Source organism: Peromyscus eremicus, chromosome 1, assembly GCF_949786415.1.
Source record: "Peromyscus eremicus chromosome 1, PerEre_H2_v1, whole genome shotgun sequence".
Lineage (NCBI taxonomy): Eukaryota > Metazoa > Chordata > Mammalia > Rodentia > Cricetidae > Peromyscus > Peromyscus eremicus.
In genome coordinates this window covers 51,873,804-51,995,039 of record NC_081416.1, presented here as the reverse complement: position 1 = coordinate 51,995,039, position 121,236 = coordinate 51,873,804, and the positions used below count along the sequence as shown (strand labels likewise).

At 48.3% G+C, this 121,236-nt stretch overlaps 11 protein-coding genes, 2 long non-coding RNA genes and 1 other non-coding gene across 19 annotated transcripts; 9 read left to right on the top strand and 5 right to left on the bottom strand.

Moving 5' to 3' along the window:
• The first annotated feature begins 986 nt into the window (after positions 1-986).
• Ubxn1 (UBX domain protein 1) lies at positions 987-4,807 on the top strand. Its single transcript, XM_059248510.1, has 10 exons — positions 987-1,070; positions 1,156-1,241; positions 1,343-1,396; positions 1,485-1,591; positions 1,694-1,766; positions 2,530-2,721; positions 2,816-2,867; positions 3,201-3,317; positions 4,274-4,466; positions 4,665-4,807. Exons 2-10 carry the CDS (start codon positions 1,183-1,185, stop codon positions 4,712-4,714), a joined length of 897 nt encoding a protein of 298 aa, XP_059104493.1. The 5' UTR covers positions 987-1,070; positions 1,156-1,182; the 3' UTR covers positions 4,715-4,807.
• Positions 4,808-8,531: 3,724 nt separating this feature from the next.
• On the bottom strand, positions 8,532-9,168 carry LOC131897564 (ubiquinol-cytochrome-c reductase complex assembly factor 3). Its single transcript, XM_059248498.1, has 2 exons — positions 8,959-9,168; positions 8,532-8,869 (listed from the first exon to the last, which is right to left on the bottom strand). The coding sequence occupies exons 1-2, from the start codon at positions 9,076-9,078 to the stop codon at positions 8,720-8,722; spliced, it is 270 nt and encodes an 89-aa protein (XP_059104481.1). The 5' UTR covers positions 9,079-9,168; the 3' UTR covers positions 8,532-8,719.
• Positions 9,169-10,462: 1,294 nt separating this feature from the next.
• Lbhd1 (LBH domain containing 1) lies at positions 10,463-18,124 on the top strand. 2 transcript variants are annotated; one of them, XM_059261288.1, is made up of 6 exons: positions 10,463-11,433; positions 11,504-11,666; positions 14,814-15,035; positions 16,863-16,996; positions 17,600-17,697; positions 17,787-18,124. In XM_059261288.1, the coding sequence occupies exons 1-6, from the start codon at positions 11,284-11,286 to the stop codon at positions 17,818-17,820; spliced, it is 801 nt and encodes a 266-aa protein (XP_059117271.1). In that variant the 5' UTR covers positions 10,463-11,283; the 3' UTR covers positions 17,821-18,124. The 2 variants fall into 2 exon arrangements, with proteins under 2 accessions (XP_059117271.1, XP_059117278.1); XM_059261295.1 differs by having other exon boundaries at positions 10,470-11,433; positions 16,863-16,987.
• LOC131909588 (uncharacterized) lies at positions 16,124-22,737 on the bottom strand. Its single transcript, XR_009378885.1, has 2 exons — positions 22,498-22,737; positions 16,124-17,236 (listed from the first exon to the last, which is right to left on the bottom strand). It is a non-coding gene; the product is annotated as an uncharacterized LOC131909588 (long non-coding RNA).
• On the bottom strand, positions 16,286-16,434 carry LOC131903198 (small nucleolar RNA SNORA57). Its single transcript, XR_009377445.1, has one exon. It is a non-coding gene; the product is annotated as a small nucleolar RNA SNORA57 (small nucleolar RNA).
• Positions 22,581-27,521, top strand: Ints5 (integrator complex subunit 5). Its single transcript, XM_059261278.1, has 2 exons — positions 22,581-22,743; positions 24,380-27,521. Exons 1-2 carry the CDS (start codon positions 22,664-22,666, stop codon positions 27,357-27,359), a joined length of 3,060 nt encoding a protein of 1,019 aa, XP_059117261.1. The 5' UTR covers positions 22,581-22,663; the 3' UTR covers positions 27,360-27,521.
• A 179-nt stretch (positions 27,522-27,700) lies between these two features.
• Positions 27,701-49,037, top strand: Ganab (glucosidase II alpha subunit). 4 transcript variants are annotated; one of them, XM_059261241.1, is made up of 25 exons: positions 27,701-27,789; positions 32,209-32,313; positions 32,469-32,577; positions 34,920-35,047; positions 38,884-39,063; positions 39,542-39,607; positions 40,546-40,615; positions 40,799-40,886; positions 40,974-41,070; positions 41,316-41,496; positions 42,002-42,155; positions 42,734-42,969; positions 43,060-43,186; positions 43,307-43,386; positions 43,615-43,758; positions 43,919-44,015; positions 44,513-44,614; positions 44,755-44,998; positions 46,459-46,523; positions 46,905-46,981; positions 47,066-47,140; positions 47,273-47,386; positions 47,503-47,615; positions 47,751-47,851; positions 47,973-49,037. In XM_059261241.1, the coding sequence occupies exons 1-25, from the start codon at positions 27,752-27,754 to the stop codon at positions 48,080-48,082; spliced, it is 2,901 nt and encodes a 966-aa protein (XP_059117224.1). In that variant the 5' UTR covers positions 27,701-27,751; the 3' UTR covers positions 48,083-49,037. The 4 variants fall into 4 exon arrangements, with proteins under 4 accessions (XP_059117224.1, XP_059117232.1, XP_059117240.1 ...); XM_059261249.1 differs by having other exon boundaries at positions 40,546-40,619; positions 40,803-40,886; XM_059261257.1 differs by lacking the exon at positions 39,542-39,607.
• A 3,061-nt stretch (positions 49,038-52,098) lies between these two features.
• Positions 52,099-59,086, top strand: B3gat3 (beta-1,3-glucuronyltransferase 3). The gene is made up of 5 exons (XM_059261227.1): positions 52,099-52,254; positions 53,696-53,870; positions 57,411-57,771; positions 57,954-58,244; positions 58,587-59,086. The coding sequence occupies exons 1-5, from the start codon at positions 52,173-52,175 to the stop codon at positions 58,683-58,685; spliced, it is 1,008 nt and encodes a 335-aa protein (XP_059117210.1). The 5' UTR covers positions 52,099-52,172; the 3' UTR covers positions 58,686-59,086.
• A 128-nt stretch (positions 59,087-59,214) lies between these two features.
• Rom1 (retinal outer segment membrane protein 1) lies at positions 59,215-61,443 on the bottom strand. Its single transcript, XM_059261218.1, has 3 exons — positions 60,425-61,443; positions 59,788-60,034; positions 59,215-59,697 (listed from the first exon to the last, which is right to left on the bottom strand). Exons 1-3 carry the CDS (start codon positions 61,012-61,014, stop codon positions 59,479-59,481), a joined length of 1,056 nt encoding a protein of 351 aa, XP_059117201.1. The 5' UTR covers positions 61,015-61,443; the 3' UTR covers positions 59,215-59,478.
• Positions 61,444-61,927: 484 nt separating this feature from the next.
• Eml3 (EMAP like 3) lies at positions 61,928-73,332 on the top strand. The gene is made up of 21 exons (XM_059261204.1): positions 61,928-62,803; positions 62,883-63,140; positions 63,238-63,351; positions 64,536-64,603; positions 64,745-64,868; positions 65,097-65,267; positions 65,433-65,502; positions 65,588-65,698; positions 66,079-66,174; positions 67,233-67,388; positions 67,529-67,670; positions 68,033-68,184; positions 68,266-68,391; positions 68,473-68,604; positions 69,808-69,875; positions 70,406-70,494; positions 70,566-70,663; positions 70,793-70,880; positions 72,465-72,563; positions 72,821-72,951; positions 73,036-73,332. The coding sequence occupies exons 1-21, from the start codon at positions 62,697-62,699 to the stop codon at positions 73,237-73,239; spliced, it is 2,604 nt and encodes an 867-aa protein (XP_059117187.1). The 5' UTR covers positions 61,928-62,696; the 3' UTR covers positions 73,240-73,332.
• Positions 73,333-73,806: 474 nt separating this feature from the next.
• On the top strand, positions 73,807-82,932 carry Mta2 (metastasis associated 1 family member 2). Of its 2 annotated transcripts, none has more exons than XM_059261181.1 (18): positions 73,807-74,308; positions 75,240-75,307; positions 75,768-75,861; positions 77,327-77,444; positions 77,575-77,638; positions 77,807-77,924; positions 78,310-78,412; positions 78,589-78,688; positions 78,807-78,995; positions 79,089-79,163; positions 79,282-79,340; positions 79,594-79,691; positions 79,815-79,954; positions 80,344-80,572; positions 81,034-81,123; positions 81,571-81,689; positions 81,797-81,945; positions 82,145-82,932. In XM_059261181.1, the coding sequence occupies exons 1-18, from the start codon at positions 74,281-74,283 to the stop codon at positions 82,308-82,310; spliced, it is 2,007 nt and encodes a 668-aa protein (XP_059117164.1). In that variant the 5' UTR covers positions 73,807-74,280; the 3' UTR covers positions 82,311-82,932. The 2 variants fall into 2 exon arrangements, with proteins under 2 accessions (XP_059117164.1, XP_059117173.1); XM_059261190.1 differs by lacking the exon at positions 73,807-74,308 and adding an exon at positions 74,583-74,635.
• A 1,684-nt stretch (positions 82,933-84,616) lies between these two features.
• Positions 84,617-97,631, top strand: Tut1 (terminal uridylyl transferase 1, U6 snRNA-specific). The gene is made up of 9 exons (XM_059261152.1): positions 84,617-84,792; positions 85,851-86,041; positions 89,018-89,333; positions 89,703-89,803; positions 93,598-94,073; positions 95,527-95,636; positions 95,767-95,877; positions 96,040-96,132; positions 96,469-97,631. The coding sequence occupies exons 1-9, from the start codon at positions 84,711-84,713 to the stop codon at positions 97,587-97,589; spliced, it is 2,601 nt and encodes an 866-aa protein (XP_059117135.1). The 5' UTR covers positions 84,617-84,710; the 3' UTR covers positions 97,590-97,631.
• Positions 88,795-98,972, bottom strand: LOC131909511 (uncharacterized). Its single transcript, XR_009378869.1, has 2 exons — positions 97,974-98,972; positions 88,795-89,779 (listed from the first exon to the last, which is right to left on the bottom strand). It is a non-coding gene; the product is annotated as an uncharacterized LOC131909511 (long non-coding RNA).
• Positions 98,440-110,375, top strand: Eef1g (eukaryotic translation elongation factor 1 gamma). Its single transcript, XM_059261163.1, has 10 exons — positions 98,440-98,573; positions 99,579-99,737; positions 100,578-100,641; positions 100,793-100,935; positions 101,276-101,419; positions 103,901-104,030; positions 104,311-104,518; positions 109,502-109,674; positions 109,764-109,888; positions 110,138-110,375. Exons 1-10 carry the CDS (start codon positions 98,562-98,564, stop codon positions 110,294-110,296), a joined length of 1,317 nt encoding a protein of 438 aa, XP_059117146.1. The 5' UTR covers positions 98,440-98,561; the 3' UTR covers positions 110,297-110,375.
• The last annotated feature ends 10,861 nt before the right edge of the window (positions 110,376-121,236 follow it).

Below are 121,236 nucleotides of genomic sequence, written 5' to 3'. Positions count from 1 at the left end.
TTTATTTATTATGTTTGTTGTTGTTGTTTTTCGAGACAGGGTTTCTCTGCTTAGCTTTGGAGCCTATTCTGGAACTCTGTAGACCAGGCTGGCCTCTAACCCACAGAGATCCGCCTGCCTCTGCCTCCCGAGTGCTGGGATTAAAGGCAAGCACCACCACTGCCTGGCTTCTGGGTTTTTATTATTATCATTTTATTTATTTATTTTGGTTCTTTGAGACAGGGTTTCTCTGTAGCTTTGGTGCCTGTCCTGGATCTCGCTCTGTAGACTGAAGGGACTCTAGCCAGTCCAAGCATGGCAAACAGGGCTCTGGCAGGCCTTGCCCTTCTCCCCCTGTGACTCTACCTTACTAAATCCATTAGATTACATTCCTAAAGCTAGCCACCAAGGTCTATTCCTTTATTTGGCTAGTTCCTCCTCCTGAGGCTAACTACCAATGTCCAGCTATCAAAGTATTGAAGTCCAGCAATCAAAAGCCCCTCCCCCCCCTTGGCTCCCCTTGCAGCACGAATACTAATTGATCTTAATAATAAAAACCCAGAGCCGGCAGTGGTGGCACACCTTTAATCCCAGCACTTGGGAAGCAGAGGCAGGTGGATCTCTGTGAGTTTGAGGCCAGTTCAGGGGTAGCCAGGGCTATGCAGAGAAACCCTGTCTCGAAAAGCAAAAACAAAGCCAAACAAAAAGAAAAGAAAGTAAAAATTTTATTACATACATTGACTAGAGGACAACTAACAGAAGTCCTCCTCCTTCCTCCACCGCGTGGGGCCGGGAAGTCAAACTAATACAGTTACGCTTGGCGGCAGATGCTTTCACCCGCTGAGCCATCTCTCAGCCTCCTTTTAGTTTCTAAGCTTTGCACGCGGGCTCGACGCCTCTAGCGCTCCACGGTGCGTGGGTCTCGGAGTCAGCTTCGGTTGGCAGATGGCCCCGCCCACCAGACTTGTCTGACTCTCCCGGCACCCGTCCACCACCCCACCCCACGTGACCCAAACAGACAGGGCACTTCCGCTTCCCCTCCGCTCTCCTCCGTCAGTGTCCCCCACCCCCGCCCCCGGGTCCCCAACCCGGTGAGTTAGCGAGCGCCCGGAGGGCGGCGTCGCGGGCGGAGTCGCCCCGGCTTGACCCTTGCCGCCTTCCTTCTGGTCCCCGCAGGTCCCCGCGGAAGCGGCGGCGGGCGCCATGGCGGAGCTGACGGCTCTGGAGAGCCTCATCGAGATGGGCTTTCCCAGGGGACGCGCGTAAGGGAGCCTCCCCCAGCCCGTGGTAGGGGCCGCGGGCCTGGCCCGGCCTGACTGTCACCATGGCTGGTGGGCGCTACTCTCCGTGTTTCTGCCCCCAGGGAGAAGGCTCTGGCCCTCACAGGGAACCAGGGCATCGAGGCTGCGATGGACTGGTGAGCGACCGGCCGGGGAGGCGGAGGTTTGGGGGCCGCTGGGGAGGGCGGCCTCAAGGCTAACCCCCTGCCTCCTTTCCCTCCTCAGGCTTATGGAGCACGAAGAGGACCCCGATGTGGACGAGCCTCTGGAGACTCCCCTCGGCCATGTCCTGGGACGGGAACCCACGGCCTCAGAGCAAGTTGGCCCTGAAGGTCCTGACTGGGAGACATCTTGTGATTCTAGATGTCTTGTGAGGGCCTGAGAAAACCAGAATGATTTTATTATAAATAATAATACTGGTTGCTTGTTTGTAGGATCTGGGTCTGCTGCTGCTGGAGAAAGCAAACCCATTTTGACTGAAGAGGAAAGACAAGAACAGACTAAGAGGTAACTGGCAATTTCACTTCGTGTGTATGTTTTGTTTGGAGTCAGCCTCTCTCTTGCCCAGGCTGAACTGTTTATTCCTCCTGCCTCTGCCTCCATAGTGCTGGAATTAGAGGCCTTCACCACTATACTATGCCTACATTGTTTTTTCAGACAGGGTCTAGCTGTTTACCTCAGGCTGGCCTGGAACCCAGTACATATCCCAGGCTACGTTCAAAGCCACATTCTTCTGAGTGTTGGGGTTACAGGCATGGACCACCATATCGAGCCCATAGACTCACTTTCCAAAGGGTCATGGGGCCATCTTCCTTCCTCTCAATGCAAACACAAATCTGATCATAGAACCTGACCTTTCCAGTTTCTGGAAAACAAAACAAAATTTAAAAAAAAACAAAAAAAAAAAACAAGCATATGAAAAAAACCAACCACCAGGAAACAGTCTCACGTAGCTCAGGCTGGTCTCAAACTCCTTGTGTGACTACAGATTACCTCGAAATCCTGATTCTGTTGCCTCTACTTGCAAGTGCTGAGATTTTAGTTGTACACACCACTATAACTAGCTCTCATTTGCCCTTCTTTCTAACTGCAAGGCCCTGTGCATGCTAAGTATGTGCTCTACCATTGAGCCCCCTCTTTATTACTGTTTTGGTTTTGTTTTCTTTCATCTGCCTTGGAACACCTGTTCCCTTATTTTGATCAGATTTCTCTGTTTAAACTCAGCTTCCCACTCCATGTCCAACTTAGCTCTTTCTTCTCTGCAAAACAGAATGTTGGAGCTTGTGGCCCAGAAGCAACGGGAACGTGAAGAAAGAGAGGAGCGAGAAGCTTTGGAACGAGAAAAACAGCGGAGGAGACAAGGGCAGGAGCTGTCAGCTGCACGACAGAAACTTCAGGAAGATGAGATGCGCCGGGCTGCTGAGGAACGCAGGAGGGAAAAGGCTGAAGAATTAGCTGCCAGGTCTGGATGCTGATCATGTTGGTTGGTAGCTGAGAAGGAAATCAGGATTTTCCTTGTCCGTGTCTGACCTATTTTCTTCCTGTCTGCATTCCAGACAAAGGGTCCGAGAAAAAATTGAAAGGGACAAAGCAGAGAGAGCCAAGAAGGTGGGTGATTAGAAAGTCTGTGGGTATAATGGAGTAGGTGGGTTAATTTCCTTTCTCATTCTCAAGAGAAAGCATGTGCTTATATGACTTGTTTGTTTGAGACATAGTTTACTCTTTAGCCCAGACTGGTCTCAGACTTCTGGTTGTTCTCCTGCCTCAGCCTTCCAAGTGCTAGAACTAAAAGTTGTGTGTCACCAAACCTGGGTTGGATTTTTTGTTCTTGTTTTTGATTTATAGGTAATCTGTAGTCATACAGGGAGTTTGAAGGTTGCATCTTTATACATGCTAGACTAGTGTGCTACCACTGAGCTAGTGTTTTATTTTGTCTTCCAGTATGGTAGTAGTGTGGGTTCTCAGTCATCCCCACCAGCAACGGATCCAGGTCCTGTTCCTTCTTCTCCCAGCCAGGAGCCCCCTACTAAGCGGGAGTATGACCAGTGTCGCATACAGGTATGTTTTCTGGTGGCTGTCTTGCTCCTGGAACCCGGTGTTAGCCTATAAAGTGTCCAGCCCAGAGCTATTTGCACTCAAGTCCCATTTGCCAAATCTCTCCCTTCTTTGTACATGACTTTTGAAATCCTACCTCCTCTACTCTTAGGAGAGATCAAATTTCACTTTCCCATCTTATTTAAATCCATACTTCATTCTTACTCAGCAGTTTAATTTATTCATAATGTTTTCATTAGATTCATTATGCAGCTGTTTTCATAATATGGCACTTACCCTGATTTTTAAAAATAATTCCATCTTGTTTTCTCTTGATTGTGAGGTAGCTGGGAGTCTTTTTTCATCACCTCTTGAAGAGAGCAGAAGTGGTTGTTCCTCAGATCGTTTGAATCGTATTTGTACTGGTTCAGACTCTCCGAGGAGAGCAGGCCCGGCTTTAGTCCTTTCTTTCCTTTCTGGGTTACTTCAGTTTCTTGTTTGTTTTGAGACAGGCTCCTTGATATGTAGACTAGGCTGGTCTTGAACTTTGAGATAGCCCTGCCTCTGCCTGAGTGCTGGGATTACAGGCGTATGCCACCATTCTGCACTTGGTTTTATTTTGGGACTGGGTCTTGCTGTACAGCCGTGCTAACCTGGAGTTCACTGTGAAGATCAAGATGGCCTCAAACTTCTGGTGGTCCTCCTTCCTATGTCTTCTGTGTACTGTGTTATAGGTATTACCATTACCTGGCCTCACCCTATTCATTTATTCATTGTTTTGTTTTTTGAGACAGTGTCTCATGTACCTGATGCCGTCCTTGAACTTATTCTTTCTGCTTCCAGCCCTGGAACTTTATGTAAACCAGGCTGGTCTTGAAGTTTCAGAGATCTGTCTGCCCCGAGTGCTGGGGATAGACATGAGCCACCCCATACCTAGTCCTCACTCAGTTTCAGTGCTCATAGTACTTTTTGCCTTCTAGGTTAGGCTGCCTGATGGGACTTCCCTGACCCAAACGTTCCGGGCCCGGGAACAGCTGGCAGCTGTGAGGCTCTATGTGGAGCTTCACCGCGGGGAGGAACCTGGACAGGACCAGGACCCTGTGCAGTTACTCAGTGGCTTCCCCAGAAGGGCTTTCTCAGAGGCTGACATGGAGCGGCCTCTGCAGGAACTGGGTATGTTATGTGAGACCAGGAGTCAGGAATTGAAGGAATGAGGGGCAGTAGACATAGGTAAAGACATGGTTAGGTGTCTGGAATTTGAAGGAATGAGGGGCAGTAGGCATAGGTAAAGACATGGTTAGGTGTCTGGAATTTGAAGGCCTAACCCTAAGTAAGTATCCTTATAATTCAAACTCTTTCTTTTGTCTTTAGGACTCGTGCCTTCTGCTGTCCTCATTGTGGCCAAGAAGTGTCCCAGTTGAGGGTCCTCCATCCCACCATCCCTCTCTGACCTCTTCATCTTTGATAAAGCACTGACATTTCCTTCCTAATAAATAGACCCTTTGAGTTCTGTATATATATGCCTGACTCCTTCTTCAGTGACTGAAAGGGCAATACAAGAAGATAAAGGGAAGGCATTTGAAGTAGGACCTCTTTCTCGTGTTCAGTTTGCAGTAGATTTTTCTAGGACTGATTAGCTGCTTGGCACCTTTTGCTCATAAGCATAAAGTGGTATATGAGGATTTTTTGTTTGTTTTGAGACAGAGACTATGTAGCCCTGGCTATCCTGGAACTATATAGACCAGGCTGGCCTTAAACTCAGAGATGTCTTGCCTGTTTTTTTTCCAAGTGCTGGGATTAAATGTGTGTGCCACCATGCTGGACTTACTGGGCCAGGCAGTGGTGGTATATGCCTTTAGTCCCAGCACTTGGGAAGCAGAGGCAGGTGGATCTTTGTGAGTTCAAGGTCATTGTGGTCTACAAAGCAAGTTCCAGGATAGCCAAGGCTACACAGAGAAACCCTGTTGGGGGGGGGGGGGGGGAGGTCCTTACTGTTAGGTGTGTTATGTGCCTTGACTTCTTGAAGCCATTCTGTTAGTATGACAGGCTAATAATACCTATCTCCTGTATTATGTGACACCTACATGCTTCAGCACAGTGCCTGACATAATATATGCCCTGTAAGCACTGGCTGTAAAGTGCAGTGGGTTTTTTGGGGACGCTGTCGAATGACCTCACACTCCACCATAGAGGACATCTCCAGTGTAGGGCAACTTTTTTTTTTTTTTAAACCGTGTCCACAGACATCAAAAGGAATTGACCTTCACAGAAAATGGAATGGTATGTGTTCTGCTCTTAAGATCAAATCATGGCCGGCAGTGGTGGCGCACGCCTTTAATCCCAGCACTCGGGCGGCAGAGCCAGGCGGATCTCTGTGAGTTCGAGGCCAGCCTGGTCTACAGAACGAGATCCAGGAAAGGCGCAAAGCTACACAGAGAAACCCTGTCTCAAAAAACCAAAAAAAAAAAAAAAAAGATCAAATCATGGGCTGGAGAGATGGCTTGGTGGTTAAGAGCACTAGCTTCTCTTTGAGAGGACCTTCAAGAGCCACATGGCAGCTCACACCTGTCTACAACTCCTGTTCTAGGGCTTCTGACATCCTTACACAGACATATATGTAGGCAAAACACCAATAAGCATAAAAATTAAAAAAACCAAATCACTGGGTGTGGTAATCCCAACACTTAGGGAACAGGAGGACTGAGGTGAGTTCAAGCAAGCCTGGGATAACATAGCAAGACCCTGCCTTGAAAAAAATAAAGAGTGAGTGATAATCCTGCCATGGTGCTTTCCTGTAAAGTGTGTTGAATACGTGGGGTTAGATAGATGGCCGAATGGTTAAGAACATTTGCTGCTCTTACAGAGGACCAGAGTTTGGTTCCCAGTGCTCACATCAGGCAGCTCACAGTTCCAGGGCATCTGATACCCTCTTCTGGCCTCTGGGTACCAGGTATGCACATGCTGCATATATATATACAAGCACTCACACATACACATAAAAATAAATCTTAGAAAGTGTTTTGAAGGACTAAAGAGATACATTCAGAGGACCTGAATTCAATTCCCTCTACCCACATGATACCTCATAACCATCTGTAACTCCAGTTTCAGGGGAGCCAACACCTGACTTCCATGGGCACATGATACCCATACATTCATGCAAGCAAAATATTCTTTTTTTTTTTTAAAAAAGCTGTATTAGAAGCTGGGTAGTGATGGTGCACACCTTTAATCCCAGCACTCTGGAGGCAGAGGCAGGTGGATCTCTAAGTTAAGGCCAGCCTGATCTACAGAGTGAGTTCCAGGACGGCCAGAGCTACATAGAGAAATCCTGTCTCAAATGAAGTGTTTTGAGCACCATATACAATGTTTTTTTCCATAGTATTGGGGATTGAACCCAGGGATTTATGCATGCTGGGAAAGCACTTAGATCAAGCCAGCAAATTGCAAGACCATTATCCAAACTGATATTGGTAGCAAATATAAAAGAACCTGTACACCCATTCGGGAAGCCTAGTTCAAGGTAGTTTTGTTTTGTTGAGAAAGGGCCTCTCTCTTCTCTCTTCTAGCCCTAGCTGTCCTAGAACTCAAGAGATCTACCTACCTTCTCCTCTAGAGAGCTGGGACTAAAGGTGTATGTCTCCATACTCTCTCTGCTTGGCTCAAGAGTTCTGGAGCTTCTTAACTCTTTGCCCTAGTGTCTTGTCAAATCCCTGACTTCCTCTTGTTCCTGGGTGCAGAGAAGCCACAATTCTCAGCCATCAGAACACCCACGATGTGGTGTGTTGGTGCACAACCTTAGTAATCCTAGCACACAGGAAGCAGAGGCAGGCAGATCTTTGCATTCCAGGCCAGCCAAAGTTACATAGAGACCATGCCTTAAACACATACAGAGTTAAGTATGAGCTGACCATATTCAGCAGCTAGAACAAACACCAGTACTCACCTCTGGGTTTGTACCACATAAACTAATAATAACTAATATAAAGTTTTTTGAGACAAACTCATGTATCGCAAACTGACTTTGGACCTGCTATGCAGTGAAATACTACCTTGAACTTCTTATCTCTCTCTCTCTCTGTCTTTCTTTCTTACTGGATTTTCAAGACAGGGTCTCAGCCCTCAGCCCTGGCTGTGCTGGAACTTGCTATGTAGACCAGGCCTCTGCCTCCCAAGTTCTAGGATTAAATGCCACCATGCTGGGCCCTACCTGTGGTCGTCTGCTATACTTCCCCAGTGCTGGCATTACCAGTACACCATTTGTATGTTCTGGGGCATCAGACCTGCAGTTTTCTGTATGTTAGCTGAACATTCAATCAAGTGAGTTCTATCTCCAGCCCCCTAACATTTTTTCAGCTGCAATTGTCTGAAAATTACAAGTTATAGAACAACTGAGGCTAGGAGTTGTGGCACAAGCCTGTAATCCTAGTGTTTGAGAAGCTGAGACGGGATGACTGCCTGAAGTTTAAAGCCAGCCTGGGCTACAAAGACACACTCAGAGAGGTTTTAAATGTCATGTAGCTGTTAGATCAAATTTCTTCTTCTGAGGTGGTCTCACTGTGTATTAGCCCAGGCTTGTCTTGAAATTGCTATCTTCTTACTCTCGTGGGTGCTGGGATCATAGGTGTATGTCACCATGCTACGCTTGAGAGTAATCTGGACGACACAGCTGTTCTAGTACCAAGTCAGCTTCTCTTAAACAACTTTAACCAGGCCTGGCGGTGCTGGCACATACCTTTAATCCAAGCACTGAGGAGGCACAGGACTGCTCTGATTTGAAGAATATGGCTTGAAGCTGGGCATGGGGTCTCACTACTGTAACAACAGCACTTGAGAGTAGAATACATATCGGATTTCAGACTAGCCTGGGATATATGAGACCTTGTCTCAAAAAAAGTTAGGGTATGTAAGATGGCTCGGTGGTGAAAGCACTTGGCCAACAAGCCGGACAGTGTGAAGTACAGAGCTGGTTTTCCGAAGGCTGTTCTGTGACTTCCACATACGCGGCGCGCCCAACTTTCACTTTTCATTCACACATCACAGACACACAAAAACAGACTTTAGAAAAGTCTTACCGCCAGTTGCAGAAACAAATTTTGATCATGTGACCTGTTTTGAATAGTCAGAAAACCTATAGAACTCTCCAGGGGAAGTGGCAATCAGCTACCCTGGTCTTCCGTGCCCACCGTGCGGACCCTCAGAGCTCTCTAGGTATTAGATATCCCGCTGCGGAGTCAATTTAACGGATGAACTGGATTATTTATTAGATCCTCTGGTTCTACACATCCGACCGGTCTCGGCCCTGTCACGTGATGTGCACGTTAACGCGCTCACGGACTACAGCTCCCTGTGCCTGGTAGAGTGTGTTATCCTGAATCGTGCCTCCACGTCTCCAAGGTCCCGGCGCCCACAGGCAAGCTCTTGTGTCACGCTGACCTGCTGTCTCCGCTAACTGTCCAGTTCTTCCTCCAGGCCACGTTCTCCTCCGTGGCCGCCGCTTTCTTCAGGGTAGCCATCACTAGTTCCTTGGTCCTGAGAGCTTCGTTCCTGCGCTGCGGGTCCCGTTCCGGCATCTCCTATGGGCAAGAAGGATGTTTGCAGCCCAGGCCCGAAGACAGGGCCTCTCCCCACGCACACCCACCTCGGGGAGCCCGGGTGTTTCTACCTGCAGCATTGCCTGCTTCTGTAGTTCTCCTGGGACCACAAGAGCAAACAGAGTGGAGCCCACGCCAGCACCCGTGCCTAGCACGGCAACCGCCACCAGTGTTTTACGAACCTTATCCATGGCCCACCATATTACCAACGAGACGCCCTCTGCATCCTCCCGCAGCCTAGAACGGAGCCAGGACGTCTCACCGCTCCTTGTGCGGGCTAGAGCGACCCGGGGGGGGGGGGGGCAGGACGGGGCGGGGCGGAACTGAAAACCATAGAGCAGCTGCTGGGCTAGAGAGGGGCTGGTCCCTAGAAACGTTTAGACTCTTGACTCTTGAAAAGCATAGATTTTAAAAAACAACGAAAGCCGGGCAGTGGTGGCGCAGGCTTATAATGCCAGCACTCCGGAGGCAGAGACATTCGTCGGATCTTTGAGTTTGAGACCAGCCTGGTCTACAGAGCGAGTTCCAGGACAGCCAGGGCTACACAGAGAAACCTTGTCCCGAAAAACAAAACAAAAGCAAAAAACGGGTCTCACTATGCACCACTAGCCGACTTGGAACTCCTTGTGTAGAAACTCGTTATGTACACCGCGGGCTTCGAACTCACAAGGAAGCCGCCTGCCGCTACCACCTCACCCAACATGAGGCTTAGTAACTGAGCAAAGGACATTGAGCATGTTAAATGCTGGAGCCGGCTGGGGAGATGGCTCAGTCGACCTGGCTTCAATACCCAGCACTCTCATAGCGGCTCACAACTCCAGTTCCACAGGATATTGACACCCTCTACTGGCCTCTGTGAGCACCAGACACGCACTGTGGTGCACAGACACATGCAAGCAAAACATTCATACACATAAAATAATGAAAAAATAAAGTTAGATCCAAGGTCCATTGCCATCAAAGAGTGCAAGATTGCTGTGGATTTTTCTATTGCCAGTTTTCGCTGGGTGGTGGTAGCGCATGCCTTTAATACCAGGATGGCCCTCTGAGTTCAAAGCCAGCCTGTTCTACAGTGTGAGGTCCAGGACAGCCAGGGCTACACAAAGAAACCCTGTCTCCAAAAACCGAAATAAATAAATAAATAAATAAATAAATAAATAAATAAATAAATAATTTTAATTAACAAAAACCACTGCCAGTTTTCAACCCCTGGAAGTTTCAGATCCATACAGGGCTGTTCTCGGTATTTTAAGTACACAATGTAATGGCTAACACCTGAAATCTCAGAACTTAAGGAAGGTGAATCTGGAAGAGTCTGAGTTGGGGCCAGTCAAGGCTTCGTTGGTTTGTTTCAAAACAAACAAATAAAGCAGATAGAGGTTAGCACAAACAGAAATTCAAAGCCAAGTGGACAGAATAGGAAATAGATTTTTTTTCCCTCTCAGGTTTTGAGGATTGAAACCAGAGTGTCAGACAAGCTAAGTATCACCATATGTATGTGCTTACTTAGTTTATTCCTTCCTTCCTCTTTTTTTTTTTTTTTTTTTTTTTTAAGAAAGGACTTCTAGGGCTAGAGAGATGACTCAGTGGTTAAGAACACTGGCTGCTCTTCCAGAGGACTCAGATTCAATTCCTAGCACCCATATGGCAGCTCACAACTGTCTAATTACAGTTCCTGGGGATCCAACACCCTCACGCAGACCTGAATGTGGACAAAATACCAATGCATATAAAACTTAAGAAAAAAAGAAAGAGCTTCTAGGATTTCACTTTGTAGTCCTGATTGGCCTGGAACTTGCTGGGTAGACCAGGCTAGCCTTGAGGTCCCAGAGTTTTGCCTGACTGTGCTTTTTTTGTTTTTGTTTCTCGGAGACAGGGTTTCTCTGTGGGAGCATGTCCTGGAACTCCTGTCCTAAGAGATCCAATGCCCTCTTCTGGCAGTAGACATACCTGCAGGCAAAACACCCATACCTATAAAATAAATACATTTAAGGTAAATAAATAAAAAGGGTTTCTGTCAAATAGCAAAAGCCCCATAAACATTCATTAAATAACATACAAATAAATAAGCCCACTTGAGAAAACCAGTAAACAAGGAGTTAGGAAATTTACCATCACAGCTCTTTATTTATAGGGCTTTAATCCAGATGCCCTTGTTTCCTACCTTGACTGCTATCCCCAGTGTCTCAGGGAGTAAACAGAATAAAGCTCCTGCCTCTCCTCTTTGGCTCCCCCCCCCCTTGGAAGGCCCATAATCTCCCAGCATGTCAGCGTTCTTTCCTCAGCAGTGATTAAGGAGCCCTCTCCAAAGAAGATTAAAGCATAGTCTGTGTGGGGCACTGCGCAGGGGTGCTTGACCTGGAATCCAACCACTCTGCACTCTTAGAGTCACTATCATGGCCCTTGTGCCAGGGAGTAGCACGGATGGACCTCGGTCTGGAGATAGCCAAGACTCTTCATGGCATCCAGAAAGTCCCCGGTTGATGAATCCTCTCTCAAAGAACAGAGAAGAGACTGGCAGATGTGAAGGTCACCAGGATGCTCAGGTGAGTACTACTGGTCCTGGGACTGGCTCATCCTCGAATTGGGCCCAACACCCCTGCTGTACTTATGCAGGTGTCTCAGAAGTCCCGCCTGCCCTCTATTGTGATAGAGGCCTCAGAGGGGAATGAGGAAGACCAGGAGGACAACCAGTGGCCACATGAGGAGTTGCTGCTGCTCACTGATGGTGAAGAAGAGGAAGCAGAAGCTTTCTTCCATGACCAAAGTGAAGAGCCAGGTGAGGATGGTGGCTTATTCATTCAGGTCATTGTCAGGTAGACATTCCAGACCCACAGTAGGTGTCCAGGAATGTTAGAAATAGGAGGCGTGTTGTGGTGCAGCTTAGGGCTAAAATGTATAATAGCATGCACAGGACCCTGGGTTTCATCCCCAGTAACACACACACACACACACACACACACACACACACACACACACACACTAAATATGGTAAGTAGGTGAGAGTCTAGACAGTTGATACCATTGATGAACATTAGAGGACAGCTTTGGTGTTTTGTGTTTTTGTTTTTCAAAGAAGTCTCACTCTATAGTTCAAACTGACCTCGAACTGAAGATCTTCCGGCTTTAGCCTCCCAAATTGGGGGATTACAAGCCTGTAGCACCATGCCTGGCTTGTTCGTTTGCTTGTTCCTTTATTTAGACACTGAAGAATGAACCTAGAGAGGTACTCTGCTGCTGAGTTGTATCGCCAGTCCTTTTTATTTTTAATTAATTTATTTGAGACAGTCTCACTTTGCAACTCAGACTGACCTGGAGTTCACTGTGTAACCCAGGCTGGCCTTGAACACATGGTAATCCTTTCGCTTCAGCCTCTGAGTACCTGAGATTATTAAGAGCCTGAGCCCCAGGCTTTGTACTCTGCCTGGTTTAGAGGGCTGTTCTGATCTTGTAATGAGTGATGTCCTTAATAAAATTTAGGCAGCCGGGCGGTGGTGGCGTACGCCTTTAATCCCAGCACTCGGGAGGCAGAGCTAGGAGGATCTCTGTGAGTTCAAGGCCAGCCTGGTCTACAGAGCCAGATCCAGGACAGCCAGGGCTACACAGAGAAACCCTGTCTCGAAAAACAAAAAACAAACAAACAAACAAATTTAGGCATAGCTAGGTGTGGTGGCGCAGGCCTTTAATTCAGGCACTTGGAGGCAGAGGCGGAGGCAGTCAGATTTCTGTGAGTTACAGGCCAGCCAGGTCTACATGAGAAAGTATCTCCAAAATAATGAAACAACAACAACAACGTTTATTTACTTGTATTTGTGGGTGTGGTGCACCTGCACTGCAGTGTGGGTGTAGGTCAGAGGACAACCACGGGAGCCTTCTCTCATTTCACCTTGTGGGTTCGAGAGACTGAACTCCAGTTGCCAGTGCGACAGTCAGTTTTCTCTTTTTCTGGTTTTTGAGACAGGGTTTCTCTGTGTAGCTTTGGAGCCTGTCCTGGATCTGGCTCTGTAGACCAGGCTGGCCTCGAACTCACAGAGATCCACCTGGCTTTGCCTCCGAGTGCTGGGGTTAAAGGCGTGCACCACCACCGCCCGGCCAACAGCCAGTTTTCTTACAGGCAGAGCACCACTCTTTCTACTATTTGTTTGCTTGATTTTGATTTCCTTTGTTTGTACTGTTGGAATAGAACCCAGGGCTTTTTTTTTTTTTTTTTTTTTTTTTAATGTGTGTCTATTGCTGGGCAGTGGTGGCATACATCTTTAATTCTAGCATTGAAGAGGCAGGGGCAGGCAGATCTCTGCTAGGCCAGCCCCATCCACACAGAGTTCCAGAATAGCCAGAACAACACATTGAGACCCTGTGCACACCTTTAATCCCAGCACTCAGGAGGCAAAAGTACCTCTGTGATTTAGAGACCAGCCTGATCTACAGAGACAGTTCCAGGACAGCCAGGGCTACACAGAGAAACTGTCTCAAAAATCCAAAACAAAATTTAAAAAAAAAAAAAAGTCTACAGAGACAGTTTCAGGACAGCCAAGTTTACACAGAGAAACGGGTTCAAAAATCAAAAAAAAAAAAAAAAGTGTGTGTGTGAAGGTGTATTTCAGGGGTAGTGTATGCACGTGTCTCCTGCATACCTGTGGAGGACAGAAGACAACTATGTGTGTCTTAGCGATTAAACACTGTCAAACTTGCCCTGGTTGGTCTTTTGCTGGCTAAGCTATCTCACCAGCTCTCAAAACCAAGGCCTTTTGCATGTTAGGTAGTTGATCTGTCACAGAGCTGCACCCAAGCCTTAATCTGCACTTTTTGTTTTGTTCTTTTGCTTTCTGACTACAGGAGTCATTATTTATCTTGTTTGGCCTGGGCCTTGCTTAATTGTCTAGTGGTAATCTGGACTTTTAATATTTTAAAATACATGGTTCATTACTGGGGAGGGTAGATGATGATATTACCCCATATCTAACTATCTAGAGGTAATTAACATTTTAGATGGATGGCTGTATGTTGTTATAACATTTTGGGGTTGCTTTTTTTTTTTTTTTGAGCATTAGGCACAAATCACTGTGCTAAGTATTTTTACCTTATGATGTTTCAGAACTCAATAGGGAGATAATTTCCTCTATAAATGAGGAATCTGGGCTGGAGTGGCTCCATGGGTAGTGCTTGCTCTGCATGAGGACTTGAGTTCAGATCCCAATACCCATACAAATACCAGCTGGGCACAGCAGCCCACCTGCAGTCACAGTGCACTCGAGGCGGAGATCCCTGGAGCAAGCTACCTAGCTAGACTAGCTGAAAAACCTCTCAGTTCAGAGACACCCTGACTATAAAGTGAAAAGCCATTGAGGAAGATAGATGCCTGATATTGATCTCTGGCCTCCACACCTGTACTCACAATTGAATACAAATACAGACACACAAATTACCACCCTGACCCCTGTCCTCACAAGCAAGTGGGGCCTGGATCTCACAGATATCTGACTACTTCCACCACCTCAGTACTAGGGTTAAAAGTAGAGAAAAACTCTGTCTCATATACAGAAAAATAATGAGGCTGGAGAATTGGCTCAGTAGTACTACTTTTTTTTTTTTAAGATGTATTTATTTATTGTGTATACAGCATGTATGACTGCAGGCCAGAAGAGGGCACCAGATCTCATTACAGATGGTTGTGAGCCATCATGTGGTTGCTGGGAATTGAACTCAGGACCCCTGGAAGAGCAGTCAGTGCACTTAACCACTGAGGCATCTCTCCAGCCCCAGTAGTTCTACTTTTGCAGACGACCTAGGTTTGGTTCCCAGAACTCATGTGATAGTTCACAACCATATGTAACTCTAGTTCTAAGGCTTGAATTTCCTCTTCTGACCTCATGCACACGCTAAATCTTTAAAATATCAAGACGTCATAGGCTAACTCTTTTCCCAGGTTGGGCTTGGATACCACAGGACCCCACATCTCCTTTAAGAACATTTAACCCTGGACTTGGCTGGGGGCAGGAACAAGAGGAGGATGCCTCCTGGATTCCTGAGGATACAGAGGGTCAAGAAACTCCCAACCCCTGTCCTCTTTGGGACCCAACAGGGTCCTGCATCTACAGAACCAGATTTGTGGAATATTCCCATTTCCCACCTCCCAGTACCTTTGAGGGTGAGTATTGTTCTTTCTCCCTCCATTTCATTTGTTTAGTTTTCAAAGCCGTTTTGCCACAGGACACACAATTTAGTGCAGCAGTTGGATAATGTATCTGCCCCAACACATGTACAAACCAGTATCACCCTCACGCTCCAGATTTATTAACTAGGGCACAAATTGCGTAACCCTGTTATTCCTTCTCAACTACCAGCTATTCATATTGCAAAACTCTCCTTGCCCAACAGAAAATGGTAGGGTTAAGAAAATGTCTTTGAGAAAATTTAATAAGCACAGTAGATAATGCTCTTAAAAGGTCTAACTCCTACACTCAGTCCAGCCATTAAATTTTTACTCCAAGCAGATCAGTTCAACATCAGGGTAACCTAGTGTCCTAGGATCCTCAGGCAAACAACCCTTGACAACAGTATTCCCGAGGATGCTAGGGCTCCCAGATTCTGGGTATGTCTTTAAAAAACGAACACAGGCCAGATGGTGGCGGTGGATGTCCTTAATGCCAGCACTTGAGAAGTAGGGGCAGGCAGATCTCTGAGTTGGAAGGCCAGCCTGGATTTCAGAGAAACCTTTGTCTCGACCGACTCCCCACCCCACCAAAAAAAAAAAAAAAGTGAAGGCAGGAGGCAGTATGTTTGGCCATGGCCTCCTTGCATAAAGCTATTCATATGGGCCCCGCCACAGGAACCAAGTCCAAGTCCAGCCCTAGCACATCCGCAGGGTTAAGAGGAGGCCTGTGCAGGCTTGAGACCTCATAACTCACATCCAACACCCACAGTGTACAGTCTGCCTCCTACAGCAGTTTAAAAAGTGTCCCTGCCTAAGCATTGCTGAGTGAATTCAATCTCAGAACCTTCAGTCGGCCAGACTATTGGCTAGGGGAGGAAGAACGTTACCCCAGGTTGGTTCTATGATTACGGGCCTTTTACCATAGGATGAACTACTGGTTTAAGATTCTCCCCACCCCCAAAAGACTCCCATCCGAGGTCCCCACAAGACCGACCAGAGAATCTTCAGTGAACTGTCACGCGCACTCCCAACATAAACAAGTTCCGAGTCTCGGGGGAAAAAAGGAAGCGCACACCGGGCTCTTAGCGTTCACTGACTTTATTGGTTCAACAATAAACCGCGAAGGAAAGCATTAACTATCACTCCCGGGGCGTCATCCACAGACCTGAAATCAAAATAAAAGAGCGTGACTATCGCATAGAGGGGACTGCTGGGTCTGGCTACATTTCTGCGTAGGGAGGGAGTGGTGTCCCGGCGTCTGAGGATAGAACCGGCGAACGGGAGGCCGCAGGCACCGAAGACATAACGCCGAGAGGGCCGGAGCCCTTTCATTCTGCCTCCGTACATAACGGGGAGCAGGATGGTACGCCCGATCCCCGCCAAGAAAAGGAGGGTCTACAAGGTCAGGCCTAGACCCCAGCAGCACCCAAATACCCACAATTTAAAGAGACTTACGCGAACACGATCCTTCGAAAGACCCGTACAAGCGCGTAACTCGTTTATATAGGCCTGGAGCCTAACCCCGAGCAGCGATTGGTCCGCGGGTGCCGGGGGCGGAGCCTTTTGCTCTTGGCCAAACCTGCGATCAGAGCGGAAGTGCGGTCCCACGTGTGAACCTCCGAGTTCAGCTATGGGGCCTCCGGGAGGAAAGATCAATCGTCCACGAACGGTAACTCTGGGAGCTGCGCTTTTGCTTCCCCAGGCTGCCCGGAGCGTTTTCCACTCCCGGGACAGGATCAGTGGTGTCTGGGGTAGCCGGGTGCGGGCATCCCGAGTGGGCGTGCATAACCTTACTCTGATGCGTGTCTTTTTCTCCTTCAGGAGCTGAAGAAGAAGTTGTTCAAGCGCCGGAGGGTGCTGAGCAGGGATCGGCGACGGAAGCGCCAGGTGGTCGGGGCCGTTATAGACGAAGGGCTGACTACGAGGCACCATCTCAAGAAGCGGGCGTGAGTACGGTACTAGCTCCCTCCGAGTGGTCATTCCTACTTCCTTCCTACCAAGCTTCAGAGCAGCTCAGACTTTTCCGATTTTCTTGCTCTCTTTTCTCTCACGTTTAAGCAGGAACTAGTTGACTGTTATGGTAGTTCCCAAACCACCAGCCTCTCATAATACTGTTGTTCACAGGGGTTTTTGGTTTCAATTCTACTAAGGAAGATTGTCGACGCTTCCACCCTTCCAATGGTTATCTACATGAACTTAGATTTTTGAAATAAAAGTGCACACATAAGTGCAAACAATTAGTATAATTTTCTCAAAGGTACACAAAGAATTTTGGATACAAATTCAAGTTCTATGAGACATATCTTTTTTGTAGGTAGGATCACTTTTGGGGGGGGGGGGGGTTTCGAGACAGGGTTTCTTTGTGTAGCTTTGGAGCCTGTCCTGGAACTCACTCTGTAGCCCAGGCTGGCCTCAAACTCACAGAGATCCGCCTGGCTCTGCCTCCTGAGTGCTGGGATTAAAGGCGCGCGCCACCAACGCCCGGCCTATAGGATCACTTTTGTGGCTTAGATTTGTTCAGATTAACCTGGGTATCTTTGTTCCTATCCGTCCTTCAGGTCCAGTGCACGTGCCAACATCACGCTATCTGGGAAGAAGCGCAGGAAACTCCTGCAGCAAATTCGCCTTGCCCAGAAAGAAAAAGCAGCCATGGAAGGTATGTCTAGGGCACAAAGGTTCCATGAAGGGAGCCTGGATTTTACCTGGGTTCTTATAACGCTGCCTCTTTTCTTTCCCTTTGTTCAGTGGAAGCCCCTTCCAAGTCAACCAAGACGAGTGAGCCACAGCCCAAACGACAAAAGAAGATAAAAGCTCCCCAGGATGTAGACATGGAGGATCTTGGAGATGAGAGCTAAAGTCTCTACTTCTTTTATTAGAAGATTCTCACCAGCAGCCAGAAGAATTTGGAGGACTTTGGAGAAAATAACTACCATATTTCACTCTTTCAGACACTGCTTCCTTAATGACACACTGACCTCCTCTGGAGCTATATATTGGGAGGGAAGAGGACACAGAAAAAGACTGGAGAGGGCCGTCTCTAGCAGTCAGCTTCTTTTGTAATAAAGCCCTGGAGTTTTAACTATCATGTGTGAATAAGTGCAAGAATGGAAATGGGCCATATAAAAAGGTCTTTGCTATTTCAGAAGCAGAGTACACAGTGTGCTTGAGCAATGCATTAAGAAACTAGATAGTGCAGGGCATGGTGGCACATGCCTTTAATCCCAGCACTTTGGAGGCAGAGGCAGGCGGATCTCTGTTCTAGGCCAGCTTGGTCTACATAAGAGTTCCAGGTCAGCCAGGGCTGCATAGTAAAACCCAATCTATAAAAGAAACTAGGTAGCTTCTTCAGTGGTCCCCATCTTTCCATTTCTGAAAAATACAGGATGGCAGGTGGGGAGGTAATAATCCTGAGAGTAGTTCTGACACTACACCTATGTGACCTGGGATTATAGTAACAAACAGTTTTTTATTTTTTTTGCTGGTGATGGTGGTGGTTCTAGGAGTCAAACCCTGGGCCTCATTCATTCTAGGCAACCATTGTGCCATCTACATCCTGAGGGCCTGTATTTCTGTCAGCACTTATGCTGTGGGAAACCCCTTCTGAGGACTTGGTTTTGTTTTTGAAGTGTCCCAGGATTGTTTTGAAATGTGATCCTTCTGCTTCTGCCTCCACAGTGCTGGGATTATGGGTATGAGACATGCCCAGCCCCTTCCCGGACTTTTACCACTGCAAACATCTAAATAGATGGAGGCTGATGATAATAGTGCTTGCCATCAACAACCTGAGTTCCATCCCTGTTAGGGTCTCAGTCTTGGGGATGGAAGGAGAGCCAGCTCTCCGAAGTTGTTCTCTGGCCTCCACGCTTGCATTGTGTCAAGCATGTTCCCCCATTCACATAGTAAATGTAACAACAAAGCAAAACAGTTGTAAAAAATTAGACATGGGCTTGCAAGCATTCCTCTAATTTTCCATTCCTTCTCGACTAAATACCAATAACATTCTCTTTTATGTGTTTGAGTCCTTTGCTTGCATGAATGTTTGTACACCATGTGTACTGTGCATGCCTGGTGTCTGCAGAGACCAGAAGAGGCTGGAACTGGAGTTAGACATTGTGAGCTGCCATGTAGGTGCTAGGAACTGAACCTGGGTTTCTGAAAGAGCACCAAGTGTTCTTAATCACTGAATCATCACTCCAGACAACATTTTGTTGCTTTGTTTTCTGCCCAAGGAGGCCTGAAGTGGGCATAAGGTCCCCTGGAACTGGAATTAAATTGGGAGCTGCTATGTGTGGATGCTGGGAATTGAACCCTAGTCCTCTCCAAGAGCAGTGAGTGCTTTTAACCACTGAGCCAACTCCACCCCCAAAGAACTTGTATATAAATGTCATGCACCTCTCTCTCTTTAAATGTACATTGGCTTTTTTTTCTTTTTTCTTTTTTCTTTTTTTTTTTTTTTTTTTGAGACAGGGTTTCTCTGCAGCTTTTGGAGCCTATCATGAAGCTCTATGTAGACCAGGCTATCCTCGGAACTCACAGAGACCCTCCTGCCTCTGCCTCCCAAGTGCTGGGATTAAAGGTGTGCACAACCATCTGCCGGGCTGACATTGGAGGTTTTTGCCTATATATATGTCAGTGTGAGGATGTCACATTCCCTGGAACTGGAGTAACAGACATTTGTGAACTGCCATGTGGGTGCTGGGAATTGAACCCGGGTCCTTTGGAAGAGTGGCAGGAGCTCTTAACCGCCGAGTCATCTCCCCAGCCCAAATGTCATGCGTCTCACAACCACCTGTAATTCCAACTTCAGGGTATCTGAGGTTCTCTTCTAGACTCTGAGGATACCTGCATTTGTGTGTATATATATATATACACACACACACGGGCATGTTCATATACATATAATTTGAAAATAAAAACAAGATGGTCAGTGATGGTGCATGCCCGTAATCCCAGCACTCGGGAAGCAGACATAGGTGGATCTCTGAGTTTCAGGCCATCCTGGTTTACAGAGTGAGTTCCAGGACAGCCAGGGCTACACCGGGAAACCCTGTCTCAAAAAACCTAAAAAATTAAAAACAAATCTTTAAAAAATGTTTAATAGTTACCAGATGTTTCTTACATTTTGCTTCATTAACCATACAACAATACCCTTAAAATATAAATATATCCAGGAGAGACACAGAAATGCCCGGACTGACAAATCAAAATGATTCTATCTAAGTCCAAAGTCCAGCTTGGTGAATCAAGAATTTGTTTTTTTGTTCTGACTTCCCCCCACCCCCCAAGACAGGGTTTCTGTGAAGCTCTGGTTGTCCTGCCTTGAAGTCACAGAGATCCTCCTGCCTCTGCATCCTGAGTGTTGGGATTAAAGGTGTGCACCCCCACCACCAGGCTGTATTTATTGTTTTTATTTGTCTGTGTAACAGGGGTGTGAGTGACTCTTGGGCAGTTGCATCACCAAAAAGCTGCACCCTGGCTCAAGTGGCAGCTCAAGAAAGCTGCATCTTTCCAGTCAACTCCAGTCAGCTTCTCACCTGTACATTCTAGCAGTTCCCAAGACTACATGGAGCTGGGACAAGATTATATACGGCTGTGGTTGGGGGTGGTAGTGGGAATGGTGGCTAGACTCATTTGAGGGGCCGATGACCAGCACACACCTCCTACAAGGAAATATGGATAGGGTCTCATGTGGGTAGCTGTTCTGATTCATGACGGCAATGATCGTATCAGTTCCACTACAGTATACCTATTTGACAGGTGAGGATTCAAGATCTAGAAAGACTTAAAAAATTTTTTTTTAGTATATTCAGGTGTTTTGACTGCATGTATATATGTGCACTACTTTTGTGCCTAATGCTTTGGAGGCCAGAAGAGGGTAGCCTGTAAAGGAGGGCAGCCTTGTATAGGACACACCCAGACACCAAATTCTCAGCAAAAAGGAGATTTAGTACCCCAGAGGAGCAATCAGTAGGGGAAGCTGCCTCTGGATTGGGCAAAGGCAGAAAGCAAGCAGCAGTAGCAGCAGGTGTTTTTTTGCTGGGGTGGATTTTAAGGAGAAAATGGGGGCATCTGGGCTAGGGTGAGTTGGTAACTTCTGATTGGACATGTTAGCCAAATAATGAATTTTGATTGTTGAACCTTGGTGTTTTGTCTCAGGAATGAGTCAGAGGCCAAATAAGGGAATGGACCTTGGGGGCTATCTTTAGGAATATAATCTAATCCCTGGAACTGTAGTTAAGACTTGGTTGTGAGCCACCATGTGGTTGTGGTTGTTGAACCTGGGTCCTTTGGAAGAGCAGTCACTGAGCCATCTCTCTAGTCCTTTCAAACTGACTCTTGTTATTCAGAGGGGTTTCTGTATCCAGCAGTATATCAAGAACTTTAGGCTGGGTGTGGTGGCACCCACGCTTAGTCCCAGCACTCAGGAGGCAAAGGCAGGTGGATCTGAGTTTGAGGCCAGACTGGTCTAGAGTGAGTTCCAGGACAGCCAGGATCACACAGAGAAACCCTGTCTCGAAAAAAAATACCAAACAAGAATTTTGCATAAGTTATTTCAAGTGACTTATTACATACTATGTGAGGCAGAGAAGTCATGTTCATCTTACAGATGAGGAAATAGGTTCCAGGTAGCTAGGCCACTTGTTCAGGGTTATATTGCCAACAATGGCACATAAATCCAAACCCAAACTGGCTCCCTTAGATCGTAAACTCTTTAAGGACCAGAAGCTCCATAGTAAGCCGGGGTAGTGGTAAGCGTCTAGTCTCAGCTACTCTGAAGGCTCAGGGAGGAAGAGCACTAGAGCAAAGAATTACAAAACAGTCTGAGCAGTTTTATTCTAAAACGAAAGCAAAAGCTAGTTATGGTAGTATGCCTGAAATCCTGGGAGAGAGGCATGAGGATCAGGAGTTTAAATTCATGAGACCCCATCTCTACAAGCAAATAACAAGCAGCCTGACAAAAGAGAAACACGCTATACTATTAAATTTTGTTTTGTTTTGAAATCTGAGTCGGGCGGTGGTGGCATACGCCTTTAATCCCAGCAATCAGGAGGCAGAGCCAGGAGGATTTCTGTGATCTCCCCGGTCTAGAGAGAGAGCTCCAGAACAGGCACCAAAACTGTCTCGAAACCCTGTCTCGAAAAAAAAAAAAAAAAAAAAAAAAAAGAAAAAAAAAATCTGAGAGACAGTGTCTTATCATGTAGCCCTGGCTTGCCCAGGTCTTAGTTTGTAGACCAGGTTGACCTCCAGTGCTGGGATCACAGACGTTGAGTTGGAACGGCCGGATCCATGCTTCCGTTTTTAAAAGCTCATGAGTTGCACGTTAATGCTATTGCTGTTAGGAAAAATAATTAGGTCGCACTGTGAATGAAAGGTCCCCGGTAGCTTTCATGTGTCGATGAGGCCATTCGGGGGGTGGGGGTGGGGAAGAAGGTTGCGAGGAGGGCAAGCCTGTTACCTGCTGCGACCGATGCGACACGGAACCAAAGTACCAGGGCTTCGGACTTGGCCGGACTGATTTTTCTGAGAGGCGGGGTCGCTGGTTTCTGTCGCGTTTCCAGTCAGCGCGCATGCGTCGCTTGTGCTTCGCCGCTCCCGCCTCAGGCTCCGGGTAGGGCTCCGGGATGTCCGCGTTGTGCGACCCTCCCGGGGCCCCAGGGCCACCCGGGCCTGCCCCCGCCACCCACGGTCCCGCGCCTCTCAGGTAGTCAGAGCCCCTGGTACCCCACCCCCTCTTCGCGCGACCCCGCGCCGATGCCCAGCCTTCTCTACAGAAAGCCGGATCCTACCTTGAGAACTCGCGTCAGGGTTCTCAGAGATTCTGGTCGCGTCCTCCCGGAACTCAGGGACCGCCTCACTAAAAACTCTGGGCTGCAGTGCCTGCCCTGCCTTGCCCTGCCCTTGGTTCTGCCTCTCCCTAGACCTCAATGGCTTCTTATGCCGGCCTTGCTCTGCCAGCACTTGGGGACATCAGGACTCTTGAGAACCTAGCCTCCCTGCCCCTTTTGCTTCGAAGAGGCTCAGACTACATGGAGTGTGTCTTGGGAACCAAGGCTCGGAGCCACAATATTTGTGCTAGCCTTTCCTTTGCACACTTCCCTCATTTTGAGGTGCCTTTTTGTTTTTGAACCAGAGGGATGGCACAGAACCCTATTAGCCCAGAGAATGCTGTTGTCTTTGACAGAAAAGACAGTAAGAGGCAAGGGGTTTTACTTCCTCTCTCAACATAGCTTTCTGAACCTCTAAGACAGAGCTTATGTATGTGGGGAGGGGAAGGATTGAAAGGCTTGCTTATCTGTGCCCTGTGACACCCCCCCTCACGATTCTCAGCACATTGAAGGTGGTTGTTAGTCTGCGCTTAGGACTCTCACTTTTTGAGACAGGGTCTCTCTATGGAGAGATCTAGTTGTCCTGGAACTCATTATGTAGACTAGGTTGGCCTTGAACTTACAGAGATCTGTGTTGGAATTAAAGGCCTGTACCACCAAGTGTGGCAGAATTCTTGTATAATATGAGAAGGCACTCATTTGGGAGGGAGAGCTTTAGAAAAGGGTTTACAATTTTCTGGCCATTAAGAGATTTCAGGGTGCTTGTGCTGTAGAGGGGGCTGGAAGATGTTAAAGGAGGTCTAGAACTCCAAAATATATTTACTTAATACATCAAATCTTCATTGAGTATTTTCCATATACCAGCACCTCGATAAAATAGAATTCTGTGAGTTTATTTATTTTCAAGACAGGGTCTCACTTTGTAGCTCTGGCTGTCCTGTAACTTACTATGTAGACCAGGCTGGCCTCAAACTCACTTGGATCCACCTGCCTCTGCCTCTCAAGTGCTAGGATTAAAGACATTGGCCACTACTCCATCCCAGAAATTCTTGTATTTTAAGAGCACAGAAGTAATTCCTACCCTTTTGGAGCATTCAACCTGATTTCTTTCATTTTTTTATCTGTAAAATGAGATCATAATAGTCTAACCATATTGTTGTCAGGACTGAAAAAATACTGGTAAAGTACTTAAAAGTGGGGCTGGGGATGTAGCTCAGTGAGAGAGCTCTAGCCTAGAATGCCTAAAGCCCTGGGTTTGATACCTAGCACTGAAAAAGAAAAAAAGATACCTGGATATTTGAAAGGTAATATGCTATGCTTGTTGTTGTTGCAAGAACAGCATTTACGGAATGACTAAGGTGAACCAGGAGTGGGTATGCTTTTGAACCTTTATAAATGCTTATGAGGGATGTTTTACCCTATTATACATAAAACAAACCAAAGCTCTTGGAAGGAATGTGACTCTCCTAACATCTCCCAATGTTCTGAGTAGATTCTTTTGCTTCCTTATAGTGCCCAGGAGCTGTCCCAAGAAATCAAGGCTTTTCTGACGGGTGTAGACCCCATTCTGGGCCACCAGCTCTCAGCTCGTGAACATGCTCGATGTGGTCTTCTCCTGCTCCGTTCTCTGCCACCTGCTCGGGCTGCTGTACTGGACCACTTGAGAGGTGTTTTTGATGAAAGTGTCCGGGCACACCTAGCTGCCCTAGAGGAAAGTCCTGTGGCTGGTCCACCTCACCTCCGTCCACCTCCACCCTCCCATGTCCCTGCTGGTGGACCTGGCTTAGAGGATGTGGTGCATGAAGTACAGCAGGTGCTATGTGAGTTTATCCGGGCCAACCCAAAGGCCTGGGCACCTGTGATCAGTGCATGGTCCATTGACCTTATGGGACAACTGAGCAGTACATATTCGGGTCAGCATCAGCGTGTTCCCCATGCCACTGGCTCTCTCAATGAACTGTTGCAGCTGTGGATGGGCTGTAGGGCCACCCGCACATTAATGGACATCTATGTGCAGTGCCTCTCAGCTCTCATTGGTAGCTGCCCAGATGCATGTGTGGATGCCTTGCTGGACACTTCTGTCCAGCATTCTCCACACTTTGACTGGGTTGTGGCCCATATTGGCTCTTCTTTTCCTGGCACCATCATCTCCCGGGTCCTCTCCTGTGGCCTTAAGGATTTCTGTGTCCATAGTGGGGCTGGAGGAGGAGCTGGTGCTTGTGGTGGAAGCTCTTCTCAAACCCCATCTACAGACCCCTTCCCTGGATCTCCTGTCATCCCTGGGGAAAAACGGGTGCCCAAGATTGCCTCAGTTGTAGGCATCCTAGGGCATCTGGCCTCTCGCCACGGAGACAGCATCCGACGGGAACTACTGCGCATGTTTCATGATAGCTTGGCAGGAGGTACTGGGAGCCGCAATGGGGAACCCTCCCTTCAGGCCACAGTTCCTTTCCTCCTGCAGCTGGCAGTCATGTCACCAGCTTTGCTAGGCACAGTCTCTGGAGAACTTGTAGACTGCCTCAAGCCCCCAGCAGTGCTAAGCCAGCTGCAGCAACACCTTCAGGGGTTCCCCAGAGAGGAGCTGGACAACATGCTAAACCTGGCTGTGCATCTGGTAAGCCAGGCCTCTGGGGCTGGTGCCTACCGCCTGCTGCAGTTCTTAGTGGATACAGCTATGCCTGCTTCAGTCATTACTACCCAGGGCCTGGCTGTGCCAGACACTGTGAGAGAGGCCTGTGACCGGCTAATCCAGCTGCTACTGCTACATCTACAAAAACTGGTTCATCATCGGGGAGGGTCTCCTGGAGAAGGGGTGCTGGGCCCGCCCCCACCTCCTCGTCCAGTGCCCTTTCTTGATGCATTAAGAAACCATGTTGGAGAGCTGTGTGGAGAGACATTACGGCTGGAACGGAAGCGCTTCCTCTGGCAGCACCAGCTCCTGGGCCTGCTATCTGTCTATACTCGACCTAGCTGTGGACCTGAGGCGTTGGGCCATTTACTGAGCAGAGCCCGAAGCCCTGAAGAGTTGAGTTTGGCCACACAGCTATACGCAGGGCTAGTGGTTAGTCTCTCTGGCCTTCTTCCCCTGGCCTTCCGAAGCTGCCTGGCTAGAGTGCATGCAGGAACTTTACAGCCTCCCTTCACGGCCCGGTTTCTGCGCAATGTGGCCTTGTTAGTGGGCTGGGAACAGCAGGGTGGTGAGGGCCCTTCAGCTTTAGGGGCCCGGTTTGGGGAGTCAGCCTCAGCCCACCTGTCTGATCTGACTCCTCTTCTGCTACATCCAGAGGAGGAAGTAGCTGAAGCTGCTGCCTCCCTCCTGGCAATATGTCCCTTTCCTTCAGAATCCCTGTCCCCTTCCCAACTTTTGGGATTAGTGAGAGCTGGGGTACATCGCTTCTTTGCTTCTCTAAGGCTGCATGGCCCTCCTGGCGTGGCCTCAGCCTCCCAGCTTCTTACTCGCCTTTCTCAGACTTCCCCAGCTGGGCTCAAGGCTGTCCTGCAGCTGCTAGTTGAGGGAGCCTTACATCGGGGCAACACAGAACTGTTTGGAGGGGAAATGGATGGGGACAATGAGATTCTCTCAGCTGTCTCAACCCCTTTGGCTTCTGCCTCTTTGTTGGACATTAACCGGAGGCATACTGCAGCTGTGCCAGGTCCTGGAGGGATCTGGTCAGTTTTCCACGCTGGAGTCATCGGCCGTGGCTTAAAGCCACCTAAACTTGTTCAGTCTCGAAACCATCAGGAAGTTGTCTATAACACCCAGAGCCTCCTTAGCCTTCTAGTGCACTGCTGCAGTGCCCCTGGGGGCAGTGAGTGTGAGGGTTGCTGGGGGGCTCCCACCCTGAGCCCAGAGGCAGCCAAAGCAGTTGCAGTGACCTTAGTGGAGAGCGTGTGTCCTGATGCAGCTGGTGCTGAACTGGCCTGGCCCCCAGAGGATCACGCACGGGCCACTGTGGAGCGGGATCTCCGCATTGGTCGGCGCTTCCGGGAACAACCCCTTCTGTTTGAGCTTTTGAAGCTGGTAGCAGCTGCTCCCCCAGCCCTGTGCTACTGCTCCGTGCTGCTGCGGGGGCTGCTGGCTGCCCTCTTGAGCCATTGGGAAGCCTCTCGACACCCTGATACAGCCCACTCGCCCTGGCACCTGGAGGCATCCTGCACCCTGGTGGCTGTCATGGCTGAGGGAAGCCTCTTGCCACCAGCCCTGGGTAATATGCACGAGGTATTTAGCCAACTGGCACCTTTTGAAGTGCGTCTGTTGCTGCTTAGTGTCTGGGGTTTTCTCCGGGAGCATGGGCCCTTGCCCCAGAAGTTCATCTTCCAGTCTGAGCGGGGCCGCTTCATCCGGGACTTTTCCAGGGAGGGTGGAGGTGAAGGAGGACCCCATTTGGCTGTGCTGCACAGTGTTCTCCACCGCAACATCGATCGCCTGGGGCTCTTCTCTGGCCGTTTTCAGGCACCTTCACCGTCCACTCTGCTTCGTCAAGGCACTTGACCTTTTCTCTGCTCTAGAAATCGAGGGAGGTTGAACAGTGAAAGAAGAGACTAAGGAGCTACGGAAGGGTGGAGGCTTCTAAGTCCGTACGTAATGAGCGGTGTCACTTTTTTCAAACCCCATCATTTTTTCTAAATAAAATTTGCGGAGTTCAGACAAACAGTCCAGTGTTTCTATCTGACTCAGAAAGCTGCCAAAGCCTGAGACTGCAGAGGCCGGGACGTCAAACCACGCCCCATCCATAATTTAGAACGCGCTCGGCCAATGGCATAGACGTCCGGCCGCGCTCTGGCCGGGCCAATCGAGAGGCCGGAAGGGGCGGGGATTAGGATACGTGGCTCAACGTGCGCAGGGGCGGGTAGGTTCGGGTCAAGGAGCAAACCCGGTACAAGATGGCGGCGGTAGCGGCAGTGGCGGCGCGTAGGAGGCGGTGAGGAGCCCGGAACCCGGGGGCGCGCCCGGACGCCCTTAGATCCCCCGAGCCCCATTTGCTCCTTTCTCTATGCCTTCCCGTCACCCTGCTACTCCTGGCCTCGCAGGGCTCTTTGTCCCCGTGGTGGTGGCCTCAGGCTTCATCCTCCAGCGGCAGATTCGCGAGTCGCTGCGGCCCTTGTCTGTGGGGCTCCTGGATCTCGCCGGGTGACTTAGAAAGGCTGAAGCTGGGTGCTCTTTTCCGCCTTGGCCGCTCCCAGCCGCCCCTTCTCCCTTGGCGGCTCGCGGTGGTCAATGCTTCCGCCGCCTTCCTGCAGTGCTCAGGGCCGAGGCAGGTAGAGGGACGAAATGCATCCCTGCCTGTGATAAAGCAGCCTGTTGCCACACTGCTCCTCTTTCAGGCTGGAAGCACTGCGGTGGCCAGGTCGTCCTGTATTACTTTCTTGCTCTCCTCACCAGCCCTGACCAGTTTCGTTAATGCTCGTTTGGTGGGCACGGCTGGGGCAGGGAGTAAGTTCACAGTCTGCATGGATAATGTTGCTCAAACACAACATGTAATCGAATGGTTTGGTCTGCGCTCTAGAGTTTTTCTAGAACCGAGAAAAGCTTAGAAACACATCAGCACCGCAAAGCGCGGTACACCTAACGGACGTAATGGGTTGGGAAGAGGCGTGTACTGTCAGCAGCAGTATAAAAAGGGTGAATCATAAACTTAGCTCTCCAATAAACAAGTGGACTTACTTTAAAGCTCATTCCTGACTTTTACCTTGTGAACACCTTGTTTGGGGCGCTTAAGGCATCCCTGAATTCCTAAAGCCAACAAGTCAGAGCTGGAAATATCCTTTAGAAATCATATCCTTATGGACATCTCCCCAAACCTATTTTATAGACCTGAAGATAGGGCTCCAGGGAGTATTTAACTGCTGAACTGCTCACTACTTCTATTTGGGGCAGGTGAGCACAGGGACAGTCGCCCAGTTTCCTGTAGCAGCCACTCCTCAGGACCAGGGCTGTATATATGCCTTGTGCTTAGGTTTTTCTAGTAGCATTTCTTCTACTTGTTTTACTGTTACTTACTCCTGCTCAGCCTAGTGTACCAATTCCTAGTGTTTTCTCACTTTTCTAGCTGGCTTTTTTCACTACAGGTGGCTCCCAGACAGCCTTCCAAAATTTTCAGCTTCTAGAGGGCTTCCTTTGTTAACTGATCCTTTTCAAAATTTTCTTTTGGTGGTTCTGGGGATCAAACAGGGCTTGATGAATGCAAAGCATTCACCTTGCTTTGTGGTAATTTTCTTCCAAGTAGGTATGGAAGCTGGATAACTGAGTATGATAGGCCCTGTGTTGGTTTCATGGCTTAGAGGAACCATGTCTTCTGTATTACCAATCTACCGTTGGCTGGCCTGGAACTCGCTATGTAGACCAGGCTGGCCTTGAACTCAGAAAAGATTTGCCTCCCTCTGCCTTCCAAGTGCTGGGATTAAAGATGTGCATCACTGGGGGCTGGAGGAATAGCTCAGTGGTTAAGAGCACTGGCTGCTCTTCCAGAGGTCCTGGGTTCAATGCCCAGCACCCACATGACAGCTCACAACTATCTGTAACTCCTGTTCCAGGGGATCTGATTACCGCATACAGACATATTTGCAGGCAAAAAAGTAAAAATAAAATGTATTATTAAAAAAAAAAAAAAGAGGTGCACCACTATGCTTGGCTTCCCCCTTTTTTAAACAAGATTTTTTTTTTTAACATTTATTTTGCCTGTGTGTGTGCCTATGCACATGTAAGTAATGAGTTGGTTCTCTCCTCCCACCATGTGGGTCTTGGATAATCAAGCTTAGGTCATTACACTTGGCAGCAAGTACCTTACCCGCCAAGCCATCTTGTGAGTCCCCTCTGCCATCTCCATGGGACACTTCTAAGTATGTTCCTGTATTGCTTACATCATAGTCACTGAAAGAACTTGTTTAAAAGGCTGATGTTAGAAGTTGGGATATACCTCAATGTTTGCCTGGCATGAGTGAGACCCTGGGTTCAATCTTCAATACTAAAAAAAAGTAAAGAAGCCGGGCGGTGGTGGCGCACGCCTTTAATCCCAGCACTCGGGAGGCAGAGCCAGGCGGATCTCTGTGAGTTTGAGGCCAGCCTGTGCTACCAAGTGAGTCCCAGGAAAGGCGCAAAGCTACACAGAGAAACCCTGCCTCGAAAAACCAAAAAAAAAAAAAAAAAAAAGTAAAGAAAATAAGTCTCTGGTCCAAGGTTTGGTAGTGTTTGTTTAATAAACGTAGCAAATGTTTCTTGTCTTATTTTCAAGACAGGGTTTTACATAGCTCAGACTTTAGTCTTCCTGCTTCTACTTCCCAAATATTGGGATTATAGGTCTATACCACCATACTTGGCTAGTTATTTCTTGTTTTTTTTTTTTTTTTTTTCTTTTTTTTTCTTTTTTCAGGGCAAGGGTTTCTCTGTGTAGCCCTGGCTGTCCTGGAACTTGCTCTGTAGACTAGGCTGGCCTTGAACTCACAGAGCTCCTCCTGCCTCTGCCTCCCATATGCTGGGATTAATGGTGTATGCCACCACTGCCTGGCTTACATATAAATGGACACTAAAATATGAGAGTCCCGATATAGGATTCGTTTAGTTGGTGAATATATTCTTCAAGCTAACTTAAATTTTATTGTCATTTTTTATGTATGGGTTTTTTTGCCAGCCTGCATGTCTGTGCCCCATGTGTGTGCTTGATGCCAGAAGAGGGTGTTGGGGATCTCCCAAAATAAATTTCTGAAGGTTGTGAACTGGCATGTAGGTCTAGGAATCCAACTCAGGTCCTCTAGAAGAGCACCCACTGAGCTGTCTCTAGAGCCCCAAACTAACTTCCTTTTTTTTTTTTTTTTTTTTTTTTTTGGTTTTTTTGAGACAGGGTTTCTCTGTAGTTTTGGTGCCTGTCCTGGATCTAACTCTGTAGACCAGGCTGGTCTTGAACTCACAGAGATCCACCTGGCTCTGCCTCCCGAGTGCTGGGATTAAAAGGGTGTGCCACCACCGCCTGGCATAAAGAAGTAGTTTTGAGCCCTGGTTACTCATTAGAGTTAGAGGATATTTATTTATGAGTTATGTTTTGTTTGTTTCTTTTCAAGACAGGGTTTTCTCTGTGTAACAGCCCTGACTGTCTTTGGAACTTGCTTTGTAGACCAGGCTGGCCTTGCCTCTGCCTCCTGAGTGCTGGGATTAAAGTTGTGCGCCACCACTGTCCATTGAATTATAATTTTTGAGATAAGTTCTCACTCTGTTGCTCAGATGAGTCTCCTATGCAAAAAAAAAAGTTCCTAACCCTGCTCTAGCCTCCCATGGAGCTGTGGGCTACAAGCATATATCATGCCATATAGAGCTTAAACAGACCCTCTTTTAGGCCAATTAAATCAGTGTTTGAAGGTGATACTAGGGTATTGATTCTTTAAAAGTTTCAGTCATTTGAAAGCTAGGGATAGATCAGTTAGCTAGGCCCTTTGGGTTCATTAGGGCTCAGTATGTTTTTCAGTTGTTACTCTTTTTAGACTTAAATAATGATGGCTATCTGTTTTGAAGATGCAGAACTGAACATCAAAGGAGGTGGATGCCTAGTGTTCCAGGGAAGCTAGGACCTTAGGCATCATGACCAGCAGACTAACTGAGGGCATAGCTTTTGATGTTCTAGCTCTAGCTCCATCTGATGCCTTAACCCGAAAGGTATAATTTGCTTTGTTGCTCTGATGTACACACATGGTATGACCATTTCCTCTGGGATTGACTGTTACTGCTTCTTCCCTCTGAGAGGCTGATGTAACTACAGTCAGTACTTGGGCCTTTGAAGTCCAGAGGTGCTTTGTCTGCTCTCTCTGCCCTTTGAAGGGATGGTGTAAATGAGCCATCCCTTCAGGACTTGCTCGCTCTCTGTCTGTCTGATTCTGTCTCTGTCTCTGTCTCTCTCATTCCAAGACAAGGTTTCTCTGTGTATCCCTGGCTGTCCAGGGACTAGGTCGGTGGACTAGGCTGGCCTCGAACTTAGAGATTCTCTTGCTTCTGCCTCCAGGATCCTGGGATTAAAGGCATGGGCCACCAGTGCCCAGCAACTTTTCTTCTTTAAAAAAAAAAATTCTTTTGAGACAGGCTCTTATTACATAGTCCTGGCTGGCTGGGATTTGCTATGTAGACCACGCTGACCTCGAACTCACAGAGATCTACGCTCTGCCTTCTGAGCGCTAGTATTAAAGACATGTGCCACCATGCCAGACTCAAGACTGACTTCATCTTTTGTCTACTCTGCTCTTTGTCCCTATTTAGTGTGATTGCCTTTCATGAGCTGTCTTTTAGGGTTATGGCAAAAAGGTGAGGCTCTTCCTGACTGAGGTGTTAACTGTTCTCTCCTTGTCTTTTTTTCCCATAGGTCTTGGTTAAGTTTGGTACTGACATGTTTAGGGGTCTGTCTGGGGATTACCCTTGCTGTGGATAGAAGCAACTTTAAGACCTGTGACGAAAGTTCCTTTTGCAAGTATGTTTCTGGAAGAGGTGAATGAAAAGTGGGTATGTGGGGAAGTATGTGTGGCAGGCGGGTAGTGTAAGAATGGAGATGATAAGTAGAGGCTTATTGAGATAAGGATATTGAGATGCCCTCTAACCTTACTTCCCAACTGTTGTACTTGGCAGACGGCAGCGAAGCATTCGGCCAGGCCTTTCTCCTTACCGTGCCTTGCTGGACACACTTCAGCTTGGTCCTGATGCTCTCACAGTCCATCTGATCCATGAAGTCACCAAGGTCAGGCAAGACAAAATAAGGTAGTAGGGATGGGAAAATGGGTGGTAACTTGGGAAATTGAAACTTGTAACCAATGTTTTATGTCAGGCTGATGTTGAGAATTTTACTTTTTATTCTTTTCTGTGTATTAGTGTTTTGCCTTCATGTCTGTGTACAATGTGTCTGTAGGTCCCATGGAGACCAGAAGAGTGTGTTAGATCTACTGGGACTGGAGAATTGTTCATTGTGAGCCAGCATGTGGGCACTGGGTTCAAACCCAAGTCCTTTGGAAGAGCAGCTAGCTCTCTTAACAGCTGAGCCATCTCTCTGGCCCTGAGACTTTTGATTTTGAAGAAATCTGATTTCAGGTTCCTTAGGCCAAAGCTTCATAAACTTTTTACATTTGCAAGAAATTTTTATAGGAGAGAGAGAGAAAGGGAGAGAGAGAGAGTGTTGTGTATGAGTGGTGTGTGTATGCAAGTCAAACATTTAAATAAGCTATAAATTTATTTTAAAACAGTTACTTGGCACACACATGGTTTGTTTGTTTGTTTGTTTGTTTGTTTGTTTGTTTTTAAATGTGTGTGGATGTTTCCAGACAGGGTTTCAGGGTTTCTCTTTGTAGCCCTGACTGACCTAGAACTCACTGTGTAGATCAGGCTGGCCTCTGACTTAGAGAGATTGGCCTGTCTCTGCCTCTGGAGTGCTGGGATTAAAGGTATGTCCTACCATCGCCTGGCCAATTTTACAGTTTCTTAAAGATGAAAGCAAAGTTATATTCTAATGAGATGATGTGCTTGTTTGTCTTTATATGAAGACTTAATCATGTCTGAAATTCATGGTCCTGAGGTATTCAGAGCATCTTCAGGGCTTTTCAGAGTTGAGAATTCCATTGCATATAAATACTACCTAGTATAAAATGGCAGATGTATGGCTAGAGCCATACTTCAGAAATTGTTGCCGGGCGGTGGTGGCGCACGCCTTTAATCCCAGCACTCGGGAGGCAGAGCCAGGCGGATCTCTGTGAGTTCGAGGCCAGCCTGGGCTACCAAGTGAGTTCTAGGAGAGGCACAAAGCTACACAGAGAAACCCTGTCTCGGAAAAAAAAAAAAAAAAAAAAAAAATTGTTAGAAATTGTCCTAATCCCAAGCCACAATTCATTCCTTTTTGTTTGTTTGTTTGTTTATTTTTGATTTTTCGAGATAGGGTTTCATTATGCAGCCCTGGCTGTCCTGGACATTACTTTTTTTTTTCTTCTTCAAAGATTTATTTATTTATTTTATGTATATGAGTGCTCTGTCGACTTTATGCCAGAAGAGGGCATCAAATCCCACTATTGATGGTTGTGAGCCACTATGTGATTGCTGGGAATTGAACTCAGGACCTTTGGAAGAGCAGCTAATGCTTTTAACCACTGAGCTATCTCTCTAGCCCTGGACATTACTTTTTTTTTTTTTTTTTTTAAATCAATGAAGCTCGAAACTTAAGCCAGCAATCCATATAGTAATCATTTATTTATTTATTCTAAGACAGGGTCTCATTATATATCCCTAACTGACCTTGAACTCACAGCAAATCTTCCTGCTTCTACCTCCTAAGTGTTAAGGACTGTGCCACCATACCTGATAACTTTTAAAATGTAAGCTGTCATATTTTTGTAAGAGCAGAAAACTTTGTATGTATAGTAAAAATACCACAATTGATAACACAGTAGTCTCAATGTGAGCCAAAGTGTTTTAGGCAGTGTTCATTGGCATAGTGTGCCACGATGGCATGAAAAGGACAACGTACATGTTGTGTGTTGAGAACCAAGGCTTCAGTGAAGTTGGGTGGTGAAATGTGGGTGACCACAGCTAGATTTTTTTGGGTTTTGTTAATTATTTATTTATTTATCTATCTTAGTGTTTTGAGACTGAGTTTCTCTGTGTAACAGTCCTGGCTATCCTGGAACTCACTCTGTAGACCAGTCTGGCCTTGAACTCAGAGATCCACCTGCCTCTGCCTCCCGAGTTCTGGGATTAAAAGTGCGTGCCACTAGTCCTGGCTTTCACCTGTTCTTCTTAAGAAGGACCCAGATTTGAATTCCAGCACCCACATGGTGGCTTAGAAAATATCTACAGCTCCAGTTCCAGGGACCATTGCCTTCTTCTGACCTCTGTGGGCACCAGGCACGCACATGGTGCATATACACTCAGGCAAACCACTCATACATATAAAAATAAATAAATCTAAATATATTTCAGTTTTAAATCAGAGTGGTAGGCAAAAGGCTGAGAAGAGACATCTCAGAGAGAAAGTGTTCAGAGGGTTTGCATGGCGTGGTCTGTTTTGTTTCTCCAAATTCAGATTTTCTGTTTGCGCAGGTGTTGCTTGTGCTGGAGCTCCAGGGCCTTCAGAAGAACATGACTCGGATCAGGATCGATGAGCTAGAGCCTCGGCGGCCCAGATACCGAGTGCAAGATGTTTTGGTGGCTGATCCTCCCACATCTCGGTAAATTTTTCCTAAGAAGGGTATCTGTCTGAGCACCCTTTGTCCTTCCTGATGAGCCATTGGTAACTTTGTTGCATCAGAGAAATAGTTGACTAGCACCTCCCCTCCTCTGGTCTTTCCCTTCTTTCCTTCTTTTGTCTCAGTTCTTTCACTCCTGCTCACTCAGCAAACAGGTGCTGTTTTGTCTTCCTCTCAGACCTAGGCTAAGTCCTGGTGTTAAAAGGAAGTAAGCAAGCCGGGCGGTGGTGGCGCACGCCTTTAATCCCAGCACTCGGGAGGCAGAGCCAGGCGGATCTCTGTGAGTTCGAGGCCAGCCTGGGCTACCAAGTGAGTTCCAGGAAAGGCACAAAGCTACACAGAGAAACCCTGTCTTGAAAAACCAAAAAAAAAAAAAAAAAAACCAAAAAAAAAAAAAAAAAAAAAGGAAGTAAGCAAGCCACAGATCACACCTTTGTTGTTTACAGGCTCTCCTCCCCTCTTTTTTCCCAGTTGTTTAGAATATGATTGCTCAAATATTTACTTTATATTTATTCATATGTTTAAATTACGGGTCTCTGCTGCCCCCCCCCCCCCCCCTTCTCCCTTTTAATTGAGACAGGATCTCATTCTGTAACTCAGGTCTGCCTGGAATGCAGTTTGTAGATCACACTTAGCTTTGGACTCACTTAATCCTGCTAGTGGTGTCAGTCTCTCGAGGACTGGTATTGTAAGGCATGAGCTACCTACCACACAATACCTTGCTCTTTCCCAATTAATTAATGAGACAGAACATCTTTGTATGTTTGGTTTTCTTTTATGTGAGTGTGTGTACAGTGGATGTTTGTCAGAGAACAACCCCTGGAACAGTATTTATCTCTCATTGGCCTGGAACTCACTAATTAGGTTAGGCTGGCTGGCCAGCGATTCCCAGGCATCCACTTGACTCTGCTTCTCTAGTATTGGGATTATAATCTGAAGCCACCACACTGCATTTATATGTGGATTCTGGGGATTAGACTCTGCTCCTCATGGTTGTGAGACAAGCACTTTGCCAACTGAGCTCTTTCCTCGGGCCCTATTTATATGTTGCCTTTGGGTTTACTATTCTGTGAGATAATAGCTGATAGCTATACCCATTCATCTCTTTTGTGGTTTGTCCTTACTGGCTTAGAGAATTTGTTAATCTTGAGTCTTTACCATTTATATCTTGTGAGTACCTTTTCCCAGGTTGTAACCTTTTAATTTACTAAAAGAAAACAGCTTGAGATTAAGGATGTGACTCAATTATAGAGTACTTTGCTACGCCCTGTGCTTAAGTTATTCCAGAAAAGAAAATCAAAATACTTGGGCTGGGGAGCTTTTAGCCCTGTGGTAGGACACTTGCTTAACATGTGCTAGGCTGAGTATCAGTATTTCAATATCCATTACAGCACATGTACACACACTTTGTAATTTGGAGTGATTTTAGATTTATAGGAAAGTTGAAGGAGTGACTTTCTTTGTACCCTACACACAGTTTGTGTGCTTGCTAACATTACTATAATTTGTCTTCCTGACTGAATTGGTAGCAGTGTACTATTAACCCCAGTTTATGTTTATTTAGATTTCCTTAGGTTTTACCTAGTATGCTTTTTCTGCTCTGAAGCCAAGATACCATACAGTATTCAGTTGTCATACCTCTATAGATTCCTCTGGACTGAGACAGTTTTTCAGATTTTGAATGTTCTTGATGACCCTGAAGGTATCTTTTGAGAAATACAAATTTTTAGTGTTAGTGTTCAGGTTACTGTGTCAGTCAGTGTTGTACCTTGTGGTGTTAGCACATACTGCTTTGTTTAAATAATCTCTCTTGGACTGTGGATGTGGCTCAGTGGGCGAGCACTTGTGGAGTATGCACGAGGCCCTGGTTCAATCTCTAGCATTACAAAAACAACAACTGTTTCATCCAGGCCTGGTGGTTGGCATCTATAATCCTGACTACTTGAGAGGCTGAGGCAGAAGAATCATTTTAACATAAATATTAGAGGCCAGCCTAGGCTATAAAGTGAAACCCTTTCTTATAAACTAAACAGACAAAGACATAAACATGAACCAAGAAGGAAAAGAAAAAAAAGTTTTGTTTACCTCTTGGAGATAAATATTTTTTACGTTTTCTTCTAAGGTTTTATTTTTTGTTTGTTTGTTTTGAGGCAAGGTCTCACTATGTAGCTCTGGCTGTCCTGGAACCCACTGCATAAACCAGGCTGGCTTCAAACTCAGAGCTCTGTCTGACTCTGCCCCCTTAATTAGTTAATTAACTTAATTAATTAATTAAAATTCATTCTGCTGGAATTAAAAGAGTGCACCACTACTACTGACAAAGAATGCATATGTCTATATGGAAATGTCATAATGGAGTCCCTTTCTACACTTAATGTATACTAATATATTTTTTATTTTAAACTCTCTTCCCTGACCCCAATGTCCCCATGGCCTACTGAGCAGATGTGTGTGCCTCTTCTAATAGGTCCCTAAATATTTATTTACTTATATATTTATTATACTTATATATGTCTGTGTATGGGTATGTGCGTGTAAGTGTACGTGCCCTTGCAGGCAGGAGGATTCCTGGAGCTGGAGTTAGATGAGCTTGTGAGCTGTCTGACCTGGGTGCTGGGAATTGAACAGTCAGTATGCACTAATTGATGAGCCATTCTTCTAGCTCCAGTGTGTGTGTGTGTGTGTGTGTGTGTGTGTGTGTGTGTGTGTGTGTAGATGCACATGTAGCATGCATGCAATGGTGAGAGGACAAACTGCTGTTGTTCCTTGGATAGTGTTCCCTCTTTATTTTTGGAGATAGGGTTTCTCTATGTAGCCCTGGATATCCTGGAACTTGCTCTGTAGACCAGGCTGGCCTAGAACTCAGAGATCCACCTGCCTCTGCATTCCGAGCACTGGGATTAAAGGTGTGCACCACCACCGGCCAGATGTCCCCTTTTTTAATTTTTACCTGTTTTAAATTGTTTTTGGGATAAAGTTTCACATTGGCTTGGGATTTAACTAGTAGCTTAGGCCGGCTAGCTAACCTATAGGATCACCTGTCTCTTCTAACAGTGAGATTACAAGCATGCCCTACCATGTCCTGCTTAGGTTCTGAGGATCGAAGATAGGGTTTTTTTTTTGCAAGCATTTTACTTAACCTGTCTCTTTAGTCTTTACTTTAAACTTTCTTTGAGAGGATCTTACTGTGCTCTGGCTGGCATGGAACATGCTTTAGACCAAGATGGCTTTAGACTTGAGGCAGTCTTGTCTCTGCCTTCCAAATGCTGGGTTACAGATATGTGCCACCATACTCAGTCTTAAGGTTTACTTATTTTGGGGCCAGTGGGATGGCTCAGTAGGTAAAGACACTTGTGGCCCAGCCTAAGGACCTAAGCTGAATCTTCTGGACTCAACATGAAAGAAGTAGAGAACAGACTCCAGAATGTCTTACCTTGGTCTCTACATGCTCACAGTGGTGCATGCTAACCTGTCCCCACAGTATAAATGGAAACATACCAAAAAAAAATGAAATGTTATTATTGTTTTGTGTATATCTGCATGTGTGTGGATGGGTATGCACTGTAGCATGTGTGTAATGGTCAGAGGACAAGCTGGGAGATTGGTTCTCTCTTTCTACAGTGTAGGTCTTTGGAACCTGATCTCAGGGCATCAGCCTTGGTAGCGTGCATTTTCACCTGCTGGCTCATCTTGCCAATCCCCAAAAATGTTCAAAGAAAAAAAGGCTCTAATGAGTTTGTCTCTCCCTGAACTTGATGCCTGTAGCAAGCCTCTTGGCCTTTTGCCTAGTCATATATCCCCTTTGATCTCTTTTCCAGGCTTTCAGTTTCTGGCCATGATGACAACAGTGTAGAGCTAACAGTGGCTGAGGGACCCTACAAAATCATTTTGACAGCACGGCCATTCCGTCTTGACCTGCTAGAGGATCGCAGCCTTCTGCTCAGTGTCAATGCCCGAGGACTTATGGCTTTTGAGCACCAGAGGGCCCCCAGGGTCCCGTGAGTACAGGGTGGGGACTCAGGGAACTTGTGGTAGTGCCTAGAAATGTTACAGGGTCTGGTTTTGTATTCTTGGGAAGAGATTGGGTGCAGGACAGCCAGATAGGGGCAAGAGGGTGGGAGACACCATCTTATCAGAGAGGGTAAAAACCAGACCTGGGTTGCAATTTTCTCTTTTCCTGTACATACCAGGAGGCAGTTATTTTTGTCCCTGAGCTGTACATTGGGCACCTCCTCTGGGAGGTCTGCCTGGATCTGCTCTTTCTTTCCCTTCTCACATCATCACATTCCCCTAGTTTATTTTCTTCCTATTTATTTATTTGCTTGCTTATTTATTTATTTATTCATTTTATTTATTTTTGGTTTCGTTTTCCCCCATCTCCAGAAGTTTGTCTACTGAAACTCACTTTTATGTTTCTGTTTTTGTGTTGGTTTTGTGCCTCCTTCCCCCTTCCCTACTCATCTCCTCCTGCCCCAGTTTCTCGGATAAAGTTAGTCTCACGCTCGGTAGCATGTGGGATAAGATCAAGAACCTTTTCTCTAGGTAAATCCACGGCCACTGGTACTGTATCTGTTCCTCTTCCTTACCCACCCCTCACTCTGGCCCTCTGGGGAAGTTGTCCCAGACCTTTCCATTCCCTTCCCTTCACCATCTGTTCTTCCCCCCCACTCTTGGCATTTGGGCTCTTGTTTGCTGTTTCCCCTGGCTGGGAGGGAGATGAGTGCTGGAAGTCCTTAAGGAATGTAGGAAGCTTATTGCTTGGCCAGGGGTGGAGGGGTTTTCTGTTTTGCTGGGGTTCCGGGTTCTAACTTGGAATACATTTGAGATCCTGGAGAGAACTGTTTGCCAGCTGCCCTTGAAAAGCATTCTTTTGTTGTTGTTCATTTTTTTGTTTGTTTTGAGACAGGGTTTCTCTGTGTAGCCCTGGCTGTCCTGGAACTCACTTTAGATCAGGCTGGCCTCGAACTCCCAGATCCACTTGCTGTACCTCCTGAGTTCTGGGATTAAAGGCGTGTGCCACCTAGAAAAGCTCTCTTTGGCAAAAACCTTTTGGAGTCCCAGAGTGTATCTGGAGAGGCTTTTTATGGTTTGACCAACTTGCCTTTGTGTAAAGCCTAATGAGGAAAGGTCAGATTTTTTTCTGTGACGGCAGCAGAGCCAGGACTGGCATTTAGAACCTAGGCTACTGAACCACCCTGCCCGTCTCTTGTAGACACCAGCAGAGGCTGCTGATGTGGGCCTGTGTATAGGAGGCACTTCCTGCCGGCATCTACTCCTGCTGGCATCTACTCCACGTTTTCCTGCCAGTTCTTTCCCCATTCTGCTCATTGGGGTCCCTTCCCAAGCTTTAACATTCAGTCCCTTCCTCCAGTGCTTTCATTCCTTTGGACCCTTGGCTCTCTATTCCCTCACCCCTCCTTCCATTAGCCCCTCATCCCTGCCCGCTCTGGATTGGAGCAGACAGCTCTCCTACCTTCCAGGCAAGAATCAAAAGACCCAGCTGAAGGCAATGGAGCCCAGCCTGAGGCAACACCTGGGGATGGTGACAAGGCAAGTTGAAGTGGTGGGTGGTTGGAGTGGAGTGGAGGGTTGACCGGGAGGCTGCTGAGTAAAGGCCCACAAGAACATTGAGCCTAGTCTTGTCCTGAAGGATGAGATTTAGAACATGAGAGTGGGAAAAGACTACTGGTGCATGATTGGCTATCAGTCCACTTTCTGTTATTTTTTAAACAGCCAGAGGAGACCCAGGAGAAGGCTGAGAAAGATGAGCCAGGAGCCTGGGAGGAGACATTCAAAACTCATACTGACAGCAAGCCTTATGGTGAGGGGCCGGGAAAGCCCTGGGTAAGGGCTCAGGGACATCTTGCCAAGCAGAAGCTCTGTAAATCACCCTTTGCTTTTCTTTCAGGACCTACGTCTGTAGGTTTGGACTTCTCTCTGCCAGGAATGGAACATGTGTACGGGATCCCCGAGCATGCAGACAGCCTGAGACTGAAGGTCACTGAGTGAGTCCAGTAGTCACACTGGGATGGTTGAAAAGGAGGCAGCCAGGGCTTGGGAATTTGCTCATTCATTCAGTTGCATATTCTAGACAAGCATTACTCCCTTCCTGTATCTGGGTTACCTTTCTGGATTATAAAGTTCTTTTAAGGAACAAGTCTGTTCTTCTTTCAACTATGTCTGTGGGGTGGCATTTGCATATGTCACAGCCTGGCCAGTCGTTAGTCTAAGTCTGTCTGTCTACCACCAGGGGTGGTGAGCCATACCGCCTGTACAACTTGGATGTGTTCCAGTATGAGCTGAACAACCCTATGGCTCTCTATGGGTCTGTGCCCATGCTCCTGGCACACAACCCTCATCGAGACTTGGGCATCTTCTGGCTTAATGCTGCTGAGACATGGGTTGATATATCCTCCAACACTGCTGGGAAGGTAAGAGCATAGTATGGGCAGAGATAGGGTAAAAGTCGGCCAGGTCCTCAGACAGGGATGCTGGAATGTGAGTGTGAAAATGCTAGTGGCACAGCTTATTTGGGAGATGGTCCTTAGTGATTGCCAGGTAGTACTCAGTGGTGAGTGAAGTCACTGCCCTCGCAGCCTGAGAAGATTCACTGTCCATTCTGTAGGGACGCTCTGGGTGTAGGGGTTACGTTGCTCACTGAGATTGAAAAGGTCCTAATCTCAGGGAAGACGACGGGTATCAGTGGGTTACAAGGCAAGGACTTCAGGAGTGGTAAATGGTAACAGCAAGGCAGTCTGGTGGAAGGGATGGTGCTGCTTCAGAGAGTGGTCCATGAAAGCCTCCTAGAGAAGGTGATCATTTACCCTGACCACACAGAAAGGGTTAGGAGCCAGCTGTATGCACGCTCAAGAGAAAATAGCTGCTTTTGTCTCAAGTTGGCAGTCAAAGGTTGACTTTGATTTGTCTCCTCCATAGACGCTGTTTGGGAAGATGCTGGATTACCTGCAGGGATCTGGGGAGACTCCACAGACAGACATTCGTTGGATGTCAGAGAGTGGCATTATTGATGTTTTCCTGATGCTTGGGCCTTCAGTTTTTGATGTCTTCCGGCAGTATGCTAGTCTCACAGGTAGGTGATGCTTCCACTCTGCCAGCCAATAGCCTCATTTTTCTGTTTTTGAGAAGTTAGGTTTGTGCATTTTCAGAAATTCTCTCTCAGCCTGTTTTCCTACCCTACCTTCCTTTTAGTCTCCCTCTACGTTATAATCAGGTTTGATATCCCCTTTGTGACTCTGTCCTTTTCTTCCTCCTCTGTTTCTGTATGTGTGTGCATGCATGCCATGTGTGTTTGTGAGCACCCTCAGAGGCCACAAGAGGGCACCTGGAGCTGAAGTTACAGGTGATTGGGAGCTGCTTGATGTTGGTGCTCTGAGCCTAAACTTGGGTCTTTTGGAAGAGCGGCAAGTGCTCTTAATCCTCAAGCCACTTCTTTAGCCCCCGTAACCATCCTTTGAAGAACCAGGCATGGTGGCGCATGCCTTTAATCCCAGAATTCAGGAGGCAGAGGCAGAAGGATCTCTGTGAGTTTGAGGCCAGCCTGGCCTACAAAGCAAGTTCCAGGACAGCCAGGACTCTTGTTATACAGAGAAACCCTGTCTCAAAAAACTAAAAAACAAACAAACAAACCATCCTTTGATGAACCTGCAGGGACCCAGGCATTCCCCCCTCTCTTCTCCCTCGGCTACCACCAGAGCCGCTGGAACTACCGGGATGAGGCTGATGTTTTAGAAGTGGATCAGGGTTTTGATGATCACAACATGCCCTGTGATGTCATATGGTTGGACATTGAACATGCTGATGGCAAGCGATACTTCACTTGGGACCCTACCCGCTTTCCTCAGCCCCTCAATATGCTTGAGCACTTGGCTTCCAAGAGAAGGAAGGTAAGGGTGGCCTGCAGCTGTTTGGTTTTCTCACAGTAAAACTGAAACATGAGAGTCCCAACCATTTCTACTTTTATTCTTTGCCCCTAGCTGGTGGCCATTGTGGACCCCCACATCAAGGTAGATTCTGGCTACCGAGTTCACGAAGAAATTCGAAATCATGATCTGTATGTTAAGACCCGAGATGGCTCTGATTATGAGGGCTGGTGCTGGCCAGGTAAGCAGGCCAAGAATTGAAGAGGAGACTGTTGGGAGGCCAAGGAGGTAGAATTCTTTCGTTTTGTTTTGTTTTGTTTTTGCCTCTTTGGGGATTGACAGCTGCTGTTTCTTCTTTCAGGCTCAGCTAGTTATCCTGACTTCACTAATCCAAGGATGAGGGCCTGGTGGGCTAACATGTTCAGCTTTGACAGTTATGAGGTAGGAAAGACACTGTCCCTGTGCCTTCAGTCTTTTCTACCTTTTCTTCATGACTGAGCCTTTGTGCTTGATACCATTGCTTTTGTTGGGCCTATACGTTTCATGGGGACTTGAAGATCATCTTGGAGGATTCTGAAAAATGCATGGTTCTAAATTTCTGGAAGCTTTTTGTCTAACAGTGTTCATCTTTTTCCTCTCTTTTCCTTTACTTGGTGCCTGTGTTCTCAGGGTTCAGCTCCTAACCTTTTCGTGTGGAATGACATGAATGAACCATCTGTGTTCAATGGTCCTGAGGTCACCATGCTGAAGGATGCCGTGCATTATGGTGGCTGGGAGCACCGGGACATCCATAACATCTATGGCTTATATGTGGTAAGGGACTGAGAGAGGAAATTGGGAGACAAAGGGAGAAAGCGCTTAAGCATGAGGACTTTGTAGTTTTCACCAGATGACAGGTGGCCGTTGTTCATCTCTCTCTCTCTCTCTCTCTCTCTCTCTCTCTCTCTCTCTCTCTCTCTCTCTCTCCCCCCAGCACATGGCGACTGCTGACGGGCTAATACAGCGCTCTGGTGGCATAGAACGTCCCTTTGTCCTGAGTAGGGCTTTCTTCGCAGGTTCCCAGCGCTTTGGTAAGACTTGGAGAATAGAGTTGTGGCAGCTGTGCATGAAAGTGAAGGCTTGTAACCCCAGCACTTAAGAATGTTGACTCAGGAGTGCTTTAGTTGTAGGGCTACCTAGATAGTCTAGGCCCCTTGGAGCTACTTAGTATGACTCTGTTTCAAGGAAACAATAAGCAAAAAATAGAGCTGTAACACAAAAAATACAAAGGCCAGATCAGAGGAGCCATGGTATCTCTGGAAAGCTGCGTATTACATCCTCTAGCTGTGTACTTTGAGGGGAACCAGAGAGTGAATGGGATGTCTAATCCCCATTTAAGAGTTCTGATAGGGCTGGAGGGAGAGTACCTGCCTAGCTTATGCAAGGCCTTTGCTCAATTCCTAGAACCAAAAAAAGGAGTAGTGTTTAATATCTTCAGAGCATCCTGGCTGCTGTCCGAGGACACCTGTCTAAGGGCTGAGTCCCTTTCTTTTTGTCAAGCTCCTTCCCTCTTCACTTTTTTCCCCAGGAGCTGTTTGGACAGGGGACAATACTGCAGAATGGGATCATTTGAAGATTTCTATCCCTATGTGTCTCAGCCTGGCACTGGTGGGACTTTCCTTCTGTGGTGGTAAGAGGAGGAGAAATTTGGGGGTTTGATTGGGATAAAGTCACAGGACTTGGGAATGAGCAAAGAACAGAATATTTATATGGATGGCTGCCAGTACCTCTTCTTTGCCCTTTTGCAACCTGCTCCTTCTCCTCTCCCAGCGGATGTGGGTGGCTTCTTCAAGAACCCAGAACCAGAGCTGCTTGTACGCTGGTACCAAATGGGTGCCTACCAGCCATTCTTTCGGGCTCATGCCCACTTGGACACTGGGCGGCGAGAGCCATGGCTGTTAACGTCTCAATACCAAGATGCCATCCGAGATGCCTTGTTCCAGCGATACTCTTTGCTCCCCTTCTGGTATACCCTCTTCTATCAAGCTAACCAAGAAGGGCTTCCTGTCATGAGGTAAATTAGTCAGTGGGGTCTGTGTAGAGTCAGTTAAAGTGGCTGTGAGCTAATGAAGCCTGGTTTTTGTGTCTGTGCCTCTTTCTTTCCCTTTCCAGGGCCTTGTTTCTAAGATCTGATTTGAATATGAAATGTGGAAGGGAGGTTTGAGGATGTAATTTAGTGGTAGAGTACTTGCCTGGTATGCACAAGGCCATGCTTTCAGTCAGTCCCCAGTACCACCAAAAAGAGGAAAAAAAAAAAGAAAAGAAACAGGCTAATAGGCTAATGAAATGGCACAGTGGGTAAAAGCACTTGCCATCAAATATAGGGAACTGAATTCAGTCGCCAGAATATGATAGAAGGAGAAAACTGACTCCTACATGTTGCAAGTTGTTCTCTGATCACCACATGCATGGCATGTGACCCTCCATCCCATCAAAAGTTGTAACTGGGAAAAAACGGGGGGGAGGGGCGGTGGTGGCTCGGGAGGCAGAGGCAGAGGCAGAGGCAGGTGGATCTCTGTGAGTTCGAGGCCAGCCTGGTCTACAGAGTTGAGATCCAGGACAGGCACCAAAACTACACAGAGAAACCCTGTCTCGAGAAAAAAAAAAAAAAAAAGCAAAGCCAAGCCTGGTCTTGTGGTCTAGGAAGCTATGGTAGGAAGGAGGAGAGTCTAACACCAGCTTGTGCTGCATAGCAAGACCCTGTCTGAAAAAGAGAGTCAGGGGAGACTAATGGGACTAAGAGAATGATGGAAGTGAACATCTGAAGAAAACTGCTGGCATGATGCTATTTGACAAAAGTAAGTAAAACGGGGTGATAGGATTAGGTGGTCATAAAGGGCCTTCTTGAGAAAACGGCCATGTTCAGATGAGCTTGTACAATGAGTGAGACAGATGTTTGTCATCCCAAGGAAGAACATTCCATGGAAAGGACACTGCAGGTGCCAAAATTCTGAAGTAAAACAAACCAGAAATAAAAAAATTCAGTGGGCCTTGGGAAGAAACTGGCAGGAGAGATTGGCATTGTGAATGGAGAAGACACTTCTCTGATCCTAGAGGGCCTTGCCAGCTTGGTGTCACTGAAGTGTTTGAGGAGCCCACTAAAAGGTAGAGAACAACTGGAGAGGAGTGGAGTTAGGGAAGTGAGACAGGAAGGAAAATGACCAGACAAGTGGAGTTGTGTAGCTGCAGCCGTCAGTTGGCTGAAAGCTCCTGGGTTTCTCCCGAGTTGGATGTTTTGTGGTGTTGTTGGTTTTTTTTTAGACCGATTTTCCCTGTGTAGTCTTGGCTGTCTCAGAACTTGCTCTGTAGACCAGGCTGGCCATGAACTCAGAGATCTGCCTGCTTTTCCCTCCTGAGTGCTGCCACCACTGCCCAGCCTCCCAGTGTGGTTCTTATTGCTAGTTCTTGGAGGATTGTCTTTGACCTCTGTCTGAGAAGATAATGTCTTCCTTTCCTGTCTTGCTTCCTTCCTAGGCCCCTCTGGGTACAGTATCCTCAGGATGTGACTACTTTCAGTATAGAGGATCAGTTCCTGCTTGGTAAGAAATGGGAAGACAGTTGGTAGTGGGTTGGGTTTAGGCTTAAGAAGAATTTGTTACTGAGTGGTGGTAGTGGTGGTGGTGGTGGTGGTAGTGGTGCATGTTTAATTCCAGCACTCCAGAGGCAGAGGTAGGTGGATTTCTGAGTTCGAGGCCAGCCTGGTCTACAGAGTGAGTTCTATGACGGCCAAGCCAAGGCTACACAGAGAAACCCTATCTTGAATCCCTCCCCGTAAAAAGAAGAACTTGTGTGATATGTATGTGTGAAGGTCTAAGAAGATTGGAGGAACTGTGGCTGGACTTGTAAGAGAAAGATGCTTTAATGCTCTCTAGACTGGCAGCTCGTGCCCTCAGTTCCATGTTAATTCCTATATGTTTTAGGGGATGCACTGCTGGTTCACCCTGTATCAGATGCTGGGGCCCACGGTGTGCAAGTCTATCTGCCTGGCCAAGGAGAGGTAAGTTACAGAATGCTGTAGGCAAAGAAGCAAACAGAATGGAACCCTTGTGCATTAAGTGATCCAATATCTTATCATCCACAGGTGTGGTATGACATTCAAAGCTATCAGAAGTATCATGGTCCCCAGACCCTGTACCTGCCGGTAACTTTGAGCAGTGTGAGTATTCCTGTCTAGCTGCCATCCCTGTGTGTGATTTGAAGTCCAAGTAACCTTGGGTGCCCAAAAGAGCAAGAACAGAAGATACTGAAAGGCCTAAAGTAGTGCCTCACTGTAGTACTTTTGCCTTAGATCCCTGTGTTCCAACGTGGTGGGACAATAGTGCCTCGATGGATGCGCATACGGCGATCTTCAGACTGTATGAAAGATGATCCTATCACTCTCTTTGTTGCTCTCAGTCCCCAGGTGAGTCTCCAGTGGGTGAGCTACTTCAACTGTCTGCCTGTGTTCTAGAACTCAGTCCCCTGGGATGTGTCCTTCACTCCCTCTTGGCTTAATTTCTCATCTTTCTTTTTGCTCAGAGTACAGCCCAAGGAGAGCTCTTCCTAGATGATGGACACACATTTAACTATCATACTGGCCATGAGTTCTTGTTTCGTCGATTCTCATTCTCTGGCAACACACTTGTCTCTAGGTAATGGAGTACCCTCCACATGGGCCTGGGCTTCAGGGGTGCTCAGGTTTACTCTGCTTTTCTCATCTTTTGACTTTGCTTTGAACAATCTTCCTGACAACTTCTCCGATTGGCATTTGCTTTTATTGCCTCCAGTTCAGCAGACCCCAGAGGCCACCTTGAGACACCTGTCTGGATTGAGCGAGTGGTCATAATGGGGGCTGGAAAACCAGCAGCTGTGGTGCTCCAGACCAAAGGTTAGTGATAGGTCTGGCCTCAGGATGGGGAGAGGGCAGCAGAAACAGGCTTGACCGGGTTGGAACCTTGCTATGGGGAAGTAGCCTATTGCTGACTGTGGTGCTTGGCTTCCTTCCACAGGATCCCCTGAAAGTCGCCTGTCCTTCCAACATGACCCTGAGACCTCTGTGTTGATACTGCGCAAACCTGGCGTCAACGTGGCATCTGACTGGAGTATTCATCTTCGATAACCCAAGGATCTTGTTCTGAGTTGGGAGGAGGGGTGTGGTGGTATTGAGTTACCTTTTCTTTTGCTTTGGAGTTTGACCCTACTTAGAGTTCACCTTTCTAATCCCAAGACTCAGATTCTGCCAACATCTGGGCAGGGTGACAGGGCTGTCCTAGGGCTCTGAATTCCACATGTGAACTAGTCTTTCCTTCTGTGTGTTTCCAAGCCCCTCCCTCATTCCCAGTATCCTGTTGCTATAACTGGAGCACACTCATTTGTGAAGACTCGAGGGGCCTTGTCTTTCTCTTCACCTTCCGTAGGGTCCCTGACTTTTCCTCAGACCCTATCTATTCATGCCTCTTCTGTTGATGCCTTGGAAGAAGATGAGGACAGTGAACTCTAGGGTTCCTTGTTTTCTTCCTTGTTCTCTTCTTTCCCAACTGCCCACCCTTTTCATTCCTCCCTCCCTGGATCTGCCCTCCTAGCCCTCACCTTTCTCAGTTCCACTGATACACTGGGACCATCCCTTACCTGGTGAGGGACGAATGGATCATGATTCAGGTTGCTGGAGAATATTCTCTTCCTTCTCATCTCAACCTTTTCTTCCCTGTTTCTTTCCAGAGCTGCTGCATTTCTCCCGTCCCTTGAGGGAGAAGCTTCCATACAGTTAAGAGGGGATGGTCATTAAACTTCTGTTGCACCCTCTGGTCCCCTTGGGACACTCAAGATAGAGAAATGAGTTGTGGTTTCACCGAATCACGGTCCCCTGTATTTATTGCTGGGAAGAAGGCTGAGGGTGGGAGCAGATGATCATGTGTATCCAGGGACGGCTTCAAGCCCTGGGAAGGGGGTTGAGGGAGGACTCAGGAACCAGGAGAAATATTTGTGGGAATTTTTTTTTTACTTCCTCTGGGTTCCCAACTGTGACAGGTTTTGATAAAAGGAGAAACAATAAAAAGATAAACCATAGATAACAATTAGGTGTCTGAATTATAGTTGTAAACTGAAATACTCCAGAAGATAGTGGCCCTCCATTTTAATCTGAGTAAGCTGCTTAATTCTAGTAAACCGAGCAAGCATGAAGCTTCTTTAGCTTGGTAGATGCCAGGACTTTATAGAACAACCCACCAAGGGGTCTTAGGTGGTAGAGTAGTCAGAAAATTGCTCTGCCTCACTAAGTATAAGGACCTGAGTTTGATCCACAGACCCACTGTGGAAACAGCTGAGTGTGGTGGCATAGCAGGCATTTGTAACCCCAGTGCTGGGGAGGTGGAGACCGTCAAGACTCTGGCCAGCTTGCCAAGCCTACTTGGTAAATTCTAGCCCAATCCAGTTTAAAAAAAAGAAAGGATGGCCGGGCGGTGGTGGTGCACACCTTTAATCCCAGCACTCAGAGCCAGGTGGATCTCTGAGTTCGAGGCCAGCCTGAGTCTACAGAGTGAGATCCAGGACAGGCACCAAAACTACACAGAGAAACCCTGTCTCGAAAAACCAACCAACCAACCAACCAAACAAACAAACAAACAAACAAACATGCAAATAAGTAAATGAATGAATAAGTGAAAGGATGGTTCCCAAAGAACATGTAACGTTAGTTGACCTCTGGCCTACACATATCACACATACCAGTTTTCATTTTTTGTTTGTTTGTTGTTATTGGTTGTGGGTTCAGGTTCACTCGTGTCCACGGAATCAAGACACAGAGGTACCTCAGATGATTCTAGCCTTTCCCAGCTGCAGGGGGGATCCATCTCTACAGACTGGTCCACTGTAGCTTAACAAAGAGCCCCTTTATTCTCCAATTTACACTTTTAGCAAGTTAATATTTGTACCCCAACACCTCTCATCTGAGCTCCCCAAAGGGACAATGCCAAATGCAAATCCTCAGTGAAGGATTATCACAGTTTTCCAGATTGTTCCTCAATCAAATTGGCATAGGCTTTGCACCTTTGGAAACTCTCAGACAAGATTCACATAGAAGGTACCTAGAGACAAAAGGTAGCAATCAGAAAAGGCTAACACTCAGGAGTCAAACCGGCTGTAGCTCTGTGGGAATTCTCCCAACATTTTTGTGTCATGTCCCCCGCGCCCCTCCCCCCCAAAAAATATGGTTTCTCTGTGTAGCCCTGGCTGTCCTGGAACCAGCTCTGTAGACCAGACTGGCCTTAAACTCACAGAGATTTGCCTGCTTCTGCCTCCTGAGTACTGGGATCAGAGGTGTGCACCACCACCATCTGGCCTCAGTTGTCATGTTTTAAAGTGGGTTAGTAAGTGGTGATCAGAGCAGCTAATGGTGTCCCTTTGGATGGAAACCAAAATACAAGGTCAGGTGTTCGCATCAAAAGACTATTTATTTTTAGCTAATAGCACTTTTAAACTTACTTTTTTTGCTGGGAGAATTCCTACAGAGCTGCAGCTGGTTTGATTGCAGAGTGTTATAACACACCTAGTATTAGCATCTGCCTTTTGTGACTGCTACCTCCTGTCTCCGGACCTGTTTGAAGTCTTATCTGACAGTTTCAAAGCCTATGCAAACTTGGTTTAGGGACAACCCAGGAAACTGTAGTGTTCCTTTCCTGAGAATTTGCATCCTTTTGGAGGGCTTAGATAAGAGGTTTTGGTATATGGAATTGACTTGCTAAACAATGAAAGGGCTCTGCTAAACGGCAGTGGTTCAGTCCAGAGAGACGGATCATCTGCAGCTGGAAAAGGCTCTGTGCCTTCTTTCCACAGACCCGAATGAACACACACCCAATATACAACACCTTTTTTTGGGGGGGGGGGGGGGAGTGTTTCCAAACAGTTTTTCTGGGTAATATTTCTGGCCGTCCTGGAACTCAATTTCTAGAGTAGCCTGGTGTGGAACTCACAGAGATCCTCCTGCCTCGTCCAAGTGCTGGAATTAAAAATGTGTGCCACCTAAGACAGGATTTTGATATGTACCCCACTGGCTTTGAGCACCTGGTCCTTTATCCCATAGCCTCCCAAGTGCTGGGATTTAAAAACTGGTTTGCGTTGCTGGGGATCTGACCTACGGAAAATGCTCTACCAGCATTTAAAACATCCTCCTGTTGTTAGTTGAACTTGCTAGGAAGGAGCTTCTACTCATCTGTTCTGGAGACAGGTAGAAAGATTACCTGAGTCAGAAGTTCAAGGCCATCCTAGACAACAGACCCTTTCAGATATGGGGGCGGGGAGACGGACGGACGAAGACTTTGCAGGCAGGTAGCAGTTCAAGTCCTAAGACTACTATGCATGTTGTAGGCTAGTCTGGACTACATGTCTCAAAACTCTAGGTGGCTTTTTCTTTGGGCTGCTAGTTCACAAAAAATGACATGGAGACTTACTAATTATAAAAACTCAGCCTTAGCCGGGCGGTGGTGGCGCAGGCCTTAATCCCAGCCCTCGGGAGGCAAAGGCAGGCGGATCTCTGTGAGTTCGAGGCCAACCTGGGCTACAGAGTGAGTTCTAGGAAAGGCTCCAAAGCTATACAGAGAAAACTCTGTCTCGAAAAACAAAACAAAACAAAAAAGGCATGTGCCACAACGCCCAGCCCAAGGAAGATAATTTTATGGTTGGGGAGTCACCATAACATGAGCTGTATTAAAGGGTCGCAGCATTAGGAAGATTGAGAACCACTGGAAGAGACCCAGCTGAACTGGACTGGCACCTGGCAGGCCATACATTTCATTCATTGGTTGAACAAGTATTGAACGGCTGTTTCTTTGAACATCCAGCGCTGGGTGCGGAGGCTGAAGGGGTGTCTAGAAAACCCAAGGGAAGGGGCGGGACTTGTTCTCAATTTCGAGCTAGGTCCCACGTGCTCCCATCAAGGTTCTGACAGCCGGCGATGAACGCCAGACGCAGCGGACGTGGCGTCATCGCCCTGGTTGGCCTACCAGGAGGGGGACCGGAAGTTACCTTGGGGAGGGGCGCCACTGGCCGGAAGTGGTCCCGGGTGGCGCTCAGAGACCCAGGTTCTCGAAAAACTACAAGGGGCGGGCGGGGAAGGCGGGGAAGGCGGGGCGGGGCGGGGCCCGCGGGAGGGCCGAGGGGCGGGCGGACCTGTCCCTGCCGGCCCGGCGGACCCCGCCTGCCCCGGCGGCGCGGCCATGAAGCTGAAGCTGAAGAACGTGTTTCTTGCCTACTTCCTGGTGTCGATCGCTGGCCTCCTCTACGCGCTGGTGCAGCTCGGTGAGCGGGGCGGGGCGGGGTGCGGAGGGCCGGCCCTAGACGCAGGGGATGAGCCCAGCAGACGGCCGCTTCCCGCGCGGCCCTCGGGACGGCTCCCGGTGGTCCCGGGTCTGGACCTCTCTGGCCTGCAGCCCCACGGGTGCCAGTCAGGCCGCGAATCACCCCGCCGCCGCCGCCGCCGCCGCCGCCGCCGCGCAACCCGTGCCTCACCCCTCCCTCCCTCTGCCTCTCAGACTCGCTTGCTGACAGGTTTTTGAGAATCCTCTGTTCGTTCTCCCTCAAGCTCTTGACTGTCTAATTCTCATCCTTCAGGTTTTAGGCCAGATGTCACCGCAGAGAGGACTTCTCTGACCACTTTAGCTCAAGTGACCCTTATTAGTCCCAATTCCTTTTTAATTTATTTCCTAAGTGGCTCATTATCGCAATTTGTAATGACTTTATTAGTCTCTGCTTTATCTTTTTTTTTTTTAATCGAGACAGGGTTTCTCTGTGTAACAGCACTGGCTGTTCTGGATCTCGTTTTGTGGACCACGCTGGCCTCGAACTTACAGAGATCTGCTTGCCTCTGCCTCCCGAGTGCCGAGTGCTGGGATTAAAGGCGTGTGTGCGCTGGCGCCCTCTTTTTTTCCCCCGGTCCTTTGATTTATCTTAAAGCAAGCTTTCCCAGGAGTATTCAATAAATGTTTATCCAGTGGTGGAATCAGTGAATTTACTGACAAGTCAGTGGTCACACGATCATAGAGCAGTTTGAATCCAGCGTTTTATTCAGGAACTTGGTAAATGCTTTTCAGGTAGTGAGTGCTATTACATGAGCCTCGAGCGGTTCAGACTTCTCTATTCCTATTGGTCTAGAAGGTAAAATTAGTATCATAGGTAGAAAGACTGGCAGATAATTAGCCCAGTGTCTGAGTTAAAATAGTAGCAGGTCTGAAGGTGTAGTGCAGTAATAGAGCACCAGCAAGTTCGAGGCCTTGGCTTGGAGCCTCAGCAAAGAAAAAAAAAAAAAAAGTGACAGATGGACTTGATTAACAAGGAAGAGTTGAACCAGGTGGTAGTGGCGCATGCCATGAGTTCGAGGCCACCCTGTTCTACAGAGCTAGTTCCAGGACAGCCAAGGCTACACAGAGAAACCTGTCTCAAACAACAACAAAAGAGTTGAATATAGTGGCCCACTATTTGGAAAACAGGCCAATGGGTTAAGGATCTGAGGCCAACTTGGGGCCATATAGCAAGACCCTGTCTTCAAACAACAACAGTAAAAGAAAGAGTGCCATGCTTTAAAAAAAAAAAAAAACGAAAACCAAAAAACAAAACAAGTTAAAAGGGAAGTACTGTATTGGCTAAGAGTTAAAAAGATTTTGGCTCTGGGTTGCTGAACTACTTACTATCTTGTGGTTCTCTGCCCCAATTCCCATTTCCTGTTGGTGCTTTCTGGGACCAGGCCAGCCATGTGACTGCCTCCCTCCACTGAGAGCGGCAGCTGAGCAGCTTCGACAGAAGGACCTGAGGATTTCCCAGTTGCAAGCTGATCTCCGTCGCCCACCCCCTGTCCCAGCCCAGCCCCCTGAACCTGAGGCTCTGCCTACAATCTATGTCATTACCCCAACCTATGCCAGGTATGGCTCTGGTATACCCAAGAGGTCTGCATTTACCAAGAAGACGGGTTAATGATGAATTTGGGGAGGCATTGAACTAGGGTGTGATCCTTAAACTAGAGTTTGCAAAATGTTATGATAAATGATTTAGCTTTATTCAGATTTGTGGGAAAATTTTTTTTCTACAAAAAAATAGGAAGTAGATTACCTTACTGCTACCCCCCTCCCCAGGTCAGTCAGGGTTTCTCGGTGTAGCCCTGGCTGTCCTGGAACTAGCTCTGTGGACCAGGCTGGCCTCGAACTCATAGAGATCTGCCTGTGTCTGCCTCCCGAGTGCTGGGATTAAAGGCGTGAGCAGCCTCCACCACCACTAGCCCTGGGTTACTGCTAAACTCTAAGATAGGACAATAAAGTTTGAAAGAATATTTGAGCTTGGCAATGAATTAACTCCTCTTAGGAATTTCTTGGTTAGAAAGTGCTAACATTTTGATTAGATCCTGGTATGGTAGTTGACATCTGTAATCCTAGCGCTTAGCAGACTGATGACTGCTGGTTTGCACCCATCCTGAACTGCAGAGTAAGACTCGGTCTCAGAACAAACAAGCCCACAAACAGAAAACACCCAACAACAAAAGCAAACAAAAACTCCTGAGTAGATTAAAAACCGGGGCTGAGCAGGTCCAGGGGACAATACTGGCTTAGCATTCACTAGGCCCTGACAGTGATCCCCAGCAGCAGGTTGTAGAAACTGTGCCTTTTTTTTTTTTAAGTCAAAATCTTGTTTTAGTATTGAGAAAACCAATTTAAGAGTATAGTTTGGGATCTGCAGCCAAAAAATCCTGTTATCATGCTTTCCTGGACTCAGCTGACTGACCCGCCTAGTGAGACAACTGTGGACACCTTCACATACACTTACACATTCCACCAACTCCCTGAGCATTGATCCAGTAATAAGGAAACCCAGAAGAGGCAAACCACACCACATATTCCTAGTGCTTTCTTTAAAATAATTTCAGGTTGTTGGGCATTTCAAAATTAACCAAATAGCTGGGCAGGGGTGGTCAGCATCTTTAATCCTAGTACTTGGAAGGCAGAGGTTGGAGGATCTATGATACTTCCAGGTCAGCCAGGGCTCCACATCCTGTCTCAAAATGAAAAAAACAAATTATTTTCTTATCTGGAGGAAAATGACCAGGATTTCCTTTTTTTTTGAGACAGGGTTTCCTTGTGTAGCTGTGGTGGCTCTTCTGGAACTTGCTTTGTAGACCAGGCTGGCCTCAAACTCAGAGATCTATCTGCCTCTGCCTCCCAAGTGCTGGGATTAAAGGTCTGCACCACTGCCCAGCCCTTATTTTTATTTTTTGAAACAATGTCTCACTATGTAGCCATGGCTGGCCTGGAACTTGCTATATAGACCTGGCTGGTTCTTGAACATCTATGTCTTTGCCTTCCACGATCCAATTGGTTAAAATAAATTAGGATTTGTTACCTTGTTTACTTATTTACTTTTTATTTTATGTGTATATGTTCCTGCCTGAGTATATGTATATGCGCTGAGAGTGTGCAGGTACCACAAAGGCCAGAAGAGGGCAGCAGGTCCCCTGGAACTGGAGTTACAGGTAGTTGTGAGATGATGTGGGTGCTGGGAATGGTCCTCTGTAAGACCATCAAGTTCTCTTAACTGTTTCTCCAGCTCTCTCTCTTTTGTTTTCTTTCTCTTTTTAAATTTTGAGATAGGGTCTCACACTGGCTGGCCTGCTTACTATGTAGACCACCCTGTCTACACTCACAGAGATCTGCCTGCTTCTGCCTCCTGAATGCTAGGACTAAAAGTGTGTGCCACCACAGCCAGCCTATCTTGTTTTTCTCTAAAATCTATCTTTCTCTGGGATGTATAACTTGATGGCTGAGTGCTTGCTTAGCATGTGCAAGGCCTTGGGTTCAATCCCTAACCCTGAAATAAATAAATAATATTGTTGCTAGGGATGACAACATACTTGTAATCTCAGAAATCAAATGGAGCCAGGAAAATTGTTGAGTTTGAGGCTAACCTGGGCTTCAGTGTGAGACTCTGTCTAAAAGCCAAAATATTTATAAAACTTATAAAAAAATTAAAAAACAAACAACAAACAAACAAACAAACAAAACAAAAACAAACAAATAAACAAAAAACTTATAAAGTTGGCCAGGTGGTGGTGGCACATGCCTTTAATCCCAGCACTTGGGAGGCAGAGGCAGGTGGATTCCTGTGAGTTCGAGGCCAGCCTGGGCTACAGAGTGAGTTCCAGGAAAGGCGCAAAGCTACACAGAGAAACCATGTCTCGAAAAACCAAAAAAAAAACAAAACAAAAAACAAAAAACTTACAAAGTATTCATCTAATTTTATTTTTATTAGTTTGTTACTGGTAATTGAACTCCATACTGGCTAGGCAAATGTTACCACTGAACTACATTTTCAGTCCTTATCCATGTTATTTCTTTATTATCTTTTTTTTTTTTTTTGGTTTTTCGAGACAGGGTTTCTCTGTGTAGCTTTGCGCCTTTACTGGAACTCACTTGGTAGTCCAGGCTGGCCTCGAACTCAACAGAGATCTGCCTGGCTCTGCCTCCCGAGTGCTGGGATTAAAGGCGTGCGCCACCACTGCCCGGCTCTTTATTATTTTTTGAGACAGGGTCTCTCTATATAGTCCTAGCTGTCCTGGAACTTGATATGTAGACTAGGCTACCCTTAGACTCCAAAGAGATCTGCTTGCCTCTGCCTCCCAAGTGCTGGGATTAAAAGTGTGTGCCACCACTGCCCAGCTTATGCCCATCTTCTTAATCCAGTTTTATTCCTGAGTAAACTTGATGCTCAGATTAAGCCATTTCCCAAAGTATTTCACTTGATAAAACTGAACATGCAGGGTATGGCATCCCAGTACTGGGAGGCAGAGATAGGAGGAGCAGGAATTCAAGATTGTCCTTACCAGCATGTGGAGTTTTGAGGCTAGCGTAACAACATAAGACCCTGTATCAAAAACCAGAACAAGCCGGGCGGTGGTGGCTCACGCCTTTAATCCCAGCACTCGGGAGGCAGAGCCAGGCGGATCTCTGTGAGTTCGAGGCCAGCCTGGGCTACCAAGTGAGCTCCAGGAAAGGCGCAAAGCTACACAGAGGAACCCTGTCTCAAAAAACCAAAAAGAAAAAAAAAAAAAAAAAACCAGAACAAAGTACCACATTATTCAAACCCAGATCCATTTGATTCCAAATCATGTGCCCTATAGTCTAGCCCCAGCCTGAGTCCTGAGGTTGAAGTGGGTGCTGACCTGGTCTGGAAAGGCAGGGCAGGTGAACATCTGCATGAAATTGACACTCAAGGAAGAGGGAGGCAACTTGGCAGTCTCTTGATACTTGTTTGAATACCTGAAGCCCTGGGTCTGTCCTAAATAACACATGCAGAGCTTGGGCACTGGTGGAGGAAAAGCCAGGGGAGATACTAACAGTGGCCAGGAGCAGCTGTCATCCTAGTGCTGTGGACCAAGGTTGCCTGGCCCCTTCCTTCCTGCATCTCTCCCCCTGCAGGCTGGTACAGAAGGCAGAGCTGGTTCGGCTGTCCCAGACCCTGAGCCTGGTGCCCCGTCTACACTGGTTGCTGGTGGAGGATGCTGAGAGCCCTACCCCGCTGGTCTCGGGGCTGCTGGCTGCCTCTGGTCTTCTCTTCACACACCTAGCTGTCCTAACGCCCAAGGCTCAGCGGCTTAGGGAAGGCGAGCCAGGATGGGTTCGGCCCCGAGGAGTAGAACAGCGCAACAAGGCCCTGGACTGGCTCCGAGGCAGAGGGGGTGCTGTTGGGGGGGAGAAAGACCCACCACCACCAGGGACCCAGGGAGTCGTGTATTTTGCTGATGATGACAACACCTACAGCCGGGAGCTCTTTAAGGAGGTGAGGCCTGGGATAAAGACAGGGAAAGAGGCCGAGAACACCAGCTCCCTTCTTTATCTTGCTTACCAGTGTTGGTGTAGGCTGCTGGGTGAAGATGGGGAACAGTATGGGAGAGGTGTCAATGAGCAAAGTGCTTCTTTCCCCTGGGCCACCAACTCTGTTTCTTCTCTCATCTCCATTAGATGCGTTGGACTCGTGGTGTCTCAGTGTGGCCTGTGGGGCTGGTGGGCGGCCTGCGATTTGAGGGTCCTCAGGTACAGGATGGCCGGGTTGTGGGTTTCCACACAGCATGGGAACCCAACAGGCCCTTTCCCCTGGATATGGCGGGATTTGCTGTTGCCCTGCCCTTGCTGTTGGCTAAGCCCAATGCCCAGTTTGATGCTGCTGCACCCCGGGGCCACCTGGAGAGTAGTCTCCTGAGCCATCTTGTGGAACCCAAGGACCTGGAGCCACGGGCTGCCAACTGTACTCAGGTAAGACATGGAGAGACTGGCCCTGGGATGAGCAGTTAATGGGAGAAGTGGGATGGGTGTTTGAACCAGGAGAAACCCTCCAGATCTCTGTTGAGGAGACTACTGAGTGGCAGGGCAGGGCTCCTGCCACTTTGTCCTACAGACTTCTCTGAACTCGTGTGCATATCAGAAGGTCAAGGAACAAAGCCCCATTTCAGAGGCAGTGAACTTCCCCCACCCCCATACTTCATACATTATATACCAACTCTGAATGTAGAAGGGGGGGCTGGTGGAATCCATTCTAGATCACATACTCCAGGGCCCTGGGCATGGCTGGTCCTGACCCCAAACCTTCCTTCACAGGTACTAGTATGGCACACCCGGACAGAGAAACCTAAGATGAAGCAGGAGGAGCAGCTGCAGCGGCAGGGCCAGGGCTCAAACCCAGCCATTGAGGTGTGATGGCAGCCTCACCCTGACTTCTACCTTATTTTAGGCACATACCTTGTGGGACTGGGCTCCAGGCCAGCCCAGGATGTGGTTTTTTAAAAAGACCTGACCCCTCAGAACCAGAGGCAGCCCCTCCAACCACAGGGTGTGGCCCAGCTGCTTCCCTCCCCTCCCCCAGCCTGCCCTGTGGCACTGCCCACAAGCTGGGGACAAGCAGCTGTTGTATGGAGTCAGGTCAGCCCCATCTGGGGTGGAGCTGGACAGATGGACTCAGGAGGGAGGGAGGCTGAGGGAACTGGGTAACTTATTGGGGACAAGCATGCACCGGGGGGCTAGAGGAGCTGGGCTGGACCCTCCCCACCTGAGCATGCCGATCCCCTTCCTACCTCTAGAATAAAGAATCTCAACCTGGAGGGCTTCGTGTTTCCCTTCACTTGGCAAACCTCCTTGCTGCTCTCTAGTCCCTACACAGGCTGGCTCCTCCTCTGCACAGACATAGTCCTTCAGGCCCCATCCCCTAGACAAGAGAAAGAGCAGAGGCTTCCATCCAAAAACTTTATTGTAGAGTCTGTACACTAGAAACAGTCTCCAGTCCTTTGGGTGTCTCTTTCCTGTCACTCTGATCTCTTCTCAATCTCGATGGTTTGGATTGCAAAGGCTGGGCTCCAGGACACCTGGACTCCTCCTCATTCCGCTCTGTCTCTGACTGCTCTAGCTCCTGAAATCCCAGGACCTCTCCTTTCCCAGCCTGAGTAAAGAATGGTAAATTTTCCATATTTGTCCACCCCACCCCCACTTCAGGTTACTAGGCCTCAGGTAGAACCTCCTTGGGAGGTTCCTCTTCTGGTGGGGCCTCCTCAGGTGCTGGCTTGTGGGCGATCCCTCCCTGTAGCCCTGCAGTTTTCAACATGTCTCTCAGCCCACCAGGAAGAAGATAGCCCTGGGTCTCTCCTTCCCCGTCAATGACTCCTCCAAGCCCCTCCAGCGCTGTCTGCAAGTACCGCAAGCCAAGGAGCACTAGAGCCTGTGGGGAAGCAGGTGGAAAGATGATGGTCAGTGGACCTGGGACCACAGGGCTGAAAGTGGAAGGAGGCGGGGCCCTTGGCTGACTGACCTGCAGCAAGAAGGTGACAGCCAGCATGCTTCCCAGGGTGCCCGACAAACCCTGCAGGTGCCCCAGCAGCACCTCATGGCACCCTTGGGCCCAGAGGTTTAGGTTGGGCTGCCGAGGATCGAAGAGTGGATGGGCATAGGGGTCCGAGAGCTGGCTTTGCAGGCAAGGCCTGGGTGAGTGGGGGTTGCAACAGGAGAAGGGGACTCCATCAATCAGGTATAAACCTTCCACGTTGCTCTGAATCCGGCTGTAAGGGCATAGGCAATATAGTTACATGGCTGCAGACAGAGGCCTGGAGGAGCCGCTGAGGGCAGAGGCAGTTGAAAAAACATTTCTGTAAAACATCTACTGAGTGCTTTACTATCCAAGCATGCTTAATTTATCTCCACAACTCTGTATAAGATAGGAGCTTATCTGGAAGATAAAGACAGGTAGGTATAGTTATCTCCATTTTACAGATGAGGAATGGGTCCAGAGTGGTTTGGCAACATGCCCTGGACAGCACAGCTGATAAATAGAAGAGTTGTAATCCATTCTCTCAGCCACTCTGCTCTATTTATTGCATGTCTGAGTGAGAATTTGAAGACAAAGGAGGGAGTCTAGGGAGAAGGAAAAGAAAAGCAAATCAATCACTCACTCAACCACATCTTGGTCGCTGGGGTCCAGGTAACGGTTGCTGACCCATTGGACACCAAACCAATCCTTGTAGCCATGGCGTCCGCAGCAGTGGTGCCTCAACTGCAACTCATCCATCAGTCGTTTGGCCTGACAATGTCCAGGCACCTCTGTGTCCTTGTAGTGAACCAAGGCAGCCTCCAGGCCCTCCTCCAATCCCTGGTGCAGACTTACAGGCAAAACCAGAGTTAGCCCCAAGGCAAGGGCCAGCAATCCCCCGCCTGCCGCAGTGCCAGCCGCCAGCAGTGGACTCAGGACCCCTCGCCAGGGAGGGTATCGAGCTGCATCCAGACTCGCCCGGCTGGCTCCTGCGCCCCCTAGTCCTGTGCCTAGAGCCACCGCTCCTGCTGCTAGGGCAGTCTGGGGCAGGGCAGGGAATGAACAAGAGGGAGCCAGAAAGGCGCCAAGGTGCCACAGCTGTACCAGGAGGTGCCCACTACAGAGGAGGGTGAGGCCACCGGCCAGTGCCAGCAGCCAGGAGAGGAGCCAGAGCCCCTGCGCCAGACGGATACGGGGTTGGAGGGGCAGCACCACGGGCAGCACCGGCGCCATCTCCCATCTCTGCCCAAGGGAGTGAGGAGCCGTCGGGGCTGGGGGTTGGCTGGGGCAGGCAGGATGCTGAGTCAGCCCAGCCTGGCTTCAGCAGGGCTAATGCCATCCTGACCCCAATACCCTGGGCATCCTCCCACTTCAACCTTAATAACCCTCTGCTAGCCCCAATTCAGGATGCCTTAGTCGTGCCCTTTAGGAAAGGCCCCGCCCCCAGGCATAAGGCCCATTTCGTGACCCCGCCCTGGCCTTTCGCGGAAGTGAGAGTTTGGTACGCCCGGCTCCGGGTGTAGAGACCCAGACCTCAGGCCCTGGGTCCCCTCCCAAGTCCTCTGGGAGCCTGGGGCCCGGAAGCCCGGCTAGAACCTAGCTGGGTGAGAGGTCAGCCGGGTGTCCCCGCCCCCGGCCAGACCCTCGGGGGGCCCGGACAGGGAAGGGTTACCTGGCGGCCCGCCCCCCCCCTCCGGCCCGCCCCCGTCCCGCGCTTGCTGGCGACTCCGGGTCCCGAGCCTGTTTGTGCTGCGGCGCTGAGGCTCGGGTCGGCCCTGTCACTGCACCCCGGGGAGCCCACCCCAGGAGAGTAGCAGGCCCCAGTTCCACAGCGCCCCCTCCAAGCCTTGTCCCCGCGCCCAACAGCGCCCCCCGGGGGTGGCACGGCATCCCTCCGCGCGCGCGCCCGGGGTGCTTCCTTCCCCTCTCCCCAGCCATGGCCCCCGCGGCTTAGACGCCGCCGCCGCCGCCGCCGCCGCCGCCGCTCGGAGTAACGCGGGGGCCGGATGGACGGGGCTGCGGGGCCCGGTGAGTATGGGGCCGGGCGGGCGGCGTGGCCCGGATTCCGGGAGCGCCAGCCCGACGGGCGCTGCCAGTGCTAGACGGCTGTCTAGTGGCGTGCTCGCGTGCTCTGACACCCCAGGGGCTCTGAGCATCCTCAGTTCTTCAGGCTGTCCGACTCTAGCTCCTAAGAACCTCCTACTGTCACTTCGGACTTCCTTAATGTCATTTTACTCCTTGGTTCTCTTAAGTTTCCCCGACCACTGTGTCACTCTGGGCCTCTTCCCCGGGAATTCCGGCTCTTTTTATTTCTGACTGCCACAGTTACATTGGGATGTACACTGTAACTGCTCTCCGCTGATACTCTGTATCGTCACCAGATCTCATTTCTTACACCCTGGCCCCTCAGTCTGACTTTACTGGCCTGTTCACTTTCTAGCTTGTTGACTGCGCTTGCTTTTGGTAGAGACTTGCATTTGCTGGTGGGATGAGAGAGCTGTAGTTCCTCACCAGTTTTGCGCTTGCCGCCTCTCTCTGGCTCCCACGTACCTCGGCAGTAGTCCATACCGCCCCACCCCCCACTCCGCTCCGGTACTCCATGGTACTCCCTGTCTTTCCGGAGGCTGGGGTAGCAGCAGGAAAGCAGCTTTGCCAGGCTCACTGCATGCCCTGCTAGGAGGAAGCCCTTGATCCTCTACCATCCGTCTTTTCCCCTCTGGATAAGCCTCCAATCTTTGGACTGCTTGAAAGGGGTAGTCCTATTGGATTGTAAAGTTGGGCAGGAGGACAGAACTCCCTTAATCTTCCAGGTAGGGGCACTTTTCTGAGTGTTTGTTGCCCATTCTCCAGGCGAGGGCCCTGCTCATGAGACCCTGAAAACCTTGAGCCAGAGGCTTCGGGTGCAGGAAGAAGAGATGGAACTGGTAAAGGCAGCCCTGGCAGAAGCTCTTCGCCTGCTGCGACTGCATGGCTCCTCCACCTCCCTGCAGGGCTCTGGCACACCAACTCCAACAAGGGACAGGTATGCATGTCAGCACGCTCGGTGGTCTTCCTTCCTGGGAACTTGGGGGCATGACCTTGATCTGCTGTCTGCCCTGCAGCACTCCAGCTCCCCCAGGACTGCCACCTGCATGCAGCCCTTCCTTGGTGAGCCGAGGCACCCAGACAGAGGGAAAGTTGGAGATGGAGCCATCCTCTGAACCACCTGGCCTGAGCAATGGGCCTCCAGCTCTTCAGGGGGCCAGTGAGGAGCCTAGCGGGACCCAGTCTGAAGGAGGCTGCAGCAGCAGCAGTGGGGCAGGCTCTCCGGGCCCCCCAGGGGTCCTTAGGCCTGTGCAGCCCCTTCAGCGGTCTGACACGTAGGTGTCCTCCGGTGGAAGCTGAGAGGGGTGGGAAGTCTGGGAAGCAGGACTATAGGGCTTGACTTTTCACTTTTTTTTTTTTCTGCCCCACCAGGCCACGAAGAAATTCCTCCTCCTCCTCCTCCCCCTCAGAGCGGCCCAGGCAGAAACTCTCTAGGAAGGCAGCTTCCTCGGCCAACCTGCTATTGCGGTCAGGGAGCACAGAGAGGTGGGTAAGCCTTCCCTTCTCCCTTTAGCTTGCTGTACCCCAGGCTCAGTTTCTTGACTTTCTCCATTCCTGGGTGGGGTGGGTGACCTCATTACCCAACAGGAAGAAACAAACAAAGCATTCCTTGGTACTCCTGCAGTGTTCTGGGCACTGCGTTAAAACTCTCCTCCATGTCATTTAGGCCCTGTAACAAATTTGCTGAGTAGGTGGTTCCTTGTGCTCTCCATTGACCAGGTGAAGCAGGCTCAGAGAGGGCAATCAGTTGCCTGAGGTCACACAGTCAAGCTCGGAACCCAATTTTTCCTGATTCTAGTTCTGCTAACCTTTTCATATCACAACATACCTTTCAAAATTCTAGGAGCTCAAAGCCCCATGACATTTTATTTACTTAGTTGAGACAGGTTCTCACACTGTAGCCTAGGTTGGCCTAGAATTCACTTTGTTGCCCAGGTTGGCCTAAAAGGCATGGCAGTCCTCCTTTCTTGGCCTCTGTTGTGCTGGGAAGAGACCTGCAGCATTGGTGATTTTTCACAGATGGCTGTTCGAAGAGTGTCAGCCGATCCCCCTCTCCCTACAAAGTCCAGCCACTCCTGTGCCACTCCTGGGCCACAAGGGAATATCCCAGAGCCAGGAAGTGTTGTCTTAGTGGACCTGAAGGTCCACTCTAGCCTTGTCCTTTCCCGGCTTCTACTTTATTCTCTGAAGAGCTATTGTCAGCTTATCATCCAGTGACAGTGACCTCTGGAGTCCACTCATCATTTTCCTTTTGGGGGATTTTGCCTACCTCCCAGATTCCTGAAAGGCAGGGCTGCTGTACACTCTGGTTTCACTTTGACCCCATTTTACAAATATGGGAATAAAAAGGTTGGTAGAGGCCTAGAAGAAAGGGCACAGGCTATATGTTTCATGGTCCTGTTCTCTCATCTTTACATTACCTTCTCTTTCTTCTTCCCTTCTCTCCCCCATCTCTTTCCTTCTTTTTTCTCTTCTCTCACTTCTTCCTTTCCTTCTTCTCTTTCTTTCTTTGGAACTAAAAGCCCCCACCTCTCTGGTGCGCTGTTGCTCTGACAGCGACCCCACACCAGCAGGCTGACTGGGACGAACCTCCTGTCAGTATCTTGCCCCTCCCATCTCAGGTGTTGGGACTTGATCCTAGTCTTTACGCTTTTACCTCTTCCCAATAGCCGTGGGAGCAAAGACCCCCTCTCCAGCCCTGGGGGTCCTGGATCTCGGAGGAGCAATTATAATTTGGGTATGTACAGGAGGAACTTAGATGATGGAATTAGGGTTTGGGCTATAGCCCTAGGAGCTACTTTGGGGGATCTGCAGGTATGGTGGGTATGTTGCTATGGCCTTCTGGAAGGGAGGGTTACTTCTCTGCTTGTCTCTGTAGAAGGCATTTCAGTGAAGATGTTCCTTCGTGGCCGCCCCATCACCATGTACATTCCATCTGGTATCCGAAGTCTTGAGGAGCTGCCCAGTGGCCCACCCCCGGAGACCCTCAGCCTTGACTGGGTGTATCCTACCCCCTCCAGTTCCATGGGAACCACCCCTTCCCACTATGGGTCCCCCTTCCTTCTTTACAGTTTCTGGCTGTGTCCGTGGGGTCAAGGAGTCCTCTGAGTCATTCTATACCACCCTGCTGTGGATGGTGATGCCGAGCAGAACTTTGCCATTTTCATGCTTCACTTTTTCTCCTCCTGTCTTTGGTCTGGCCCTTTCCTTGACCGTGGTCCCCAACACAGTTATGGGTACAGGGGCCGTGATTCTCGCTCTAATCTGTTTGTGCTGCGCTCTGGGGAGGTGGTCTACTTTATTGCCTGTGTAGTGGTGCTGTACCGGCCTGGGGGAGGCCCAGGGGGCCCTGGAGGTGGCGGCCAGAGACATTACCGGGGTCATACAGACTGCGTTCGATGGTGAGGGTCTTGGGGTTTTGGGCTGATGGGCTTGACAGGAAGAGGGTCTAGCTGGGGGTGGAAGGGCAGAAAAGACAATTGCCTTGCTGCTTCTTAAGCAAGGTGAAGGTGTCTTGGGTGGTCTTGAGAGGCCCCCTTTCCTAGAGTTCTCCTCCCTCCACTTAGCCTTGCTGTTCACCCTGATGGTGTTCGTGTAGCCTCAGGACAGACAGCTGGAGTAGACAAGGATGGGAAGGTAAGGTCAAGTCAGAACATCAAGCAGCCAGGATGACCTTACAAACCAGTTTTCTTCACAGTTCTGACCCCTTCTCTCCCACTAGCCCTTGCAGCCTGTGGTTCACATCTGGGACTCAGAGACGCTTCTAAAGCTGCAGGAAATCGGACTGGGTGCCTTTGAACGTGGTGTGGGGGCCTTGGCCTTTTCAGCAGTGGTGAGCTGGGCACAAAGCTTCTAGACTCTTGTTGGTTTTTTGAGGCAGGGTCTCATGTACCTTAGGCTGGCCTCTAACTCAATGTATAGGTGAGGGTGTCTTTGAACTCTCGATCCTTCTGGCTCTAGCCTCTACCCACCAACTGTTATAGGCATATGCCACCATGTCTGGCTAGATCCTCCTTCTTGCTTATGATACCATTCTTTCATTTTACCAGGAAGCCTGGGGGAAGTTCTGGTGTCCTGGGATCATCCAGCTAGTTCTCCTGAGAAAGAGATACCTGTCAACTTCTTTTGCTTTCCCAGCTGTGGTAGAACCTCTGTCTAATGTTAGGAATGTCCAGACCTCCAGAGCTCATGGTGTTGTGTCCCCATCCTCAGGATCAGGGCGCTTTTCTTTGTGTGGTGGATGATTCCAATGAGCACATGCTGTCAGTGTGGGATTGCAGCCGGGGAGTGAAGCTGGCTGAGATCAAGGTGAGGAGCCTAGATGGCTTAATGGTTTCCGGATCCTGGGTAGGGTAGGGATGGTGGGATGCAGACAGTCGCAGACTTACTTATACATACACGTCCTTTTTGACTAGGGCAAAGCTCTCAGTTTTCTCTGCTTTTGTTTCTTAATCTCTGTGAACTGGGAACGACAGAAGTTCTAACAGGGGATCTAGTTTTTAGGGGGTCAGGTTTTTTCTTCGCAATGTTGAGGGTCAAACCAGGGCCTTGAGTACTCCAGGCAAGCATTCTACCACTGCCCTACACCTCCAGCCTTCTACCAGAGTCTTGAAGGAAGAATTATCCCGGGGCCTCTGGGCTATTGTAGACCAGCCGTCAGGACGCAGATGGAGTTAAAGAGTAGACTTCGGTGGCACAAGCCTGTCATATCAGTTACCCCGAAGACTGCATGAGGAAAGCGGGCTGGGGATATAGCCCAGTAGTAGAGTGTTTACCTAGCACACACGAGGCCGTAAGTTCAATCCATCTCAGTACTGCACTACAAATAAATTAAAGAGTCAAGAGCTGGGTGTAGTGGTTCATGCCTGTAATTCCAGCACTTGAAAAGCTGAAGTAGGTTCACTGAGAGTTCTAGGCCAGGCTGGTCTGTAGAGTAAGAAGTTGTCTCAACAAACAAAGGCAAATTAAAAAAAAAAAAAGCCACTTGTGGTGGTGCATACCTGTAAACTTAGCACTTGGCGACAGGAGGATCAGGAGTTTAGGGTTTATCCTCAACTGTCTACACTGGCAGTTCCAGAACTGCCAGAGGTACACGAGACTGTCACAAGAAACAAAACAAAACGCTGGGCAGCCGTGGGGGCGCACACCTTTAATCCCAGTGCTTGGGAGGCAGAGGCAGGCAGATCTATGAATCTGAGGTCAGCCTGGCCTACAAAGTGAGTTCCAGGACAAACCCTGTCTCTTAAGAACAAAGCAGCAATAACATCATAAAAAAAAATAAATAAATAAAAAAAAATTGAAGCATCAAAGACAGTGAAGGAGCTGGGGGCTTAGGGTGGCTGAACCAAGTGTCTTCCTTTCTTCAGAGTACAAATGACTCAGTCCTGGCTGTTGGCTTCAGCCCTCGTGACAGCAGCTGTATTGTTACCAGTGGAAAATCTCATGTTCACTTTTGGAACTGGAGTGGAGGAGCAGGGGTTCCTGGAAATGGGACCCTCGCCCGGAAACAGGGTGTTTTTGGGGTGAGGTGTGGATGGGTGAGGTGGTGGGGAGGGGGGTGGGACTGAGTACTGTAGACTCTAATGTGCCCCAGCACCCCCAACTGTCCTGTGACATCTGGTCTTTGCCTTTCACTTTGACCTCTGACCTCTGCCCACTCTAGAAATACAAGAAACCCAAGTTTATCCCTTGCTTTGTGTTCCTCCCTGATGGGAACATTCTCACTGGAGACTCTGAGGGGAACATTCTCACTTGGGGGCGAAGTGTCTCTGATTCCAAGACCCCAGGCAGGGGCGGGGCCAAAGGTATGTGGCTGGGGATAGCTTCTGGGATGTTTGTATCTCGGAAATTCCGTGGGAACAGAGCCGAAAGTTTCCCCTATTTTTACTTTGCAAACTGATGAACCCTCTCGGCAGGGGCTAGTCTAGAAGGGTGGGGAGCCATATGGTAAAGGAGAAAAGGCTGGGGATTTGGGTCTGTCAGATCTCAGGTGCAAAGTTCCGTTTTGCCAATATTACTGTGAGCTGAATTGGCAGTCACTAAGCTTAGAGTCTTCTGTAGGTGCTCAGTAACTGGGAGTTATCCTGGGTTGGGATGGTCTAAGCTGCCCCTCTCCCTACTTCTCCAAACTCTTAAGAGCATGACTTACCTAAGGCTTTACCAACAGAGACCTACACAATTGTGGCCCAGGCCCACGCCCATGAAGGGTCCATCTTTGCCCTGTGTCTCCGACGGGATGGGACAGTGCTTAGTGGCGGTGGGCGGGACCGACGGCTGGTACAGTGGGGGCCTGGGTTGGTGGCCCTCCAGGAGGCTGAGGTGAGAGATGGGCTGGGGCAAGGAAGCGGCGGGCGGGGAGAATGGTCAGTGGGCTTTTGACATTCTGCTGTTACTCTGTAGATTCCAGAACACTTCGGAGCTGTGAGGGCCATTGCAGAAGGGCTTGGCTCTGAGCTGCTGGTGGGAACCACGAAGAACGCATTACTGAGGGGAGATCTGGCTCAGGGCTTCTCCCCTGTTATTCAGGTTGGGGAACCAAAAGCCAGGGGAAGAAGTAGGGAAGGGAGCTGGGGCAGAGCAGTGGTGACAAAGTATGTTCTGCTGCAGGGCCACACTGATGAGCTGTGGGGACTGTGTACACATCCCTCCCAGAACCGCTTCCTCACCTGTGGCCATGACCGGCAGCTCTGCCTGTGGGATGGGGAAGGCCATGCACTGGCCTGGAGCATGGACTTAAAGGTAGAGTCAGCTGCCCTTGGTCCACCCTGCTACACCTGTTCTTATTCCCTCACATTGCCTTTCCTTCTACATCTGGACCACCAGTTGTTATGGTTACAGGCTACTCAAATATAAATTCTATGCAGACTGGGGAAAGGAATGTTGTGCTACCTGGGCACTGCTGTTGCCTCAGGCCTTATCTGGGTTCAGCAGCTAAATAGTTCATCTGTAGCACGGCTAAGTGGTTTGAGTGTCTTTCCCTTACTGGGGTCCAAGAGACCTGTCTAGCCCAGGTCTCCCATACCCCATCTTCTCTGGTTGCCTTGGAAGATCCTTTGAAGTTACTAAGATGACAAGGTGTCCATCCAACTTCCCTTACTAGAAAGCCATCTTTTTTTATTAAACTTAATTTTTTAAAAGATTTATTTACTGATTATGTATATAGTGTTCTGCCTGCATATATGCCACATGCCAGAAGAGGGCACCAAATCTCATTACAGATGGTTGTGAGCCTCCATGTGGTTGCTGGGAATTGAACTCAGGACCTCTGGAAGAGCAGCCAGTGCTCCTAACCTTTGAACCATCTCTCCAGCCCCCTTACACTTTATTTTTTATTTATTTAATTTTTTTTTCTCTTTTGAAACAGTGTTTCTCTGTATAGCATTAGAGCCTGTCCTGGATCTTACTCTGTAGACCAGGCTGGCCTCAAACTCACAGAGATCCACCTGGCTCTGCCTCCCAAGTGCTGGGATTAAAGGCGTGTGCCACCACCACCGCCTGGTCTAAATTTTATTTTATTTTATTTTATTTTATTTTATTTTATTTTATTTTTTTTTTTTTTGGCTTTTCAAGACAGGGTTTCTCTGTGTAGCTTTGCGCCTTTCCTGGGACTCACTTGGTAGCCCAGGCTGGCCTCGAACTCACAGAGATCCGCCTGGCTCTGCCTCCCGAGTGCTGGGATTAAAGGCGTGCGCCACCACCACCGCCTGGTCTAAATTTTATTTTTAATTAGGTGTTTGTATACATATTTTGGGTGTGATCCAGGCCTTTTCCTCCCCCCACTCCCGGGCCCCTGTCCGCTGCATGCTCACGTCTCTGTATTTCCCCTGGCACTTCCATCATGTGTGTTCTGCTGTCTTCCCATCCCTCTCCCTTGAAGCCTCTTCCTTGTCTCATGGGCCCCTTCAAAAGGCATTTTCCTGAATTTACCTTCTCTTTTCTCAGGAGACAGGTCTGTGTGCCGACTTCCACCCAAGTGGGGCAGTTGTGGTTGTAGGACTGAACACGGGGAGGTGAGAGGACACCAGATCTCCTAGGAAGAAAGGCAGGGGGTCTGGGAAGGGCTCTTGGTAACAGGGGAGGAACAAGAGGTGACCAAGGCTCACTTAAGTGTTGAACCCCACCGTTGGTATTTGGGTTTCTCTGTAGTCCAGGCCTCCCTCTGCTGCTGTCACCAACCCTTCCTCAGCTAGATTCTTGAGTCTGTCATCCAGGATGGGGAAGCAGTGGGGCTGGGAGGAGTGGGTGTGGGTGACAAACAGGGAAGTGACAGGCTCACCGACTCCACAGAGTTTTTGTGGTAGGCCTGGCCTGTAGTTTCTGACTTCTTTTCCAGGAGGCATCAGAAACCCTCCCTCAGCTTCTATCTGCCCTTAGCCTCTTCCCATCCTCCAGCTTAAGAGTGCAATGGTGGCCTCTCTCCAGACATCACAGCCTTTCTGAGGTTCTCTGTCTCATGGAGTATCCTAACTCCCTGCTCAGGGTCTCCCTGGGGGTGGGCTCCCATCCTGCCCTCTCACTTCCCTCCTTTCTCCCCTTTCAGGTGGTTGGTTTTGGACACAGAGACCAGAGAGATTGTGTCTGACGTCACTGATGGCAACGAACAGCTCTCAGTTGTCCGGTATAGCCCAGGTGGGAGCCACCCCCACCCTGGACTCGGAGCCTGCTCTGGCTCTTCTGTGTCTGAATAACTCTCTTTGTAGATGGGTTGTACCTGGCTATTGGTTCCCATGACAACATGATCTACATCTATAGCGTTTCCAGTTGTGGTACTAAGTCCAGCCGCTTTGGCAGATGTATGGTAAGGATGCTAGGGTAGAAGGTGGGATGTGTTAATTGTGCACAGAGACAGGGGTCTGATGCATTAAGGGCTAGTCTGGGGATGGGAAATGGTAGCTGTCTTGTCAAATTCTTGACTCTTGTTCCCTAGGGGCACTCCAGTTTTATCACTCACCTTGACTGGTCCAAGGATGGGAATTTCATCATGTCCAATTCTGGGGACTATGAGATTCTTTACTGTGAGTGGCAGCGGCGGCGGCGGCGGGGTGATGGGGATAATTGAAATGTGTTTTTGTTTTTGTTTGGTTTGGTTTCTTTTTGTTTTGTATCAGGCTGGCCTGGAATTCTCTAGGTGGCCCATGCTGCCTTTAATTTGTCACCCTCCTAGTTATGTCTCCTAAGTGATTACAGATGTGGGTGCTCATAGGAGGCTTCTAGTCAGGAGGGATGATGGTATTAAGGAGCATCAAGCAGAGGGGCTGATATGAAGGTGCGATGGAGTTGGAATTATACACATAGGAGAGATCCTGTGTCTAGGTAAAGTACAGTTTCACACAATGTCTTCTTTCCACAAGAACTTGAGGGAGTTGAAAAAAAAAATGGGCCAGGTTTGGTGGTGCATGCCTTTAATCCCTGAACTTGGGAGGCAGAGGCAGGCAGATGGATCTAGTTCCAGGCTAGCTAAGGTGACTTAGCAAGACTATCTCAAAACAACAACAACAACAACAACAACAACAAAAAACAAGCCGGGCGGTGATGGCGCATGCCTTTAACTCAGGAGGCAGAGCCAGGTGGATCTCTGTGAGTTCGAGGCCAGCCTGGTCTACAGAGCAAGATCCAGGACAGGCACCAAAGCTATGCAGAGAAACCCTGTCTCGAAAAACCAAAAAAACCCCAAACCAAAGCAAAAAGCCCTGGCTGTGGGGGCACATACCTTTAATACCAGCACTCAGCAGGCAGATCTCTGAGTTTGAGGCCAGCCTGGTCTACAGTGTGAGTTCCAGGACAGCCAAGGCTACAAAGAGAAACCCTGACTCAAAAAACCAAAAAACAAAACACCCCCCACAAATAACCCCCCAAAACAAAGGGAAAGGAACGATGCAGTAAGAAAAGGTTGTCTTAGTACAGTTTCCCAGGGCAAGTGTGGCGGGGTTCACTTATTTAGGAAGGAAAAACTGATGGGAAACTGTTAGAACTTTATCCAGAGGATGAGGCAGGAAGTTGGGAGTTCCAGGTTTGTCTAGGCTAGACTCTCTCTCTTTTCAAGACAAGGTTTCCTCTATATTTTCCTGGCTGTCCTGGAACTTGCTTTGTAGACCAAGGTGGTCTGGAACTCAGAGATCTGTCTGCCTCTCGAGTGCTGGGATTAAAGGCATGTGCCACCATGCCAGACTTAGACAATCTTTCTTTTTCTTTTCTTTTTTTCTTTCTTGTTTTTTGAGACAGGGTTTCCGTGTAGCTTTGGAGCCTGTCCTGGCCTCGAACTCAAAGAGATTTCTTTTCTTTTGAGACGTGTGTGTGTGTGTGTGTGTGTGTGTGTGTGTGTGTATGTGTATGTATAGCCTTGGCGCTTGGCTATCCTAGAACTAGCTGTAAACCAGGCTCGAACTCACAGAGATCCACTGCCTCTGCTCCTGAGTGCTGGAATTAAAGGTGTGCACCACCACCAACCGGCTGGGCTTAGACTGTCTTAAAGCCAAACCAAATCAAACAACTTCAGTGAGAACTCAGGAAGCACATAGTGAGGTTCATAATGGATGGATGGCCACACCTGTGATCAGGTCACGTTTCCAACTGAGCTGGTTGGGGCAATTTCTACCTAGGGGACGTGGCTGGAGGCTGCAAACTACTAAGGAATCGCTATGAGAGCAGAGACCGGGAGTGGGCTACCTACACCTGTGTGCTTGGCTTCCACGTCTATGGTAAGCAATAAAGCCAGCATGCAGAACCCTTTAGGAGGGCTGGGGAAAACAAGGTGGAACCAGTTCTGGGATCAGAATGCTGGGTGTGTGTCATGTGTGGCAGGGTGGGCATCAGAGCGGCAAATCCAGGCCAAGAGATCCCTTTGGACCTCGGGACTGGGAAGGACTGTCTGGAGTTCAGTGGCAGCTGGAAACACTGAACACCGCAGCTCTAGGTTGTGGGGAAGAGACTTGGCTGAGGCTACCTGTTTTGTTAGGTGTGTGGCCTGATGGCTCTGACGGGACAGACATCAACTCCCTTTGCCGCTCCCACAATGAACGCGTGGTGGCTGTGGCGGACGACTTCTGCAAAGTACACCTTTTTCAGTATCCGTGCGCTCGAGCCAAGGTGAGGCCTTAGGGGACCGTTGGGTCCAGGTGGGTAGGCATGGGACCCTGCCACTGCTGCAACTGTACTTTTTTTCTGATTCAGGCGCCAAGTCGTATGTATTCAGGCCATGGCAGCCATGTGACTAGCGTCCGGTTCACGCACGACGACTCATACCTCGTCTCCCTAGGTGGCAAGGATGCCAGCATCTTTCAGTGGCGAGTGTTGGGCGCTGGGGGCTCTGGGCCCGCTCCTGCCACGCCTTCTAGAACTCCCTCTCTGTCCCCGGCCTCCTCCCTGGACGTGTGATCAATGCTGGATGGTCTTGTCTCTCTGGAACTGTGGCCTTGCCTCGCCCTGGCCAAAACCCCTAGGACCAAGGGCAGCCCTTCTTCTGGGTTGGCTTTTTTTTTTTTTTTTTTTTTTTTACTTCAGTACATTCACAATTGCGCATTTTCCCGTAGGGGCGAAGCGCCCCATTGCACACGCGATAACGACTCGCTGGCTGAGCCGGGCAACCCCAGCTCTGACTCTTTGCCTGGTGAGGGGCAATAAAATGGAAAAAAAAAGTCAATGCCTGATGCTTTTGTGGAGTGCGGCGGGTGCCTCAGGGGCCCAGTGGGATTGGGATGAAAGAAAAAAGTGCAGGGCGGGAAGGGAAAAAAGGGAGCTCGGACCAAATATGCAAATAACAGGCAAAACGGCTTGCAAATAACCCCAAGAAGCGCGAGAGCGCGCGCGCGCCTTTCAAGGCCACTGTCGGAGCTGCAGGGACCCACAGTGCAAAGAGTTAAATCCGACTCCCTACCGCCCTCGGGGGCGGGGTCGAGCTGCAACGGAAATAACCGAGCGCGGGGCCGCGGCTGAGCGAAAGGAGCCGAGTTCCTTCCGGAAGTGGCCGATCTGCGGGGTCTTGCTCTCCGACCTGAGCCGAGCGCTGGGCCTTGTTCTCCGTATCGGCCGAAGGTGTTCCGGAAGGAGGCGAACCCGGACGCGGGCAGGGCAAACCTTCCCAGCGGCTGGCACCACACGACGTCTGCTGGGACTCGGTGAGCACGCTAGGAGCCGGAATCTGACTAAGGTCAGGCAGGAACCGAGCTCGTTCCGGAAGAAGTCGAGCAGACCGGCGCCGGCCTGGGTGTCCCGGGCGTGAGGCTATAGCAGAGTCGTCGTCGTGCGAACAGTGATGAACCGCGACGGCTGAGCGAGCAGAGGTGCCGGCTGCGCGGGCCCCATCGACACTTCCGCGAAGCGTCAGCTCCGCGCTGGGGGCATCGTCTGGAGCCAAGCTTTGCCCCCGCGAGCCTCCCGGACCTCTTTGTGCGGCCGGAGGCGGCGGCGGGAACGGCCATGGCGGCTAACATGTACCGGGTGGGAGGTGAGTACTCCGGGCGGAAGAGGTTGGGGCCGGGATCAGGGAGACTCGGTGTCCGCAGGCGCGGGGGAGCCTCATCTGGGGTCGTACGGGCCGCAGCGCCGACCGGAACCGGAACCGAGACCTATGGTTCCGCGGCGGCGACGCTACCGGGAGTCGAGTCTCCCGCAGAGGCTTGCCTACAGCAGGAACAGTGCTGAGACCTGCGACTGGATCCCCGGGCGGGAAGTGGGCTTGGCTTGGAAGGGGCCCGAGTGTCGGCGGGACCAGCTGCTGGGGAGCCGTCGCGCAGGGGTTTTCTTTTCTTCCGTGGCTTGTGCGTTCACGAAGGTGGGGCCTGAAGTGGAGTGAACAATTTACTCAATTCTCTGACACAGGGGTGCAACTCCAGGGCAGAGCTGTGTGGATGGACTCCAGGGAAATCCTGTTCTCATCTCTCTTCTCTCTCTTTCTTGGATTTTTGGGACGGTTGATAGTTATTTTCCTTTCCCCCGCCCTGAGACAAGGTTTCTCTGTCTAGCCTGGCTGTCCTGGATTTCACTCTGTAGATCAGGCTGTCCTCAAATTCGAAGAGATCCTCCTGGCTCTGCCTCCTGAGTGCTGTTGGCCACCACTGCCCAGCTAATTTTTTTTTTTTTCCCTGGAGACAGGGTTTCTCTGTGTAGTTTTGGTGTCTGCCCTGGATCTCGCTCTGTAGACCAGGTTGTCCTTGAACTCGCAGAGATTCTCCTGGCTCTGCCTCCCGAGTGCTGGGATTAAAGGCGTGCACCGCCGCCCGGCATAATACTTATTTTCTTAAGTCTTTCCTTTTCCACATCTCCACATCATCTCTACCTAGCATTTTGTTTGTTTTTGGCCCACACAGATCTACTTTCTCTTCCGGGTGCTCTGGTTTTCTTCTCTGATCGCGTTTCTTCCCCACCCCCTTCTACAGATTACGTCTATTTTGAGAACTCCTCCAGCAATCCTTACCTGGTTAGACGGATTGAGGAGCTAAACAAGGTGAGTGGAGCAGAAGCTCCTCCCACTAAGGCCGTCTCTTGAGTTTGGAGTCTTTTAACTACAAGTGGCAGGGAGAATCTTACCTAGGTTTAGAGCCTATCCAGGTGAACATTCATTCATTGGATGTATGGAGGAAGGCTGCTGAGAGCTTAGTGGCAGCTTTATATTCTCACATTTGGGGTCAAAGGAATTCTGTCTCTTTGTAATTTTTTTTCTTTTAAATATACAGAATCTCTATTATGTAGCCTTGGCTGCCTGGAACTTGCTATGAAGACCAGGCTGACCTTAAACTCATGGAGACCGTTGTTCTCATTGGTCCTGGAATTATCTTTGAATATAAATCTTTATTGCTAAGTTTTTGGTCTCTTCGACTTAGGTCCTTACAGAGATAGTGCCTGTTGTTAGTGCACTTCCACTTTCAAATGGCCAATTTTCATTGCCCTTTTTCTTTCTCCTTTAGACTGCAAATGGAAATGTGGAAGCAAAGGTTGTCTGTCTTTTCCGGCGAAGGGATATTTCTAGTAGCCTCAACAGCCTGGCTGACAGTAATGCTAGTGAGTGTCTTCATTTCTTACCCCTCTCCCCTCCCCGGGATCTGAGGACTAGACATGTTCCTGCAGGTGTTTCCCCTGGTAACATGCCCAAGGCAGGCCGTGAGTTTGGGGGTGGGAAGTGCCTGGTCTGCAGAGGGAGGCCTGCCTGTTGTTACAAGTTGGGGCTGGAAGCAGGGTGGGGAGACTATGATAAGGAAAGCCAGAATGTGGCTTATGTGTGTTAGAGGAGAGATATTTAGATAGGGAATGAAAAGAGCTTTAGCGAATTGAGGCACGTGGGGACATTTTGGGTCCTTTGGGATAGTGATTAGTGAATGATGGTCAAGGTGAAGAGGAAGATAATGTTTTGAGATGCCTGCATAATAGTGGGAGAGGCTTATGTTGTAGTCTAGAGGTGACGCCAGAACATTGATGGAGACGATAGGAAGCTAGAAGGCAGGAAAGTTCTCTTGAACTTTTCTCTTCTCCTGTTTCCCTCTCTGTTCCATTTAGCATCTGCCGTACTTTTTGCTTTGTCTGCATTCTCTTTATGCTTTTCATTTTCTAATTTTTTTTTTCATTTAGATTTAACTACTTTTCCGTTTTTTCCTAAATTTATTTTTTCAGGCCACAGTCATGAAAGGGTTAATGAGCTGGGCCTACCAAGTTTCCTGGCCCCTTAGGGTTTCCAGCTCCATCTGGCAGGGGTTGACCTTGGCTTTGTCCAATCAAAAGGGGTCCTCCTTGCCCTAGCCCTGGGTTTCCTGGAGCACACTAGGGAGAGGTGGAGCCCACTACACAGAGACACAACCCCCCCCCCCTCCCCACTTGCTATCCTACACCCAGTTCTTCAGGGGAACAATGCACCAATGAACAAGTGCTCAAGTTTTCTATCCCCTCCCACTTTGTTTGGCATTTAGCCAGGTTTAACTGTGTCCACCAAGTTTTCAGTGCAAGCCGCTGCCTCTTGAGGAGGAAGGTCTTGGCACTGGTTTGAGAGGTACTTTTCTTGAAAGCCCTACAAACTATTATTAACCAAGTAGAAAGAGAAGGAGAGTTAGGTTGCGTGTAATGTTTCAGACACAGCAGAGTCCTGAAGTATGAAGAGCTGGTAAATAAACCCTGGGTGCTGTTCTTACATCGTAACTAGATTCTAGGACCTCAGGCTGGTTGAGCAAGAATGTGATGTACTGTATTATGACTATACTTGTACTTTATGAGTAGTATCAGTATTGGCAGCTAGATTTGGGGTGCATTTCTGTGGCATCCTTATACAGTTCTCCCCTTGATGGAATTAAAGAGAGGAATGAGCATCCACACCAGGCATGAGGCCAAAAGGGAAAGCTGGTAGGTAAGGGTGGGATGCCGGAGGAAGGTGAGATATAACAGCTGAGGTAGGATGTCCTTTACCCGGACTTCAGCCATCTCAAAGGACCCTCTTTCCAAATTAGCTCTTGAGTTTATTTCTTCCTCCTTAATATTCTAGGGGAATTTGAGGAAGAATCAAAGCAACCAGGGGTCTCGGAGCAGCAGAGACATCAGTTGAAGCACCGAGAGCTTTTTCTTTCTCGGCAGTTCGAATCGTTACCAGCCACCCACATAAGGTATAGGAGGATCAGGGTCGCTGTGGCCTCTGTGCCCTTACTTAGACGATGGAGAGAAGGGGGTGGTGTATTAGAGGTGGTAGATAAGAGGGTATGTGTTGCTCATTCAGTACTTTCTGGCCTGTCTTAGGGGGAAGTGCAGTGTAACTCTCTTGAATGAGACAGATATCTTGAACCAGTATCTGGAAAAAGAGGTAAGGAAGGAGGTATTGTGAGAAGAGGGAGGGGGAGGGGATGTTGCCCCCTAAACTTAGGACAAGCAAAGAGGTAAAGGGTTGATAGACCTCCCAGCTGGGAAGTCTGGATGTACCTCACTGCCCATGTGGATTCTGCCCACTAACTTTCGCTCTCCTCATTTTTAGGACTGCTTTTTTTACTCACTGGTGTTTGATCCTGTGCAGAAGACACTTCTAGCTGATCAAGGGGAGATCAGAGTTGGTTGCAAATTCCAAGCTGAGATTCCAGATCGCTTGGCAGAGGGTAAGCCACAGAATGGAAGTGCTTGAACATAACTTCCTGTGAATCGCATGACCTGGGGGATCTGCAAAATCTGCTAGGTTTTCTGTTGTGACCCCGACAGAATGGGACTTAGGAACCGGAAAGAGACAAGTGGGCACAGCTGGGAGGGGAATTCTGAGGCCTGATGTGGCTGATAGAAGCTGGTGGAGCTCCGTGAGTCTGAGGCCAGCCTGGTCCACAAAGCGGGTTCCAGGACAGCTAAGGCTACACAGAAAAACCCTTTCTTGGGAAAACAACAACAACAAAAAAAGAATCCAAGCGGAGAAGAGGAGGAAGAGTTATTGTGAGTGACTAAATTATTTCCCTCTCTCTCCCTCCCTGGTGATGCTATTGCTTGGTTCCTCAGGCGAATCGGATAATCGAAACCAACAGAAGATGGAGATGAAAGTCTGGGACCCAGACAACCCTCTCACAGACCGGCAGATTGATCAGTTTCTCGTGGTGGCCCGGTGAGGGTGGGTGGATCAGGAAGATGGGCTGGGGAGGAATGAACCCAGTTCTGCGTCCCACCCATTTTCAAATGTGGGCTTTGTTTTAGGCCTGGGTGCTTTTTCTTTTTTCTCCTTAGTTCCTGAGCCTGTTTGAACTTTTTACTTCCCTTCTTGACTTCTCAATCTCTCCGTAGAGCTGTGGGAACCTTTGCAAGAGCCCTAGACTGCAGCAGCTCCATTCGGCAGCCAAGCTTGCACATGAGTGCAGCTGCTGCGTCCCGAGATATAACCCTGGTAAGCACCAGTTGCTGGGTAGTTGGGCACATCGGGGCAGGAGAGGAGGGAGTCATGGAGAGAGTAGGAGTACTTAAAGATCAGCAAGTCATCAGCTTCGTTCTCTTGTTTTTGGTAGTTCCATGCCATGGACACATTACAAAAGAATGGCTATGACTTGGCCAAGGCCATGTCAACCCTGGTGCCACAGGGGGGCCCAGTGCTCTGTCGAGATGAGATGGAGGAGTGGTCTGCTTCTGAAGCCATGCTATTTGAAGAGGCTCTAGAGAAGTACGGGAAAGATTTCAATGATATCCGCCAGGACTTTGTAAGTGAATAGAACTAGAAAAAGAGGGTGAGAAGAGGGAATCGGGACCTAGGGCCAGGTGCCATCTCATCCTTTGTTTGTTGTTCTTCTTAGCTACCCTGGAAATCACTTGCAAGCATAGTCCAGTTTTATTACATGTGGAAAACCACAGATCGGTATATTCAGCAGGTATGGGTTAGGGCTGGGAGACTGGACCAGAGGCCACCTGCTTACCTCTCTGCCTTTTGGTTTGTTTGATTTCATCTGTACTGAGATGGTCTGAATTTCTGTTTTTTCCTTTTAACAGAAAAGATTGAAAGCTGCTGAAGCAGACAGCAAACTGAAACAGGTCTACATCCCCACCTAGTAAGTGTGGCAGGGAGGGGAGGATGTTTACCTTCCTCTCCCAGTTTATGTCTTCCTTAGTGATTGGGGGTGAGCAGAACGCTGAAGCAAATTGTAGAAGCTGTAGCTCAGTGATAAGCATGGGCTTAGTGTGCACAAGGTTCAATCCCCAGCATTCCAGAGAGAGTGAGGGGGAGGGAGTAGAAAGAGAGAGACAGATAGAAGTGAGTTATTTCCTTAACTAGCTTCTGTGTTCCCTTGTTTCCTTCATTAGTACTAAGCCAAACCCTAACCAGATCATTTCCGTGGGTTCAAAACCTGGCATGAATGGGGCTGGATTCCAGAAAGGCCTGACTTGTGAGAGCTGCCACAGTGAGTTTCAAGGAGGGCAGGGATGCTGGGTTTGGGTGGCCTATTTCTCTGGCCTAGGAATTTGAGGAACTCAGGTGGCATGTTTCCTGCCAGCACATTAACCCTCTCTCTATGCTCCTCTAGCCACACAGTCTGCCCAGTGGTATGCCTGGGGCCCACCTAACATGCAGTGCCGCCTTTGTGCTTCCTGTTGGATTTACTGGAAGAAGTATGGGGGACTGAAGACTCCAACCCAGCTTGAAGGGGCTGCTCGGGGCACCACAGTAAGAATCACTGGATGGGAGCTGGGTGTGGTGGCTGAGGCAGGTGGGTCTCTGAGTTTGAGGCCAGCCTAGTATGTATAGTAAGCTCCAGGTGAGCTGTCTCAACAAACAAATAGAAAAGAACCACTGCAAGAACAGGTAGGGGACAGAGAGAGTGGTGGGCATGCAGATGTGAGCTTTAGTTAGGCAAAGGTCAGAAAACCTGACTCCTTACATGGAGACAGTCAAATGGACAGGGCACCTGCTAAGGGTTGGGAAGCCAGGAAAGGAAGGTTGGGTGGAGTGTCAGTGAAGAGATCAGGCAGAAACAGTTTGCTCTCTGTGGGAAATGGAGGCAAGGACTGCAGTGTTGACTTGCCATTTCCCTTTGTCCTATGTCGTCCCTCCAGGAGCCACACTCAAGAGGCCATTTATCCAGACCCGAAGCCCAGAGTCTCTCCCCCTATACAACCAGCGCTAACCGGGCCAAGTTGCTGGCTAAGAACAGGCAAACTTTCTTGCTCCAGACCACAAAGCTGACTCGTCTTGCCAGACGGATGTGCAGAGACCTGTTACAGCCAAGGAGGGCTGCCCGAAGACCCTATGCACCTATCAATGCCAATGCCATCAAGGCTGAGTGTAAGGACTGGAGTGGTAGTACTAGCCACATGGCTAATGAGTTCAGAGTTGTTCTGGCCAGATTCTCTTGTTTAATGACGTAGGGATAGTAGGCCACAGAGGGTGTTTGGTAGATAAGATTTAACTCTTGACCCTAGAATAGTGAAAAGTGCCTTCAGAAATTTTGATCTGCTATGTCTGGTAGTGCATGCCTAGAATATAAGACTGGGAGACTGAGACAGGATATAACTACCTAGTTCCTATCAGACTGGTCTATGTAATGAGCTCCAGGCTGGATTACATAGTAGGTCCCTGTTTCAAGTAGGCTAGGTATTGTGATGCATGCCTGTAACCCAAGCCCTGGGGAGGCAGAGTTAAGAGGATGATGGCAAGTTCTAGGCCAGTCAGGGCTACATAGCAAGAGCATTTCAAAGAGCAAGAACAAAACTGCAGCATGCCCAGAAGCTTTCTTCTTTCTCCAGGTTCTATTCGACTTCCTAAGGCTGCCAAGACGCCACTGAAAATTCACCCTCTGGTGCGGCTGCCCTTGGCAACCATCGTCAAAGATCTGGGTATGGAATGGGGGCCACACTCGTTCCGGGTGGGTAGAAGGTGGAGAGACAGGAGGGGTGCTGTCAGGCTGCCAGCCGTTGGACTATCCAAGAGCAGCCTTTTCTTCCCGAGTTTTCCTTCCCACTGAGAACAAACCATGAGTGTGTGTGTGTATTCTTTTTTTTTTTAGTCTTGGTGGTGCTAGATCAAAACCCAGAACCTCATGTATTCTGGCACAGTAATGCCTTTTCATAAGTATTTTGTGATCTGAAAACATACTCAGTGTCATTTTTGAAATATGGGTAGGTAGGTAGCTTGATAGGCCTTTTCCTCCATTGCTACTCTTCAGGTGACCAAGGTAAACTGCTGGGCCAGGGTAGAGAGGGAAGAAAGAATGGTAAGGAAGCTACATAGGCAAGAGAAGGTATGAACGTTTTCTGTTTCATCTCCCCTGCCCCCACTGGTAGTGGCCCAGGCACCTCTGAAACCAAAAACACCTCGGGGCACCAAGACACCAATCAACAGAAACCAGCTGACACAGAACCGAGGCCTGGGGGGCATTATGGTGAAACGTTCCTATGAGACTGTGAGTTGACAATGGGTTGGAAAAGCTGAATGGGTGGGCTTTTGTTTCTGATAGGAGGCTGGGGGAGGCCGCACTTTCATTATGTTGCCCTCTCTGTCCTTTTCCAGATGTCAGGGGCAGGGGTCCCCTTCTCTGCCAATGGAAGGCCTCTGGCCTCAGGGATTCGTTCAAGCTCACAGCCAGTAGCCAAGCGTCAGAAACTAAACCCTGCTGATGCTCCCAATCCTGTGGTATTTGTGGCCACAAAAGATACCAGGTAGGGAGGGAGTCCACCATGGGAGGGACTGAGACTGACAAATCCCGGTTGGGGGGCATTGGAAGTAGGGGTATCTGAGAAAGATAGGTGCAGAAAAGATTGTGGGTGCCCGAATTGTAGAGTTCATTGTGGGGTCTTATCTGGCTCTGTCGCTGCTCATAAAGCCCCTCCCCGTTCCTGTCCTGCTCTTTTTGACCAGGGCTTTAAGGAAGGCTCTAACTCACCTGGAAATGCGCCGAGCTGCCCGAAGGCCCAACCTACCCTTGAAGGTGAAGCCAACACTGCTGGGAGTTCGACCCCCAGTTCCTCTGCCAGCACCCGCACATCCTGCCAGCACCAATGAGCCCATTGTTCTGGAGGACTGAGCATCTTAGGGGAGGGAGGTGGGGTGAGAGGTAGAGGGGTGGGTGCTCAGGGCATACAAACCTCAAGGAGTGAGGGAGGGTTGAAGCTGGTGTGTGTGTCCTTGGAGGGGTTGGACACCCTCCGTGTGACTGCCACTAACCCCTTCTTTGGGCTTCTCCGTGCCTGTGGTGGAGGACAGCCTACAGGAACTTGCCTATGTGGGTACCTACCCTATTTAGGGGCTGGGACCCACACTTGGTTTGGACAGCTGGGGGGGGGAGGGTTTTTTAATTTTTTAAAAATTTTACCTCCCTTTGTAAAAGGGATGGAGGAGGGGAGAGTAAACAGCTATCAGGTGGTGGTACCTGGCGGGGGAGGGGGAGTGCACTGCCATGCCTATCTTTTTGTCTTTATTTTCTAATTGGGGGTTTCTCTTACTGTCCGGTGTCCGGACTTTCCTAATTAGAGTTTGAGGGCCCTAAGCTGGCATCAACCCCAGCCCATGCTCACTCTTTCTTCCCTCCCTTTCCCCCTCTGCCTTTTATATGCCAATTCTCAGAAATAAAGATCTTTTGTCCGTTTTTTTAACCTCGGATTCTGTAATTGGTTCTTATAGTGATGAATAAAAAGCTGTTTTCTTCAGCTCCTCAGGCTCAGCTGTTCTCTGCCACTGGTGTGTGTGTGTGTGTGTGTGTGTGTGTGTGTGTGTGTGTGTGTGTGTTGGGGTGTCTTTGAGAGGGAAAATAAAGGACAAAGAAAGATACAGATGGCACTTGTTCTAGGAACAGCTTTATGAGACATGCAGCCGGACTGTGAGGATGTCTGTGCCAGCTCTCCTTGTGGGATTCGAGCTTCTATTGGGGCTGGAGTATAAGCAGCATCTTGGTGTAGATTAATTCAGAGTTCTGTAATGGCTCTGAGTCTCCACAGAAGACTGTGAGAATGTTTTCCTGTTACCCACTTTTACTCCCACTCCCTTTTGGTGCTGAGGAATTGATCCCAGGGCCTGGTGCATGCTACTCAAGGGCTCTACTATTGAGCTACACCTATCCTCAGCCCTTCCTTCACTTTCATTTAGGCATTCTAGGGAACACTAGCAGCCAGGGTCAGATGCATCTCACCAGCTGGGTGGTGTTAACACATGCCTTTAATTCCAGCATTTGGGAGGCAGAGGCAGGCATATCTCTTAAGTTTGAGGCCAATCTGGTCTACAGAGGGACTTCTGGGATAGCTAGAGCTACACAGAGAAGCCCTGTCTTGAAAACAAAAAGATGCATTCTACCATAGTAGTTATGGGTGCGGTACTTCAGGACTTTACAGTTCAGGTTCAGTGGTGTATATATACACACTGCTGCCTCAGGTTTTGTACACCCAGTGTTAGCACCTGCCTCCACTGTTGAGTGTGCAGTATACTGTTTTTTGTTTGGTCTGCTTTTTTGGTTTGGCATTAAGGATCAGATACCTGAGCAGGGTCCAATAGGGGGACAGCTGGTAAGTTCAACCAATTCTTAAACACTTTAGTGACAGCAGGGCCCCATGACTCAGCCAAGGCCACAGACTGGTTTTCTGCCTAAGGTCTACTGCTCTGACAATCACGGAACAAGCTGCTGAGTCCACCTGATAGCCTTTCCATTTCATTACGGTCCTTGTGCTCAGCTCACATATTCTTTCCTGTTCCCTGAACCTACAAGACTGATTCCTGTGCCTGACTGGGGATCTGCAGCACTTCCCATCCCACTTCCTTGAATAAATGAGTTTATCTCTTACCACTGGTAGTCTTTTCTTCGTTGTACTACCTTGAAGTGGGCCTCGTGAATATACTTCATTCAGGCTACAACTGCGGAAGAAACTTGGACTTGGGATAGTAGCCATCTGCCGTTGCCTCATTGAGTCCAGGTGAAAGGGAGTAGGGGGGACGGGGACCAACAACGCTGAAAACACTTGTTCTGCAGAAGGATCCGGCTGTAGAGAAAGGAACTGACCCGAGGATGTGGGAGTCCCTGAGCTCCATAAGGCAAAGGATTGGAAACACCCACCCTCTGCTATTCTCATGGTGAAATAAAAGATTGAGGGTGCAGTTGTATGGTGAAGTGAAGGCACAGATCACCTGCCACCACTTGGCAAAGACGGGGCTGTGCTGTCAAGAAACAAGCCCGCCTTTGTGGCTGCTTAATGAATATTCACGATTCTTCGGGCCAATAAGCGTTGTCGGTAGGCGGCTTTCCCTAAAACTGACTTAAAACAGGAACCCTCAACCTAGGGACAAGTTTTCTGGAGGAATACGCTAGCGCCGGACGCAAACGTCACTTCCTACAGCACTGGCGGAAGTGACTTCCCCGCACATTGTGATTTTTAGCTGTGAATTCTGGTGGTGGCTGGTGGCGGAAGAGGTTGTAGGCGGTCCGTACCGGAGAGTCGCTATGGCGGCGGTGGATTCGGATGTCCTATCGCTGCCTCGTGGCCGCTTTCGCTGCTGCCTTTGCGACATTACTACAGCCAACCGTAAGCGGTGGCTAGTGAGGGAACGGGGAGGTTGCAGGCTTTCCTTTTTAGGTGTTAGTGAAAGTTAGGGTTATCTAGATTATAGTGTTTGCTGGCGCTAGGGTCATCCACCTCTATTTTCACCCAGTACGTCCCAGGGCATTGAAGAGTTGGGAAAGTCTCACCCGGTCTTCCTACTATGCAAAATATCCATAGTGAAAGGTTCATTATTCCTTTTCAAACGTTTACTGGACATCTCTGCTCTGTGCCTGGTACTTTGATGGTCTCTGGAGTCGGGAAAGGGATTCAGGAACTCATAGTCTGGACTGAGACAGTTTCAGTCCGCCATGGATATGTTTACAGAGCTAAGGCATCACAGAGGGGGCAGTAGTTCAATTGGAGACTCCCCAGTGGAGGATGAGTGAAAGAGCATGGCCTGAGTGCCTGCAGAAGGTGCCAGTGAGGAAAAGGGTTCGGAAAGGTGGACTGAGTTATTCTGTGACACCGAAAGGGATCAGATCCTACTTTTGATATCTGAAATGTGATTTCCCCTAAACAGGGTCTTCTGGTGGTCTTGCCTTGTCCACCAGAGGACCCTTGGCTTCCAATGGCATCAAGCAGCTGACTGATGATAATACTAATAGCTAATTTCCCACACTTCCCACATACCAGATGGCCAGAGCTGTATGTGAATGATGCCTATGTGGTAGGCACCATCATTTCCATCATATATGAGAAACTGATACATTTGGAATGCCTACTATTTATCTCTTGAGAATTAGTCAGGAACCTAATTTATTTAGTTCTACATATGGCCTCGGACGATTGCTTGTTAATTCCTCTACGGTGCTCAGTTGTTGCTCTACTTAATGCGTATCATTGGCTCAAGCACTACCTGCACTGTAGCCCTTTCTCGTGGAAATCACTTAGAGAATGCACTGTGTAGAAAAAAAAAATCAAAGAATATCGAATGTGGAAGGAGCTACAACTCCGTCCAAATGTCACCCTTTGTCTTTAAAGGAGCAGAACAAGGGGATAGGCCTCCTTTATATGTTTATGTCTCACACTTGCCTCTGCAGGACCCAGCCTCGATGCCCACTTGAAAGGCCGGAAGCACCGGGATCTTGTACAACTACGAGCCACCAGAAAGGCCCAGGGACTTCGCAGTGTGTTTGTCAGTGGCTTTCCCAGGGATGTGGGTTCTGCTCAGCTTTCTGAGTATTTCCAGACATTTGGCCCTGTGGCCAATATTGTCATGGACAAGGACAAGGTAGAGTGAGTGGCTTTGGGATTAATGGATCAGATGGGTGTGCCTCATATGAAAAGAGAGAAACCAGCAGCCTGTTTTCACAGCCTCCTAATGTGGCTTGTCCTTGGTAGACATTTCAGAATTCAGAATGCTTAGTTTTGGGAGCTTCTGCCACCTCCTACACTCCCTGGATTTAATCCATTCACCAGAGTTAACTATGGGGGACTTGCTTCTCAAACATTGCATCATTTTGTTTGTTTTGAGACAGGATCTCATCATGTAATCCTAGGTTTTACCATGTAACTCTGGCTGGCTGAGAGCTTGTTATGTAGACCAGGCTGGCCTTGAACTCACAGAGATCCACCTGCCTCTGCCTACCTAGTGCTGGAATTAAAGGCATGGCCAAGCCTCTTGCCCTATTCCCTCTTACCTGCCACCCCCTCCCTTTTTGGTTTTTCTTCCAGTTCTAGGGATTGAACATGGGGGTTTCTGAATGCTAGGAAAGTGGCCTCTGTCTATCTCCAAACCATCCCCATATCCTTTATCAATCACCTCCTATCTGTGATTCATGCCTTGTCCTGGTGAGACATCTGTAATTGTTTATATATGATACAAAGTAAGGGTCCAACATTCTTTTGCTTCTGACTATCCAGTTGTCCCAGCAGCATTTCTCTATAAGCCCATTCTTTCCCCACTGATTTCATTATCCTGTTGAAAACTAGTTGACTAGATGTAGTGGTTTATTTGTTGGTATCAGTTCTTTTCTCTTCATCTAAATATATCTTTATGCTGGCGCTGCAGTCTTTATTACTATACAGAGTGCCTTTTTATAGGAACAGATGACTTAAAAGAACATGCACTTTTACCCACAAGCAGTCATGTTTGCCTTGCTTTTGCAAATGTTTTACCTTAAAAAAAAATCTCAGTCATTAATATTCAGCTCTGTTCAGCTCACCCAAATCATAGCAGCCTAGCTGTCATATTATTGCTAATCCTAGTTGGTAAGTTCCTTGAAGACAGGATTTTTTAGAGTTTATGTATTTATATTAGCAGTAGCAGAGTTTTTAAAAAATTTGTTATAGTTTGGTGCTGAGGCTTGAGTCCAAGACTTCATGTACACTAGACAACTTCTCTACCAATGAGCTGCATTCTGAACCCAACATGGGTTCTTTTAAAAATTTTATTATGTGTGCACATGCATGGTCCATGGCGCAAATGTGGGGTCAGAGGACAACTTTTAGGAGTTTGTCCTACTATGTATTCAGGGGATTGAACTCAGGTGGTCAGGTTTGGTGGCAAGCACTTTATCCCAACATGGATTCTTTTTTTTTTAAGGTTTATATATGGGTATCTATGCAGTTATGTGCAAGAGCAGCAAGTGCTCTTAACTACTGAGCCATTTCTCCAGAACTCCACATACAGACCCTCTGCCGTGGATTCTTATTGTTAAAAGAGTTAACTAGGAAAAAGACTTTTTTTGTGTGTGGTTTTTTGAGACAGAGTCTCTCTAACAGTCCTGGCTGTCTTGGAACTCAGTTTGTAGACCAGGCTGGCCTTGAACTCACAGAGATCCACCTGCCTCTACCTCCTGAGTGCTGGGATTAAAGGCGTGCGCCACCACTGCCTGCCCTGGTTTTTGGGTTTTTGAGACTGAATCTCACATCATGCAGGCTGACTTCAAACATGCTATGTAGCTGAGCTTGAACTCCTGATCTTCCTGCCTACTCCTCCCCTTTTAAAAAGATTTTATTTTTTTATTTTTTATTTTTTTGAGGCAGGGTCTCTCTCTATAGCCCTGGCTGTCTGTCCTGGAACTTGATAGGTAGACCAGGCTGGCCTCAAACTCACAGAAATCTGCCTACTCTAGCCTCTCAAGTGCTGGGATTAAAGGTGTGTGCCACTGCCTGGCTAAGATTTTTTTGTTTTAAGTTAATGTATGTATATGTTTACCTGTGTGTGGATTTGTGCACAAGTGCCTTTGACTCTAGGAAGGCATCTGATCCCCTAGAGCTGGAGTCACAGGCAACTGTGAACCAAACTCCTAACTACTGAGACATCTTTCTAACCCCTTTAAATTTTTTTTATTGCATTTTAATTTTTTATTTTATTATTATTATTTTTTTTTTTTGGTTTTTCGAGACAGGGTTTCTCTGTGTAGCTTTGTGCCTTTCCTGGGACTCACTTGGTAGTCCAGGCTGGCCTCGAACTCACAGAGATCCGCCTGGCTCTGCCTCCCGAGTGCTGGGATTAAAGGCGTGCGCCACCACCGCCCGGCGCATTTTAATTTTTTAAAAGACTTATTATGTGTATGAATTTTGCCTGCATGTTTGTGCCTGGTGCCCTCGGAGGTCAGAAGGCATTGTATTCCCTAGAACTGGAGTAACTGATAGTTGTGACCTGCTGTGGAGGTGCTGGGAGCCAAATTCAGGTCCTTTGAAAAAGCATTATGTGCTCTTAACTTCTGAGCCATCACTCCAACCCCTTAACTACATTTTGTGTATTTAGTGTGTCTGTGTGGTAGGGGAGTGGGGAACATGTGTGGAACAGATGCGGAAGTCAGAGAACAACTTTCAATAGTCAGTTTCTTCTTCTGCCCTGTGGGAGCCAGGGGGCTCAAATTCACATCATTAGATTAGGTGGCAAGTGCCTTTATTGCCTGAGCCATCTCCCCAGGCCTTGCCTCTACCTTCTGAGTCTGGGATCATAGGCATGTACCACCAAGCATGGCTAGGTGGGTCTTATTTTAACCTCTGAAATCAAGCCATTGTGAAATATAGAAGACAATAGATGGTTTTAATTGGCAACCAGGAATGAAAATGTATGGGATAAGAGTGACGATTACTCATCTAACTAAATATGTTCCCTTTTACAAAAACAGCAAGTAAATATTCCCAGTATGTGGGTTGGTTCCCATTTCGAAGATTCTCCTCTACTGTTAAAACATGCTTGAATTCTTGATTGCCAAACCATGATCCTTGCTCTTGTGTGGTTTGCCAGGGGGTGTTTGCCATCGTGGAGATGGGTGATATAAGTGCTCGGGAGGCTGTCTTATCACAGCCCAAGCACAGGCTGGGGGAGCATGGACTGCGTGTTCGGCCGAGGGAGCAGAAGGAGTTCCAGAGCCCAGCCTCCAAGTCTCCCAAAGGAGTGGACTCAAATAGTCGACAGCTGGCCCAAGCACTGGCCGAGGCCCCAGATGTGGAGGCACAGATGGTAAAGCTTGTGGAACTGAGGGAGTTGTCTGAGGCTGAGCGGCAGCTTCGGAATCTTGTTGTGGCGCTGATGCAGGAGGTCTTCACAGAGTTCTTCCCTGGTGAGTCCCCTGCTCTAAGTCTGAGCTCTCTGACACCTCTGTTGGTCTACCTGCCCCTGTTTGAACCCTCAGTCCCCCCGCAGCTGCAGGTGTTCCATTTCCTGGCTCTTCCATCTTTGCCCCCCAGTATGTTTGTTCTTGAACCTCTGCACCTCCCCGCCTTTTTTACCCCTCTTTATGTGTGTGCACAAGAGACACACATGCTTATAGAGGTCACAGGGTAACTTTCAGGAGTTGGTTCTCTTCTTCCACCCCCATGGGTCCTGGGGATTGAACTCAGGTTATCAGACCTGGTGGCAAGTGCCTTTACTTTCTGCGCCATCTTGCTGGCCCTCTACTGTCTTTTAATCTTTATTCTTTGGTACCTAGGCTGTGTGGTCCATCCTTTTGGCTCTTCTGTAAACAGCTTTGATGTTCATGGCTGTGATCTGGACCTCTTCTTGGATCTGGGTGATATGGAAGAGACACAGGTGAGTGAGCAGGAGAGCATGCAGTCATGGTGACTTTGGGCAAATGCTTTACCCAAACTTGCATGTTTTTTAGTTTAACAATTATAAAACATTCATAATAGTACTAATCCAGAATCTTACTGTAATTGTGGAAATGTGGATATGGATGTGCATTAGATGGAATGAAAGTGAGTTGGCATGGGATAGATAACAGTTGTGACAGGAAGATAAAACATTTCAAAATTCTGTGTTACTGGATTTTGTTTATTGTGGTTTTTTTGAGACAAGGTCTCACTATGTAGCCCTGGCTGGCCTGGAACTCACAGAGATCCGCCTTCCTCTGCCTTCCAAGTGCTAGGATTAAAGTCATTCAACACGGTGCTCACCCTTGTATGTGATCTTACTTGGAGAAAATATATAAAAAGATACACAGTAAGGTAATTTGGGGATTATCTTTTTGCTTATCTGTGTAGAGGGGTAGTTGAGACTGTGTATCCCTTACTGGCCTGGAACTTGCTGTGTAGACGGTACTGTCCTTCTGCCTCTGCAGACATGCTGGGGTTGCAGGTGTGCGTCTTGTGCCAGCGCTTGTGTTTCGTAATCCGTAACTTACAGATTGTTTCTGCAATAGGAAAGGTGTTCTTTTGTTGTTGGTTTTTTTTTTTTTCTTATGCACAGTTCTTTTTTAGAGCAGTTCTAGGTTCTTAGAAAAGTTGTGTAGAAATAGAATTCCTATAGACCTTCCTCTAGAGAGGGTGTGTTCTTTGTTGTGTTGGGGTTGAACCCAGGGCCTTTGCACACGCACATTATGAGTATTTTGTCTACATGTTTGTGTGCCACATGTATGCTTGATACTTCTGAAGTCACAAGAGGGCAACAGATCCCCCTTGAGTTACAAGGGGATGTTAGCCACCATCTGGGTGCTAGGGACTGAAGCTGGTTCCTCTGCAAGAACAGCTCTGTTACTGCCGAGCTGTCTTATTTTTGAGACAGGGTTTTAATGATGCAGTCCTGATTGTCCTGGTACTTACCATGTAGCTCAGGTGGACCTCAACTGTAGATCTTTCTGCCTTACCCTACCAAGTGCTAGGATTATAGGTATGTGGCACCACTTCTAGTTAGGATTGGTGGTTAGAAACATGTTCTACCACATTGGACTATAGTTCCATACTTTTTAATAAAATTGTTACTATTTTTGTTTTGTTTTTTGAGATAGTGTTTCTCTGTGTAACAGTCCAAACTGTCCTGGAACTTGCTTTGTAGACCAGGCTGGCCTCGAACTCACAGAGTTCTACCTGCCTCTGCCTCCTACCTGCTAGGATCAAGGCATGCACCACCAATCGCCCGGCTGTAAAATTAATTTTTAAAAATTTCATGTATATGTACTGTATTTACAGTTTCCTCCTCCCTCCAACTGTTCCTATTTTCCCCTCAAATTCATAGCCTCTTTTTAATTATCGTTACATATGTGTAAATGGATAATTATATAAATACAACCTGCTGAATTCATTTGTGCAGCCATATTGTTGATATTTCATGGGTATAGTTCTCTGTCATATATGAAAGATACAATTCACTTGGTCTTATGGCTTTTACAGTCTTTCTTCCCTTTCTTTTTCAATGTTCCCTGAGCCTTAGGTGTAGAAGTTGTGTTATATGTTTATCCGGGCTAGGCACCCCTTGTTCAGTTGTTCTCTGCATTTTGACGAGTTGTGGATTTCTGTAATGGTCTCTGTCTGCTGCAAGAAGAAGCTTCTCTGTTGAGGGTGAGAGCTGCACCTACCAGGCCTGGATTGGAGCAAAGGCTGTGTGGCCTGGGTGGGACCTGCAAGTGGATATGGCCTCATACTCTTTTTTAAAAAATTTATAGCTTATTGTGGTGGTACACGCCTTTAATCCCAGCACTTGGGAGGCAGATCACTGAGTTCCAGGCCAGCCCGGTCTACAGAATGAGTTCTGGAACAGCCAGGACTACAAAGAGAAACCCTGTCTCGAAAAATGACACACACACACATACAAAAAGTTTATTTTGTGTGTTTGGGGTGGGGTGGCATGTGGAAGTCAGAGAACAACTCAGGGCGTGGGCTTTTTCCTGTCCACTTTGGCGTGTTCATTAGTGTCTTTGTTTAGCTCACATTTGGGCAGTCATGTTGGTGAGACTTAGAGGTGTGGCTTCTGATGCAAACTCCCTGTTCTTCTGGCTCTTATACTCTTCCATTCCTTCGTTCACAATGTTCCCTGGGCCTTAGATGCACGAGTGTTTTATAGATGTATCCACTGGGACTGGGCTCCACAACTCTGCATTTTGATTAGCTGTGGTTTCTGTAAATAGTGTCTACTGCAGAGAGAAGTTTCTCTGATGAGGGGTGAAGACTACACTTATCTGTGGGTATAAGGACAGATGTTTAGATTATTGTTAGGGATTGTATGGTTGTAGACTCTCCTCCAATATCCATGACTTCACCAGCACCAAGTAGTTCAGAGGTTTCCATTCCCAGCCATAGTCACCCTCTTGGCGAGCAGGTCTTACGTTCAATTCGAAAGCTGCTGGTTACCGCCAAGGGATGTGTGCCACTACAGCACCCTTAGGGTTATTGTGCTGTTATGGTTCAGAGCTGGGTAGGGCTGTTGGTCCCTCCTTTGGAAGCTTGCATGGTGCCTTCTGGTGCCATGAAAGCTAGTCTTCAGGGAGGGGACATTCAAGTCAGTTCCAGCTCAGGGGTCTCTGGGCCTTGTTTCTTTCTTTCTTTTTCTTTAAAGATTTATTTATATATTATGTATCCAGTGTTCTGCCTGCACGCATCCCTGAAGGCCAGAAGAGGGCACCAGATTTCACTACAGATGGTAGTGAGCCACCATGTGGTTGCTGGGAATTGAACTCAGAACCTTTGGAAGAACAGCCAGTGCTCTTAACCTCTGAGCCATCTCTCCAGCCCCGGACCTTGTTTCTTTTTTTTTTTTTTTTTTTTTTTGGTTTTTTGAGACAGGGTTTCTCTGTGTAGCTTTGCGCCTTTCCTGGAACTCACTTGGTAGCCCAAGCTGGCCTCGAACTCACAGAGATCCGCCTGGCTCTGCCTCCCAAGTGCTGGGATTAAAGGCGTGCGCCACCACCGCCCAGCACCGGACCTTGTTTCTTAAGTGCATGGTGTCTTCTGCAGTAGGCACTTACTTTCTGCTTTTGGGGGTGGAGGGCAACCAAGGGCAACAGCAATAGGCTATATGTCTTGTGATTCTTTTGGACAGCTCTGGTTGTCAGGCTAATTTAAAGTATGACTCTAAATCCCAGCACTTGGGAGGTTGAGACAGGAGGGTTGTGAAAAGTTAAAGGCCATGGGGCTGGAAAGAAGCCTCAATGGTTAAGAGTACCAGCTGCTCTTCCAGAGGACCAGGATTGGAGTTCCAGCACAAACATGGTAGCTCATACTGTCTGTAATTCCAGTTCCAGGCATTGCATCCATGTGGTGCAGACACATACATTCAGGTAAAACACCCAACACATAAAACAAAATAAAAAGAAGAAAGTTTAAGGTCAGCCTGAGCTATACAGTAAGATACCTTGTCTTTTTTCTATTTGTTTGAGACAGGTTTCTCTGTATAACAACTCTGGCTGTCCTGGAACTCACTGTATAGACCAGGCTGGCCTTGAACTCACAGAGATCCACTGCCTCTGCCTCCTGAGTGCTGCGATCAAAGGCGTGCACTACCATTGCCTGGCTTCTGTTGAGAGTGAGTTATGTAAAGCTGCAGAGTAAATCCTGTACATAGAGGACAGTGGAGGAGGAAGGGTATTCACTCCTTTTCCTCTCCGTCTACAGCCAGCCCCACAGACCCTCAAGGCTCCATCGCCTCCATCCGTGGACTCAGCACTTGCTTTTTCCCTGGATCCTCAAGTGCTGGCCTGTACCCCAGCTTCTCCTCTGGACTCACCGTCTCCAACTTCTCCCCAAGATTCTGAGGTCCTGGACTTGGAAACCACATCTTCTCTGGCACCACAGACACCAGATTCTGCTCTGGGCTCTGACACGGTCACTTCTCCCCAGTCCCTGCCTCCAGTTTCGCCACTACAGGACGACAGGGGAGAGGAGAAACCGGGGAAGGCCCTAGAATTAGCAGAGGCTTCACAGGACGAGAAGGAGGAGGCAGCAGCAGTACTAGAGCTGGTGGGCTCTATCCTCCGGGGCTGTGTCCCTGGAGTTTACAGAGTCCAAACTGTGCCCTCTGCTCGGCGCCCTGTGGTCAAGTTCTGTCATCGGCCTTCAGGTCTGCATGGAGACATCTCCCTCAGCAACCGGTACTTTGATGGTGGGGTTGAGGAAGGCTGGCTCTTAGTTCTGGGATGTGTGAGGAGGGAATCCTGACTTGGAGTTGAGTTTTTTCTTCTTTGGTTTAGTCCTCCTTTCTTCCAATTATGTCACCTCCTATCTAGCTTCCATTTCAATGTTTGTTTTCTTTGGAATACTTTGTGTATCTCAGGGTCTTGCCCTGTTATCCGTACTGGCCTCCAGCCCTCAATTCTCCTGCCTTAGCCTCCTGACTCCTGGGATTATAGGCATGTGCTACTATGTCTGATTCTGCATGCAGTACTGCTGTTTTGTTGTTGGTTTTGTTTTTTAAGATAGTCTTACTATGTAGACAAGGCTAACCTTGAGCTCAGAGGCCCACCTGCCTTTGCCTCCTCTGTTGGGGTTAAAGGCATAGGAAAGAGTTCTGTAGCTACAAAAGTTTGGGAACTGTTAGGTTAAAAGTAAACAGGTTCTCCCTCTTTCTCTCCTAGTCCATGCTTTGTTTCTTTGTAAGCTCTACACAACCAGATGCCTTCTCTTGAACCCCATAAAAGGAAGCCCCAAACAATAATGGGGCCCCTGAGTACTCTCACTCATGTGGCCTGCATATTTCTTTTTGATCTGTACTGTCACTTTGCAGTGAGTAAAGTTTTCTTGCTACTTTGCTTCTCCCCCAAAAGGCTCTGAACAGTATTTTTTGTTTCAAAAAATTTTTAAATTATGTGTTTGTGCATATCTCATCTCTGTAGTCAGATAACAACTTGTGGGAGTCCGTTCTCTCCTTGTAACACAGGAGTGCTAGGCACTGAACCGAGGGTGTCAGTCTTTGTTTTCCCCCCGAGACAGGGTTTCTTTGTGTAGTCTTGGTGCCTGTCCTGGATCTCACTCTGTAGACCAGGCTGGCCTTGAACTCACAGAGATCTGCCTGGCTCTGCCTCCCGAGTGCTGCCTGGCGAGGGTGTCAGTCTTGGTGGCAGACTCCTGCCTCCTTGAGCCATCTCACTGGTCTTGTATCTTTTGAGACAGGCTCTCCATATTCCCTATTTAACCTCTTGAGTGCTGGGATTACAGGAAATGCTTACCACACCTAGCTGTTGAGCAGTCCGATATAAACAGCATGTTTTATGAATGGTGACTGTATAGGATGAACATATGGAATGTCGTGTTGCCTAAGGTTCTGTTGATACATACTCCGCCCGCTGCCCCCCCCCCCCCCCCCCCCCCAGGATCCAGCACAAGGCTTCACCAGTGCTGGGCAAATGTCCCACCATTTAGCTACATCCCTAGATCTGTTTAATGTTCTTTTGTATATCCCTTCGTTAGACCAGTGTTTTGGCAAAACTTTGGGAAAAACTCTTTTGATCTTATTTTAGCTGGTCTTAAGTTTGTAATGGAAGATGGTGGGATATTAGGTTTCAAGAGTTCCTACATCATAACAACTTTGTTTCTCCATTGTCCTAGGCTGGCCCTTTATAACTCCCGTTTCCTGAATCTCTGCTCTGAGATGGATGGTCGAGTCCGGCCCCTTGTGTATACTGTACGCTGCTGGGCTCAGCATAATGGGCTGTCAGGTGAGGGTGAGGACAGACTTGGCCCGAGTTGGTGTCAGGCAAAGGCAGGGATTTAGAAAAGAGAAAAAAAGAAGTGGGCACAGGAACCATACATACTTCTTCCTAATTGGAATTATTGGTTTTTATCCAGGGGGTGGCCCCCTTCTCAATAACTACGCCTTGACGTTGCTAGTGATCTACTTCCTTCAGACCAGAGACCCTCCAGTGCTTCCTACTGTGGCCCAGCTCACCCAGAAATCAGGTACTGCAGAACCACCTCTACTGCCATGGAACTGCCTCAGCTTCTTCTCACCCTTCACACTTCGGAACCCCTGGAAGGAGATCTCATCTATCACCCCATTTTCCACCTGTTCCTCCCCAGTCTTCCTCCTTCCAGCCTGACCCTTTCTTCTTCCTGTCACAGGTGAAGGGGAGCAGGTAGAAGTTGATGGCTGGGACTGTAGTTTCCCGAAGGATGCCTCACGACTGGAGCCCAGTACCAACGCAGAGCCTCTCAGTGAGTCTGGGGTATCTAGAGAGAACTGATAGTGATACTAAGCTCTAGAGTAGGAAATATTTATCATACTCAAGTGCAAGGCACGGTCTTCACAGTAGCCTATGGCTGCTGTTTTAAGGATGAAAAACCATATCTTGGGCAAGTAAGAGGTTATTCCCTAGTTACACTGTGCTCCTGGGTAAGCAGCAGCATCTGGGCAGGACGTGGCTAAGGAGCTGGGTTTCTCAGGACACTTCTGAAGCCCTAAGAAGGGAAGAAAGTCCTACTGAAGTAGCTGCAGGGACCTCCCAGTTACGGCTTCTAAGTGACCCCCTTTTCCTAATCTGCCTCCTCCAGGTTCCCTGCTGGCCCAGTTCTTCTCCTGTGTTTCTGGCTGGGATCTTTCTGGTTCCTTGCTGTCCCTGCGGGAAGGTCAGGCATTGCTGGTGGCAGGGGGCCTGCCTTCTGAACTTTGGGAGGGGCTGCGCCTTGGCCCCATGAATCTCCAGGACCCCTTTGACCTGAGTCACAATGTTGCAGCTAATGTAACCAGTCGGGTGGCTAGACGGCTGCAGAACTGTTGTGGAGCAGCAGCCAGTTACTGCCGAAGTCTCCAGTACCAGCAGCGTTCCTCCCGGGGCCGGGACTGGGGACTGCTCCCACTTTTGCAGCCCAGCTCCCCTAGCTCCCTGCTGTCTGCCAAGCTCATCCCCTTGCCCCCTGCCCCCTTTCCTCAGATCGTTATGGCTCTGGTGCGTGTGTTAAAGGAAGCGCTTGGATGCCATATAGAACAGGGAACCAAGAGACCACGGTCAGAAGGTGCCAGAACCAAAGACTCTCCCCTGGGAGGGACAAACAAAAGACAGAGACTAGATGGGCAAGAAGAGAGCTGTGAGGAGGGGAAAGAGGAGCCACAGGGATGTGCAGGGGACCATAGTGAAAATGGGGTGGAAGAAATGGTAATAGAGCTTCGGGAGACACCTCAGGACAGGGCCTTGAGCTCTGGACCACCAGGGGAGCCGCCCCTGATGACCGCCAAGTGTCTAGATAAGCTGGATGAGCAGAAGCCCACGGAACCTGAAGTGGCTGGAGAAGGGTCTCAGGGTGTGACAGGGAAGGAGACATTACACCTGTCATCCGCGAGCTGGCGCTGTGCCTTGTGGCACCAAGTGTGGCAGGGGAGGCGGCGTGCCCGGAGACGATTACAGCAACAAACCAAAGAAGAAGGCAGAGGAGGTCCCGCCACTGGAGCAGAGTGGCTGGCAATGGAGGCTCGTGTAACCCAGGAGCTGAAAGGACCGAACAGTGAGCCACAGAGGCCACAGGGGGAGCCTCTCCTCACTTTTGTGACATCTGTCTCCCAAGCTGACCAGACACTCACTGTGGTGCCAGTTCAAGATTCCCAAGGCCTGTTCCCTGGTCTTCATCATTTTCTACAGGTGTTTCTCCCTCAAGCACTTAAAAATCTCCTTAAGTGATGAGCCAGGCCTCAAAGACAATAAAGCTGCTAGTTTATTTAATACAGACACTGGACAACTTTGATTTCTACCTGGTGACACCTTTTCTCTCTGCCTTAATGTAGCCTCTGCCCTGCTTGGCCTGACTACCCTAAAAAGGTTGTTATGTCCACTTCAGCGGTCTCCTTCCCACCTTATACCACATTCATAGGGAGTGTCACCACCACAAGGCAGACACTGATTGCTTCTGCTGCCCCAGTTCATGGGAACACCACAAATCTGGGTTTAGGGTTTGTCTCTTCTATCCCTAAACATTAGAGTGGGTTCAAATCGCCCTTAAGTTGGATACGCGATTTTCAGACTTGGATATGTGTAAATTATTGTATCTGATCTGGCCTGCCTTACCCGATCCTCTGAGGCGCAGCCCGGCCTGAGAGGTGCAGTGACACGGCAAATTGGTCCGGTCCCCTTTGTTGTAGAAGTTAACAGCAAGATCGTTTAATCAGAGCAGACCTACTTCCAGATGTTTTCGGCCACGGGCCCCGGCTGGACAGACATATCCCTTAATAGAAAAACCCGAAAAGGAACAAAAGGAATTTCGTAAACTGCCACCCTTTCCTTGCGGTTGTAGTTCGTAATAGGATACAGCTACAAGCGGTCGAGGGGCGGTGCTTCCGCCGGTTCTCACACTCTTCCCGCCCTCGGTGAGCTCTGTCTCCTATTAGGCTTCCGATTGGTCGGCCACACGGCCGGGGCGGTCCTGTCCAGAGCCATACTACGCAGGCGCCAGCGCTCCGGGCCGTGGGCCCCACCCCTTGCTTTTTCCAACTCAGCGCGGCTGGAGACGGAACTGTCGTGCGTATGCCTTTTATGCCGTCCTCGCTTTCCGGCCGCTGTTTCCGCACGCTGTCCCCTTCCTCTCTCCCTTGTCTCCCTGGCGGCTTACTTTGCGGCAGCACCGACAGCCCCACCCCCTTTCTCTGCGGAATCACCATGGCGGCTGGGGTAAGTTTGCCGGCTGCGGTGATCCAGGTCACCCCATCCACCGCCATCCTTTGACTGAATCGGGTCAGGCGGCGCCGGGAGAGTTCCAGACCCAAACGGAGAGCCGGTCTGGGGTCCACAGGCCGTGCCGCCGGAGAGCAGGGTTCCTAGGGCCTGGAGGGGAACTGAGGCTGGGGCTCGGAGGCCAGAGGTGGAATGTTCTGGGGTTGAGGAGAAAAGAGATGACGGGTCTCCACTGTCTAGATCTTTAAAAAGTGGTTCGGCTGCACTGCCATTGTAAGGTGTGGCGCCTGGGCAGGTTGGTGGAACTTTTGCGACCGTTTTGTGGGTCAGCAACGGGGACCGTGAAAACGGAGAGGGTCTTTGTGGGCAGAGGCGACTGGCACAGTTAGAGTTGTCTTTCGGGGAGGTTTGGGAGCCAGAGGAATCAAGGAACAGTGAGGTCAGACCGTTTGTACCTCTCTGGTCAGGGTGTAGTAGGGAGACAGCTGGGAAACAGACACTGCAGGACGGGACCAGAGAGATGTTAGTGCGCGTCGCTTTTAGGAAGAGGAGTTGATGAGCAGAGCATGCCATTAGAAGTCAACGTGGCTCTTCTAGGGGAACTTTGAAATCTATTGGTGGACGTGTGTGTGTGTACTTTTGAAGCGTTACCAGCATGGCTGTAGTCATACACTGGGTCACCACGAATGAATGAAATAAGGACTCTGGGAGGCATGGGTGTGTGTGTATTTGGGCAGATGGGAGTCTGGGGGACCGGGAAGTTTGGAAGGGAAGAATGCTGCTAGAGATGTCCTTAAGGGAGGTCACATCTGTCGGCAAGCTTTATTTAGCAGCTGGTATGTAGTTCTGTTCTTGGTATTTCAGAGGACTCCGATTACATAGGGCATACTCAGTTAATTTGGTTCACCAGAAGGAGTAAAAATGACATTGGACTTGTGTGGAAGTGTGGGGAGTGTCTTTAGGAGTCTTACTCATGTCCATTCTCTGCCCTTCTTCTCATAGACCCTGTACACATATCCTGAAAACTGGAGGGCCTTCAAGGCTCTCATTGCTGCTCAGTACAGTGGGGCTCAGGTCCGCGTGCTCTCCGCACCACCCCACTTCCACTTTGGCCAAACCAACCGCACCCCTGAATTTCTCAGAAAATTTCCAGCTGGCAAGGTGAGTAGGGAAGCAGAGACCCCCAAGGAGCCCTAGAATCCTGTTATTCTGGAGATGGCCTCCATGCTATGTTCTTTAACATTGAAGTGACGTTTAAAAAAATTTCATGGGGTCAGGGATGAAAGGCCCCAAGTTTGACTGTCCAGGCACCTAAAAGGAAAAAAAATCATTTTGAAGGTTTCTGGTAATCCCAACATTCTGGAGATGAGGCAGGAGGATTGTGTTGAGGTCAGTTTATATAGTCTAGTAAGATCCTGTCTATAAAGGAAAACAGTTGGAGGTATGTATAGTTCTGTTCAGTGACTGTCAGTTACAGACCTACTTTATTTGTGGGATGAAATGTATTTTGGCCAAGTGTTATCTGTACACATATATTAAGTTTCTTGTGAGTTGGATACTTATCCCAAAGGGCTTGAGTAGAGCTAAATATCAAGCTGAGTATGGAGGGGGGCAAATGCTGAATGTGGGTTGTACCTAATTAATGCTTTGGGTAGTGGAGTTGTAGATGTAGACTGTCTGATGACATCCATACCTGAATATATTATTTATTTTGAGATAGGGTCTCACTAAGCCTGCCTGGTTTCATACTCAGAGAATGCTGGGATTAAGGGCATGGGGCCTTAATTTCGCATTTTAGCCATGTTTGAATTCTTAGTCCAGATACTGAATGCAGATTATAAGGGTTACTGAATATTTTTCATTTCGAGTTTCAGATAATGTCTAGAGTTTACATAGCAAGGGTTGTCCTAACATTCTTGTTTAAAACAGTTCAACCCTGAGAATTGGCTAGTGAGAAATCCTCGTGTATTTTACGTATGTCTTTTCATTGCTTTGTCCCAGGTTCCAGCATTTGAGGGTGATGACGGATTCTGTGTGTTTGAGAGCAATGCCATCGCCTATTACGGTAATTTGTGGGGATACAGGATCGAGAGGTTCTGGGGATGAGGCTGTAGAGGTGGCTGGGAGTGATTGCTGTGGACAAGGTGGAATCATAGAGACCTGGGTTGGTTTTGGCATGATCTGTAAGTTCTCAGCTTTATGTTCTGCTTTTGCAGTAAGCAACGAGGACCTGCGGGGAAGTACTCCAGAGGCAGCAGCTCAGGTGGTGCAGTGGGTGAGCTTTGCTGACAGTGACATTGTTCCTCCAGCCAGCACCTGGGTGTTCCCCACCTTGGGCATCATGCACCACAACAAACAGGTATGCTTTGGAACTTGGGGAGAAGCCAGGGACAGAGATGGGGTTGGCTCCTGCATTTTTGGAGTAGGAAATAAATAGACGGGAAAAGATGCCAGGGATGTGTGGCAGTACAAAGTAGTGACTACCATCAGTACAGTGGGAAATAAAGTCACGTTGAGCATGAAGAAATTTAACATGAGTGCTTTGTTTCTAATACATTTCAAGTGGCCCTAGATTCTAATGATAGAGGGTGGGAGTTGAGCCAGTGCTGATTAAATGGCTCTTTCGTTCTGTTAGTTGGTGGTGGGGCCACAAGGAAAGGGACTTGGTACCCACTAAACTTGAGTATTCAAAACAACAGGCCACTGAAAATGCAAAAGAGGAGGTGAGGCGAATCCTGGGGCTGCTGGACACTCATTTGAAGACAAGGACTTTTTTGGTGGGTGAGCGAGTGACACTGGCTGATATCACAGTTGTCTGCACCCTTCTGTGGCTCTACAAACAGGTAAGGTTTATAAAGAAGCCATGTGACTCAGGCCAGTTAATGGCTGTAGGAATCCCAGGATTGAGTACTATGGCTGTTTCATTTTAGGTGATGTTGCTTAGTTTCTTGGGAATCTGGGTTTAATTTAAAGATGGGTAAGTCTGGGTGTGGTGACTTACACTTGTAATCTCACTGCTTGAGGTACTGAGGCAGCAAGATCACTCTGGTATGAGGCCAACCTGGGCTATATAGTGACATCAAAAATAAAAAGCAAAAATTAAAGATGAGTAAGAGGCAAGGATGGTTACTGCAGCATCAAGGGCTTTTGGAGGCCGATCCAAGTCCCTGTCTTGGCTTCATTATTTACTGGTACAGATAGAGGGGTGTAAGAATTCTCACGGTTCTTTATTTTATTTTACTTTATTTATCTGTGATAAATTCAAGGTGATAGTAATCACTATTTGGGTTGCTATGTTTCTTAAAACATTAGAAAATTTTTTCATTTGTGTATTTGCATGTATGTATGTATTTGTGCAGATCCCAAGGAGTTGTGAGCTACCATGTGGGTGCTGGGAATCAAACCAGGGTAATCTAGAACAACCACCATTTTTTAATTTAATTTATTTACTTTGATTTATTATTTATGTGCATTGGTGCTTTATCTGCATGTATGTCTGTGAGGGTGCCAGATCCTCTGGAACTGGAGTTACAGTTGTGAGACGCCATGTGGGTGCTGGCAATCAAACCTGGGTCCCCTGGAAGAGCAGCCCCATACTACTATCTTAAGAAATTTTTATTTTTATGTCTATGGGTGCCTGCAAGTATATCTGTGCACCACATGCATTCCTAGGGCTCACAGAAGCCAGAAGAGGGATCACATCTCCTAGAAGTGGAGTTACAGATGTAAGGCACCATGTTGGTGCTGGGAGTCCTCTGGAGCAAGTCTTCTTAACTGTTGACCCCTCTCCAGCCCATGCCATTTTCAAGTTTGCCAAAATAGGAGGGGGTGAGAGCTGAATCTTGTCATGGAGACAGATCACAGAAGTTAAGAACTACCAGTTCTGAAGTCCTTGGGTTCAAGTAATACTTGAGCACTTAATAGCTGTGTGCTGTGGGCATGGAAGCATTCAACGAGCCCTGTGAGGCAGATGGTCTGGTGCACAGTAGGAGCTTTTGGTTCCCACTGTGCTGCCGTTCTGGACCAGAATGGGTCTAGAGCTGCTGCTTGGAAATCAATACATGTTTAAAAAATAAAACCAGTAACCCGAAGGGCTGAAGAGATGGCTCAGAAGTGAAGGATTCAGGTTCAATTCCCAGTCCACATATAGCAGCTTATAACTGACTCCAGCTCAAGAAGAATCCAATACCTTCTGGTTTCAGTGGGCATCAGGCACGCACACGGTGCACAGATATAAACAGGAGGAAAACACTCATACACATAGAAATGAAATCAATCTTAAAACTTTTCAAAGAGGAGAGTGAATTTTTTTCTGAAGGAGTTAGGGCTGTCTGTTCCGTGCTGGGGTTATGCTGTGTTGCTGAGCTACACTCTAGTCTCTTGGGTTTGGTTGTATCATCAATGTAGGTTGTAGTTGCAGTGTGGAGCTAGAGTGGGGCCCAGTGATATAATAGTGTACCTGGAATGCTCTAGGTCCTATTCCCAGCTTCACACATAAAGTGTCTTTATTTGGGGGTTAGCTTATTTAGGAAAATAAGTCTAGTAACTACCCCCGTTCCACCCCGTTTGGATGCTAGGTTGGAACTCATTACCTTGTGCATACTGGGTTCCATTGTACCACTGAGCTACATCACTAGCCCTTGTACTCTTACATGGGCTCTGTTACAGACTTTTGTTGACTCTAACGTAAGAAATTTCATTGACATGAAATTTAAAAGATTAAGAACAATAGACATGAAGTGCTTGTGTAAAAGAGCAAAACAATCAATATTATATAGAATAATAGTATATGAAGGAATAGCAACAATCATCCTTTTAGATTGAACTGTAAAGGCAGAAGAGAAAGAAGCACTTATAATCCCAGCACTCCAGTACTGAGGCAGGAGGATCATGTTGTGGAAGCCCACTGGGGTTATGCAATAAAACTGACTAAAAAAACAAAAAAAGGAGACTGGAGAGATAGCTCAATGGCTAAGGGCACTGGCTACTCTGCTAGAGGACTGGGGTTCAGTTCCCAGCACCCATATGATGGTTCACAATCAACTGTAATTCCAGTTCCAGGGAATCTGATGCTGTGTTCTGGCCTCAAGGAACACTGCACATACGTGGTACACAGATACATGTAGGCAAAATATCCATATACATTTAAAAAAATGCACCCTTTAAAAAAGAAATCCTTGAGGAGATGTAGTAATTTAAGGTTCTGCTGTGTAGGGATGGGGGGTAGGGGGAAGTGGAGCCAGAGGTAAGGGGCTTATGTTCTGGTCTGAAGTCTGTTCACAGCCTTTACAGTGTTGACCGTTTCTGTCCTTTCATCCTGGCAGGTCTTAGAGCCTTCTTTTCGCCAGGCCTTCCCCAATACCAACCGATGGTTCCTCACCTGTATTAACCAGCCCCAGTTCAGGGCTGTCTTGGGGGAAGTGAAGCTGTGTGAGAAGATGGCCCAGTTTGATGGTAAGTCTGAAGAGACAGCATGTGATCAGGGTCAGGGTCCAGTTTGTTCCTGTCAAGCCCTTGGTTTGTATAGCCTTTGACTTTGGTGACCCACAGAACATAGTGTATCAAATAGTAACTGACATTGGAATGCAGTGTGTGTGATAATGTGTGCTTGTTCCTTGAGGCTTGTTTGGACAACCAAATGGTTGTTCCTCACCAGCATTTTTCCCTGCTTGCTGCCTAGTTTGGAGGAAAATGGAAAGAGGCAGAATATTGACTTTCTTCTTTCCTTTACCAGCTAAGAAGTTTGCAGAGAGCCAGCCTAAAAAAGATACTCCAAGGAAAGAAAAGGGCTCACGAGAAGAGAAACAGAAGCCCCCCCAGGCTGAGCGGAAAGAGGAAAAAAAGGCTGCTGCCCCAGCTCCTGAGGAGGAGATGGATGAGTGTGAGCAGGCACTGGCTGCTGAGCCCAAGGCCAAGGACCCCTTTGCTCATCTGCCCAAGAGGTAAGCATGTTGGAAGGCGTTCTTAACCTTTGTTCCTCTGACATCTAGGGCTGCAATTTTAGGTTGTTTGTGTAAATACTGATGGATGTAAGTGTAGTCCAGGTCTCATTGTAGTTCAGGCTGGCTTATGAGGCTGTGTGGCAGAGGATGCCCTTGAATTTCTGACTGATCTTCCTGCCTCCACCTGGGATGTCACCAATATGGAAGTCCTGTGTTTGTTTTGTTTGTTTGTTTTTGGTTTTTCGAGACAGGATTTCTCTGCAGCTCTGGCTGTCCTGGAACTCACTCTGTAGACCAGGCTGGTCTTGAACACAGATCTGCCTGCCTCTGTCTCCCCAGTGCTGGGATTAATGGTGTACACCACCACTGCCTGGCTTCCTTCTGCTTTTCTTTTTTTAAGACAGTATTGATATGTAGCCCTGGTTGACCTGGAACTCTTTGTATAGACCAAACTGGTCTCAAAATCACGGAGGTCACCTGCCTCTGCCTCCTGAATTCTGGGGTGCACTACCATGCCTGCAATCCCTTTTATTTGTGATGTATGACTTTGTGCCCCTGGGTGTGCATGTGTAAAGGCTAGAGGTCAACAGATGTCTTCCTATTTGGCTCCCCACCTTTTTTTTTTTTTTTTTTTTCCCCTTTTGAAATCTCCCACCAAAGCTGGAGCTTGGCATTTTTGCTAGACTGGCTTCTAATCCTGAAGATGTACTTATCTCTAGCACTGTACCCTCGCCCTGGGGGTTACAAATGCTAGCCACCATGTTCAGCTTTTGTGCAAGTGCTGGGGATCTGAATTAAGTTCCTCATGCTTGCATAGCAAATGTTTCCCTACTGAGCATGTCCGAAGTCTGTTAGAATTCTCTAACGGATGGGCAAAGGCAGGGGTTTGCCCTTTTTTTTTTTTTTGAGATAGGGTCTCACTGTCTCAGGCAGTCTGATGGGCTTGCCTGTGCCTCCCAAGTGTGGTGTATGCCACCATGCCTGTCTTCTTTGGGTTTGTATTGTTTGGAAGCAGGGCCATTCTGTGCAGACACAGCTGCCTTGAGTTTACAGGACCTCCTCCCCGTGTGCCCCAAGTACTAGCATTATGGGATGTCCCCAGAGTCTGGCATCTCTACTTTTCTCACCACGTTCTCTGCCCTCCCCAAACCATCTTCTTTGCACTTTGCTGGTCTGCTGAGGCTTCATACTAGTTTTCTCCTTCCTGGGACCACTGGGGAAAAGCAGTTAAAGGGAGGAAGAATTATTTTGTTTCATGATTTGATGGCAACCAGGAATGCTATTTTATTGGTAGTCAGGGAACAGACAGATGAACGTTGGGACTCACTGTCCCTTTTTATTCAGCCTGTGACCCCAGTCTTTAGGATAGTGAGACTGTGTCATCCAGTCTGTTAGATTTCCTTGGAAACATCCCTAGGCATGTCCAGAAGTGGTCTCCCAGGTGATAAACCTGGTCAAGTTACTGAGAAGAGCCATCCAGGTTCAGTTTTGACCTACCTGCATTTTGTGATGTTTTAAGGTGATTACCCTGTGAACCAGCATGTGGAAGCAAGCACTCTGGTGATGGCTGTGGGTGGTGGCTGGAGAGTTGTAAATGGCAGGCATGGACACTAAAGGGCAGGGATTTCTAGCTAAGAGCCTTAATTTCTAGGTTTGTTTTTGTTTTTGTTTTTGTATGAGACCAAGAAAACTTCAGCTCTAGCTGCTTCTTAAGTTGTGTGTGTGTGTGTCTGTGTGTGTGTGTGTGTGTGTGTGTGTGTGTGTGTGTGTGTAGGATTGGAAGGTGCTGGGGCTGGATTAGGTTCATTTAAGACAACTGCTCTGCCTGTGAGTGAGTACATCTGCAACCTGCTCACAGAACGCATCAAGTCTGAATCAAGTGATTGACTCCAGCCTTGCACTAGTATAGATCTAACGAGCAAGATTTTGTATTAAAAACCTATTATATATTCTGTTGTACTATAGACACTTAAATGTGGTAGGTCTGTATTATGGACAGAAAATAAATCAAGTAACAAACAAAATACTTAAAAAGTTTTGCTCCTTCTGCCTTTTCTCTTTAAAAGTATTTTTTTTTTTAAAAGAACTCTGCCATTCATTTATTTATTTATTTATTTATTTATTTATTTATTTATTTATTTATTATGTATACAGAAGAGGGCGCCAGATCTTATTACAGGTGGTTGTGAGCCACCATGTGGTTGCTGGGAATTGAACTCAGGACCTCTGGAAGAGCAGTTGGCGCTCTTAACCTCTGAGCCATCTCTCCAGCCCAAAAGTATTTTTAAAATTAATTTATTTTGTGTGAGTGTGGGCCTGCTCTTGCCAGCCATAGAGAGTGCACTGATGTGGATAGAGTCAGTTCTTTTTATACTATGTGGGTCTTGGGAATCTAGCACCTTTACCCGCTGAGCCTTCCCTGCTGAGCCTTCCTTCTGGCCCTTATGTACCTTTGAGGATGTTAATTTAACGCCTATTTGTTGTGTTACCATTGATGCCCTTCTGGGATGCCAAAAGTATTTTCCCTCGGGACTGTATTATTTGCTGTTGGTTGGTGGCTGGTTCTGTTTTTTAGATAGATTCTCAGACTGTGTAGCTAAGAGTGACCTTAACTACTCCTGGTCCTCCCCTGTCTCAGTCCCAAATGCTGGATTGCTGACATGAGCCACCACACCTCACTTCTCTTAGGGTAGTTCTGGCTGTCCTGGAACTCACAGATCTACTTGATTTCTGCCTCCTGAGTGCTGGGATTAAAGGAGTGTGTCACTATGTCCCACATCCCTCAGGCTCTTTTGTTTTTTTGAGATGGTTTCTTTGTAGCCTTGACTCTGTAGACCAGACTGGCCTCAAACTCAGATCTGCCTGCCTCTGACTCCTACTAAATGCTGGGATTAAGGCCCCTTAGGCTTTTTGATGTCATAAAATTGAAGTCAGTGGCTTAACTTTCATTTGTTCAAGATTTCATTCTGGTCCCTTTAAGATCTCCAGCTAGATGAGTTTCAGGAGCTTCTGTTTATTGTTTTGTATACACACACACACACACACACACACACACACACACACACACACACACACTATACATACACACATACATGTACACACACATACATTTTAGGGTACTGGGTATTGAAGTTGGGGCTTCACCCATGCTTAGGCATTTGCTGTGCCAGCTAGCTGTACCACCAGTCCTAGCTTTTTGAGGCAGGATCTTGTTATATTCCTATGCTGAGATTACAGATGCAGACATACCTGATTTTTATTGTTTGGGGAAAAAACAGATGGAGTGTGAAAAAGTCTTCAGCCCTACCTTTTGGCTGGAAGGGGAAGTTTTGAGGTTTTCAGGCCCCTCATAAGGGTTGTCTGGTGGACATTTGGAGACCAACCTGGACCTGCGGTTAAAGGGCAGATTTCTGGCTTTGCTACAGTATAACCTTGGACCAGACTCATCATTTAACCTCATCTATAAAATGAAAGAAAGGTAGCAGTATAATTTAGGCGTTGTAAGGATTGAGCGGAAGTAATGTGATACTTGGACTGTAGCTTTTGACAGGGTCTTGTGTAGCTCAGGCTGGCCGTGGGGCTTGTTATGTCTGAGGATGACCTTGGACTCCTGATCCTCCTGCCTCTACCTCTCAAGCACTGAAAGTGTGGTGCATACTGTCATTCCTAACTTGAAGTAATATTTATACCTTGCTGGTGTGTGTGTGTGTGTGTGTGTTTGTTTGAGACAGGGTTTCTCTTTGTAGCCCTGATAGTCCTGGAATTTATTCTGAGACCAGGCTGGCCTTGAACTCAGAGATCCTCCTGCCTCTGCCTTCTAAGTGCTGGGATTACCGGCATGGGCCACCACTGGCTGGCATTTATTATTTTTTTAAAGTTTCTGTAGAAGTTATTTTATGTGTAGGAGTGTTTACCTGCATGTTTGTGCACCATGTGCTCGCCTAAGGCCTGAGGCGGCCAGAAGAGGGTATCAGATCCCCTGGAACTGGAGTTAAAGATGGTTGAGGAACATTTATAATTGGAAAGGGAAAAAAAAAGGAACCTGAGCCATGGGGGGAATAATACCTCCTGTGCCTGTGCTAACTTTCTTGGCATCTGGATATCTGACTCTTGAGTATCAGGTTACTTTGGTAACTTTTTCTTTTGGTGTTTTTTTTCTTTTGGTGTTTTTTTTCTTTTGGTGTCGTGTCCCCCCCCCCCCCCCCCCCCCCCCCCCCCGAGACAGGGTTTCTCTGTGTAGCTTTGCGCCTTTCCTGGAACTCGCTTTGGAGACCAGGCTGGCCTGGAACTCACAGAGATCCGCCTGCTTATGCCTCCCGAGTGCTGGGATTAAAGGCGTGCGCCACCACCGCCCGGCTTTTTTTTTTTTTTTTGAGACAGGGTTTCTCTGTAGCTTTGGAGCCTGTCCTGGAACGCACTCTGTAGACCAGGCTGACCTTGAACTCACAGAGATCTGCTGCCTCTGCCTCTCAAGTGCTGGGATTAAAGGCGTTCGCCACCAGGGACTAGAGGAAGGGCATAAAGATTGAGGTAGCTATCCTCGGCTTGTATTCTGGTTCCAGCCTGTAACCTGAGAAGGTCTGTGGTAGAGAGGGAGACTTAGGTGAGTTTGAGTTGAGCACTGACTTGTGGTTCCTGGGAATGTCCAGGAGGGGCTAGAGAGGGAAACACATACTACCTTGCTTTTAGTCACCACCTGGGGGCAGCAGCCAGCTGTGTCGTCCTCGCTGGATCAGCGATGCTCTGGGTCCTGGCTTCCTCATGCATGTCTAGCACTCTCAGGTCCAGAAATGTCTTAGCTCTTGTTCATGCCCCTCTCGCTTTCTTCGCTTATAATGCTATTAGTGTCTTTCACTACATTACAGGGACCACTTCCTTCAGAGCAGTAAATACCAAGTGAAAACGCCAGTGGCCCAGAGATACTTTGTAGTCGCAGCAGGACTTGCTCCTTATTGGCCTCCTTGTGTTTTCTCTTCTCTCTAGTACCTTTGTGTTGGATGAGTTTAAGCGTAAGTACTCCAATGAGGACACCCTCTCTGTGGCGCTGCCATATTTTTGGGAGCACTTTGATAAGGATGGCTGGTCCCTCTGGTATGCCGAGTACCGCTTCCCTGAAGAGCTCACCCAGACCTTTATGAGTTGCAACCTCATCACTGGTGAGAATAGGAGTGGGTTTGGGAGCAGGGAGATCAAGGTAGTGGGGACATGATTCCAGAGGCTGAATAGTCTCCCTTTTCCCCTCCAGGAATGTTCCAGCGATTGGACAAACTGAGGAAGAATGCCTTTGCTAGTGTCATCCTCTTTGGAACCAACAACAGCAGCTCCATTTCTGGTGTTTGGGTCTTCCGAGGCCAAGAGCTTGCTTTTCCGGTGAGGAAGGTGCTGGGGGTAGTCTCCACAAATGAGCAAGAGTATAGGAAACTGGGGGTCTTGGGCCTGGGCCAGTGGGTATGGGGAAACGTTCTGGATTGTACATAGGAAGTGTGTTCACATCCGTGTGAATCCTAGCATCTGATGTCTGAGCTGGAAATTGCAGGGATGTGGAGCCATGTCCAGTGTCTAACCACATGCCTTTGTACTGTTTTTTTTTTTTTTTTTTTTTTTTTTTTTAATCTCCAGCTGAGTCCAGATTGGCAGGTGGACTACGAGTCATATACATGGCGGAAACTGGATCCTGGTAGTGAGGAGACCAAGACCCTGGTTCGAGAGTACTTTGCCTGGGAGGGGGCCTTCCAGCATGTGGGCAAAGCCGTCAATCAAGGCAAGATCTTCAAGTGAACATGTCTTGCCGTCACCTAGCTGCCTGCACCTACCCTTCAAGGGAGATGGGGGTCATTAAAGGAAACTGAACATTGAACCCTTTCCTGTCCTGCCTCCTTTGTGAGTGGTGGCTTCTTCAAAGTTGTTGCCTGTGCCTGAGGCATCACTGTGGCAGTCAGAAGTTCTCAGAAGAGCAGGAGTAGAGGCCTGGCCTTGGTTTTGCCTTTCCTGCCCTGCTTCCCAACACTGATGCTCTTCTAGCTGGGAAGATGGGGTACAGACTGGGTGGTGACATGGGGCTCAGTTACTACCAGACTCTTAGGAATTGTATTGGAGAGAGTGTCTACTGATAACGCTGAGCCATGGAGTGGCTCACGGTGTGCAGAGGAGTTTTGTTTTTGTCATAGCTGTTGTCTTGGAGTCACCTCACGTCATCATGCTCAGATTCATTCTGTAAATGGTGCAGATGTTTTCATAGGACCTGCAGATATCCAGTGCAGTTAAGTGCTCTACAGAAAACAATGGTGAGAAAATACCTGCTCAGTGTGTCGGTAGTTTTGTTGGATGTGGGTGTGTGCACATGCACTGTGGTCAAACCCAGGGCCTTAAGCATACTAGCTCCCCAGTTCCCAAGTGTTGGAAAGGCTTATTTCCTCAGGGGGTGGGCTGGGTGGGTGGGTGGCCCTCTCCAGGCCTGCTCTTTAAGTGCTACAGATATGCTAGAAGACTAGCTGTTTGGGATAGACACTTATTTCTTGGCTGTGGATCAGCTCTGGTCATACCCTTTGTTTAAAGGTGTGTGTGTACACACTGCATGAATATGATGGTACCCCATGAGGCCAGAAGAGGGCGTTTGAGCCCCCAGAGCTGGAGTTACAGGCAATTGTGAGTTGCCCAGTGTAGGTTCTGGGAACTAAACTCAGGTCATCTGGAAGAGTAAGCGCTCTTAACTGCTGAGCCATCTTTTAGCTTCCAGTCTGTCTCTGAAACAGTTCTTGTGATGTAGTCCAGGCTGGCTTCAAACTTTTTTTTTTTTTTTTTCTTTCTTTCTTTTTTTTTTTTTTTTTTTTTTTTTTAAATATTTATTTTGTGTACAGTGTTCTGCCTGCATGTATGCCTGCAGGCCAGAAGAGGGCACCAGATCTCATGATAGATGGTTGTGAGCCATCATGTGGTTGCTGGAATTGAACTCAGGACCTCTAGAAGAGCAGCCAGTGCCCTTAACCTCTGAGCCATCTCTCCAACCCTGGCTTCAAACTTAAGACCCTGCCTCAGCCTCCCAAGTTGAGAATTAAAGGTGTCGGTGGGTGCTACCACCCAGGGATTGGTGTCTCTGCTTTCTAATAAGGGAAGTTCAGGGGTGGTTCACAGAACTCCAGATAAACACATCTTGAGGTGTCACATCCAGTAGGTGTCACTCTGAAGCCTAGAATACCAAATCATTGTGATTTTTACCTAATATTCTACTGAGGCCAACAGTTACTATTAACCCCCAACTTTGAACTTGATTTTAATACATTTTCAGAATTTTGGTTTTTGTTTTTTTTTAAGACGGGGTCTCACTGTAGCCTCGGCTAGCGGTGATCCTTTCGGCTTTCCAAGTGCTGGAGTTACAGGAATGAGCTACAATATCCAGATGTTTCCCTAAGTTTTAATAGCTCACATTAGAAATTAGAAACAGCTGGGCAGTGGTGGCGCATGCCTTTAATCCCAGCACTTGTGAAGCAGAGGCAGATGGATCTCTGTGAGTTCGAGGCCAGCCTGGTCTACAGAGTGAGTTCCAGGAAAGGCGCAAAGCTACACAGAGAAACCCTGTCTCGAAAAATAAAAAAAAAAAAAAGTTAGAAACTAGGCTGGGTCCATACCTCAGTGTGGTATGAGAGTGCTCGCCTAGTATCTATGATGCCCTGTGGTCAATCCTGTTCTGCATAAATCAGATGTGGTGGCATATGCCTGTAATCTCAACATCCAGAAGGCAGAGGCAAAACTGTTGCAAGTTTGAGGCCATCTTAAGTATTGCCAGATCCCTCAGTGCTACATAGTGAAACTGTTTCTAATTAGAGGGCAGAAGGGCAGGTTTGGTGTCACCCACCCTTCTGGAAGTAGAGGCCAGCCTGGACTACCTGAGAACCTATATCAAAAAGCAAAGGGATCAGAGACTAGTAGGTGCAGAAAGTTGCCTTCGATCATCTCTGGTACAGGATTTTGTGTTTGGGTTTTCTTATCCCATCCTTAGTCCAGGCATAGGAGAAGGATCTTGGAGGGATGAGGATAACCTTACTAGGGACAGGACTATTTTGGATCTGGGTGTTTGGGCCTGCAGCTGGGGTTTTGTAAAAGAGTGGGTGGCTAGTGAGAGCTCTAGTTTGGAATCTACATGGCTGAGGATGGATGGGTTGGTTCTTGCTCCAACGCTGCTCCCAGGCAGCTCATCTTGAGTTGGATCCAAACTTGTCTCCTGTGCAGTTTGGCCTCCTGGATATTCTCACAGTACTAGATGCTGGTGTGGGGTGTGTCTGTATCTTTGTTGCTGGGGCCTCACTGAACCTGTCAGACTTCTAAATTCCATTTCCCACCCCACCCTCTGCTTGTGCAGCCTTCACTCTTACTGTGTCCGCTTCATCTTCCCGACAGCTGAGGCAAGAAGTCAACCTGTGTGCCTCTTGGGGGCAGGCCTTTTCCTAGGAGGAAGGCCTGGCTGTAGAAGGGTAGGCTTCCTTGGGGTGGGCCAGGGTTTGGGCAGCAGGCTGCCTGGCAGCCTTCTTGGTCTGGACTGGAGGTGTGCAGGGACCCTCACCTTCAGCCTCCATCTCTGAGCCTCCCTCTCTGCAGGAAGGGTGACTCATCTGCATGTCCTGCTTCGTGCTTCTGCCACTGGTGGTTGGGTGCAGGGTGCAGGGTGGCCGGGTTGTTAGGTAGAACCTGTACCTGGGGACCAGTACACACGGAGAGCTGAGGAGAGGGTATGGAAGGCTGCTGGGATGGGCCCCTGGGAAGGGTTAACAGGAGTTTCTAGTGGGGGGGGTGCAGTGGGGGAGCACATCTGGGGTTAGTTCTGTCCCGCCCTGCCCTGGGGAGGCCTGAGTCACCACACTGCCAGCCTGGCCTTCCCCCATCTCAGCTTGGGCTGGAGGTATCCTGTTAGAGCCTCGTCTGCCTCTGCCATCAGCCACCAATACAAGCGTGAGCCTGTGAATGTTTCTGGGTGCTAGGTGGTTTTCCCTGTGTGCCAGGGGCCCTATGCCACCAGCCACTGTCTAGAGTTGGCAGCACTATGCACACAAGCTGGCAGAGTTGGGGGTCAAGGGCAGAAGGGGACGGTGTTGGGAATGGGTCACCTGAGAACACAACAGGATCTTGGAAAACTAGTGGAATGAGGGAAGGGGGCCATTGTATCCCCACTTAATGGGCAGACTCAGAGCTCAGAGGGAGGTTGAAGGAAGAGGGGTCAAGGCCTAAAGTTGCAGTCGACTCAGATACAATCGGTACAGAGCCTGGAGTGTGAATGGGAAGGCAGAGCTTTGGCTTGGTTTGTAGATAAGCCAGTAGATACTGGTCATAAGCCGCTATTTTAGCTTTGTTGGCAATTCTGCATAAGTCACTTATTACAATTAAAATTCCTTAAAGTTCTTCCAAGATGGACCTAGATTGTCTTTTTTTTTTTTTTTTTTTTTTTTTTTAAATTCATATCTTGCTATGAGCCAGATCTGGACAGCTGCTTCTCACTGGGTTGGACCCATCCCACCAGCTGCCCACATGCCCCAAATGTGCCACTTCCCCCTTTGAAAGATGAGGGGGGTGCACACTCGAGTGCTGAAGAGGAATGAAGTGCCTTGAGTGCCCCACCCAGGCATTTCTGAAATTAAGTTTCCGTGGCAACCGGCACTTCTCAGAACTCAGAATGTCCCTCCATACATATCAGATGCATTGTGGTAGGTGGCTATAGTTGCCTGGACTCTTGCAGTGGGAGACCAGCAGTGTACTGTAACATCGTCATTTGTTCTGGTCCTCTGTGTTTAGATATAATTAAGGGTACCCACCCTTTTTGCTTCCCTAATGCTGTGCAGATGAAATATTGATGCCCCTGAAAGTTAGGGATGCTGCCACCTGCTCCTGTCTGTGTGCTCTATTCAGGCTGGCATGGCTCCCAGAGTAGACTTTCTTACTCCAGTGAAGTTCTGGGATGTCCTGTGTTCCGGTGCCTAGGGCTTGGGTAGAGACCCTTCTCCAGGGGACGGCTGCAGAGTATTACTATTCACTTTAATCATAAGAGGAAGAATACCTTGGGTATGTAGTAGTGGTTCATTTGGATATCTCAGTTTCTGGGTCCCCCTCTTCCAAATCCCCCTTTTATTTCCTTGATTTCCACAGGAAGCCTGTAGTTTTTTTTTTTTTTTTTTGAAAGAGGGTCTTAGGTAACTTGGGCTAGCCTTGAACTCATACAGCAGGGAATGACCTTGTTCTGTTCTCCCTTCACCTTAGTGCTAGGATCACAGGTGTGTGATACTGTGACTGGATTATATAATGCTGGGGAACCCATGGCTTTGTGCATGTTCAGAAAGTTCTCTACCATTTGAGCTGCATCCCCATCCCTGACTGTACAGATCAGGAGCTGGGTGGCCAGACTGTGGCACTATTTTCTGATAGGATCTCCCATGGAATGTGCCTCTATTTCCAGCTGTCCCATCCCCTTGCAGCAGCAGCAGCTGTCATGTGAAAGCGTGGAGCTGGCTCAGCCCTTTTGCAATTATCTGGCTGGTTCTGCCAGGACTGGGGGTGGACAGTGAAGATGGGCAGAGCTAATGGTGGTTGGGAGCATGGCAGGGCATGAGGGAGCTGGTGGAGTTAAGGAGAACTGGCTTTGAGGGCTGAGGAAGGGTTGTCTAGGTCAAGTGGGAGGAGTAGAGAGCAGCTGAACAGGAAAGGGAGACCAGAAAGGCTTCCTCACAGGAAGTGGGGCATTGAGATGGGAGGACAAACTTGGTAGATGTAAGGGAGAGTGTTCTACCGGGACCCTAGCCAGTCGTCAGGGAGCTCCTCATTTCCCCTGACTCACTGCAGAGCTGTAGTCCTTTACCATGTGGTGCTTGAGTCACCCAGTTGCCTAGGGTGTTGGCTGCCTTATGGTGGCAGTGCCTCTGCCTGGCCCCGCCCTGTCCCACCCATTCCCATTCATTTCTGCTGTTAGGACAGGGGTTAGTAAACACACCCCTTTTATTCCACTCTCTTCAAATAGTAACTATCCATTTCTTTGACTCAGCCTTACAGAATGTACCTCACTCAGGGACTGTCGGAAAAACCATCCCAAGTCATCCTTTATTTCACATGTGAATGAACTGGAGCCCAGAGAGGGGAAGTGACTTATCACACATACTTCCCAGTCTCAGTTCTTAGAGCTGAATCTGAGTCACCTTTACTCCTAAGTGGAACACTTCACTGAAGGTGATGGTAATTACAGTGGACACAGAATGTAACTTTTGCAGGATAGAGAGGAGGTGGCTTCCAAAGGTTCCAGCAGCTCGATGCTCTGTGCTAAGAAGCCTAGAAGGGAAGCAAGTCCCAGGGCAGGTCAGCTACAGCAGAAAGTCTGGAGTGGGCAGAGGGCAAGGGTGTAGCAGAGGCAAGACTGAGTGACAGGAACCTCAACTATGCGGTGACTCAGGCTCTGGGCAGCCTAGGCCCGCCCCTTCTCTTCTCAGCCTGATCTCCTTAAGCTGGGCTTGGGGAAGTGTGAACAGAAGAGGAGGAAACCCAGGCTGGTATTCCTTTGCCCAGGAAGGCAGAGGAAGTTGGAAAGCTGAGTTCCGTGGAAGAGTCAAGGCTGGTGTTCCCCAATCTCTCTGTCCCTTTGGGGAGGGGAAGCAGGCTGGGACTGTTCTGTTCATTCCAACTCCCTCCCTCTGCTCTGTTTACAGCACTGCCTGCCCATCCTGTCTCCTGCCTCCCCTCCCCTCTTAAGCAATCATTCTTTGCCTTGATTTTCTTTTCCCTAATCTCCCACAGCATCCCCCAGGCCTGAAGTTTGTCTGTTGCTGGTGTGGGTACTCACCCTTCTCTCTGTTCAGCTATTTCCTTTCTCTGGGATAGTCTTTCTAACAGTTCCTTCCAGGCTTCTCTCTGAGTCAGCCCATCATTCTTAACCAACTTTAACTTGGACTCCACTTGGGCCTAAAGATTTCATTAGGACCCAGTGCCACGGAAGGTTTCCCTATATTTGAGCAATTCAGGAAGTCCTTATTTGAAGTTTGAGGTTAGTTACAGGCTGAGATTGGCACTGAACGGGGGAAGAGCGATCTTAATTTGGTTAAGAGGGAAGAGTTCAGAATTTGAGAATTGCTTAGGAAATGTTTAGTTTCCAGAACTACCCAATTGTTTGGCTGGAAAAGACGATAGATTAGGAAGAGTTCAGAGTGAATGGAGAAGGGCCTGTTTAACAGGGTCCACTAGTCCTGGGGCTTGGTGGGTGGAGGTAGGCTCTGGGAGAACCCCATGGCCTCAGGAGAGTTGGCAGTCATTTTTCTGTTTCTAAGTGTGCCATCCAAAAGGACCTTCAGTGTGTGTGTGTGTGTGTGTGTGTGTGTGTGTGTGTGGTATGTTTCTAAGAGACTGCAAACAGACAGCATACTTTTGCTTCCTTTCTGGGACCACACTTGAAAAGCTGTTGGCTTTTTTTTCTTTAATGTACTGATTTCAGAAAAAGAGACTGTGGCAAGAAGGGAGGGGAAGGGGAATCCCCTGGCAGAGGGCCCATCCACAGAGCTCCCCTTTGTGGTTACTATGGAAACAGGCATAATAGGAACAAAACATAGGCATGTTGCTTAGCAACCTAGGAACTACAGGTTTGTCACACACACATACTCATAACTCCTTCATTTCAGGGAACCCCCCAGGGTAGGAGCGTCATTTCTGGAAGCTGGGTTATCCCAGTGATGAGTCCTAGAGCTCATGTAGCTTTGCCTGTGAGTCTGGAGGACTGAGGTGTCGGTACCTCTGATACAGTGCCAACCTTCCAGCTGACCCTGAACCCAGGCTGCTGTTGACAGGAGTCTGAAAGCTTGATGAAAACCCGTGTTTCCTTTTCAGTGTTAGAACAGAGGAGACTCTTAAAGTGAGTGTGGTGTGTGTGTGTGTGTGTGTGTGTGTGTGTGTGTGTGTGTGTGAGAGAGAGAGAGAGAGAGAGAGAGAGAGAGAGAACACTCACGTATCTGATATTGGGTGTGGGACAGGGGAATAAAAGGGTAGAAAACAGACCTGGAGAGAGAGAGAGAGAGAGAGAGAGAGAGAGAGAGAGAGAGAGAGAGAGAGAGAGAGAGAGAAGAGAGGGAGGGAGGGAGAGAGAGAGAGAGAGAGAGAGAGAGAGAGAGAGAGAGAGAGAAAACACGTATCTGATATTGGGTGTGGGACAGGGGAATAAAAGGGTAGAAAACAGACCTGGCAAGGAACTGCAGACAAGGTAAGGGCTTGTGAGACATTCCTTCTGGACTGTGTCTATAGGGCAGGGATTCCATCCTGCTGAGTTCCCTGTGGTCTACTTCACTGACACAAGTCCTTGGCCCAGTGTTGGATGGACAATAATGTTTGTGCAGCTGCAGCAAAGATCTGCAAGTAGGGGAATTGTTCCCTGGGGGCTGACAGTCTGGAAAAGATGTGATAGAGAGGCAAGACACTTGTACAAAGAATAAGGGTTTTGGAGTCAGTTATCCGGAGAGCACTCAAGAACACGTCACTGAAGGCTGAGGATATACCTTAGTGGTGGAGTGTTTGCCTAGTATTGATCACTAGCTGGATCACAGTAAATGACTTGTTTCTGAGTGTGATTGCTGCATGTCTGCCAGTCCGTCTGTCCCCCCCCCCCCCACACACACAGAGCACACGAGGAGGAACGTCCCTTGTCTTTTGGGAGCGTAAATGTGAGTGGGAACTTTAATTTTTCCTTTGCCAGCTCTGTGACTGTAGGTATTTCAGTAACCCCTCTGAGACCATTTCCTCATCAAGTACCTCTCTCTCAGGGTATGTGAGGACTCAGTGAGCTGATAGGCGAAAAGAGTCACATACGGGCTGGAGAGATGGCTTAGTGGCTAAGAGCACTCACTGACTGCTCTTCAGAGGTCCTGAGTTCAATTCCCAGCAACCACATGGTGGCTCACAACCACCCATAATGAAATCTGGTGCTGTCTTCTGGCCTGCAAGAACACATGTAGGCAGAACACTGTATACATAATAAATAAATCTAAAAAAAAAAAGCCAATTAAATGTTTGTTTTAAAAAAGAGTCACATACAATGGCTGTTAGGGTGGGATTTCCACGGAAAACTTGTGTGTGTGTGTGCTTTTTTTGAGACAAGGTCTCACTCTGTAACCCAGGCTGGCTTGGAACTATATAGTCCAAACTGGCCTGGAGCTCAGTGATCCTCCTGCCTCACCTCACTGAGCGTTCAGATTGCAGTCATGGAACTGTCATCACACCAGTCTGAAAACTTGAAAACAACCCCTTCCTCCGGGCTAGTTAGGAAATCCCAGGTCTGGTTCTAATCGAACTGTCATGATCTTTAAGGAGCTGGGTCGAGGTTATCCCTTCTCTGTTCTCTTGGCCTGGAATGGGACAGGAGCCAGTTCCCAGGACTCAGCCCTGACCAGGTAACCTTGGCATGTTTAATCCTGAGTGAAGTGTCTGGATAGTGATCCCTGCTCTGCTAACTGCTCCAAAAGCCAGCCTTGCCCTCCTGCCTTCTTCCCTGTTGACCGAGAGGGTGGCCAGAACAAACAGTGGGGCAGTACCATTGGCTCAGAGCCCAGGAAGCTCGCTCTCCTGAGAGGACGGACTGAGGACGGACACAGTTGAGGTGACTGATGCTCACATCCCTTCCTTTTCTGTTTTCTCTCCTGTGCCAACCTCCTTCCCCCTCCCCCACTCCACCCCACCTGGAGTGCTCCTTGCAGATACCCAGTGTCTCTGGGCTTACATCACATCATAGCCACCTTCCTGAAAGCCCTGGGATAAATGAATCAATTTCATTTTGAACATCAGGAAACTTGTTCTTCCAAGGAATCAATGAAGATTCATTTCAAAGTGAAAAATCTGTTGGTAAATGATTAACTGGTGACTTTTGGGGAGAGTGTCTGAGTAGATTAAAAAGGGAGAAATTTACTTTTTGTTTTTTGTAGACAAGGTATTATGTAGCCCAGGCTGACTTTGGACCCTTTTGTAGCCAAGGTCACAGATGACCCTGACTCCTAGGGGTTGGGGCCAGACAGTCTCAGAGTGTACCACCAAACTAGGCAGAAGTTACTTTTTATTGTTCTACTTCTCTGTATTGCTTAAATGTCAAGGATTGGAATGCAGCTCAGTTGTATAGTGTTCATTTTATCATGTAAGAGGCCTTGGTTCTAGCACATACACACACACAAACAACAAAGACCTAACAAACACCCCTCATCACTATGGAGGCATTGATTTTTTTAATGTCAACAAGGATTACCTGGTATAGGATTGCAGAGTACTTTATCTTATTCTTGATCTATGTTTAAGAAATAAATGCTATTTATATGTAGATAGGGTCTCACTATGTAGCCCAGGTTGGCCTCAAACTCACAGAAGTTGCCAGTCATTACCTCTTGAGTGCTGGATTAGAGGTATGCACCATCATACCTGGTTCAATAAATGTATGCATATTAATTTAAAGTGAGTGAAATCAAATGTCTTGATGTGGTGAACATTTGAGAGGCTAAGGTGGAGTTGTTGTATGACATGAGGACAACCAAACCTATATTGTGAATTCCAGGCCAGCCTGGGCTACATTGTAGAACCCCGTTTTAATAAATCACAATTGATTGAGGGCTAGCTAGGAGATGACTCAGCCTGTTAAGTCACTTGTCACCAAGCCTGCTGACCTGTTTGATCCCAGTACCCACGTGGTGGACGGAGAGAACCAACTCCAAGTTGTCCTCTGACCTCCACATGTGCGTGAATACTAAATAAATAAATTCAAGAATGACTGGCTCTTGAGGTTTTTTTTTTTTTTTTTTTTTTAGTTATGTTTTGACCTGATCCTTACTGTGTTATCTCTGGTGGCCTGGAATTCACTACTATGTAGCCCCTAGTGAGTGCTGGGAAAGGCGTGGACCTTTTTTTTTTTTTTTTTTTGAAAGGTTGAGCTTATGACAGACAGTGTGCTCGTGATGATGTCTGGTAGGGTTGAGTCACTAGATGAGAGAGAGAGAGAGAGAGAGAGAGAGAGAGAGAGAGAGAGAGAGAGAGGAGAGAGAGAGAGAAGCATGTCAGTGGCCAATTCTCGGCTTTGCCTGTCTTTACATGTCCATGCCTGTCTGAATTTCTACCTCGTTTCTCCACCTTGGCGTGTCCATTATCTGTGCCTGTTGTCTATCACTCGCTGCTGTTGCCTCCCCCTCCCCCCACCGCCTGTACCCTGTGTGGTAACTGGACCTGGACACAGCCCCCAGGGCTGGCAGGAGACTTGCCTGATATTTTTAGCCTGTAAACATGTTTGCCATTTCAGAGGACAGGGCAGGGCTGGTCTCAGCACCAGCCCACTCATGATCTTGGAGCGAAGGAGCTCCTACCTCAGGCCAAGGTCTCAGTTCTCCAGCCCGAGGTCTCTTGGGGCATTTGGAAAGGAAGGGAAACTGGAGTGGGCAGTTGGGTAGCCACTTGCCAGGGAGGGTAGAACTCTTGGGGAAGAAGAAAAAGGGAGGTGTGTGGGGAGGATGTAGCCAGAAGGCCCCTGCAACCCCATCATTAACCATTTAATAAATCCACATCTAGTTAGAAGTGGCTGTGGGAAATGGCTGTAAATTGGGGAGCTGAACAATTTGCAAATGGGAATATGGGGGAGGGGCCGAGGGGCAGGAGAAAGACTGAGGAGGCAAAGAAAAAGCTGGATCTTGGGTTCCTCATGATTATTGGGGCATGGTGGCTCACACCTTTAATCCCGGGAGGCA

What these genes read in the sequence shown, in the direction of transcription:
- Ubxn1 (XM_059248510.1), top strand. Translation starts at nt 1,183, where the DNA reads ATGGCGGAGCTGACGGCTCTGGAGAGCCTCATCGAGATGGGCTTTCCC. An exon ending in AGACAAGAACAGACTAAGAG is followed by an intron (nt 1,767 to 2,529) that starts GTAACTGGCAAT and finishes TCTGCAAAACAG; the next exon opens with AATGTTGGAGCTTGTGGCCC. An exon ending in GCGGCCTCTGCAGGAACTGG is followed by an intron (nt 4,467 to 4,664) that starts GTATGTTATGTG and finishes TTTTGTCTTTAG; the next exon opens with GACTCGTGCCTTCTGCTGTC.
- LOC131897564 (XM_059248498.1), bottom strand. Translation starts at nt 9,078, where the DNA reads ATGGATAAGGTTCGTAAAACACTGGTGGCGGTTGCCGTGCTAGGCACG. An exon ending in AGAAGCAGGCAATGCTGCAG is followed by an intron (nt 8,870 to 8,958) that starts GTAGAAACACCC and finishes TCTTGCCCATAG; the next exon opens with GAGATGCCGGAACGGGACCC.
- Lbhd1 (XM_059261288.1), top strand. Translation starts at nt 11,284, where the DNA reads ATGGCCCTTGTGCCAGGGAGTAGCACGGATGGACCTCGGTCTGGAGAT. An exon ending in AAGAAGCGGGCGTGAGTACG is followed by an intron (nt 16,997 to 17,599) that starts GTACTAGCTCCC and finishes TCCGTCCTTCAG; the next exon opens with GTCCAGTGCACGTGCCAACA. An exon ending in AGAAAAAGCAGCCATGGAAG is followed by an intron (nt 17,698 to 17,786) that starts GTATGTCTAGGG and finishes CCCTTTGTTCAG; the next exon opens with TGGAAGCCCCTTCCAAGTCA.
- Ints5 (XM_059261278.1), top strand. Translation starts at nt 22,664, where the DNA reads ATGTCCGCGTTGTGCGACCCTCCCGGGGCCCCAGGGCCACCCGGGCCT. An exon ending in CACGGTCCCGCGCCTCTCAG is followed by an intron (nt 22,744 to 24,379) that starts GTAGTCAGAGCC and finishes GCTTCCTTATAG; the next exon opens with TGCCCAGGAGCTGTCCCAAG.
- Ganab (XM_059261241.1), top strand. Translation starts at nt 27,752, where the DNA reads ATGGCGGCGGTAGCGGCAGTGGCGGCGCGTAGGAGGCG. An exon ending in GCAGTATGCTAGTCTCACAG is followed by an intron (nt 42,156 to 42,733) that starts GTAGGTGATGCT and finishes ATGAACCTGCAG; the next exon opens with GGACCCAGGCATTCCCCCCT. An exon ending in GGGACTTTCCTTCTGTGGTG is followed by an intron (nt 44,615 to 44,754) that starts GTAAGAGGAGGA and finishes CTCCTCTCCCAG; the next exon opens with CGGATGTGGGTGGCTTCTTC.
- B3gat3 (XM_059261227.1), top strand. Translation starts at nt 52,173, where the DNA reads ATGAAGCTGAAGCTGAAGAACGTGTTTCTTGCCTACTTCCTGGTGTCG. An exon ending in CTACGCGCTGGTGCAGCTCG is followed by an intron (nt 52,255 to 53,695) that starts GTGAGCGGGGCG and finishes TTCTGGGACCAG; the next exon opens with GCCAGCCATGTGACTGCCTC. An exon ending in GCCGGGAGCTCTTTAAGGAG is followed by an intron (nt 57,772 to 57,953) that starts GTGAGGCCTGGG and finishes CATCTCCATTAG; the next exon opens with ATGCGTTGGACTCGTGGTGT.
- Rom1 (XM_059261218.1), bottom strand. Translation starts at nt 61,014, where the DNA reads ATGGCGCCGGTGCTGCCCGTGGTGCTGCCCCTCCAACCCCGTATCCGT. An exon ending in AGCGACCAAGATGTGGTTGA is followed by an intron (nt 60,035 to 60,424) that starts GTGAGTGATTGA and finishes ATGCCCTTACAG; the next exon opens with CCGGATTCAGAGCAACGTGG. An exon ending in CTGTCACCTTCTTGCTGCAG is followed by an intron (nt 59,698 to 59,787) that starts GTCAGTCAGCCA and finishes GCTTCCCCACAG; the next exon opens with GCTCTAGTGCTCCTTGGCTT.
- Eml3 (XM_059261204.1), top strand. Translation starts at nt 62,697, where the DNA reads ATGGAACTGGTAAAGGCAGCCCTGGCAGAAGCTCTTCGCCTGCTGCGA. An exon ending in CCCCTTCAGCGGTCTGACAC is followed by an intron (nt 63,141 to 63,237) that starts GTAGGTGTCCTC and finishes CTGCCCCACCAG; the next exon opens with GCCACGAAGAAATTCCTCCT. An exon ending in GAGTAGACAAGGATGGGAAG is followed by an intron (nt 65,503 to 65,587) that starts GTAAGGTCAAGT and finishes CTCTCCCACTAG; the next exon opens with CCCTTGCAGCCTGTGGTTCA.
- Mta2 (XM_059261181.1), top strand. Translation starts at nt 74,281, where the DNA reads ATGGCGGCTAACATGTACCGGGTGGGAG. An exon ending in TAACATGTACCGGGTGGGAG is followed by an intron (nt 74,309 to 75,239) that starts GTGAGTACTCCG and finishes CCCCTTCTACAG; the next exon opens with ATTACGTCTATTTTGAGAAC. An exon ending in TGAAACGTTCCTATGAGACT is followed by an intron (nt 81,690 to 81,796) that starts GTGAGTTGACAA and finishes GTCCTTTTCCAG; the next exon opens with ATGTCAGGGGCAGGGGTCCC.
- Tut1 (XM_059261152.1), top strand. Translation starts at nt 84,711, where the DNA reads ATGGCGGCGGTGGATTCGGATGTCCTATCGCTGCCTCGTGGCCGCTTT. An exon ending in GACATCTCCCTCAGCAACCG is followed by an intron (nt 94,074 to 95,526) that starts GTACTTTGATGG and finishes CCATTGTCCTAG; the next exon opens with GCTGGCCCTTTATAACTCCC. An exon ending in TCAGCATAATGGGCTGTCAG is followed by an intron (nt 95,637 to 95,766) that starts GTGAGGGTGAGG and finishes GTTTTTATCCAG; the next exon opens with GGGGTGGCCCCCTTCTCAAT.
- Eef1g (XM_059261163.1), top strand. An exon ending in CAATGCCATCGCCTATTACG is followed by an intron (nt 100,642 to 100,792) that starts GTAATTTGTGGG and finishes CTGCTTTTGCAG; the next exon opens with TAAGCAACGAGGACCTGCGG. An exon ending in TTCTGTGGCTCTACAAACAG is followed by an intron (nt 101,420 to 103,900) that starts GTAAGGTTTATA and finishes TCATCCTGGCAG; the next exon opens with GTCTTAGAGCCTTCTTTTCG.